Genomic DNA, 140,944 nt, shown 5'->3' on the forward strand with positions numbered 1-140,944 from the left:
CGCCACAGATTTTTCATTGTGATCCCTGAAACAGGTTCTGAAAGAAAGCAGCTGGCCAGTGAAGCTGGGGCCGATGTCCCAACTGGAGTGCTCGCTTGGTGTCACTCCTCATCCTTTGCTTGCAGAAGTATGTTGGGGTGAATTGCATCAAACATGTTCACAATTGCATTTAAGCTAGTGAATCTTTAGGACAGTTGCTGGATGATTATATCAAGACATGCATTGAAAACGTTCACCTGAAAGTTGCTCTCTGCGTCTGTATGGCGGCTGTCTTCAGAAAGTTCATCAAAGTGACGCTGAACTTTTCTTACCCTGATTGTTTCAAACTGTTTGACTTCCTCATTTAGTATAGAGCAAGAGTGGCGGACTTTGTCTCCTCAAACTGTCCCCTATACTCGACCAAGCCACTGATGGTATTTTGCACTAGAGTAGATGCGTTGAGAATATCCACGGCTTTTGCTTGTGTCACAGTGGCGGTCCTGTCACCATGCCTCCAATTGATCATGCGGCATGGCTACTTGGCCAAGGGGATCCCTCTGGCTGAATGCTTTAAACGTGAATGGCCATTACCTGGGAGTGTGGGGTTCAAAGCCCGCCTGGGTCCTCTGTGCCTTGCCACACTTGCAGTAACTGTGAAACAGCATTCACGCTTTGAAATGGTCTGCATGTTGAAAAGATAGAAAGGAAAACTGGCTGAAGGCATTCTTGAGTGCACTTGCTTCATTGCACTCTTTGTTTTTCATCACTGGTCAAAGATATTTTGACAAGGGCTTTTATAATGTCTCCATATCTGTGCCTTAATGCACCAAGTGCATCATGGCGAGATGACCAGCGAGTGGGACATAAGCGTTTTAGTCTGATATTTCTGATCTCTGGCGTCATAAAATCCCTGAGCAATGACCATGGTTTTTACACTATGACCAACAAAATTGGAGAGCGTCTCTATAGCGTCAGAACTGCTTCACTCTAGGGACATTTTTAATAGAGTCATTGAGTACTAGGTTGAGATTATGAGCTGCGCAATTAACATAATGTGCGAGGGGCTCCTTCTCTGCTATTCTTGCTTGCACGCCTGAATACACAGCAGTCATATGTGCCACTCCATCATAGCCTTGTCCACGACAATTTCACAGATCTATTCAGTTTTTCTCTTTAAAACCAACTATTTTGTTTTCAAGCTCTGCAGCTGATGCCACTTCAGTCACGTCAAAACCCCAAAAGACTTCATTAATCTGTTTATCTGTTGCAATGTTCATGTCATTGTACTAAAAATATGTTGCTTTCTGCTACTCTTAAAAAATCTTTTGTCTTTTTTTTTAAATGGACACACCAGGCTGCTCCACTGGAGTTCAGGATTAAAGGAGGAAAGTAGTCACATACGAGTATGGCTGCACTCAAATGCACACAAATGCAGCCAGGTTCCGTTTAAACGTATATTACAAGCCAACGAAAAGACTTTAGTTCATCATTCTAGACAGTTAATCCAACTTGTTCATTCTAAAACGAGTTTGACAAGTCTTAACCACAGTTTCTCCAAAACAACGCTGCTTTTACTGCAATACGCCCGGCGCACATGGACGACGCTGCTTCAAATGAAAATGGCAACAAAAGAGAGACAATCTGGTGTCGTATTTGGTTTATTTTATCCATCTCACGCCTCGCCTTAAATCCATGTCCAGCGACAAAGTCTGGTGTCACAGGGATCAATCTGATTGTTTGCACTCGTCCTCTGTTTCTGCCGTGTTAAAAGCCTTTCCTTTATGTGCAGATAGAAAAATCCCCTCAAAGGCAATCTTTGGAGGAGAGGGGGTTGGAGCCAATTCAGTGCTCATGATTATTGTATTATTTCTATTATTAGTGATTCATCCTTTGAGATGGTGCAGCTGATATCCAAAGAACCTGGCAACCCGAGTTCTGAGAGAACACTGCGGTCGCATGCAACGTTCCCTCTAAACTGCGCGCTTGCGCAATCGCGCACTGCTTGCACATTCTCAGCGCACAAGAAAATCTCTGCAGCGCATAAAATGAAATTCAACACAAACGTATTAGGTGGCGCACCGCAACGCCTTTGGAAGGATGATTTTTTTCCTTTTCCTTCCAACTGCACCGGCACCATATAAGTCTAAAAGGCGGAGAAACTTTCCAGGCTGCAGCCGCGCGCTGACATAGATTGCGTAACAAAGCGAAGAGGTGCCACTCCGCTCTATTTCCACCGGCTTGCTGTTAACACACTGGCTTAGCTACTCTATTCCGAGAAGACGTATCACTTCGGCTTATTTTTCAATCGATGTAATCACATGCATGCTACTGCTCATTCATTGGTAGTTGAATTGTTAGGTGTGTTTGAGAAGTAATTTACATTAAAAAAAAATAAATTAACATATTGTTAAATATGAGGGGACGGGGGGGACGACGCTGAAGCCCTCCCCCCACAGTTTCAAACAAGAGGAAACCCTGATGGGCAGTAGAAATGCAAATAAAAACTGAGTAATTAGATATTTTACAGACAAAGAGTTACAGGAATTTACACTGTATCACAAGCTACAGCACACGTCATTGTGCAAAAATGTGAATGTTTTAATGTGAACAAAATGTTATATGTATCATTTCTTCCAGAACATGACCCTCAGCCAGGCCACAACTGAGCCTCACCCAGGCCAAAGCAGGACTCTTCCTGTGGTTAAGCAGGACTCTTCCTGTGACCAAAGCAGGGCTCTCACATATAACATACGACACATCTCCTGAAAAACAAGATTTTTGTCTTTTTCATTTTAAGTGGTTCAAATCACTTATATTAAAAGTAAACTCATGAAAATTGCTGCTGTAATTTGATTCCTTTAATAAGCCATATAACTTGCTATGATCCAAGGTTTTGAACAGGTGTGGTACTGGTGTGTGGTCTGATGTTGCTCACAGTGGTCCTCAGTGTGCTCAAGGAGCTTGTGTGTATGCCCAGACACATGAAAAATTAGAGGGAACATTGGTCGCATCCATAGTCTGTCTACATAATCTACGGCACTGTTAAAACCCCCCCGTTTCTCTGTTTTCCTTCAGCACAAGAGATTAAAACTACAGTAAAGAGTTTCCTAAACTAGCCACACAGTTGAAATGATTGGAATAGTAACAAATAAAACACAATTCATGTGATAACCCTGAAGACATTCCGTCTAAAACAAATGACGTGCTGGTCTCCCACGCTGGAGGTGTGTCCACGACCTCAGCCGGCAACCAGCGAGAGAGATCTTTGATATGTATTCAACCAACAGTGCTGACAACACGTACAGTGAACGGAGAAGGTGCATTAAAAATCAAAAACCACTTCACGGACCACTTATTAGCTGATCCAGATAACAGACAGATCACAAGGGTCACAGGACAGACCACTGTGGAGACTGTCGCAACCATCTTTAGCGCCCCTAGTGGTTGAGACCACTGGTCCGTACCAGACAGCAACTGGTCGCGACCAGTATCGTTTTGGGACAAAAAACCCAGACAACCCCAAACCTCTGCCGACGCCAACGCCACTTTTGCAACTTTGGAAACAAACGCTATGCACTCAGTCATTTCTGCGTCTACATGAAGTGGACTGGATTGTAACAGAATGTCTAAATTGTGACATTGTGACACATGAATACCCAGTCTACAGGTAGAACATGATCAAAGCAGCATTTTGACGGTAGGAACCCCTGATGGGTAGTAGAAATGCAAATAAAAACTGAGTAATTGGATATTTTACAGACAAAGAGTTACAGGAATTTACACTGTATCACAAGCTACAGCACACGTCATTGTGCAAAATGTGAATGTTTTAATGTGAACAAAATGTTATATGTATCATTTCTTCCAGAACTTGACCCTCAGCCAGGCCACAACTGAGCCTCACCCAGGCCAAAGCAGGACTCTTCCTGTGGTTAAGCAGGACTCTTCCTGTGACCAAAGCAGGGCTCTCACATATAACATACTACACATCTCCTGAAAAACAAGATTTTTGTCTATTTCATTTTAAGTGGTTCAAATCACTTATATTAAAAGTAAACTCATGAAAATTGCTGCTGTAATTTGATTCCTTTAATAAGCCATGTAACTTGCTATGATCCAAGGTTTTGAACAGGTGTGATACTGGTGTGTGGTCTGATGTTGCTCACAGTGGTCCTCAGTGTGCTCAAGGAGCTTGTGTGTATGCCCAGACACATGAAAAATTAGAGGGAACATTGGTCGCATCCATAGTCTGTCTACATAATCTACGGCACTGTTAAAACCCCCCCCGTTTCTCTGTTTTCCTTCAGCACAAGAGATTAAAACTACAGTAAAGAGTTTCCTAAACTAGCCACACAGTTGAAATGATTGGAATAGTAACAAATAAAACACAATTCATGTGATAACCCTGAAGACATTCCGTCTAAAACAAACGACGTGCTGGTCTCCCACGCTGGAGGTGTGTCCACGACCTCAGCCGGTAACCAACGAGAGAGATCTTTGATATGTATTCAACCAACAGTGCTGACAACGCGTACAGTGAACGGAGAAGGTGCATTAAAAATCAAAAACCACTTCACGGACCACTTATTAGCTGATCCAGATAACAGACAGACCACAAGGGTCACAGGACAGACCACTGTGGAGACTGTCGCAACCATCTTTAGCGCCCCTAGTGGTTGAGACCACTGGTCCGTGCCAGAGAGCAACTGGTCGCGACCAGTATCGTTTTGGGACAAAAAACCCAGACAACCCCAAACCTCTGCCGACGCCAGCGCCAGTTTTGCAACTTTGGAAACAAACGCTATGCACTCAGTCATTTCTGCGTCTACATGAAGTGGACTGGATTGTAACAGAATGTCTAAATTGTGACATTGTGACACATGAATACCCTGTCTACAGGTAGAACATGATCAAAGCAGCATTTTGACGGTAGGAAAGCCCGATTCAACATGTACACAAAGATTCACATGTCTATACAAATTAACTAATTTCCTTAGTTGCAGTAAGGAGAACTGTGAATGCCTTACCTCACGCCAGTGGTAAAAGGGAGTGAGCAGAGGACTGAGCTGCAGTTATACGTCTGTTGTTGTGGGGCATTGTCCAATCACAAGCCGGCATTTATGACTGTCATGTTTGAATAGCCAATCGCATGTCCTACATTGCTGCTTTGATCATGTTCTGCCTGTAGGTACCCGTTGAAAAAAAACAATAAACAAAAACAAAGAACGTTATGCAGTCAGTGTTCTGCATTGTGTATCTTTCATGCTCAAAGCCGATCCAACGTTCAACTCTATCCATAAACATGAAGAATTAACACAATGATTTAGAGGCTGGTAAGTATTGTTTGTCTTATACTTTTTTCAGTGCATAAAATTGTAAAATTGGAGACAGAAGAAAACAAAGTGCAATTGCCTGTGATATATTCATATTCAGTTCAAAAACCAAAATATGATACCAATTTGAAATAACAAATAAAAATTAAACCTGCAGGCAGGGGTTTGCGGGACTGAGCCGAAGTGGCCGCCGACGACGCCCGATGACCCCCGACCTCTGCCGACGACCGACAACGCCACCCCGACATCTGCCGACTCTGGAAGAGGTCTAAATAATCATAAGTCTGTGTATGCAAATGATGCAGATTTTTCACCTCCAGTTTTGTTTTGTTTTTTGTTGTTTTTTTGGATGTGGCTGACAAATGTAAATTTTAGGCCTTGATGAGACAAACACGTGGGTGTTTGAATGAGCACGGGGCTCAGTCCCGAATAAAAAATAAAATCTTTATGGGCCCCTCTCCCTACTCGGGCCCTGGGTAGTCAGGTCCACTTTCCCCCCCCACTACCACGCCCATGACTAAAGGTGCCATAGGTGCTGGACCAGCATTGAGCTGCCGTGCCAAAAGTCCTGTGTTAAGCTTGTTTATTTCATTCATAATCCAAACTCAGATTTTTTTAATGCATGAATTAAATACCATGTTCCAATACATTGTGATTGGATGCAAAATACATCTTGGTTCCAGTTTGATTCATATTTTATTGAAGATGTTAGAGCACACAATCACATAGAGTTGGAAAAATCACACAATTATTTGAAACACTTAGTACCTCATAAGTTTCAATGGCAACATCAAATCAAAGAACAATTCTCTACCCAAACTTCTCCTAAAATGTAATGCGCTGAGCTGATATAATGTACTATGCAATATATCCAAACGTTCAAGCCAGGACTACGAAGTGGAAAATACATATAGCAAATAAAGACATAGTGCATTTGGGAATCACTGATGAAGATCAAAAATAATGGTCTCGCGTGATGCTGTGAGATTCTCGGACCGTCGGTGCAATCCAAAATGGCGACACCCTGTCATTAGTAAACAAAACTTTGCTTGATTATTTTGCGAATTACATATATTTATAAAATAAAATAAAAAACGATAAAGAAGCCTGGAGGCCGAGGAGCGCTTAGTCGATCTCAAAAAAATATATCTGGACGACATCTTCGACCGAAGAGTTATGGGGAAGACGAGCAAGATGCCGACGCCGACGCCAACGCCGTCTTCCAAGCGAAGCCGTCCCGAAGACTCCCCCGGAGCAATTTCACCGCCCGGTAATTCGTCAATTGACATATTATTGTCGATCGAACAAAGGCTCTCCAGCGTTGATGCCAGATTAAATCTAATGGAAATACTCCAAAGAATTCCAGGCGCTGCGTGAGTCGCTGGAATTCAGCCAGCAACAGGTTGTCTCCCTAGCCGCAGAAAACAAGGAGCTGCGAGGGTCGGTTAAATCTCTCACTGAGGGAATGAGCCAACTTTAGGGTATAGGTATGTATATATCTATATATAGAGATTTTCTCTTTCTTTCTCTTTAGATTAATCAGGTTATCATTTGAATAAGCCCAGTATCTGACAATTAGCTATGCAATTTCTCGGCGGGCGACTATTCAGGGAAACAGTTCATCTGCAGCCTATTTTCCTTTCTCATTTAGTATTACCTCGGGGGCATCCAACATTTTAATTATCATTATCATCATCGTAAATACCATTCACACCATCGTGATTCTGCAGACAGTGAACAAGCTGCTGCTATTTCCTCATGAGATAAGTCAAATTGCTCATCCAGTACCTGGGCTTCCATGGGACAAAGAAACTTGTGCATTGAGGTGACCGAAGTTCATCCCTCCAATTATCATAGTGATGCACAGACTTTGTGTGCACGCAAACGCCTTTTGGTTTAAAACTCTTACAGATTTTGCATTTTCAATGAAGGATGAACTGACTGGTCCAGATATGCTCTGTGCATTATATTCCAGTATAGCACCCATCTTACCATCTTATCCCACAGAACTACCAATAATACACAACAATGACACAATATCAGCAATCAGTTTCAACCAGAGGGTTTTGTGTTGTTGTTGTTGTTTTTGTTTAGTTGTAAAGTAACTGAAAATCATTTAAGTTTTATTCTCATCATTTTCTACAACATCTTTCCAAGAATTAATTCAGAAATCATTCAGGTTAAAAAAAAAAAAAATGACAACAAGTAAACTGTTTTGTTTAATTCCCCCCCCCCCCCCCCCCCACTAATGCTGTGGTGGTAATTGCAGAAGGTGGCCGCCGTCATGAAGCAGTAGAAGTGCAAGATCTGCGTTCCAAAGCTGTGGGGAAGCAGAGAAGACGTGACTGAACTGATGGTGGCAGCTGGGATAGATGTTGATTTATCGTGGCCCTCTTGCCCTCTGCACCCCTATCTGTCCTTACTATCAGGCTGCATTTGCAAAGTTTGGACTCAACATGAAAGGCGAACCACCCATTCACTTTCTTCCAGGGTTCAGTCCAGCGGGTGCAGCTGCAGTGGCACGAAGAAGATACCAGGAAAATATCACTGTTTCCATTTGCACATCAAGTCCTCACAAACACAGAGATGACCTTTAATGACCTTAAATAGTCTTTATAATCACAGTATCTACAGTAATTCCATTCCATGCCATCATCGTTTTTATAAATATGAATAATTACACCTGAAAAAAAAAAAGTTAATTTACTTAATTTTCCCAAGGTAATCGGTTTCCTAAATTTATTGAAGTAAACTCAACTTATTAGAATTTACAGTGTAAACAGGCAGACAAAACAAGTCAAAAGCGTGATTACCTCTGCTGGGATCCGCTGGCTGGGCATTCACCATCTCCGTGTAGTCCACGCTGCTCTCCTCGTTGTCCACTGTGTCTGAAAAGAACACTGCAAGACATGTCCATGCAAACCCTGTATTCTTCTGTTCAATCAAAGTTTGACTGTGATGCTAAATTCACAGAACAGAAACATGCGTCTCTGTCCTATCAGTGAACTCCATCTATTCCTCAACTCTGCTGCTCGTGCCAGTGTTTTGAACGCGTGTCCCTCACTGAGACCTTCACTATGTTAGTTACAGAACCTAATCCTCACCCTATAACAAGTCAGTTGGTTCGAGTCAATGATTCAGAATGTTAAAATTGATCTATGCTTATATTTGAAGGATCTCCCAGTTCTTCCTTTTCAAAAAATATATATATATCTGGTGACCAAAACTAATTTTATTATTGCTGTTTACCCTTCATATATTTCTTTCAGTATAAGTTTACCTTATTTTATTATCAGTACATGAACCTGTTGTAAAAACGATTTCATGAAGTAATAGGAAAATAAATTTTGCAAACCAGTTTCAGGTGTTTTCTGAGTCCAACCAATGCTGCTGTCAGCGCCTGCACAGATCCACAGAATGGATAAACTGATGATGTCAGGCTTTGAACAGATTGTGGACTAATGCGGTGAAGAAAAAAATCTTGCCAGAGATTATCATCTGAGGCGACAGTGGCAAAGAAAAAGTTGGCATTTTAAATGGAAGAAACCACTGAAGAAGAAAAGACAAGTCAAAAGATCAGATCAGACCTGTGGGTGGCAGTTAGAGGGGAGAGGGAGCATTGGGTTCATTCCAACTGTTCACCGACTCATCAGTGAAGAGTCCAGTCTTTGAATGAACAGTATTGCGATCAAGTCTGTTTTTTCTTGTTTTTTTTCTGTTTTCTTTGGGAGGCCCTGAAAGCCCATCATGAAGCATCTCCACACTGCGGCTGGGATACTGTCACTGCTCCTGTGGCTGATGTCGGCAGGAGAAAGCCCATTGGTCGCTCTCCCCTCTTTGCCGTCTTGAATTCAGGCTGGAAGGCCTGGAAGAAGATAACGGGCCACGCTGAGCAGCTCGCAACAACTCTCAGCAAGAGCCACTGACTGACCGACTGGCATCACAGTGTGGTGCTAACACTACACAGTGTGAAGGTTTCGCTGCCTACAACGTTTGCATCCATGACGACCGATGAGGAAGGTTAGTGGTTCAGAGGTGGTGGAGGAGTAGAACTGAGCTACCTGTGGCCGCAATCTAAACCCCTGTGTCGCGGGTCAGAGTCACCATCAAAGAGTCATCTAGTAAAACTAAAGTCAATGTAGGCCGAGTGAGACATAACGCCACAATGGATTGAGCTTCATCAAAACAGAGTACGAGCTCCAAAAGTTCAAAAAGGAACAAATTACAAACTGGTGATTTTGCATGTGGATAAAGTCATCTTTCACAAAGCTGGAACACAAAGAAAAAGGTTTGAAAATAGTTAAACCCAAGAAGCATTGTCACTGTTTTTGTATTCAAAACATGACCAGCCAACTTAAAGTCAGGGAATACCAGCCATCTGTCCTCAATTTTCCTGGAAATCTTGGAATTATTGCATTTTATGTCCTGTAGCTCCCCATATTTGGAGCACACGTTAAGGAGCTGCTGCAAACCGGCTGAGCTTGGGCTAAGTAGAACACAATCATCTGCGTACATAAGATGGTTCACAACCGTATCACCAAACACATTACACATTTTTAACTGTTCTGATAGACTGGTCATATAAAAATGAAATAAAATAGGGGATAGGATGCTCCCTTGCCTGACTCCATTGCTGACTTGGAAAGGGCCAGATACACAATCATCCCATTTCACCTGCATTGTCTGGTGTGCATACCAATACGAAAGGATTCTTATAATGTATTTGGGAATGCCCGCTTTGCTCAATTTTTCAAATAACTTTCCATGGTTAACACGATCAAATGCCTTGGAAGCATCTAAGAAGCACATAAATACTGAGGAGTTTTTCCTTTTGTAGCCAGTCACTAGTTCCTTTAGAATATAAATACACACATCTCTACCATGCTTAAGTTTAAAACCAACCTCATTATCTGCAGAGCTAATTAATGAAGTGACTCTTTCCAGAAGGATGTGTTCAACAACTTTAGACAGAACACTAGCAAGGGCAATGTGTCGGTAATTATCTGAACTGCTCACATTCCCTGCTTTATCCTCGATGACAGGGACCAAAGAAACAAGTCAACTCCTACTGACAATTCAACGACTGTCTCTTTTACCTACAACAAGAGAGGAGATGTGAAAAGAAAAGCAGTAGGAAGCAGTGAAGAAATGTTCGGTTTTGTTTTTTGACACGAGAGGCCTGACTAGCCGGAGGATTGTAGGTCTCTTTACCTCTCCTGGATTTGAAGTACAGTTTAAGCACCACCACAAGCGCTGACACGCTGCCCAGCGCACACACTCCTCCAATCAGGGCTTTCTTCCACAACGCCATGCGCACTGCGGAGACACAGAGACACACACAAGGACAGACGGTCAGTGGCTATAAAATCTAAGATGTTCAGTTAAACACAGGAGCTTTCAGCAGCGTTCAAGGAGTTGATGTCACCTCCTTGCATGCACCGGAAGTCTTGGGCAGTTACTACCTGCCAATACTGTCCAATGGAAATCTGATTGTTTTTCTTTGGTTCGTCCTGTCACCTTCAAAGTTTTTCAGTGGGCCTCTCCTTCACTTTACACATATTTTTATGGATGTTTTCCCCCAGATTGATGCACGAATCCTTAATTATTAAGTTACGACAAAAGGAGACAACCTAGTGGTTAATTTATCATTTTCTCACCAGCTCTAATAATGCATGTGTGAAACTTAGTGTGATTTGGAATATTTTTGATCAAAGCTGATAAACAAAAAAAGATCTATAATAAAATGGTAATAAACAGAGGAAATACAATATCTGCCTCTAAAAATGCTTAAAAAGTTGTTTGCTCACCATGGATGTCAACAAAATCACTGTAGACGATGTTATTGGCGGGGTTGGCAGCCTCGCAGCGGTACCTGCCGCTGTGTTTCCTGGACAGGACCGGGATCTGGTAGTGTGTGTTGTGGCTGTAAGAGGTGACGGCGTACACTGGATTTTCATCATCCGAGCGGTACCACTTAAAGGTGACCGGCGGAGTGCCTTCAACGCTACAGATAAGGTAGAGACGGCCTCCTTCGGTGATTTCTGCCAAGTCTGGGATGACGGTCATGGTTAGGTTGGAGAGAGGCACTGTGGGGAGGAAAGAGATCAATGATTAGTGGAGATTTTCTCTGATCAGTAGCACTGCATTTGTGTTTTTGAGGTAAATGTAACGTAACGTAACATAACGTGACGTGACGTGACGTGACGTGAAGTTACAATGTGAAAGTGCTAAACAGAAACATTTACCGGTGACCGCGTCGATGAGCCTCTCGCTGAGCTGTGGATTCTTCAGACTGTTTTTGGCCTCACACTTGTAGCTTCCTAAGTCGCTGGTGCTTTCGACAGTGAAGACGGCCTCCTCTGAGGCCAGCCGCACCGTGGTAGCCCTCACGGGGGTGTATCCCTTCACCAGGGTGTAGTTGATTGGCAGGCTGCCAGTGTGCGACCGACAAAGGATCTTTACAGGCTGACCGAGGATCGCCGGGCCGACCACCGAGATCTCTGGGATGGAGACGGGAACTGGAGAGGAGAGGCAGAGACACCCAACTGATTGGAGCAAAACAAGCAGCGAAACGTAGCCGTACATGATTTGTGAAGGCATTCAGTCCTAGGCCATCACTTCAGGTAGAAACGGCAACAGGAGATCTGCATTTGTGTTTGTGAGGTAAATTTAACATAACAATGTGAAAGTGCTGAACAGAAACATTTACCGATGACCGCGGCGATGAGCCCCTCGCTGAGCTGTGGATTCTTCAGACTGTTTTTGGCCTCACACTTGTAGCTTCCTAAGTCGCTGGTGCTTTCGACAGTGAAGACGGCCTCCTCTGAGGCCAGCCGCACCGTGGTAGCCCTCACGGGGGTGTATCCCTTCACCAGGGTGTAGTTGATTGGCAGGCTGCCAGTGTGCGACCGACAAAAGATCTTTACAGGCTGACCGAGGATCGCCGGGCCGACCACCGAGATATCTGGGATGGAGACGGGAACTGGAGAGAGGAGAGGCAGAGACAGCCAACTGATTGGAGCAAAACAAGCAGCGAAACGTAGCCGTACATGATTTGTGAAGGCATTCAGTCCTAGGCCATCACTTCAGGTAGAAACGGCAACAGGAGATCTGCTGTCAAAGTTATGAGGAGTTATGAGACAAACCAACAAACTCACTGACACTCTTTTCAGGGAAAAATAACACATTAATTCATCTGCACCCAAAAACACAACATGCAAAGTCGACTCCTTCAAACACAAAACGTCAACACATTTTGAAATTCTTCACTGCAGGTGCAGTAGCAGAAAACATCTCGAGGACACAACCTCATATATTTATGGTTTGGGATTGTTGATGCAGGAAGTGATTGTGTTTTAGAATCCTGGAGCCCTAAACCTTTGAAACTGTGGTCTTAATTTAGAAACCACTACGGATCAGTCTCTTCGTGTTTTAGCGCCATAATCAGCAGAACAATATTCGGTCACGACCTTGTCATCCCTCATGACATCTTGCACTCATCCCAAAATATTTCATCTGTAACATTTTCTGCACACTGGACTGACCATTGAACCATCCCTTTCCTGGTCCAATTAGTTCAGGTGGCACAAGCAAAAGTGTGTCAGCTCAAACACACACACTGGCACCGGGACATTTTTACTTTCATTGTTCAGAAGCAAAAACTTGCATCAGACAATTCCAGACAATTTCTGTTCTCTGTTTGTTCACAAGAGGAGCAGTAGGTTGATGCTTTCAATTCAATGTCACTGATAACGTAATAAGGAGAAGTCCTTAAAAAAAAATCTTGTGTCACAAACATAAAATGTAACCAGAAATAAATAGAACATAAATAAAAGTCACACCAATAGACATATAAATCCCCTCACTATATGACAGAATATTTGCAGACACAATATATACATTGCAATAAACAGCACCAGCAGACACAAGAGAGAGATTTGTTGCAGCAGAAGCTGACTAATGGGATGGTTGTAAAAATGGTTGTGTGCATCCAGTGCAGTAGTTTAAAGTACAGCGTATGCATGAACAAACAGTTAACACGCAAACTTCAGTCTTGGAGGGTTTAGTCAAGGTTTCAGTTTTGTTTTTTGTTTTTTTAATGATCGATTGAAAATCAAGGAGTCACAGATGTGGCAGAATTATTTGCTTCAACTTTGCTCACAAAGTTAAGGTAAAGGTAAATCATTTATTTTGATTGCTTGAGACCACAAGTTTGAAACGTGTGCACTTGGAACAGATTCATCCATCCATCTTCTAGACCCGCTTCCTCCTGCACTCACGTTTGCTGGAGTCTGCTGGGGCCTATCCCAGCTGTCAGGGGGCAAATGCAGGGTTGCACCCTGGACAAGTTGCCAGTTTATCGCAGGGCCACACAGAGACAACAACTATTCACACTCACCAGACAATTTAGAGTTTTAAATGCATGTTTTCACATGCATGTGTTTGGACTGTGGGAGGAAACCAGAGAACCCAGAGACAACGCATGCAGGCACAGGGAGAACATGCACACTCCACACAGAAAGGCCCGGGATCGAACCCTTGACCTACAGTACTTGCTGGGAGGCGACGGCACTAACCACTGCACAAAATAGTATCCGGTGGTGGTGGATGGATGGATGGATGTGAAAGCAATGTTAAGTACAACGTAGTGACGTTGTTAAATAAACACAACAAATTGGAACCCGGTGCATTGATTTGAATTAGAAACAGCAACTTTGAGCCAGTTTAAAATATCAGTGTATCATTAGAATAATGCACTTATGGTCGGTCTTACCTTTGGGACGCAGAGTGGAGATCTCACTGGATTTGGTGACGTTCTTGTCCTTGGCCACACAGCTGACATTGATCTCAGATTTAGGAGCCTTTCCATAGAACACCCCGTTACTTTTAGAGTAGAGGAAGTCCTGAGGTGGATCCAGACTGTACATCAGCTGGCTATCGTTGAGTCTCTCAGAGGCATAGCTGTCACTCCTACAGGTGAGCGTCACGTCGTCCTCCTGGAAGACTTCAGCTGGAGACAAGGTGAGGGTGGGCGCTGAGAACAGCTCTGTGGACAGATTTGGAATCACAGGAAATCATCAACGGGAGTGGTGTCATTGGTGAAGGACACTTTTCTATGTGGTTGTTGATCAGCAAGCTAATTTCAGTGAACACAATACACACCTGATAATATACCAAATCTGACGTGATTAGTAAAAGTTTCCTTTTACAATGATAAAGACACAGCACAGCAACTCACCGGCCACTGAAATATTCTTTGAGGTTCTTTTCTCCACACGTTTCACTACCAGTTTACACATAAAATCTGCTGGGCCCTTGTCCAGCACCATGAGGCTGTGGTTGACTTTGGTGAATGCTTCACTGAGATGCTCAGTTCCCTGCATCAGGTACAGGTATGCATCACTCGTGCTGGGCAGAGAGGTGTTGATGCTGCATGTGAGGGAAAGTTGGTCTCCTTCATAGATCTTTTGTGGGCCGGTAATCTCCAAAACTGGCGTGATGGCCAGCTCTAAGTAGATCAAAGTAATAAAAGCCACAACAATATTATTTTAAATGTCCTCCATCCTTTAAAAACGTACAGGTCTGAAAACACTTTTACCTTTGACTGAAACACTGACAGTGTTGCTGTTCAGTGAGATATAAATATTCTGGCCTGTATGGATTCTATAGGAACAGTGAAATGTGTGGGTGCCACTGGTGGTAACGCGACGCTTCCACACTGCCTGGGTGGAGTTGGTTTTCATCGACTTAATATTTTCAGAATCCCTGTACAAGTAGAATTGTGATGCCTGCTCAGGTGCCACACAAGTGAGTGTTATCTCATCTCCTTCGGTGGCCTCCATAGGGTTGATGTGGAGAACTGGAGCTGGAGCTTTTGGCGACAAAGTCAGTTAGATGGGAGTGAGACAGATAAAAGTAACATTCACTTGCGATATTGTTTTTTTTTAAGTGCATGGGTTTGTTCTTTTTTACGTCTGTGTTTTGTCAAATCACATGATTTATTAAAAGCTATCTGAAAGAGAAAACATCTATTTAAAAAAAAAAAAACGTTCACTTTTCCTATATGATTTCCCCAGACCAGATTCTCGATGTGTCAATTTGTGCAAGTTTTTTTTTTTTTTTTTACAGACTAAGCACTGAGTCAAAGTGCAATCAGTTTTTCAGTTTCAGTTCAGCACAAAATGCAGGTGTACTTTGTCACAAAGAAAAATTTGGAACATTGTGTAATGACATTCATAGCTGAGACTTTGCTAAAAAAAAGTACCAAGTACCAAGAACAACCGCAAGAGTCACTGTGGCAGGTCATAGTCAAGACCTGCAGTAGTAGTAGTAGCCTCATTATTTTCCAGCCTGAACTGTGTCCTTGCTGGCGATCACACTCACGTGAACTTTCAGTCCTCATGCAAACACACCTGTCACTGTGAGCTCATGGTTGGAAGAGGTCTCCTCTTCGTCCTCAAATTTAACCTCACAGCTGTAGAGCCCTGAGTTGTCCACTTTGAGATTGGTCAGTGGGCACAGCAGGTCATTGGAGCTGCTCATGGTCTGGGTGCAAACCACGTCTTCACTCTTGTAGATGGTGAAGTCAACCACCTCTGGCTTACTGAGCACAGCCTGACAGTGCAGGGTCACATTGGTGCCCCAGGCAACCTCATGACTGGGTTTAATGGACAGAGTGACCTTTTTTATATAGGTTTCTTGGGAGGAAACAAAGTGCAAAATATTTAGATTTTCCGGGAATCAACAACACAATTTTAGCTAAAAGCTAAGGAGTAAATAAAAACACACCAACAATTCTAAAATAAAGGTACAATGTGTTTTGGCATTTAGTGACACCTATTGGAAAGGCTGTAGACTACAAGCATTTGAATTTCCATCCTGTAAGGATCTGAAATAACTTTTAGAAGCTGCCAAAAATAATAATAATAAAATTAGAAATCTTTTTTTCTAAGATAGTGCTGTTTTTTCCGGTCTGGGATTTTGAAGATAACTGTGGTGCAGCAGTTGTTTTGGATGCCATGTGGGGAAATGAGATTAGTTTTCCATGAAATATTGGAAAGCTCACCTCACCCAATTTCAATGAAACATTTATTTTTTCACAATGATGTGATTTTCATTAACATTAATAGGATAAGTGATTTTAATATAATCTGTTAACAGAGGGCTTAATATTGTTTACTCAAGATCAACAGTTTTTTTTGATTGAAAAAAACACTTGTGTCTGCTCCACTTGAGACAAGAATGAGAAAAATGTGTGGCTACCTGTGATGATGGGACTTTAAAATCTAAGTGAACATGTTTTTATTTTCATTAGAAATATCTTCATTTTGGTGGCAGTTAACTGTTGTAGTTTTATTTGTAACGAGAAAGTGGCTTAAATTGGTTTAACTATCCAGGCCATTAAAATACTCCACCAATCATGTTTGAGCTTCTAATATGTCACGGCCCTGGAGGCCTGTTAGAATCACCTGCCCAACAATCACTAATTTCCCATCAATCTTCAGACTTTTCATGAACTCATTTTTTTTCAATCAATTTTTTCCTGTTCATTTTGTTCTATTAGAACATGTATTTGTTGTTATTCTCCAAAATTGTTTGTCTCCTTTTACCTCATAACTAATCATATTTAATTCAATCTCATTTATTTGTTTTTAATTTCTGCTTGTTCTTCAAAGCTTTTTCAATTTTTATTTTTTTTAAATTGCCTTTTATACATGTATATGTATATATATATGTATATATATATATAAATATATATATGTATATATATATATATATATATATATATATATATATATTTATATATATATACATATAAATATATATATATATATATATATATATATATATATATATATATATATATATATATGTATATATATATACGTATATATACACATATATAAATATCCTCCACAAACACCAGACCAACAATGGATAAGACTCCACTTACTCATCTGTGCAGCTGCCATGCTCTCTACATGAATATCTTGTAGAAGAAGTAGAAATAACAGCAGCAAGTTAATCACACATTTTTCAAGTGCATTCCAAAGAACAAATCCAAGTTGTGAGTGGTCGGCATTCTTACAGCTGAACAGGAGCGAGGTGGTGGTGAGAAGCAGTGCGATGGCCATCGTCACTGAGGAACAAGCAGCACTGCTGGAGGTGAGCAGGGCTGTGACTGTGGTGGCGGGTGGGAGCAAGACAGAAACACAAAGGTTTGTGCAGCAAATTTTATGTGAGTGAAGATTGAGGTGAAGAATGAAGTGAAGAATAAAGTGAAGACTAAAATGAAGAATAAAGTGAAGATTAAAGTTCAGCTGAGCTAGTAAATCTGTTTTCACCAACATGAACGTCTGTCATGCACCTGGATTAATTTTAGCTGGCTCAAACACCTCCAGCCACTGCAGTCGTTTCAGGCCTCAGGGGAAGTGGCGGAACAAGTAAACACCGGGTCCGGGGGCGGGGCTACACGATCATCCCCTACCCCACCACCACCACGCCCCCGCCGCCCCCAGATACATTTTGAGACAATAGATGGGATTCATTTGCAAACGTTAATTTTTTAAATGTTTCATGTGAAAATAAGAAAAGAACATATTATAGGCTTAATGCTAAGTTTCTAGAGTAATTATGGCCCACTACAAGAAGGGTACTGGGCGAGCCTTGCGCTCTGCAAACTCGCCCACAATCTGCCTTATGTCAAATTTCCTGGCTGGCTCATTCTGGATGGACAGCACGGCCAGTCCACTCAGTCTGTCCTGTCCCATCGTGCTCCTCAAATAGTTTTGGATGAGTTTGAATTTGGAGAAAGAGCGCTCTGCGGTTGCCACGGTGACAGGGAGAGTCAGAATAAGATAAAGGCTGTGCAAACCTCACTGAATGTAGATGTTACTGCTGGATTGTAAACAATGAACACTTTTACCACATCCGCCACAGATTTTTGATTGTGATCCCTGAAACAGGTTCTGAAAGAAAGCAGCTGGCCAGTGAAGCTGGGGCCGATGTCCCAACTGGAGTGCTCGCTTGGTGTCACTCCTCATCCTTTGCTTGCAGAAGTATGTTGGGGTGAATTGCATCAAACATGTTCACAATTGCATTTAAGCTAGTGAATCTTTAGGACAGTTGCTGGATGATTATATCAAGACATGCATTGAAAACGTTCACCTGAAAGTTGCTCTCTGCGTCTGTATGGCGGCTGTCTTCAGAAAGTTCCTCAAAGTGACGCTGAACTTTTCTTACCCTGATTGTTTCAAACTGTGTTTGACTTCCTCATTTAGTATAGAGCAAGAGTGGCAGACTTTGTCTCCTCAAACTGTCCCCTATACTCGACCAAGCCACTGATGGTATTTTGCACTAGAGTAGATGCCTTGAGAATATCCACGCCTTTTGCTTGTGTCACAGTGGCGGTCCTGTCACCATGCCTCCAATTGATCATGCGGCATGGCTACTTGGCCAAGGGGATCCCTCTGGCTGAATGCTTTAAACGTGAATGGCCATTACCTGGGAGTGTGGGGTTCAAAGCCCGCCTGGGCCCTCTGTGCCTTGCCACACTTGCAGTAACTGTGAAACAGCATTCACGCTTTGAAATGGTCTGCATGTTGAAAAGATAGAAAGGAAAACTGGCTGAAGGCATTCTTGAGTGCACTTGCTTCATTGCACTCTTTGTTTTTCATCACTGGTCAAAGATATTTTGACAAGGGCTTTTATAATGTCTCCATATCTGTGCCTTAATGCACCAAGTGCATCATGGCGAGATGACCAGCGAGTGGGACATAAGCGTTTTAGTTTGATATTTCTGATCTCTGGCGTCATAAAATCCCTGAGCAGTGACCATGGTTTTTACACTATGACCAACAAAATTGGAGAGCGTCTCTATAGCATCAGAACTGCTTCACTCTAGGGACATTTTTAATAGAGTCATTGAGTACTAGGTTGAGATTATGAGCTGCGCAATTAACATAATGTGCGAGGGGCTCCTTCTCTGCTATTCTTGCTTGCACGCCTGAATACACAGCAGTCATATGTGCCACTCCATCATAGCCTTGTCCACGACAATTTCACAGATCTATTCAGTTTTTCTCTTTAAAACCAACTATTTTGTTTTCAAGCTCTGCAGCTGATGCCACTTCAGTCACGTCAAAACCCCAAAAGACTTCATTAATCTGTTTATCTGTTGCAATGTTCATGTCATTGTACTAAAAATATGTTGCTTTCTGCTACTCTTAAAAAATCTTTTGTCTTTTTTTTTAAATGGACACGCCAGGCTGCTCCACTGGAGTTCAGGATTAAAGGAGGAAAGTAGTCACATACTAGTATGGCTGCACTCAAATGCACACAAATGCAGCCAGGTTCCGTTTAAACGTATATTACAAGCCAACGAAAAGACTTTAGTTCATCATTCTAGACAGTTAATCCAACTTGTTAATTCTAAAACGAGTTTGACAAGTCTTAACCACAGTTTCTCCAAAACAACGCTGCTTTTACTGCAATACGCCCGGCGCACATGGACGACACTGCTTCAAATGAAAATGGCAACAAAAGAGAGACAATCTGGTGTCGTATTTGGTTTATTTTATCCATCTCACGCCTCGCCTTAAATCCATGTCCAGCGACAAAGTCTGGTGTCACAGGGATCAATCTGATTGTTTGCACTCGTCCTCTGTTTCTGCCGTGTTAAAAGCCTTTCCTTTATGTGCAGATAGAAAAATCCCCTCAAAGGCAATCTTTGGAGGAGAGGGGGTTGGAGCCAATTCAGTGCTCATGATTATTGTATTATTTCTATTATTAGTGATTCATCCTTTGAGATGGTGCAGCTGATATCCAAAGAACCTGGCAACCCGAGTTCTGAGAGAACACTGCGGTCGCATGCAACGTTCCCTCTAAACTGCGCGCTTGCGCAATCGCGCACTGCTTGCACATTCTCAGCGCACAAGAAAATCTCTGCAGCGCATAAAATGAAATTCAACACAAACGTATTAGGTGGCGCACCGCAACGCCTTTGGAAGGATGATTTTTTTCCTTTTCCTTCCAGCTGCACCGGCACCATATAAGTCCAAAAGACGGAGAAACTTTCCAGGCTGCAGCCGCGCGCTGACATAGATTGCGTAACAAAGCGAAGAGGTGCCACTCCGCTGTATTTCCACCGGCTTGCTGTTAACACACTGGCTTAGCTTCTCTATTCCGAGAAGACGTAACACTTCGGCTTATTTTTCAATCGATGTAATCACATGCATGCTACTGCTCATTCATTGGTAGTTGAATTGTTAGGTGTGTTTGAGAAGAAAAGAAAAAAAAAAAATTAACATATTGTTAAATATGAGGGGACAGGGGTGACGACGCTGAAGCCCTCCCCCCACAGTTTCAAACAAGAGGAAACCCTGATGGGTAGTAGAAATGCAAATAAAAACTGAGTAATGAGATATTTTACAGACAAAGAGTTACAGGAATTTACACTGTATCACAAGCTACAGCACACGTCATTGTGCAAAAATGTGAATGTTTTAATGTGAACAAAATGTTATATGTATCATTTCTTCCAGAACATGACCCTCAGCCAGGCCACAACTGAGCCTCACCCAGGCCAAAACAGGACTCTTCCTGTGGTTAAGCAGGACTCTTCCTGTGACCAAAGCAGGGCTCTCACATATAACATACTACACATCTCCTGAAAAACAAGATTTTTGTCTTTTTCATTTTAAGTGGTTCAAATCACTTATATTAAAAGTAAACTCATGAAAATTGCTGCTGTAATTTGATTCCTTTAATAAGCCATGTAACTTGCTATGATCCAAGGTTTTGAACAGGTGTGGTACTGGTGTGTGGTCTGATGTTGCTCACAGTGGTCCTCAGTGTGCTCAAGGAGCTTGTGTGTATGCCCAGACACATGAAAAATTAGAGGGAACATTGGTCGCATCCATAGTCTGTCTACATAATCTACGGCACTGTTAACACCCCCCACTCCCCCCCCCCCCCCACACACACACACACCGTTTCTCTGTTTTCCTTCAGCACAAGAGATTAAAACTACAGTAAAGAGTTTCCTAAACTAGCCACACAGTTGAAATGATTGGAATAGTAACAAATAAAACACAATTCATGTGATAACCCTGAAGACATTCCGTCTAAAACAAACGACGTGCTGGTCTCCCACGCTGGAGGTGTGTCCACGACCTCAGCCGGCGACCAGCGAGAGAGATCTTTGATATGTATTCAACCAACAGTGCTGACAACGCGTACAGTGAACGGAGAAGGTGCATTAAAAATCAAAAACCACTTCACGGACCACTTATTAGCTGATCCAGATAACAGACAGATCACAAGGAGCACAGGACAGACCACTGTGGAGACTGTCGCAACCATCTTTAGCGCCCCTAGTGGTTGAGACCACTGGTCCGTGCCAGACAGCAACTGGTCGCGACCAGTATCGTTTTGGGACAAAAAACCCAGACGACCCCAAACCTCTGCCGACGCCAGCGCCACTTTTGCAACTTTGGAAACAAACGCTACGCACTCAGTCATTTCTGCGTCTACATGAAGTGGACTGGATTGTAACAGAATGTCTAAATTGTGACATTGTGACACATGAATACCCTGTCTACAGGTAGAACATGATCAAAGCAGCATTTTGACGGTAGGAAAGCCCGATTCAACATGTACACAAAGATTCACATGTCTATACAAATTAACTAATTTCCTTAGTTGCAGTAAGGAGAACTGTGAATGCCTTACCTCACGGCAGTGGTAAAAGGGAGTGAGCAGAGGACTGAGCTGCAGTTATACGTCTGTTGTTGTGGGGCATTGTCCAATCACAAGCCGGCATTTATGACTGTCATGTTTGAATAGCCAATCGCATGTCCTACATTGCTGCTTTGATCATGTTCTGCCTGTAGGTACCCGTTGAAAAAAAACAATAAACAAAAACAGTTATGCAGTCATTGTTCTGCATTGTGTATCTTTCATGCTCAAAGCCGATCCAACGTTCTAACTCTATCCATAAACATGAAGAATGAACACAATGATTTAGAGGCTGGTAAGTATTGTTTGTCTTATACTTTTTTCAGTGCATAAAATTGTAAAATTGGAGACAGAAGAAAACAAAGTGCAATTGCCTGTGATATATTCATATTCAGTTCAAAAACCAAAATATGATACCAATTTGAAATAACAAATAAAAATTAAACCTGCAGGCAGGGTTTGCGGGACTGAGCCGAAGTGGCCGCCGCCGACGCCCGATGACCCCCGACCTCTGCCGACGACCGACAACGCCACCCCGACATCTGCCGACTCTGGAAGAGGTCTAAATAATCATAAGTCTGTGTATGCAAATGATGCAGATTTTTCACCTCCAGTTTTGTTTTGTTTTTTGTTGTTTTTTTGGATGTGGCTGACAAATGTAAATTTTAGGCCTTGATGAGACAAACACGTGGGTGTTTGAATGAGCACGGGGCTCAGTCCCGAATAAAAAATAAAATCTTTATGGGCCCCTCTCCCTACTCGGGCCCTGGGTAGTCAGGTCTACTTTCCCCCCCCACTACCACGCCCATGACTAAAGGTGCCATAGGTGCTGGACCAGCATTGAGCTGCCGTGCCAAAAGTCCTGTGTTAAGCTTGTTTATTTCATTCATAATCCAAACTCAGATTTTTTTAATGCATGAATTAAATACCATGTTCCAATACATTGTGATTGAATGCAAAATACATCTTGGTTCCAGTTTGATTCATATTTTATTGAAGATGTTAGAGCACACAATCACATAGAGTTGGAAAAATCACACAATTATTTGAAACACTTCGTACCTCATAAGTTTCAATGGCAACATCAAATCAAAGAACAATTCTCTACCCAAACTTCTCCTAAAATGTAATGCGCTGAGCTGATATAATGTACTATGCAATATATCCAAACGTTCAAGCCAGGACTACGAAGTGGAAAATACATATAGCAAATAAAGACATAGTGCATTTGGGAATCACTGATGAAGATCAAAAATAATGGTCTCGAGTGATGCTGTGAGATTCTCGGACCGTCGGTGCAATCCAAAATGGCGACACCCTGTCATTAGTAAACAAAACTTTGCTTGATTATTTTGCGAATTACATATATTTATAAAATAAAATAAAAAACGATAAAGAAGCCTGGAGGCCGAGGAGCGCTTATTTGATCTCGAAAAAATATATCTGGACGACATCTTCGACCGAAGAGTTATGGGGAAGACGAGCAAGATGCCGACGCCGACGCCAACGCCGTCTTCCAAGCGAAGCCGTCCCGAAGACTCTAATTCGTCAATTGACATATTATTGTCGATCGAACAAAGGCTCTCCAGCGTTGATGCCAGATTAAATCTAATGGAAATACTCCAAAGAATTCCAGGCGCTGCGTGAGTCGCTGGAATTCAGCCAGCAACAGGTTGTCTCCCTAGCCGCAGAAAACAAGGAGCTGCGAGGGTCGGTTAAATCTCTCACTGAGGGAATGAGCCAACTTTAGGGTATAGGTATGTATATATCTATATATAGAGATTTTCTCTTTCTTTCTCTTTAGATTAATCAGGTTATCATTTGAATAAGCCCAGTACCTGACAATTAGCTATGCAATTTCTCGGCGGGCGACTATTCAGGGAAACAGTTCATCTGCAGCCTATTTTCCTTTCTCATTTAGTATTACCTCGGGGGCATCCAACATTTTAATTATCATTATCATCATCGTAAATACCATTCACACCATCGTGATCCTACAGACAGTGAACAAGCTGCTGCTATTTCCTCATGAGATAAGTCAAATTGCTCATCCAGTACCTGGGCTTCCATGGGACAAAGAAACTTGTGCATTGAGGTGACCGAAGTTCATCCCTCCAATTTATCATAGTGATGCACAGACTTTGTGTGCACGCAAACGCCTTTTGGTTTAAAACTCTACAGATTTTGCATTTTCAATGAAGGATGAACTGACTGGTCCAGATATGCTCTGTGCATTATATTCCAGTATAGCACCCATCTTACCATCTTATCCCACAGAACTACCAATAATACACAACAATGACACAATATCAGCAATCAGTTTCAACCAGAGGGTTTTGTGTTGTTGTTGTTTTTTTTGTTTAGTTGTAAAGTAACTGAAAATCATTTAAGTTTTATTCTCATCATTTTCTACAATATCTTTCCAAGAATTAATTCAGAAATCATTCAGGTTAAAAATAAAAAAAAATGACAACAAGTAAACTGTTTTGTTTAGTCCCCCCCCCCCCCCCAACTAATGCTGTGGTGGTAATTGCAGAAGGTGGCCGCCGTCATGAAGCAGTAGAAGTGCAAGATCTGCGTTCCAAAGCTGTGGGGAAGCAGAGAAGACGTGACTGAACTGATGGTGGCAGCTGGGATGGATGTTGATTTATCGTGGCCCTCTTGCCCTCTGCACCCCTATCTGTCCTTACTATCAGGCTGCATTTGCAAAGTTTGGACTCAACATGAAAGGCGAACCACCCATTCACTTTCTTCCAGGGTTCAGTCCAGCGGGTGCAGCTGCAGTGGCACGAAGAAGATACCAGGAAAATATCACTGTTTCCATTTGCACATCAAGTCCTCACAAACACAGAGATGACCTTTAATGACCTTAAGTTAATTTACTTAATTTTCCCAAGGTAATCGGTTTCCTAAATTTATTGAAGTAAACTCAACTTATTAGAATTTACAGTGTAAACAGGCAGACAAAACAAGTCAAAAGCGTGATTACCTCTGCTGGGATCCGCTGGCTGAGCATTCACCATCTCCGTGTAGTCCACGCTGCTCTCCTCGTTGTCCACTGTGTCTGAAAAGAACACTGCAAGACATGTCCATGCAAACCCTGTATTCTTCTGTTCAATCAAAGTTTGACTGTGATGCTAAATTCACAGAACAGAAACATGCGTCTCTGTCCTATCAGTGAACTCCATCTATTCCTCAACTCTGCTGCTCGTGCCAGTGTTTTGAACGCGTGTCCCTCACTGAGACCTTCACTATGTTAGTTACAGAACCTAATCCTCACCCTATAACAAGTCAGTTGGTTCGAGTCAATGATTCAGAATGTTAAAATTGATCTATGCTTATATTTGAAGGATCTCCCAGTTCTTCCTTTTCAAAAAATATATATATATCTGGTGACCAAAACTAATTTTATTATTGCTGTTTACCCTTCATATATTTCTTTCAGTATAAGTTTACCTTATTTTATTATCAGTACATGAACCTGTTGTAAAAACGATTTCATGAAGTAATAGGAAAATAATTTTTGCAAACCAGTTTCAGGCGTTTTCTGAGTCCAACCAATGCTGCTGTCAGCGCCTGCACAGATCCACAGAATGGATAAACTGATGATGTCAGGCTTTGAACAGACTGTGGACTAATGCGGTGAAGAAAAAAATCTTGCCAGAGATTATCATCTGAGGCGACAGTGGCAAAGAAAAAGTTGGCATTTTAAATGGAAGAAACCACTGAAGAAGAAAAGACAAGTCAAAAGATCAGATCAGACCTGTGGGTGGCAGTTAGAGGGGAGAGGGAGCATTGGGTTCATTCCAACTGTTCACCGACTCATCAGTGAAGAGTCCAGTCTTTGAATGAACAGTATTGCGATCAAGTCTGTTTTTTCTTGTTTTTTTTCTGTTTTCTTTGGGAGGCCCTGAAAGCCCATCATGAAGCATCTCCACACTGCGGCTGGGATACTGTCACTGCTCCTGTGGCTGATGTCGGCAGGAGAAAGCCCATTGGTCGCTCTCCCCTCTTTGCCGTCTTGAATTCAGGCTGGAAGGCCTGGAAGAAGATAACGGGCCACGCTGAGCAGCTCGCAACAACTCTCAGCAAGAGCCACTGACTGACCGACTGGCATCACAGTGTGGTGCTAACACTACACAGTGTGAAGGTTTCGCTGCCTACAACGTTTGCATCCATGACGACCGATGAGGAAGGTTAGTGGTTCAGAGGTGGTGGAGGAGTAGAACTGAGCTACCTGTGGCCGCAATCTAAACCCCTGTGTCGCGGGTCAGAGTCACCATCAAAGAGTCATCTAGTAAAACTAAAGTCAATGTAGGCCGAGTGAGACATAACGCCACAATGGATTGAGCTTCATCAAAACAGAGTACGAGCTCCAAAAGTTCAAAAAGGAACAAATTACAAACTGGTGATTTTGCATGTGGATAAAGTCATCTTTCACAAAGCTGGAACACAAAGAAAAAGGTTTGAAAATAGTTAAACCCAAGAAGCATTGTCACTGTTTTTGTATTCAAAACATGACCAGCCAACTTAAAGTCAGGGAATACCAGCCATCTGTCCTCAATTTTCCTGGAAATCTTGGAATTATTGCATTTTATGTCCTGTAGCTCCCCATATTTGGAGCACACGTTAAGGAGCTGCTGCAAACCGGCTGAGCTTGGGCTAAGTAGAACACAATCATCTGCGTACATAAGATGGTTCACAACCGTATCACCAAACACATTACACATTTTTAACTGTTCTGATAGACTGGTCATATAAAAATGAAATAAAATAGGAGATAGGATGCTCCCTTGCCTGACTCCATTGCTGACTTGGAAAGGGCCAGATACACAATCATCCCATTTCACCTGCATTGTCTGGTGTGCATACCAATACGAAAGGATTCTTATAATGTATTTGGGAATGCCCGCTTTGCTCAATTTTTCAAATAACTTTCCATGGTTAACACGATCAAATGCCTTGGAAGCATCTAAGAAGCACATAAATACTGAGGAGTTTTTCCTTTTGTAGCCAGTCACTAGTTCCTTTAGAATATAAATACACACATCTCTACCATGCTTAAGTTTAAAACCAACCTCATTATCTGCAGAGCTAATTAATGAAGTGACTCTTTCCAGAAGGATGTGTTCAACAACTTTAGACAGAACACTAGCAAGGGCAATGTGTCGGTAATTATCTGAACTGCTCACATTCCCTGCTTTATCCTCGATGACAGGGATCAAAGAAACAAGTCAACTCCTACTGACAATTCAACGACTGTCTCTTTTACCTACAACAAGAGAGGAGATGTGAAAAGAAAAGCAGTAGGAAGCAGTGAAGAAATGTTCGGTTTTGTTTTTTGACACGAGAGGCCTGACTAGCCGGAAGAGTTTAGGTCTCTTTACCTCTCCTGGATTTGAAGTACAGTTTAAGCACCACCACAAGCGCTGACACGCTGCCCAGCGCACACACTCCTCCAATCAGGGCTTTCTTCCACAACGCCATGCGCACTGCGGAGACACAGAGACACACACAAGGACAGACGGTCAGTGGCTATAAAGTCTAAGATGTTCAGTTAAACACAGTAGCTTTCAGCAGCGTTCAAGGAGTTGATGTCACCTCCTTGCATGCACCGGAAGTCTTGGGCAGTTACTACCTGCCAATACTGTCCAATGGAAATCTGATTGTTTTTCTTTGGTTCGTCCTGTCACCTTCCAAGTTTTTCAGTGGGCCTCTCCTTCACTTTACACATATTTTTATGGATGTTTTCCCCCAGATTGATGCACAAATCCTTAATTATTAAGTTACGACGAAAGGAGACAACCTAGTGGTTAATTTATCATTTTCTCACCAGCTCTAATAATGCATGTGTGAAACTTAGTGTGATTTGGAATATTTTTGATCAAAGCTGATAAACAAAAAAAGATCTATAATAAAATGGTAATAAACAGAGGAAATACAATATCTGCCTCTAAAAATGCTTAAAAAGTTGTTTGCTCACCATGGATGTCAACAAAATCACTGTAGACGATGTTATTGGCGGGGTTGGCAGCCTCGCAGCGGTACCTGCCGCTGTGTTTCCTGGACAGGACCGGGATCTGGTAGTGTTGTGTGTTGTGGCTGTAAGAGGTGACGGCGTACACTGGATTTTCATCATCCGAGCGGTACCACTTAAAGGTGACCGGCGGAGTGCCTTCAACGCTACAGATAAGGTAGAGACGGCCTCCTTCGGTGATTTCTGCCAAGTCTGGGATGACGGTCATGGTTAGGTTGGAGAGAGGCACTGTGGGGAGGAAAGAGATCAATGATTAGTGGAGATTTTCTCTGATCAGTAGCACTGCATTTGTGTTTTTGAGGTAAATGTAACGTAACGTAACATAACGTGATGTGACGTGACGTGACGTGAAGTTACAATGTGAAAGTGCTAAACAGAAACATTTACCGGTGACCGCGTCGATGAGCCTCTCGCTGAGCTGTGGATTCTTCAGACTGTTTTTGGCCTCACACTTGTAGCTTCCTAAGTCGCTGGTGCTTTCGACAGTGAAGACGGCCTCCTCTGAGGCCAGCCGCACCGTGGTAGCCCTCACGGGGGTGGAGCCCTTCACCAGGGTGTAGTTGATTGGCAGGCTGCCAGTGTGCGACCGACAAAGGATCTTTACAGGCTGACCGAGGATCGCCGGGCCGACCACCGAGATCTCTGGGATGGAGACGGGAACTGGAGAGAGGAGAGGCAGAGACACCCAACTGATTGGAGCAAAACAAGCAGCGAAACGTAGCCGTACATGATTTGTGAAGGCATTCAGTCCTAGGCCATCACTTCAGGTAGAAACGGCAACAGGAGATCTGCATTTGTGTTTGTGAGGTAAATTTAACATAACAATGTGAAAGTGCTGAACAGAAACATTTACCGATGACCGCGGCGATGAGCCTCTCGCTGAGCTGTGGATTCTTCAGACTGTTTTTGGCCTCACACTTGTAGCTTCCTAAGTCGCTGGTGCTTTCGACAGTGAAGACGGCCTCCTCTGACGCCAGCCGCACCGTGGTAGCCCTCACGGGGGTGTATCCCTTCACCAGGGTGTAGTTGATTGGCAGGCTGCCAGTGTGCGACCGACAAAAGATCTTTACAGGCTGACCGAGGATCGCCGGGCCGACCACCGAGATATCTGGGATGGAGACGGGAACTGGAGAGAGGAGAGGCAGAGACAGCCAACTGATTGGAGCAAAACAAGCAGCGAAACGTAGGCGTACATGATTTGTGAAGGCATTCAGTCCTAGGCCATCACTTCAGGTAGAAAGGGCAACAGGAGATCTGCTGTCAAAGTTATGAGGAGTTATGAGACAAACCAACAAACTCACTGACACTCTTTTCAGGGAAAAATAACACATTAATTCATCTGCACCCAAAAACACAACATACAAAGTCGACTCCTTCAAACACAAAACGTCAACACATTTTGAAATTCTTCACTGCAGGTGCAGTAGCACAAAACATCTCGAGGAGATTTGTTGCAGCAGAAGCTGACTAATGGTATGGTTGTAAAAATGGTTGTGTGCATCCAGTGCAGTAGTTTAAAGTACAGCGTATGCATGAACAAACAGTTAACACGCAAACTTCAGTCTTGGAGGGTTTAGTCAAGGTTTCAGTTTTGTTTTTTGTTTTTTTTAATGATCGATTGAAAATCAAGGAGTCACAGATGTGGCAGAATTATTTGCTTCAACTTTGCTCACAAAGTTAAGGCAAAGGTAAATCATTTATTTTGATTGCTTGAGACCACAAGTTTGAAACGTGTGCACTTGGAACAGATTCATCCATCCATCTTCTAGACCCGCTTCCTCCTGCACTCACGTTTGCTGGAGTCTGCTGGGGCCTATCCCAGCTGTCAGGGGGCAAAGGCAGGGTTGCACCCTGGACAAGTTGCCAGTTTATCGCAGGGCCACACAGAGACAACAACTATTCACACTCACCAGACAATTTAGAGTTTTAAATGCATGTTTTCACATGCGTGTTTTTGGACTGTGGGAGGAAACCAGAGAACCCAGAGACAACGCATGCAGGCACAGGGAGAACATGCACACTCCACACAGAAAGGCCCGGGATCGAACCCTTGACCTACAATACTTGCTGGGAGGCGACGGCACTAACCACTGCACAAAATAGTATCCGGTGGTGGTGGATGGATGGATGGATGTGAAAGCAATGTTAAGTACAACGTAGTGACGTTGTTAAATAAACACAACAAATTTGAACCCGGTGCATTGATTTGAATTAGAAACAGCAACTTTGAGCCAGTTTAAAATATCAGTGTATCATTAGAATAATGCACTTATGGTCGGTCTTACCTTTGGGACGCAGAGTGGAGATCTCACTGGATTTGGTGACGCCCTTGCCCTTGGCCACACAGCTGACATTGATCTCAGATTTAGGAGCCTTGCCATAGAACACCCCGTTACTTTTAGAGTAGAGGAAGTCCTGAGGTGGATCCAGACTGTACATCAGCTGGCTATCGTTGAGTCTCTCAGAGGCATAGCTGTCACTCCTACAGGTGAGCGTCACGTCGTCCTCCTGGAAGACTTCAGCTGGAGACAAGGTGAGGGTGGGCGCTGAGAACAGCTCTGTGGACAGATTTGGAATCACAGGAAATCATCAACGGGAGTGGTGTCATTGGTGAAGGACACTTTTCTATGTGGTTGTTGATCAGCAAGCTAATTTCAGTGAACACAATACACACCTGATAATATACCAAATCTGACGTGATTAGTAAAAGTTTCCTTTTACAATGATAAAGACACAGCACAGCAACTCACCGGCCACTGAAATATTCTTTGAGGTTCTTTTCTCCACACGTTTCACTACCAGTTCACATGTAAAATCTGCTGGGCCCTTGTCCAGCACCAGGAGGCTGTGGTTGACTTTGGGGAATCCTTCACTGAGATGCTCAGTTCCCTCCATCAGGTACAGGTATGCATCACTCGTGCTGGGCAGAGAGGTGTTGATGCTGCATGTGAGGGAAAGTTGGTCTCCTTCATAGATCTTTTGTGGGCCGGTAATCTCCAAAACTGGCGTGATGGCCAGCTCTAAGTAGATCAAAGTAATAAAAGGCACAACAATATTATTTTAAATGTCCTCCATCCTTTAAAAACGTACAGGTCTGAAAACACTTTTACCTTTGACTGAAACACTGACAGTGTTGCTGTTCGGTGAGATATAATATGTCTGGACTGTATGGATTCCATAGGAACAGTGAAATGTGTGGGTGCCACTGATGGTAACGTGACGCTTCCACACTGCCTGGGTGGAGTTGGTTTTCATCGTCTTAATATTTTCGGAATCCCTGTAAAAGTATAATTGTGATGCCTGCTCAGGTGCCACACAAGTGAGTGTTATCTCATCTCCTTCGGTGGCCTCAATAGGGTTGATGTGGAGAACTGGAGCTGGAGCTTCTGGAGACAAAATCAGTTAGATGGGAGTGAGACAGCACCACCTTTGGTGTCTGACAAATATGAAGGCTATAGCCACTTTCAAAATCAAAGTACTATTTATGAATACTTATTTTCTAGCTTGGCAATGAAGTCACATAAAAGTAACATTCACTTGCGATAGTTTTTTTTAAGTGCATGGGTTTGTTCTCTTTTACGTCTGTGTTTTGTCAAATCACATGATTTATTAAAAGCTATTTGAAAGAGAAAACATCTATTTAAAAAAAAAAAAAAAAAACGTTCACTTTCCTATATGATTTCCCCAGACCAGATTCTCGATGTGTCAATTTGTGCAATTTTTTTTTTTTTTTTTACAGACTAAGCACTGAGTCAAAGTGCAATCAGTTTTTCAGTTTCAATTCAGCACAAAATGCAGGTGTACTTTGTCACAAAGAAGAATTTGTAATGACATTCATAGCTGAGACTTTGCTAAATAAAGTCCCAAGTACCAAGAACAACCGCAAGAGTCACTGTGGCAGGTCATAGTCAAGACCTGCAGTAGTAGTAGTAGCCTCATTATTTTCCAGCCTGAACTGTGTCCTTGCTGGCGATCACACTCACGTGAACTTTCAGTCCTCATGCAAACACACCTGTCACCGTGAGCTCATGGTTGGAAGAGGTCTCCTCTTTGTCCTCAAATTTAACCTCACAGCTGTAGCGCCCTGAGTTGTCCACTTTGAGATTGGTCAGTGGGCACAGCAGGTCATTGGAGCTGCTCATGGTCTGGGTGCAAACCACGTCTTCACTCTTGTAGATGGTGAACTGAACCACCTCTTGCTTACTGAGCACAGCCTGACAGCGCAGGGTCACATTGGTGTCCCAGGCAACCTCATTGCTGGGTTCAATGGACAGAGTGACCTTTTTTATATAGGTTTCTGGGGAGGAAACAAAGACCAAAATATTTAGATTTTCCGGGAATCAACAACACAATTTTAGCTAAAAGCTAAAGAGTAAATAAAAACACACCAACAATTCTAAAATAAAGGTACAATGTGTTTTGGCATTTAGTGACACCTATTGGAAAGGCTGTAGACTACAAGCATTTGAATTTCCATCCTGTAAGGATCTGAAATAACTTTTAGAGGCTGCCAAAATAATAATAATAAAATTAGAAATCTTTTTTTCTAAGATAGTGCTGTTTTTTCCTGTCTGAGATTTTGAAGATAACTGGTGCAGCAGTTGTTTTGGATGCCATGTGGGGAAATGAGATCAGTTTTCCATGAAATATTGGAAAGCTCACCTCACCCAATTTCAATGAAACATTTATTTTTTCACAATGATGTGACTTTCATTAACATTAATAGGATAAGTGATTTTAATAGAATCTGTTAACAGAGGGCTTAATATTGTTTACTCAAGATCAAAAGTTTTTTTTGATGGAAAAAAACACTCGTGTCTGCTCCACTTGAGACAAGAATGAGAAAAAGATCAAGGAATGTGTGGCTACCTGTGACGATGGGACTTTAAAATCTAAGTGAACATGTTTTTTTTTTTCATTAGAAATATCTTCATTTTGGTCATTAACTGTTGTAGTTTTATTTGTAACGAGAAAGTGTCTTAAATTGGTTGAACTATCCAGGCCATTAAAACACTCCACCAATCATGTTTGAGCTTCTAATATGTCACGGCCCTGGAGGCCTGTTAGAATCACCTGCCCAACAATCACTGATTTCCCATCAATCTTCAGACTTTTAATGAACTCATTTTTTTTCAAGGATATTTTTTCCTGTTCATTTTGTTCTGTTAGAACATGTATTTGTTGTTATTCTCCAAATTGTTTATGTCTTCTTTTACCTCATAACTAATCATATTTAATTCAATCTCATTTATTTGTTTGTTTTTAATTTCTGCTTGTTCTTCAAAGCTTTTTTAATTTATTTTTAAAAATTGCCTTTTTCCTGTGTTATGAAGTTAAACAGAGGTACATGCACTACACTGTAGTAAATTATTACAATTACTATTAATCACCAATCATATAAAGTTCTCTATCAAAAAATAATACATATATGAATACACACACACACACACACACACACACACACACACACATCTATCTATCTATCTATCTATCTACATATATATATATATATATATATATATATATATCTACATATATATATATATATATATATATATATATATATATTTATATATATATATATATAAATATATATATATATATATATATGTATATATATATATATATATATATATATATATATATATACATATATATATGTCCCCCAAAAATCCATCCTCCACAAACACCAGACCAACAATGGATAAGACTCCACTTACTCTTCTGTGCAGCGGCCATGCTCTCTACATGGACATCTTGTAGAAGAAGTAGAAAGAACAGCAGCAAGTTAATCACACATTTTTCAAGTGCATTCCAAAGAACAAATCCAAGTTGTGAGTGGTCGGCATTCTTACAGCTGAACAGGAGCGAGGTAGTGGTGAGAAGCAGTGAGATGGCCATCGTCACTGAGGAACAAGCAGGCGGGTGGGCGGTGTTTTTTGGGGGTCAGATCAGGTGGTGGGTGGTTGGTTGGGTGAGGACGGCAGCAAGGTTCTCCCGTTGATGCAGTCAGCGGTCAGCCAGTGACGGCACTGATCAACCTGTGCAGCCGTTTGCTTGGATTCATTTGACAGGAAGTGACTGTTGTTTCCTCAAGATGTTCATGCTGCACACTGTTGTGGAATGTTCTCCTCTGGCCACCTTCATGGGTGTGTGTGAGAGAGAAACACGGCGGTCACAAGGGGGGTGCAGAGCAAAAGTCCCACTGATTATCACATCCCGAAGGATGCCATAGTCGATCCCTGGCTGGTTGATATAGTACGGCAAGAACGGCAAGACAGGAATACAAAAGTTAGTGCAGCAAAAGGTTGTGTGAGTGAAGATTAAAGTGAAGATTAAAGTTCTGCTTAGCTAGTAAATCTGTTTTCACCAACATGAACGTCTGTCATGCACCTGGATTAATTTTCGCTGGCTCAAACACCTCCAGCCACTGCAGTCGTTTCAGGCCTCAGGGGAAGTGACGGAACAAGTCAACACTGGGCCCGGGGGCGGGGCTACACGATCATCCCCTACCCCACCACCACCTTGCCCCCCCCCCCCGATACATTTTGATTGAGACAATAGATGGGATTCAGTTGCAAATGTTCATGTTTTAAATGTTTCATGTGAAAATAAGAAAAGAACATATTATAGTGTAGCCGGCAAAAACTGCATGCACCGACGTACAACAAAAAATCAGGGTACAGGTGTGTCTTTAATATTTTAATGGCAACCAAAAAATGCCTCCTCTTAGAGTCGTATAAGTACACAGAAGGAAAGGGAAAAAAATACAACAACAAAAAAATACGGCAGTGGACTGGGTGGATTACAGTCACTTGCTTCATCCACTCGACACAGTCACCTTTAACTCGACTGATGACCATACTGGCTTTGCTTTAAGCTGTTAGATGTTACTGCTGGATTGTAAACAATGAACACTTTTACCAGATCCGCCACAGATTTTTCATTGTGATCCCTGAAACAGGTTCTGAAAGAAAGCAGCTGGCCAGTGAAGCTGGGGCCGATGTCCCAACTGGAGTGCTCGCTTGGTGTCACTCCTCATCCTTTGCTTGCAGAAGTATGTTGGGGTGAATTGCATCAAACATGTTCACAATTGCATTTAAGCTAGTGAATCTTTAGGACAGTTGCTGGATGATTATATCAAGACATGCATTGAAAACGTTCACCTGAAAGTTGCTCTCTGCGTCTGTATGGCGGCTGTCTTCAGAAAGTTCATCAAAGTGACGCTGAACTTTTCTTACCCTGATTGTTTCAAACTGTTTGACTTCCTCATTTAGTATAGAGCAAGAGTGGCGGACTTTGTCTCCTCAAACTGTCCCCTATACTCGACCAAGCCACTGATGGTATTTTGCACTAGAGTAGATGCGTTGAGAATATCCACGGCTTTTGCTTGTGTCACAGTGGCGGTCCTGTCACCATGCCTCCAATTGATCATGCGGCATGGCTACTTGGCCAAGGGGATCCCTCTGGCTGAATGCTTTAAACGTGAATGGCCATTACCTGGGAGTGTGGGGTTCAAAGCCCGCCTGGGTCCTCTGTGCCTTGCCACACTTGCAGTAACTGTGAAACAGCATTCACGCTTTGAAATGGTCTGCATGTTGAAAAGATAGAAAGGAAAACTGGCTGAAGGCATTCTTGAGTGCACTTGCTTCATTGCACTCTTTGTTTTTCATCACTGGTCAAAGATATTTTGACAAGGGCTTTTATAATGTCTCCATATCTGTGCCTTAATGCACCAAGTGCATCATGGCGAGATGACCAGCGAGTGGGACATAAGCGTTTTAGTCTGATATTTCTGATCTCTGGCGTCATAAAATCCCTGAGCAATGACCATGGTTTTTACACTATGACCAACAAAATTGGAGAGCGTCTCTATAGCGTCAGAACTGCTTCACTCTAGGGACATTTTTAATAGAGTCATTGAGTACTAGGTTGAGATTATGAGCTGCGCAATTAACATAATGTGCGAGGGGCTCCTTCTCTGCTATTCTTGCTTGCACGCCTGAATACACAGCAGTCATATGTGCCACTCCATCATAGCCTTGTCCACGACAATTTCACAGATCTATTCAGTTTTTCTCTTTAAAACCAACTATTTTGTTTTCAAGCTCTGCAGCTGATGCCACTTCAGTCACGTCAAAACCCCAAAAGACTTCATTAATCTGTTTATCTGTTGCAATGTTCATGTCATTGTACTAAAAATATGTTGCTTTCTGCTACTCTTAAAAAATCTTTTGTCTTTTTTTTTAAATGGACACACCAGGCTGCTCCACTGGAGTTCAGGATTAAAGGAGGAAAGTAGTCACATACGAGTATGGCTGCACTCAAATGCACACAAATGCAGCCAGGTTCCGTTTAAACGTATATTACAAGCCAACGAAAAGACTTTAGTTCATCATTCTAGACAGTTAATCCAACTTGTTCATTCTAAAACGAGTTTGACAAGTCTTAACCACAGTTTCTCCAAAACAACGCTGCTTTTACTGCAATACGCCCGGCGCACATGGACGACGCTGCTTCAAATGAAAATGGCAACAAAAGAGAGACAATCTGGTGTCGTATTTGGTTTATTTTATCCATCTCACGCCTCGCCTTAAATCCATGTCCAGCGACAAAGTCTGGTGTCACAGGGATCAATCTGATTGTTTGCACTCGTCCTCTGTTTCTGCCGTGTTAAAAGCCTTTCCTTTATGTGCAGATAGAAAAATCCCCTCAAAGGCAATCTTTGGAGGAGAGGGGGTTGGAGCCAATTCAGTGCTCATGATTATTGTATTATTTCTATTATTAGTGATTCATCCTTTGAGATGGTGCAGCTGATATCCAAAGAACCTGGCAACCCGAGTTCTGAGAGAACACTGCGGTCGCATGCAACGTTCCCTCTAAACTGCGCGCTTGCGCAATCGCGCACTGCTTGCACATTCTCAGCGCACAAGAAAATCTCTGCAGCGCATAAAATGAAATTCAACACAAACGTATTAGGTGGCGCACCGCAACGCCTTTGGAAGGATGATTTTTTTCCTTTTCCTTCCAACTGCACCGGCACCATATAAGTCTAAAAGGCGGAGAAACTTTCCAGGCTGCAGCCGCGCGCTGACATAGATTGCGTAACAAAGCGAAGAGGTGCCACTCCGCTCTATTTCCACCGGCTTGCTGTTAACACACTGGCTTAGCTACTCTATTCCGAGAAGACGTATCACTTCGGCTTATTTTTCAATCGATGTAATCACATGCATGCTACTGCTCATTCATTGGTAGTTGAATTGTTAGGTGTGTTTGAGAAGTAATTTACATTAAAAAAAAATAAATTAACATATTGTTAAATATGAGGGGACGGGGGGGACGACGCTGAAGCCCTCCCCCCACAGTTTCAAACAAGAGGAAACCCTGATGGGCAGTAGAAATGCAAATAAAAACTGAGTAATTAGATATTTTACAGACAAAGAGTTACAGGAATTTACACTGTATCACAAGCTACAGCACACGTCATTGTGCAAAAATGTGAATGTTTTAATGTGAACAAAATGTTATATGTATCATTTCTTCCAGAACATGACCCTCAGCCAGGCCACAACTGAGCCTCACCCAGGCCAAAGCAGGACTCTTCCTGTGGTTAAGCAGGACTCTTCCTGTGACCAAAGCAGGGCTCTCACATATAACATACGACACATCTCCTGAAAAACAAGATTTTTGTCTTTTTCATTTTAAGTGGTTCAAATCACTTATATTAAAAGTAAACTCATGAAAATTGCTGCTGTAATTTGATTCCTTTAATAAGCCATATAACTTGCTATGATCCAAGGTTTTGAACAGGTGTGGTACTGGTGTGTGGTCTGATGTTGCTCACAGTGGTCCTCAGTGTGCTCAAGGAGCTTGTGTGTATGCCCAGACACATGAAAAATTAGAGGGAACATTGGTCGCATCCATAGTCTGTCTACATAATCTACGGCACTGTTAAAACCCCCCCGTTTCTCTGTTTTCCTTCAGCACAAGAGATTAAAACTACAGTAAAGAGTTTCCTAAACTAGCCACACAGTTGAAATGATTGGAATAGTAACAAATAAAACACAATTCATGTGATAACCCTGAAGACATTCCGTCTAAAACAAATGACGTGCTGGTCTCCCACGCTGGAGGTGTGTCCACGACCTCAGCCGGCAACCAGCGAGAGAGATCTTTGATATGTATTCAACCAACAGTGCTGACAACACGTACAGTGAACGGAGAAGGTGCATTAAAAATCAAAAACCACTTCACGGACCACTTATTAGCTGATCCAGATAACAGACAGATCACAAGGGTCACAGGACAGACCACTGTGGAGACTGTCGCAACCATCTTTAGCGCCCCTAGTGGTTGAGACCACTGGTCCGTACCAGACAGCAACTGGTCGCGACCAGTATCGTTTTGGGACAAAAAACCCAGACAACCCCAAACCTCTGCCGACGCCAACGCCACTTTTGCAACTTTGGAAACAAACGCTATGCACTCAGTCATTTCTGCGTCTACATGAAGTGGACTGGATTGTAACAGAATGTCTAAATTGTGACATTGTGACACATGAATACCCAGTCTACAGGTAGAACATGATCAAAGCAGCATTTTGACGGTAGGAACCCCTGATGGGTAGTAGAAATGCAAATAAAAACTGAGTAATTGGATATTTTACAGACAAAGAGTTACAGGAATTTACACTGTATCACAAGCTACAGCACACGTCATTGTGCAAAATGTGAATGTTTTAATGTGAACAAAATGTTATATGTATCATTTCTTCCAGAACTTGACCCTCAGCCAGGCCACAACTGAGCCTCACCCAGGCCAAAGCAGGACTCTTCCTGTGGTTAAGCAGGACTCTTCCTGTGACCAAAGCAGGGCTCTCACATATAACATACTACACATCTCCTGAAAAACAAGATTTTTGTCTATTTCATTTTAAGTGGTTCAAATCACTTATATTAAAAGTAAACTCATGAAAATTGCTGCTGTAATTTGATTCCTTTAATAAGCCATGTAACTTGCTATGATCCAAGGTTTTGAACAGGTGTGATACTGGTGTGTGGTCTGATGTTGCTCACAGTGGTCCTCAGTGTGCTCAAGGAGCTTGTGTGTATGCCCAGACACATGAAAAATTAGAGGGAACATTGGTCGCATCCATAGTCTGTCTACATAATCTACGGCACTGTTAAAACCCCCCCCGTTTCTCTGTTTTCCTTCAGCACAAGAGATTAAAACTACAGTAAAGAGTTTCCTAAACTAGCCACACAGTTGAAATGATTGGAATAGTAACAAATAAAACACAATTCATGTGATAACCCTGAAGACATTCCGTCTAAAACAAACGACGTGCTGGTCTCCCACGCTGGAGGTGTGTCCACGACCTCAGCCGGTAACCAACGAGAGAGATCTTTGATATGTATTCAACCAACAGTGCTGACAACGCGTACAGTGAACGGAGAAGGTGCATTAAAAATCAAAAACCACTTCACGGACCACTTATTAGCTGATCCAGATAACAGACAGACCACAAGGGTCACAGGACAGACCACTGTGGAGACTGTCGCAACCATCTTTAGCGCCCCTAGTGGTTGAGACCACTGGTCCGTGCCAGAGAGCAACTGGTCGCGACCAGTATCGTTTTGGGACAAAAAACCCAGACAACCCCAAACCTCTGCCGACGCCAGCGCCAGTTTTGCAACTTTGGAAACAAACGCTATGCACTCAGTCATTTCTGCGTCTACATGAAGTGGACTGGATTGTAACAGAATGTCTAAATTGTGACATTGTGACACATGAATACCCTGTCTACAGGTAGAACATGATCAAAGCAGCATTTTGACGGTAGGAAAGCCCGATTCAACATGTACACAAAGATTCACATGTCTATACAAATTAACTAATTTCCTTAGTTGCAGTAAGGAGAACTGTGAATGCCTTACCTCACGCCAGTGGTAAAAGGGAGTGAGCAGAGGACTGAGCTGCAGTTATACGTCTGTTGTTGTGGGGCATTGTCCAATCACAAGCCGGCATTTATGACTGTCATGTTTGAATAGCCAATCGCATGTCCTACATTGCTGCTTTGATCATGTTCTGCCTGTAGGTACCCGTTGAAAAAAAACAATAAACAAAAACAAAGAACGTTATGCAGTCAGTGTTCTGCATTGTGTATCTTTCATGCTCAAAGCCGATCCAACGTTCAACTCTATCCATAAACATGAAGAATTAACACAATGATTTAGAGGCTGGTAAGTATTGTTTGTCTTATACTTTTTTCAGTGCATAAAATTGTAAAATTGGAGACAGAAGAAAACAAAGTGCAATTGCCTGTGATATATTCATATTCAGTTCAAAAACCAAAATATGATACCAATTTGAAATAACAAATAAAAATTAAACCTGCAGGCAGGGGTTTGCGGGACTGAGCCGAAGTGGCCGCCGACGACGCCCGATGACCCCCGACCTCTGCCGACGACCGACAACGCCACCCCGACATCTGCCGACTCTGGAAGAGGTCTAAATAATCATAAGTCTGTGTATGCAAATGATGCAGATTTTTCACCTCCAGTTTTGTTTTGTTTTTTGTTGTTTTTTTGGATGTGGCTGACAAATGTAAATTTTAGGCCTTGATGAGACAAACACGTGGGTGTTTGAATGAGCACGGGGCTCAGTCCCGAATAAAAAATAAAATCTTTATGGGCCCCTCTCCCTACTCGGGCCCTGGGTAGTCAGGTCCACTTTCCCCCCCCACTACCACGCCCATGACTAAAGGTGCCATAGGTGCTGGACCAGCATTGAGCTGCCGTGCCAAAAGTCCTGTGTTAAGCTTGTTTATTTCATTCATAATCCAAACTCAGATTTTTTTAATGCATGAATTAAATACCATGTTCCAATACATTGTGATTGGATGCAAAATACATCTTGGTTCCAGTTTGATTCATATTTTATTGAAGATGTTAGAGCACACAATCACATAGAGTTGGAAAAATCACACAATTATTTGAAACACTTAGTACCTCATAAGTTTCAATGGCAACATCAAATCAAAGAACAATTCTCTACCCAAACTTCTCCTAAAATGTAATGCGCTGAGCTGATATAATGTACTATGCAATATATCCAAACGTTCAAGCCAGGACTACGAAGTGGAAAATACATATAGCAAATAAAGACATAGTGCATTTGGGAATCACTGATGAAGATCAAAAATAATGGTCTCGCGTGATGCTGTGAGATTCTCGGACCGTCGGTGCAATCCAAAATGGCGACACCCTGTCATTAGTAAACAAAACTTTGCTTGATTATTTTGCGAATTACATATATTTATAAAATAAAATAAAAAACGATAAAGAAGCCTGGAGGCCGAGGAGCGCTTAGTCGATCTCAAAAAAATATATCTGGACGACATCTTCGACCGAAGAGTTATGGGGAAGACGAGCAAGATGCCGACGCCGACGCCAACGCCGTCTTCCAAGCGAAGCCGTCCCGAAGACTCCCCCGGAGCAATTTCACCGCCCGGTAATTCGTCAATTGACATATTATTGTCGATCGAACAAAGGCTCTCCAGCGTTGATGCCAGATTAAATCTAATGGAAATACTCCAAAGAATTCCAGGCGCTGCGTGAGTCGCTGGAATTCAGCCAGCAACAGGTTGTCTCCCTAGCCGCAGAAAACAAGGAGCTGCGAGGGTCGGTTAAATCTCTCACTGAGGGAATGAGCCAACTTTAGGGTATAGGTATGTATATATCTATATATAGAGATTTTCTCTTTCTTTCTCTTTAGATTAATCAGGTTATCATTTGAATAAGCCCAGTATCTGACAATTAGCTATGCAATTTCTCGGCGGGCGACTATTCAGGGAAACAGTTCATCTGCAGCCTATTTTCCTTTCTCATTTAGTATTACCTCGGGGGCATCCAACATTTTAATTATCATTATCATCATCGTAAATACCATTCACACCATCGTGATTCTGCAGACAGTGAACAAGCTGCTGCTATTTCCTCATGAGATAAGTCAAATTGCTCATCCAGTACCTGGGCTTCCATGGGACAAAGAAACTTGTGCATTGAGGTGACCGAAGTTCATCCCTCCAATTATCATAGTGATGCACAGACTTTGTGTGCACGCAAACGCCTTTTGGTTTAAAACTCTTACAGATTTTGCATTTTCAATGAAGGATGAACTGACTGGTCCAGATATGCTCTGTGCATTATATTCCAGTATAGCACCCATCTTACCATCTTATCCCACAGAACTACCAATAATACACAACAATGACACAATATCAGCAATCAGTTTCAACCAGAGGGTTTTGTGTTGTTGTTGTTGTTTTTGTTTAGTTGTAAAGTAACTGAAAATCATTTAAGTTTTATTCTCATCATTTTCTACAACATCTTTCCAAGAATTAATTCAGAAATCATTCAGGTTAAAAAAAAAAAAAATGACAACAAGTAAACTGTTTTGTTTAATTCCCCCCCCCCCCCCCCCCACTAATGCTGTGGTGGTAATTGCAGAAGGTGGCCGCCGTCATGAAGCAGTAGAAGTGCAAGATCTGCGTTCCAAAGCTGTGGGGAAGCAGAGAAGACGTGACTGAACTGATGGTGGCAGCTGGGATAGATGTTGATTTATCGTGGCCCTCTTGCCCTCTGCACCCCTATCTGTCCTTACTATCAGGCTGCATTTGCAAAGTTTGGACTCAACATGAAAGGCGAACCACCCATTCACTTTCTTCCAGGGTTCAGTCCAGCGGGTGCAGCTGCAGTGGCACGAAGAAGATACCAGGAAAATATCACTGTTTCCATTTGCACATCAAGTCCTCACAAACACAGAGATGACCTTTAATGACCTTAAATAGTCTTTATAATCACAGTATCTACAGTAATTCCATTCCATGCCATCATCGTTTTTATAAATATGAATAATTACACCTGAAAAAAAAAAAGTTAATTTACTTAATTTTCCCAAGGTAATCGGTTTCCTAAATTTATTGAAGTAAACTCAACTTATTAGAATTTACAGTGTAAACAGGCAGACAAAACAAGTCAAAAGCGTGATTACCTCTGCTGGGATCCGCTGGCTGGGCATTCACCATCTCCGTGTAGTCCACGCTGCTCTCCTCGTTGTCCACTGTGTCTGAAAAGAACACTGCAAGACATGTCCATGCAAACCCTGTATTCTTCTGTTCAATCAAAGTTTGACTGTGATGCTAAATTCACAGAACAGAAACATGCGTCTCTGTCCTATCAGTGAACTCCATCTATTCCTCAACTCTGCTGCTCGTGCCAGTGTTTTGAACGCGTGTCCCTCACTGAGACCTTCACTATGTTAGTTACAGAACCTAATCCTCACCCTATAACAAGTCAGTTGGTTCGAGTCAATGATTCAGAATGTTAAAATTGATCTATGCTTATATTTGAAGGATCTCCCAGTTCTTCCTTTTCAAAAAATATATATATATCTGGTGACCAAAACTAATTTTATTATTGCTGTTTACCCTTCATATATTTCTTTCAGTATAAGTTTACCTTATTTTATTATCAGTACATGAACCTGTTGTAAAAACGATTTCATGAAGTAATAGGAAAATAAATTTTGCAAACCAGTTTCAGGTGTTTTCTGAGTCCAACCAATGCTGCTGTCAGCGCCTGCACAGATCCACAGAATGGATAAACTGATGATGTCAGGCTTTGAACAGATTGTGGACTAATGCGGTGAAGAAAAAAATCTTGCCAGAGATTATCATCTGAGGCGACAGTGGCAAAGAAAAAGTTGGCATTTTAAATGGAAGAAACCACTGAAGAAGAAAAGACAAGTCAAAAGATCAGATCAGACCTGTGGGTGGCAGTTAGAGGGGAGAGGGAGCATTGGGTTCATTCCAACTGTTCACCGACTCATCAGTGAAGAGTCCAGTCTTTGAATGAACAGTATTGCGATCAAGTCTGTTTTTTCTTGTTTTTTTTCTGTTTTCTTTGGGAGGCCCTGAAAGCCCATCATGAAGCATCTCCACACTGCGGCTGGGATACTGTCACTGCTCCTGTGGCTGATGTCGGCAGGAGAAAGCCCATTGGTCGCTCTCCCCTCTTTGCCGTCTTGAATTCAGGCTGGAAGGCCTGGAAGAAGATAACGGGCCACGCTGAGCAGCTCGCAACAACTCTCAGCAAGAGCCACTGACTGACCGACTGGCATCACAGTGTGGTGCTAACACTACACAGTGTGAAGGTTTCGCTGCCTACAACGTTTGCATCCATGACGACCGATGAGGAAGGTTAGTGGTTCAGAGGTGGTGGAGGAGTAGAACTGAGCTACCTGTGGCCGCAATCTAAACCCCTGTGTCGCGGGTCAGAGTCACCATCAAAGAGTCATCTAGTAAAACTAAAGTCAATGTAGGCCGAGTGAGACATAACGCCACAATGGATTGAGCTTCATCAAAACAGAGTACGAGCTCCAAAAGTTCAAAAAGGAACAAATTACAAACTGGTGATTTTGCATGTGGATAAAGTCATCTTTCACAAAGCTGGAACACAAAGAAAAAGGTTTGAAAATAGTTAAACCCAAGAAGCATTGTCACTGTTTTTGTATTCAAAACATGACCAGCCAACTTAAAGTCAGGGAATACCAGCCATCTGTCCTCAATTTTCCTGGAAATCTTGGAATTATTGCATTTTATGTCCTGTAGCTCCCCATATTTGGAGCACACGTTAAGGAGCTGCTGCAAACCGGCTGAGCTTGGGCTAAGTAGAACACAATCATCTGCGTACATAAGATGGTTCACAACCGTATCACCAAACACATTACACATTTTTAACTGTTCTGATAGACTGGTCATATAAAAATGAAATAAAATAGGGGATAGGATGCTCCCTTGCCTGACTCCATTGCTGACTTGGAAAGGGCCAGATACACAATCATCCCATTTCACCTGCATTGTCTGGTGTGCATACCAATACGAAAGGATTCTTATAATGTATTTGGGAATGCCCGCTTTGCTCAATTTTTCAAATAACTTTCCATGGTTAACACGATCAAATGCCTTGGAAGCATCTAAGAAGCACATAAATACTGAGGAGTTTTTCCTTTTGTAGCCAGTCACTAGTTCCTTTAGAATATAAATACACACATCTCTACCATGCTTAAGTTTAAAACCAACCTCATTATCTGCAGAGCTAATTAATGAAGTGACTCTTTCCAGAAGGATGTGTTCAACAACTTTAGACAGAACACTAGCAAGGGCAATGTGTCGGTAATTATCTGAACTGCTCACATTCCCTGCTTTATCCTCGATGACAGGGACCAAAGAAACAAGTCAACTCCTACTGACAATTCAACGACTGTCTCTTTTACCTACAACAAGAGAGGAGATGTGAAAAGAAAAGCAGTAGGAAGCAGTGAAGAAATGTTCGGTTTTGTTTTTTGACACGAGAGGCCTGACTAGCCGGAGGATTGTAGGTCTCTTTACCTCTCCTGGATTTGAAGTACAGTTTAAGCACCACCACAAGCGCTGACACGCTGCCCAGCGCACACACTCCTCCAATCAGGGCTTTCTTCCACAACGCCATGCGCACTGCGGAGACACAGAGACACACACAAGGACAGACGGTCAGTGGCTATAAAATCTAAGATGTTCAGTTAAACACAGTAGCTTTCAGCAGCGTTCAAGGAGTTGATGTCACCTCCTTGCATGCACCGGAAGTCTTGGGCAGTTACTACCTGCCAATACTGTCCAATGGAAATCTGATTGTTTTTCTTTGGTTCGTCCTGTCACCTTCAAAGTTTTTCAGTGGGCCTCTCCTTCACTTTACACATATTTTTATGGATGTTTTCCCCCAGATTGATGCACGAATCCTTAATTATTAAGTTACGACAAAAGGAGACAACCTAGTGGTTAATTTATCATTTTCTCACCAGCTCTAATAATGCATGTGTGAAACTTAGTGTGATTTGGAATATTTTTGATCAAAGCTGATAAACAAAAAAAGATCTATAATAAAATGGTAATAAACAGAGGAAATACAATATCTGCCTCTAAAAATGCTTAAAAAGTTGTTTGCTCACCATGGATGTCAACAAAATCACTGTAGACGATGTTATTGGCGGGGTTGGCAGCCTCGCAGCGGTACCTGCCGCTGTGTTTCCTGGACAGGACCGGGATCTGGTAGTGTGTGTTGTGGCTGTAAGAGGTGACGGCGTACACTGGATTTTCATCATCCGAGCGGTACCACTTAAAGGTGACCGGCGGAGTGCCTTCAACGCTACAGATAAGGTAGAGACGGCCTCCTTCGGTGATTTCTGCCAAGTCTGGGATGACGGTCATGGTTGGGTTGGAGAGAGGCACTGTGGGGAGGAAAGAGATCAATGATTAGTGGAGATTTTCTCTGATCAGTAGCACTGCATTTGTGTTTTTGAGGTAAATGTAACGTAACGTAACATAACGTGACGTGACGTGACGTGACGTGAAGTTACAATGTGAAAGTGCTAAACAGAAACATTTACCGGTGACCGCGTCGATGAGCCTCTCGCTGAGCTGTGGATTCTTCAGACTGTTTTTGGCCTCACACTTGTAGCTTCCTAAGTCGCTGGTGCTTTCGACAGTGAAGACGGCCTCCTCTGAGGCCAGCCGCACCGTGGTAGCCCTCACGGGGGTGTATCCCTTCACCAGGGTGTAGTTGATTGGCAGGCTGCCAGTGTGCGACCGACAAAGGATCTTTACAGGCTGACCGAGGATCGCCGGGCCGACCACCGAGATCTCTGGGATGGAGACGGGAACTGGAGAGGAGAGGCAGAGACACCCAACTGATTGGAGCAAAACAAGCAGCGAAACGTAGCCGTACATGATTTGTGAAGGCATTCAGTCCTAGGCCATCACTTCAGGTAGAAACGGCAACAGGAGATCTGCATTTGTGTTTGTGAGGTAAATTTAACATAACAATGTGAAAGTGCTGAACAGAAACATTTACCGATGACCGCGGCGATGAGCCCCTCGCTGAGCTGTGGATTCTTCAGACTGTTTTTGGCCTCACACTTGTAGCTTCCTAAGTCGCTGGTGCTTTCGACAGTGAAGACGGCCTCCTCTGAGGCCAGCCGCACCGTGGTAGCCCTCACGGGGGTGTATCCCTTCACCAGGGTGTAGTTGATTGGCAGGCTGCCAGTGTGCGACCGACAAAAGATCTTTACAGGCTGACCGAGGATCGCCGGGCCGACCACCGAGATATCTGGGATGGAGACGGGAACTGGAGAGAGGAGAGGCAGAGACAGCCAACTGATTGGAGCAAAACAAGCAGCGAAACGTAGCCGTACATGATTTGTGAAGGCATTCAGTCCTAGGCCATCACTTCAGGTAGAAACGGCAACAGGAGATCTGCTGTCAAAGTTATGAGGAGTTATGAGACAAACCAACAAACTCACTGACACTCTTTTCAGGGAAAAATAACACATTAATTCATCTGCACCCAAAAACACAACATGCAAAGTCGACTCCTTCAAACACAAAACGTCAACACATTTTGAAATTCTTCACTGCAGGTGCAGTAGCAGAAAACATCTCGAGGACACAACCTCATATATTTATGGTTTGGGATTGTTGATGCAGGAAGTGATTGTGTTTTAGAATCCTGGAGCCCTAAACCTTTGAAACTGTGGTCTTAATTTAGAAACCACTACGGATCAGTCTCTTCGTGTTTTAGCGCCATAATCAGCAGAACAATATTCGGTCACGACCTTGTCATCCCTCATGACATCTTGCACTCATCCCAAAATATTTCATCTGTAACATTTTCTGCACACTGGACTGACCATTGAACCATCCCTTTCCTGGTCCAATTAGTTCAGGTGGCACAAGCAAAAGTGTGTCAGCTCAAACACACACACTGGCACCGGGACATTTTTACTTTCATTGTTCAGAAGCAAAAACTTGCATCAGACAATTCCAGACAATTTCTGTTCTCTGTTTGTTCACAAGAGGAGCAGTAGGTTGATGCTTTCAATTCAATGTCACTGATAACGTAATAAGGAGAAGTCCTTAAAAAAAAATCTTGTGTCACAAACATAAAATGTAACCAGAAATAAATAGAACATAAATAAAAGTCACACCAATAGACATATAAATCCCCTCACTATATGACAGAATATTTGCAGACACAATATATACATTGCAATAAACAGCATCAGCAGACACGAGAGAGAGATTTGTTGCAGCAGAAGCTGACTAATGGGATGGTTGTAAAATTGGTTGTGTGCATCCAGTGCAGTAGTTTAAAGTACAGCGTATGCATGAACAAACAGTTAACACGCAAACTTCAGTCTTGGAGGGTTTAGTCAAGGTTTCAGTTTTGTTTTTTGTTTTTTTAATGATCGATTGAAAATCAAGGAGTCACAGATGTGGCAGAATTATTTGCTTCAACTTTGCTCACAAAGTTAAGGCAAAGGTAAATCATTTATTTTGATTGCTTGAGACCACAAGTTTGAAACGTGTGCACTTGGAACAGATTCATCCATCCATCTTCTAGACCCGCTTCCTCCTGCACTCACGTTTGCTGGAGTCTGCTGGGGCCTATCCCAGCTGTCAGGGGGCAAAGGCAGGGTTGCACCCTGGACAAGTTGCCAGTTTATCGCAGGGCCACACAGAGACAACAACTATTCACACTCACCAGACAATTTAGAGTTTTAAATGCATGTTTTCACATGCATGTTTTTGGACTGTGGGAGGAAACCAGAGAACCCAGAGACAACGCATGCAGGCACAGGGAGAACATGCACACTCCACACAGAAAGGCCCGGGATCGAACCCTTGACCTACAGTACTTGCTGGGAGGCGACGGCACTAACCACTGCACAAAATAGTATCCGGTGGTGGTGGATGGATGGATGGATGTGAAAGCAATGTTAAGTACAACGTAGTGACGTTGTTAAATAAACACAACAAATCTGAACCCGGTGCATTGATTTGAATTAGAAACAGCAACTTTGAGCCAGTTTAAAATATCAGTGTATCATTAGAATAATGCACTTATGGTCGGTCTTACCTTTGGGACGCAGAGTGGAGATCTCACTGGATTTGGTGACGTTCTTGCCCTTGGCCACACAGCTGACATTGATCTCAGATTTAGGAGCCTTGCCATAGAACACCCCGTTACTTTTAGAGTAGAGGAAGTCCTGAGGTGGATCCAGACTGTACATCAGCTGGCTATCGTTGAGTCTCTCAGAGGCATAGCTGTCACTCCTACAGGTGAGCGTCACGTCGTCCTCCTGGAAGACTTCAGCTGGAGACAAGGTGAGGGTGGGCGCTGAGAACAGCTCTGTGGACAGATTTGGAATCACAGGAAATCATCAACGGGAGTGGTGTCATTGGTGAAGGACACTTTTGTATGTGGTTGTTGATCAGCAAGCTAATTTCAGTGAACACAATACACACCTGATAATATACCAAATCTGACGTGATTAGTAAAAGTTTCCTTTTACAATGATAAAGACACAGCACAGCAACTCACCGGCCACTGAAATATTCTTTGAGGTTCTTTTCACCACATCTTTCAATACCGGTTTACACGTAAAGTTTGATGGGCCCTTGTCCAGCACCAGGAGGCTGTGGTTGACTTTGGGGAATCCTTCACTGAGATGCTTGGTGCCCTGCATCAGGAGCAGCTTGGCACGGCTCGTGCTGGGCAGAGAGGTGTTGATGCTGCATGTGAGGGAAAGTTGGTCTCCTTCATCGATCTTTTGTGGGCCGGTGATCTCCAAAACTGGCGTGATGGCCAGCTCTAAGTAGATCAAAGTAATAAAAGTTACAACAATATTATTTTGGTTGGAAGAGGTCTCCTCTTCGTCCTCAAATTTAACCTCACAGCTGTAGGGCCCTGAGTTGGCCACTTTGAGATTGGTCAGTGGGCACAGCAGGTCATTGGAGCTGCTCATGGTCTGGGTGCAAACCACGTCTTCACTCTTGTAGATGGTGAACTGAACCACCTCTTGCTTACTGAGCACAGCCTGACAGCGCAGGGTCACATTGGTGTCCCAGGCAACCTCATGACTGGGTTCAATGGACAGAGTGACCTTTTTTATATAGGTTTCTGGGGAGGAAACAAAGATATTTAGATTTTCCGGGAATCAACAACACAATTTTAGCTAAAAGCTAAAGAGTAAATAAAAACACCCCAACAATTCTAAAATAAAGGTACAATGTGTTTTGGCATTTAGTGACACCTATTGGAAAGGCTGTAGACTACAAGCATTTGAATTTCCATCCTGGAAGGATCTGAAATAACTTTTAGAGGCTGCCAAAATAATAATAATAAAATTAGAAATCTTTTTTTCTTAGATAGTGCTGTTTTTTCCTGTCTGGGATTTTGAAGATAACTGGTGCAGCAGTTGTTTTGGATGCCATGTGGGGAAATGAGATTAGTTTTCCATGAAATATTGGAAAGCTCACCTCACCCAATTTCAATGAAACATTTATTTTTTCACAATGATGTGATTTTCATTGACATTAATAGGATAAGTGATTTTAATAGAATCTGTTAACAGTGGGCTTAATATTGTTTACTCAAGATCAACAGTTTTTTTTTTGATTGAAAAAAACACTCGTGTCTGCTCCACTTGAGACACTTGAGACAGAAAAGATCAAGGAATGTGTGGCTACCTGTGATGATGGGACTTTAAAATCTAAGTGAACATGTTTTTTTTTTTCATTAGAAATATCTTCATTTTGGTCGTTAACTGTTGTAGTTTTATTTGTAACGAGAAAGTGGCTTAAATTGGTTGAACTATCCAGGCCATTAAAATACTCCACCAATCATGTTTGAGCTTCTAATATGTCACGGCCCTGGAGGCCTGTTAGAATCACCTGCCCAACAATCACTGATTTCCCATCAATCTTCAGACTTTTAATGAACTCATTTTTTTCAATCAATTTTTTCCTGTTCATTTTGTTCTATTAGAACATGTATTTGTTGTTATTCTCCAAAATTGTTTATGTCTCCTTTTACCTCATAACTAATCATATTTAATTCAATCTCATTTATTTGTTTTTAATTTCTGCTTGTTCTTCAAAGCTTTTTCAATTTTTAATTTTTTTAAATTGCCTTTTATATATATATATATATGTATATGTATATATATATATATATACATATATATATATATTTATATATATATATATATGTATATATATATATATATATATATATATATATATATATATACATATATATACATATATATATATATATATATATATATATATATATATATATATATATATATATATATATATATATATATATACACATATATAAATATCCTCCACAAACATCAGACCAACAATGGATAAGACTTTCAGGTGCATTCCAAAGAACAAATCCAAGTTGTGAGTGGTCGGCATTCTTACAGCTGAACAGGAGCGAGGTGGTGGTGAGAAGCAGTGCGATGGCCATCGTCACTGAGGAACAAGCAGCACTGCTGGAGGTGAGCAGGGCTGTGACTGTGGTGGCGGGTGGGAGCAAGACAGAAACACAAAAGTTTGTGCAGCAAATTTTATGTGAGTGAAGATTGAGGTGAAGAATGAAGTGAAGAATAAAGTGAAGACTAAAATGAAGAATAAAGTGAAGATTAAAGTTCAGCTGAGCTAGTAAATCTGTTTTCACCAACATGAACGTCTGTCATGCACCTGGATTAATTTTCGCTGGCTCAAACACCTCCAGCCACTGCGGTCGTTTCAGGCCTCAGGGGAAGTGGCGGAACAAGTAAACACCGGGCCCGGGGGCGGGGCTACACGATCATCCCCTACCCCACCACCACCACGCCCCCGCCGCCCCCAGATACATTTTGAGACAATAGATGGGATTCATTTGCAAACGTTAATTTTTTAAATGTTTCATGTGAAAATAAGAAAAGAACATATTATAGGCTTAATGCTAAGTTTCTAGAGTAATTATGGCCCACTACAAGAAGGGTACTGGGCGAGCCTTGCGCTCTGCAAACTCGCCCACAATCTGCCTTATGTCCAATTTCCTGGCTGGCTCATTCTGGATGGACAGCACGGCCAGTCCACTCAGTCTGTCCTGTCCCATCGTGCTCCTCAAATAGTTTTGGATGAGTTTGAATTTGGAGAAAGAGCGCTCTGCGGTTGCCACGGTGACAGGGAGAGTCAGAATAAGATAAAGGCTGTGCAAACCTCACTGAATGTAGATGTTACTGCTGGATTGTAAACAATGAACACTTTTACCACATCCGCCACAGATTTTTGATTGTGATCCCTGAAACAGGTTCTGAAAGAAAGCAGCTGGCCAGTGAAGCTGGGGCCGATGTCCCAACTGGAGTGCTCGCTTGGTGTCACTCCTCATCCTTTGCTTGCAGAAGTATGTTGGGGTGAATTGCATCAAACATGTTCACAATTGCATTTAAGCTAGTGAATCTTTAGGACAGTTGCTGGATGATTATATCAAGACATGCATTGAAAACGTTCACCTGAAAGTTGCTCTCTGCGTCTGTATGGCGGCTGTCTTCAGAAAGTTCATCAAAGTGACGCTTAACTTTTCTTACCCTGATTGTTTCAAACTGTGTTTGACTTCCTCATTTAGTATAGAGCAAGAGTGGCGGACTTTGTCTCCTCAAACTGTCCCCTATACTCGACCAAACCACTGATGGTATTTTGCACTAGAGTAGATGCGTTGAGAATATCCACGCCTTTTGCTTGTGTCACAGTGGCGGTCCTGTCACCATGCCTCCTATTGATCATGCGCCATGGCTACTTGGCCAAGGGGATCCCTCTGGCTGAATGCTTTAAATGTGAATGGCCATTACCTGGGAGTGTGGGGTTCAAAGCCCGCCTGGGCCCTCTGTGCCTTGCCACAGAGTCATAAGTCTGTGTATAATCATAAGTCTGTGTATGCAAATGATGCAGATTTTTCACCTCCAGTTTTGTTTTGTTTTTTGTTGTTTTTTTGGATGTGGCTGACAAATGTAAATTTTAGGCCTTGATGAGACAAACACGTGGGTGTTTGAATGAGCACGGGGCTCAGTCCCGATTAAAAAATAAAATCTTTATGGGCCCCTCTCCCTACCCTGGGTAGTCAGGTTCCAATGTTCCAATACATTGTGATTGAAAGCAAAATACATTTTGGTTCCAGTTTGATTCATATTTTATTGAAGATGTTAGAGCACACAATCACATAGAGTTGGAAAAATCCCACAATTATTTGAAACACTTAGTACCTCATAAGTTTCAATGGCAACATCAAATCAAAGAACAATTCTCTACCCAAAGCACCCAGTGTAGGAAATCATAGCTTTGCAAACTTCTCCTAAAATGTAATGCGCTGAGCTGATATAATGTACTATGCAACATATCCAAACGTTCAAGCCAGGACTACGACGGGGAAAATACATAAGCAAATAAATACATAGTGCATTTGGGAATCACTGATGAAGATGAAAAATAATGCCATTCCACCATTGTCTTCAAATTAGAATAGAAGGAAAAACCAAACAAATGGACATTTAAGCAATTAAAGTCAGGCAAAAAAGCTTGGAGATCAAAATGAAAAATTGTCTTCACAAGTTAACCATCACTTGTTCCTGCCAGACACCATTACACCAAACTCTTGAATGGAGATTTCCTTATTTATGTACTGCTGAAGTTGGTGATTTGTTATGTGACCAAGACGCAATGCGTCATCAATGGAGAACTTCTTCCCAGATTTTCTGTCATGAAGAACGGAGGAGTCTCCTTTGGGGCCATTCACTGTGATCTCCTCCCAGTCGCACTCCTGACTCTGTAGGTTGACAAACATCTTCCAGTCAATCATGCCGAGTTTGTAGGCCTCTTCAGGTGACATTTCTTTGCCTGTCTCTGGATCAATGACCACGATAGAGCGTCTTAGATGGCTCTCCCTCGTTTCCTTCTTACTTCTCACTGCTGTCAGACTCTTCTGAAGTTTCTCAATGTCGTTATCCTTCTGGGAAGCTATGCCCTTGAGCTCTGAAAGCTCCACCTGCAGGGATTTAAGCCTTAACTCCAGAGTCTTTCCATCGTCTTTCGGTGCAGACTCAGTGATTATTCGGGTCTCTTTGCTCGTGATGTCAATCTCAGATCGAAGCTTGCGGATGTCATTCAGCAGCCTTTGGTTTTCCTGTTTCAGTCGGCTACTTTCATCCCTCATGTAGTCGAGTTCTTTGAAAGACTTGGCAGAAGAAAACTCAATTTCAGAGAGCTTGGACGTGAGCGTGGCCAGTTCCAGCTCAAGGTCTCTCCTTCTCTTCTTCTCATCTTCCAGAGTTCTTCCCAGGTTTTCAATCTCAAACTCAGCCTCTGGGTCCCTCTCAACTTGGACCTTTTCAGTGCGGACGACTCTCTCCTTTATTTCAATCTTCTCCAACGTGAGCTGCTGTTGTACAAGTGCATTATATTCTTTCTCAAGCATACTTCTTTTATGCTTTTCTTCGTCAAGATGTAGTTTAAGGATGGAGTATTCCTTCTCCTGTTGTGGATCCTGCTGAAGGACCACCTTTTGTTTGACAGTGACCTTTTCACGGTTATCTCTGTCACGGCGCTCCATCTCTTGAAGCCTCACCCGAAGTCTCTGGATCTCCAGTTCTGCATTGCGCCTTCCCATCCGCTCACGCTCCAGTTCTTCAAGTTGCATGTCCAGGTCAGCCTTCTTTCTCTGCAGGTCGTAGAGCTCAGTTTTGAGGCTGTCTTTTTGCTTTTGTTCACTGTTAATGTTATGCAAGACGGTATCACACTCTGACTTGAGGACCGGGTCCTCCTCCATCTTCACTACCTCTTGTTGAACAACTTTCTCTCGCACCTGACAGAGATCAGTTTTCTTTATCCTGATTTTCTCTTCCTGTTCTGATCGTTGTCTCTCAAGGTCCAGGTGTTTTGCTTGTTCCTCTTTGAGTTTCTTTTTAAGGATTTCAATTTCCTCTACTGTCTTGGGGTCTTCCCTGTATTTCAACACTTCGTTGACCACCTCGCGGGTCACCACCTGGCATTTGGTACCTTGCAATCTTTGGATTTCATCGTTAAGTTGTCGAATTTCCATCTCTGACTTCTCAGTCTGGTGAGTTTTGTCCACAATCTCATTGCGAAGTCTCTCAAGTTCTCTCTCTGTCTCTGGATCGGTCTTGTATTTGATGACTTCTTTGATGATCTCTTTGATTTCCACCTGTGGTCCTCTGTTCCTCAGCATGGTCAGCTCATCCTGAAGGGATTCAAGTTGGAGGTATGCCTCTTTATGTCGCCTCTGCTGCTCTACAAGTTCCAACCGGAGGTTTGCCACTTCATTTTCAGCCTTGGGATCTGGGCGGACAATCTCCCGCACCTTTTCCTGAATCACAACCTTTGACTTTTCTTCCTCAAGGCTACTAATCTTTCTCTGGATGTCAATCTTCTCCCGGTGTGATGATCTTCGTTTATTCTTCTCATCCTCATACTTCCTTCTGAGGTTCTCCACCTCCCTTTCTAATCCCATATCTTTCTCAATTTTAAGTACCTCCTTGACGGAAACCTTCTCCTCTGCTATTGCCTTCTCCTTTTCCAGCCGTTTAAGCTTCTCCTGCAGAAATGTAAGTTCACTTTCCAGCTGCGCTCTGCTATCCGTTTCCTTCTGTTTCCTTTCAAGGAGCACCCTGTACTCCATCTCAAGCTGTGGGTCATTCTCCACTTTAATCACCTCCTCTTCAGTGATAACCTCCTGTTCCTTGTTCTTTTCCTCAGCCAGAAGTGTTACCTGTCTTTTAATTTCAATCAGCTCGTTGTCTTTTGTCAACTTCTGCCTTCTTAGCTCATCCAGCTCATCCCTAAGCTTGCGCATCTCCTCTTCCTGACCGCGGTCTCTCTCTATTCGCAGGACCTCTTTGACAGTGTACTGCTGTGCCCCTTCCTTGAGTTCTGTCTCAAGGCAAGTCAGTTTCAACTTCAGTACCTCTAGATCACTATGAAGAGTATTGGTGGCACGACGCTCCTCAGAGAGTTTTTGCTGGACCTTGTGCATTTCCTCATCAAGCTGGGGGTCAGGAACCTTTTTGATCAGTTCCTTTTTGACAATTGTGTCTTGTGGGCTTTGTCCTTCAAGAACATAGATCTCAGTCTGGATTTTCACAATTTCCTTTTCCAGTTGCTCTCTTCTCTGAATCTCTTCATCCAGCATTTTTCTCTTTCTCCAAGGCTCCTCTCCTGGGGCAGCATTGACTGACTTGACTGTTGTAGCCTGGATCAATGGCATCTCAGATTGCTAGATCGGAAACAAAATTTCTGTTATTCCAACAATTCATTTTATAAGGAAGCTTTGTCACAACACTATTACATATGTTACATATGGCTTACCTGGCTGAGAACACTTTGAGCAAACTCCAGGTTTTGTAGCCTTTGCTTGCTTGTTGCATTTACCTCAGCGAACTTAGACTCAAGAGCAGCTTCCTGTGAACATTGAAACGAGTGAAGCGAATCACTTTTTGTAAATAGCAACCTTTTGAACCCTTGAGTCAAACAGACAATCTGCTCACACTTGAACAGTGTTTAAACGCAACAAAGGAAAAATACATACAAATAAAATTTCAGCACTGACAGTGAACTATGATTTTGTTGGTGAAATTAATTATAGAGCAGCCAGCTGCATATCAAAACTGTCAAACGGCAAGCGACGCTGCTCACATCTCAGTAAGCTTCACTGAGTTTCAATGAAGTGTGCGGGTCTCTTTTTGGCTTGCTTGCTTCTGCTGTGTGTGTTCCAAACACAATAAAGCCTTGTGTGAACAACTTGCTAAAAACTCTTTGAGAACTGAAGATAGAAAGAAAACCTGTCCTCAGAGGAGAATTGAGGTTATTGAGGTTATAAATAAATGATAATAAAACAACAGCTGAATACGCAATGAAACAAATACTTAATTCTCAACTCAAATTATAGTAAATGAAATATGTTGCTGCCAAGGAAGGGTGCTCACCTCTGCTCTGACAGCCAAAGAAGGCGATTCATACAGCCTCCTCTTGTAAGTCTGTGTTGGGCTTCCATCGTCAAGGTCGAGGATGGCTCTAAACCTCTCGGTTTCCTTCTCATAGTCCTACAGAAAGAACAAGAGAGTCATTCATTACGTCATTTTAAAATTAAACAACATCTTGGTGGTAAACAAATGTGGAATATGTACCTTAATAGCTTGTTGGTACATATTGGCTTTTTTGGAGACGCTTTTTAGGTCAGACTCTTTCTTTGTAATATCGGAGAGCAGGCCCTGTACAAAAGGAAGGTGCACAAGCCGTTAAGAGATCAACCCTGTTCTGTCCTGGTGTTATTTAGAGAAACATGGAAACAGGAATTGTCAGTGGTCTTACTCTTTGACTCTTCAGTTTACTCTCCACCTGGCTCGGATCATCAGTTTCACGAACTTCATAGTTGGGAACACGGGCCAACCAGGCGTTCAGATCGTCATATCCTGAACGGTAATTTTGTTGTGACATTTTGGCTCTCTGCAGGCTTTGAGACCTGCAACACACAGCAGTGTGGGAGATAGATCACGTTGTCCACTTTTGCAGCGATTACGTATGCGCAGATTTTTTTTTTACCATTCAGCTGTTCAAATCCCCCTCACCTGGTGTCAGTCTGCCTGATAAGGGTGGCATAGCGCTTGTTTAGCTTCTGGACATCAGCTTCCTGCCTCTCAATGTCGGGACAATGCTCTTGGAACTTAGTGGCCATGCTGTCACAGGTGGTTTTGGCTGTGCGCAAATTCTGCTCAGTCTCAGTGATGGCAGACTTCCTCGCCCTCAGGTCGGACGCAATATCCTGCCAGAGTAAAAAGGGGGACAACGTTAACATGGACCGTAGTGTGTTCTATGGTCAAGTTTCAGGCATTAAGTGCAGCGGACTTGCAGTATACAAGAGCATCAAGTAACTAATACAGAATGCTGAATCAGAATCAAGTCAGTTAATTTAAAAATAAATATATAAAGTGGTACCCACCACCTAAAAGTACTTAATAAATATAATTCTGATAGCAGATCTTTTGTTTCTATGCTATCATACAATGTTATGCTGTCAAAAGGAAAAAAAGAAAGCAAAAAAGAAAAAGAAAAGAAAGAAAGAAAGAAAGAAAGAAAAAAGATAAAAAGAAAAAGAAGGGGGAAAAAAGGAAAATAAAGAAAACATAAGAAAAAAAAATGTTATGCTGTCATGGACTGGTTATCATTGGACTGACTGGGAAAGAGTACAAGAGTTGCCTACCCCAAGCTCACGCTGTGTCTTCTCAAGTGAGGAGATATCCGCGGGTGCAACCTCCTCCCTGGCCAGCTTGTTCTCATAGCCTGACAGCAAAGTCTTTCCATTCTGAAGGGACGTCTCCAGCTGGTTGGAATTCTTCAGTCTAAAGCGCAGTGAGCAGAGGTTTTCAGAGTTGAGGTCAATTTCACTTCTGTCACTCGGATGTTGGCCCACATGAAGAAGGGTTTGACGCCTGGACGACATACTTGTCTTGAGAGAGCTGGAGCAGCTGCTCAACCTTGGCAAACTTCTTGTTGGCGTTGTCCACCTTGCTGTTGAGCTGGGGTGCGCTGGCACAGTTTGGGTTGGACACCAAAAAGCTCTTCGCTTCCTGCACTTTGGACGTCTTCTCGGGTTCCATCTTACTCACGGTGGCGGCAATGTCCTGACGGTGGCGAAACACATTGCGTTTAGTCAGACGTCAAACAAACTGGCGCCGTCTGCCGCTTGAGGCAGTTTGTGGCTGATGTGAAACAACCTATAGGAGTGATTACCCTCAGATCTTGCAGGCGGTCCGCGCTGTCCTGAACCGGCCTGTTCTGCTCCAGCGGGGGGCGCACTCTGGAGCAAATGGCCTTTTCCTGTTTGTTCAGGTCACTGACCACCTTATCCAGACTGGCCATCATCTGGCGACACTGCTGCTCCTGCTTGTCTGAGGTCACACACAATCGGAACGCCACGTGGTCCATTAGCCCGGGTTGCTTTTCAACACAGCTCCGCGAGTAATATGTGCCTCGACAAGCTGATTTTCCATAAGCAATCACGTTCCAAATGAACTGCATGAGCTACTTAAAACAGGAAGTGAGTTTGTGCTCGCTATAAACTTGCTGTTTTTTGTTGTTAGGTTCTATTTTGTTTCCCCTTAAGTCTCTCAGATGTGTTTGTTTTAGGTTTTAGGTTATTTAATATTACTTAAAAAAAAAAAAGAGAGAGAGAGAGAGATACAACATGATTGACAGCTGAGCCTTGTTTATGTCCCAAGTGGTCAGGTTTGTGTCTGGTAGGTCAATCGACGGGCATAGCAAACGTTCTGATAGTTACACTGTGTTCATAATGTAGTTTCTTGTACCTGTGCCAGCCCCGCCCTCCTTCTTCAGCTCCTCGAAGCGTTTCAGCAGAACCGTCTTGCTGTTTGCCATCTTCTGCTTGATGCCCTTTTGCTTGTTTGCCAGGCTGCACACATTAGAATCATACTAATAATTAAGAAATAGCAAAACACTTTTTACACTTCATCAAAACAATATAATGCGGTCCAGTTCCTGGTCACAGAAATGTAGACTCACTTGTCAGCAATGTTCACCGACTCAGCGTCAGTGGGGGGGATCACGAAGCAGACGGCCGGGGCGTTCAGCTTGTGTCCAGCTGCATCCTTCACGTCCCATCTGGGCCCGTTGATCCGGAGGAGAGTGTACCTCTCCCCGCGCAAGATCGGACCCTGTCAACGTCCAAAGGTTTCTTCTGTTATCAGCCAGGTGAGGTCAGCGTGTCACACAACAAAACAATGCAACCAAACGGATTTAATTATACGTAACGTTTTTCTCGGGATGCACCGGCGCCTACTGAACGAGTCGAGTACGAGCACTTGCATTTCAGCACCTACTGATACCGCTGTCGAGTACTTAATGAGGCCATTTAAACAATATAGAATTACTTAATTATTTTTTTTTTTTCGACAGATGTTCTGTTATTTGAAAACATTCCTCAGCATGTTTTCCTAGAAGATGGGACGACTTTCACTGTCACTGCAGTACAAATACAAATTTGAAAAATGTTCAGAGACATACATATGCGGTCTGTTGCGGCAAATGTTTTAGAAGTACGAGTAAAGTGCTCAACCCTGGGTTTTGGTGCCTCCCTAATATTTTCAATGTATCTGAAACACGTCAACGGACGCCCTTTGAATGACAAAGACAGCTGTGGATTTAGCCCTTTGCGACCTCACAAAGGGCACTGACACTGCTCCCTAAAACAGGTGTTTGTTTGGGCCCTGAGGCTGCCTCGAGGTTACATTGTTTTTTTGCGATGCAGGTTTTTACTCCGCTGTAGCGATGGATGAGCAGAACGTTCAACCTTTGAAGTATTTTGTCCAACAAAAGTACTTTAAATTATTTTTTGGTTTTGTTCAAAAATTATAGCTTTCTGGGGAAAATATCCACAGGATTATTGTCAGAATTCTGGGTTATGTTGTGCCAAAGACATGTATGTTGTTGTATTTTGGCAATAGGACCGGACGTGTGTTAAAAGAAGACAGATATCTGCTGAAAATCTTGTTAGTAGCTTGTAAAAAAAAAAAGCGATCACAAGGAAGTGGTACAAACCAGATCCACCTACACATGATGATTGGCAGAAAATTGCAGTTGAAATATATGTTATGGAGCAGCTAAGCTAAGCAGTAAGATAAGGACCAAAGAGACGCAGTGGCGACGAAAATGGGAGAAATGTTCTGTTTGTACATCAACGACAGCACAAGGACTTTCACACTGATGCTAATATAAAAACAACTGGAGACATCATGGCAATCCAACGTGCTATCATCTTGATAACAGTATTTGTTTTGTAGTATTGTTCTCTCTTACAGCAATAAAAAGAAAGGTACTTTCAATTGAACACATATGTTCAATAAAATAAAATAGATAAATCCGGAATTAGTTCAAAACCACATTATAAAATTTGTTTCCAATTTCAAAACACAATTTCATTTAATTGAGACCTCAAACCACAGTCGGGACACATGAAACGAGCCCGTGGCTTCTTTGACAAAGTCACGGCTCCTTCAAATCCCCTGGTGCTCTGATCCCCTGGGCTCTCATGTAACGGCCTCACAATATCAGCCTGGCTTCTCCTCTGAGGGGGATTTGAATATATTAAGTACTTGTCACGAAAATCCTGAAGCTGCAGACCCGGTGTGGAGAGAGCGACAGAGAGAGAGAGAGAGAGAGAGAGCGAGAGAGAGAGAGAGAGAGAGAGAGAGAGGGAAGGCAAAAAGAAGTGAGAGCGCTGAGTCAAACTCCGTGGATGCCAGAGAGCGTCCGCGGATCAGAGCGGCGAGAGAGCGAAGGAACGGAGAGACGTGAGCTGAGCTGGTAGATAGAAACACAGAGGAGGAGAGGAGACGGTTCAGAGAAAGCCGAAGGCAGAGACGTGCAAGGCAAGTCCCGAGTACTGTGGATTCTTCAGTGAGTTTTGTTTGGAGTGGGAAAAAAAATGTATATGAAAGAGAGGGGGGAAAGACTCGCTGCAGCTCCTAGCGTCTGTCGAAACTACTGGTCCGAGTGGCCGAGCAAAGACGTGAAACTTTTTCCCATTGGGACAAATACCTCATCCGTGTCGAACTCGCACAGGGCCTCGACGGGCAGCATCTTCTGCTGCTGCTCCCTGCGCAAACTCAGGGGCGAGACCTGCAGGCTGCGTTTTTGCAGGGCCTTGACTCTGTTGTCAAAGTGGGTCATGGCCTTGGCTTGGTCCTGCGCACACACGAAGAACAGGCAAAGGAGACGTGAAAGCGGGCTTTGACTCGGCGGCAGGTGGTTCTAAGGGTTAGACGGCCCGGACGCGCTAGATTCTCGATTCTAGATCGCAGGGGTGGGCGAACTTTTTGACTGGTGGGGCCGGAGCAGGAGCAGATGGATGGAGTGTTTTGGTGAGCCACCTCATAGGAGGGAAAAATATATCATGGGATGTGTAGAAAACATGTGCTTTAATGTCAATTGAAAACGAAGAAAATCTGTGTCGTTGAAGCCTAACGGTATTTTGCTCTTTATTGAAATTACTCTTAAAACGCTGAAAGGGCGAAATACATTTTATTACTTACTGACTATTAATATAATTTTCATTCAAGTTCTGCGTGCCGGACCGTAGTTTGCCCATGCCTGTGCTAGAATTGAAAAAACAAACAAAGAAAACAAACAAAAAAAACCACATACATCGATCTCATTGATCAGACCCTCCATCTGGTAGATGTCCTTGAACTCTGGGTTGTACTTCTGGTCGAGCTCTTTGTCCAGACGATTCAGCAGGTCCTGAGTGTCACGGGCCTCCTTGTGATACTGGATACACACACACACACACACACACACACACACACACACACACACACACACACACAAACGATGATGAGCTTTGGCTGTTTCCCTGCTGCGCGCCGCTTTGTGATCGTCCGCATTGGTGTCGAACCTTGTGGTACTCGTCCATGCGCTTGAGGTGGTTCTCCTCGCAGATGAGCAGGTTCAGGTACTCCTTCCAGTCAGCGTGGACGGCCTCCGTGTGAGCCTGACGTGCAACAAAAGGCCGGGAAACAAAGTAGAACTCGAATGAAAACGTTTCCCTCACTGGCCGCGAAGCCCGTTTTTCTTTCTTTCTTTACTATAACTGATATTTATCTTAATCGCAACCTGAGATCTTCCTGACAAAAAAACTCTTCACGTAATTTCCTCAGATTGTCTGAAGGCCACCCTTTTAAAGCACAATGTGCATAATGTGACCCTGGTATAAGTCCTGCCTATATTTGAAAGAATCCAAATCTGGTCCCTGGGCTTTGCAGGAATATCATTGTATTCATGCCGCTCAGATTCTGCCACCCGGACCAGACGGACGATCCCGGATGGGTCCTTCACCTCGATGACATTCTTCCCCGGATGCTCAGCCGCAATCAGCTTCTCCCCGTCCTCATTCAGTTTGGTGATGGTGGCCTCCTTGGACTCCAGACACTTGCTGATGAAGTTCTGTATGAGGAGGGACAGTTAGCTAGACTGCACTGATACATCCAAACTCTGCTTTTCTGCGTCTGCTCGGCCACCTCGTATTGCCTCTGGCGGGCCGGGTAGTCCAGGTTGGCGTCGCTCCAGTCGTAGTTGATCCTCTCCTCGGCCTGCTGGTCCAACCAGTAGAGCTCATTGGTGCAGTGCTGCATGTAGTCCCGCAGGCTCATCAGGTTGCGCTGGCGAGCGGTGGAATCGGCCTTCACAAAGGAAAAAGGAAAGACGTTTATTTTTCATGGTTTGACGGTTTGCACAGCCCCAAAACCCCGCAATGCAAAGTAAATCATATATCATATAATATGTAGTGAAAGTCAATGTTAAGTACAAAAAGAACAAGGTGGCCTGCCACAACCTGTGTGTATGCAGCATTAGAAAAGGTACAACTTGGAAAATGAGCGTTAACAATATTTCGATATTATATAATTGAATATAGTAAATTTCTTAAATTTTTCTGACTTGTTTTGCCGTTGAAGAGTATAAATACACAAAAAGACAAAAAAAATCAAATATTATTATTATTGTTATTATTATTATCTAATCAAGTGCAGAATTGGAAGATCTTGTGTCTTACCAGCAGTTTGTTGTACTTCATCTGGAGGCTATCGATATATTCCTAAGAAAACAGTGAGGAGAAAAGAAATTAGGATGACAATCATGTGACGACTACTACTACTACTACACACACACACATGCAACATACACACACAGATGCAACAAGACAATGTTATGTTCATGTTTGGGCTTTTTTTATATATTAAGCAGACAAATTTTCTTGTCACAACAGAAACTGGTTTCAGGTTCTTTTACTCAGGTATTACAGGTCACTCTCCCAAAAGTGAAAGAGCATTCCCCCCCCCCCAATATCATCTTCTCTTGGTCCACTCTGTGGAAGTTTTTTTTTTTTTTTTTTTCTAAAAAAAACTTTAATATTTCACTTTGGGAATTATTTTAAGAATGTGTTGATATTTTAGTGAAGCATTTCAACACCAAACAACCCAAAATGATTGAAATGGACAAGTCTCTAGAACGCAATGGCATCACATGTTCACTCGGCGCTGACGTCTTGCGGACGCACCTTGTCTCCGGTTTTCGGCAGGTGAGGAACCAGAGCCTCCACCTCGCTCTGGAAGATGTTGTGCTCCTCCACCTCGTTCTCCACCGACGGCAGATCCTGGCCAAAGCTCTTCCTGTTCAGGGTGTCCTGAGGAGGGACACGGAACACATGATGCAAAACACAACCTAACAACACACAATTTTAATTTATTTATTTATTTGACTCTGCTTGAGCTGACACTGAGGTGACGACACATTTGCAGATCACACCTACGGTATAAAAGAAATTGTTGAAACTGAGCACCATTTATGCATCCTTTTTTAACTGTGAACTCTCTGAACTGTTCAGGGCTTTATTGTTATTATTATTATTATTATTATTATTATTATTATTATTATTTCTTGACTGTTTCTTGGTCTCCCTCTTTCGCCACCCCTGATTTATTAACACAGCAGCGCAGTGGTTACCACTGTTGCCTTGTCCACAGCTTTTCTTTTTCTTAACCGCGCCCTCGCAGCCCCTGCCTTACTTTTTATTTTCCTTTTTGTCCCCCTTTTTACTTCCTCACATAAGAGCCAATGAGCTAGTTTTGGACACGGTAATTTGGTATTGTGAAGCGGCCCTTACAGCCCTTACACAACCCTGGGTTTTCCTGATTAGCCACTCTGAGCCTGTTGCTAGCCAAATGCTACCTACGTCAGGAAACAACCATGGTAATACTGGCTGTCTTGTGAGCTGATTACTTCAATTTGGGCAAACAAGCAGTTTAAAAAGGGTGTATTTACAGGAAGCCCCAGCAGACCCCCAAGACCCTGAGCTCCGGAAGAAGCGGGTACTGAATGAACAACACCAGCGGGGAGATGCACGCGGTTCTTACCAGTTTCTCGTCCATCATGTTGCCCCAGTTGATGGTGGGCGTGCCCTCAGTGCGGGCCAGGTGGTAGATGTTGTCGGCGTCCTCTCGCAGCTTAAACACTCTGTTGCGTAGCTGCCTCATGCTGAGGAAACACACGCAAAGACCAAAAACAAAACGCACTCAGCTTCCTCAAAGTGCACGCTTTCCCGACAAACGGCAGATCAGCCGGCACTCACTCCTGCTCTATCATCTCGGACAGCGGGTGCTTGAGACGCTTGGCCTCGACGGCGTCCTCGTCCAGGCCGTTGAGCAGATCCAGGCAGTTGGCGATTCTCTTGTTGGTGTCATCCTGATACAGCGGCTGCTTCCCCTCGTTGATTTTAGCCACGTCCTTCAGGAGAGCAGCAGCGAAAAAGACAAGACCAAACGGAACATTAGCATGTGATGTATAAAAATGTTTCTCATTGTTTTGAAAGGTGTCATAATGACATCATGACACCTGTCCAACACCTTGTGAGGTGGAGATTTCTGATTGGTGGACATTCCGCTTAAAACTTCTTCTTCTATGTAAGATCTGTTTGACTGTCAAACTTGATTGCCGTCAGAGTTTTTCATGGTTTTGAATGTAACCAAGCCGCTACGATAAAGGCTTCTTAACTTTCCTATGAGAGTGGCTTGGACTTTCTCCTGTTTTTGCTTCTTGTTTGGTTTCTTTTTTCCATCCAAAGAGCGCTTCAAAATTGGCTTTTCAGAATTTTAGTAACAAGCAGTTAGAATTATTGCCTTTTCCCTTGGAAAAAAATCTGTATCATTTCAATAGGGCGGCTCAGGATAATAGAATGGTGTGAGAAAAGTTCATGCCTCCATTTTTTTATTTGCAATTGTATCATTGTTGAGTAAAAAAAAAAAAACCCACGACTCAGCCTTCATTTAAAGAGTGTGCACCAAAGTGCAAATGATCGTATGGTTCAGTTTAATGCAAACGCCTTAACGAGGGAGTAGCTAGCGCCTAATGCTGCCTTTACATTTCCCTCAGATGCTGCGTCAAGGCATGACAAACAGTTCCTGGCTTGATGGATATCAGCTTGTCTATCTTTTTTTTTTTCCCCAACAGGAATACAATTTTCGCAGCCAATCTGTGTCAAACCTGATTTTGGCATGGAAATCACAATGGCGCAGGTGTTACGAGCATTTATATAACTCAGGGAGCCATTTAAAAAAAAAAGAAAAGAATTGTGTCATATGTTATAGTTTATGTTTTGTGTTATATGTTGATGTTTTGTGGAGTTGTGACACTGCGAGAGCCGACTGCCAATCAGACCGCACCTTGTTGAGGTTCTGCTCGATGTCGAAGATGTTCTTCTGCACTTTGTCTGCGTTCAGCTGCAGCTTCTCGATCAGGGTGCCCAGCGCTGAGGACTGACTGCTGAAAAGCAAACACACACCAACAGGTCAGGCAGCAGTCTGCTTTGTCCACAAGCTGTCACTGTTTCCCTCCGTCAAGTCCCTCTGCAGTCCAACAAAACCTTTTTCTTGAGTCCTATGAGTGTTTAAAGCTCATATGCAGACTGAGGCATATTTAGAGAGTGACGTCCCAGAGACCAAAGCCCAGGGGATATTGAATTTCTGGATCTGATACAAAATCAATATTTGTAAGGAAAAATATCATCTGACATATAACTATAGGATCTTCCAATGTAATTTAATCTTTAATGTCTTCATTATAAACGAGACAGACAGACAGACAAAAAAAAAAAATCCTTATTTCGCACTTTCTATCCCCACATGCTTGTTCCTATCTGATCAGCATGGGTGTTTCTTGTACCGTGCCTTTGGCAAGAGCCTGCAAGTTTTTGTCCACACATGAGTTCAAGTGTTTTCACAACGATCTCAGTACCCCGCCTTGCAACGGTGATCGGAGCCAAAAGCAACACATTGCATAAAACCGCAAGCACCCGAGTTGTGGTCTCTGCTGCTGGTGTCTCTGCTGAGGCCAGTGGCCTAAAGGCCGGCGAAGAGAGAGCGATCGGACTGGTTGTTGGTTCAAATCCCCCCCGGGGCCAACGGGGGATTTGGAGAAGTGGACGCTGCCTGTCTCCAAGTCTTACCACCACCACTGAGGGACCCTTGAGGACGGCCTTTCAAAGCGCAGGTTGCCCCCTGGGCACTGCGCTGCGGCGGCCTCCTGCTCCTAGTGCGTGTAGATGAGGTCAACTACCAATGGGACGGGTGAAATGCAGGAATAAAGTTATTTCCACAGCCTGGCGGGACCGTCAGGTTGCTACTGTATGTTGATGACAAGGCTTTTTGTATGAAATAATGAATACGAAATGTGGATGTATCGTCAAAATGTGTGGTCATGTAGGTTCTTTGTATTAAAAAAAAAAAACCTGTATAAAAAAGTGAATTATCCAAGAATAGCAGGCAACGTGGTAGTACTACGTGAATTTGTACCGTACCCAACCATGATATCTATAAAGAATATGAGTATGAAAATGAGAGCAACACGTCATAAAAGAGCTGATTAATAATCATTAATGACCGTGTCAAACAGTTTGACTCACGGTCTCAATGGCAACCCGCAGGAATCCGACTGACTGACCTCGCTCTCGAGAAGAACAATAAAAGACGACCGAAAACGCCCTTGCAGGTGGAGTGAAGTCGGCCCTGCAGGTTTCCCCGCCCGTGCAGCCGACACACCCAGTCCGGCCGGAGAGATAACTGTGCATTTGCGTGGCGCGTGCCAAAGTGCACATTCTAGCGCTGCGGGTTGCACGCGGCTAGAGCCGGCCCACGGACCGAATGCGCTGCTGGATTACGGCAGACAGGGTCCGGCAGCGTGTTCTGTGAGCAATCCCATGACTGTACGTCTCTTGTTCCTCGGCTGATTTATAAGGCCGCGCACGTCAAGGCTTCGCCCTGAGGTCGACATAGAGGACATATTTCAAGTATTAACACTGAGACATTAAAGAGGTCCCAGATCGTCAGCTTTTTTCCCCCCTGATTAAGTTAATCAGCAAACATCCATTGTGCTCTTTTAAACAATCACTTTCATATTTAACAACTATTTAATAGCACAATTATATCAAACTCATGTCATAATGTTGCAGTTTAGTTTTGCTGCTTGTATTTGTGTCTAGATGCCGTGTGGTGCTCTGTGTTTGTATCACACACACACACACACACACACACTCACACACACACACACACACACACACACACACACACACACACACACACATCAATTTGCCAAGTGTTCACCAGTTACATAACATCAACTGAGGTCATGCTGGCCACTGGCTTTAATTCAAACCCGCTGCTCTTTTCTTTTTTTTCTTTTTTTTCAGAGTAAAACACCGGCACGTGTCTGAACGGGTGCGCACGATAAAGTTCTGCTCTATAGAGTTTGGCTGCCAGTGATCGTCCTCTCGTGAAAACGCCCCCAGGAGTTTCCTGTCAACTTAAAATTTGAACTCATGATTACCGCAAACACGCTCTGCTTTTTCCTCCCAGTTTTTTTTTTTTTTTTCTTTCCCACAGAAACTTTCAGACGGACTGGTTCTTGTGTAAGCATCACGTCCTCGATGTCGACGGGTTGTTTGTTCCTTGTTGCAAAAGTCTCCCGAGTCGTATGTTTTTGCACTGCGGGCTACAAGAGGTTCTTAAGGAGCTCAAATGCAGGAGTCGGAAAACAAGGCAACGACAATCCAGCGATGGAACACAAGATCCCGCGCTTGATCTGTTGAGTTGTCAGCACACAGGCAGTGTCCAAATTTGACTTGAGAAATAGAATTTTGGTTTCATGATGACTCATGTAAATGAAAACACTGCTCCAATAACGCCGCCCGCTCCCGTATGTTTTCTGTTAGCTGAAATGTCGGATGGAGCCATAATTGCGGCTCTAGGACGGCGATGTATTGGTGTTGTGAGGGGACTCGCCCTGCAGCTCTGTTCAAGAAAGACCCAACAAATTAGGGTCAAATGAGAAGCAGCAGGCTGGCTTGAAGTCACACAGGGTGTGGAGGGCGGCTGCTCCTCTGTATCTGCTCTCCAAACACATGCTGATTACGAAACACGAACAGGATTTACGGGGCAACGATCGAAGGCGATGCAGCTGCTTCCCGCGCGGGCGCTTTGTGTCGCTTTGTGTCGCGTTCTGCGTCTCTGACATAAGACATTTCCAGTTTTTAAATCCATATATTTGGACAGGCTGCATTGTGTGGTAGTGGTTTGGCTTGGTTCTAACGACACGGACGCATTGTTGTTGTTGTCACGTAAGCTGGGTTACATAGCCACACTGTTTCCCAACAGGGTTAAACATGAGTGACAATGACGCTCTGGAACGCTGTCCTACGATTCCCGAATTCAATTTCTACTTTTCTCATTCGCAACCTGAATTGAAAAAGCAAACCAAAAGAGAACCAAAAAAAAAAAAAAAAAACTCTTATTAGTAAAATTTGTAATAATAATAATAATAATAATAATAATAATAATAATAAACAACTTAATACTTGGATGTTGGTTTTGGGGGTGATTTCCACAGCCATGTTTTTAGCTTCATAAATCATTTCTGATTTCATGCTTCAACTTGAAAGCTGCTTGCCAGGTCCTTCCCATCATATTTGTTTGTTCTGTTTTTTTTTTTTAAAGGCACAAACTAAAATCTGTGTGGGAGGAGGAGCTGCACAAAGGGAATAAAGAGGGTGGAGCTGCATTATTAGGATTCCATCACCACGCTGGTAACAGGGTAGAGCTCGTTCCAATAACGACTTGTCTTTATCATTCCACTGTGGCATCACCTCATGAAAACAAACCCACAAAAATCTAACAAATCAAAGACTGCGAATTCTTCCTCCTAAATTCCTCACTTAATGTCAAAAGAAAATCTGAACAGGTGAGCAGAAAACAGGCAGCCAAAAAAAAGAAATTGCTAGGAGACACTGGAGGATTACAACTGGGGAAACAGTTTAGCCTGTCTCTTGGTACTCAACACCACAGGCTGTTACTTTGTGGGAAGGCTCCTGACCTTCTGAATGCCTGTTGAGTGACAGTGAGCATAATCTCCTCAACCGTCTTGACAGGCATTCTTTGCACAGCACTGCTTTGGGTGGAGTTCTTCAGTACAGATTAAAAAATAAATAAATAAATAAAAAGCAAGCGCAGAATCATTAGAAAAATAAAAAATAATCCAAACAACTCGGGAGCCAAGGCAGGGTTGATGTCACCTTGGCTGCACGCATCCAACGAGGAGGAGGGGGGGGGGGGGGGGGGGACAGATGGGGAAAGTGGACGTGCGCAGGACTTTGAGGGAGAGGCTGCCGTGCACTTCCTGACACATTAACTATTCAGAAGGTAGAGCCAAATACCTATAAAACCAGTTAGTGCAACTTTTTTTTCTTCCCTTCTGCAGAGACTATCAGCCACTCCCTTGCTTAAAGCACACACCATGGAGCCTTCTCCCCGCTTCCCACCACCAAGCCCCCCCACCCACCCACTCCCCACCCCACCCCCGAGTCAAGTGTTTCTGTCACCTTTCCTCCCCGTCTAGTTTCAACTCACTTGCTATTGCAGAGACCATGTGAAAGCACACGCACACACACACACACACACACACACACTTTAAAACTACCGCTGTGTCTCCTGGGATCAGCTGTCAGCACGCTGTCAGGGGTTTGTTTGCTTGTTTATGGCGAAAGGCGTCATGCTCTCTCTGCATCTTCGGGACATGAATCAACCCCCCCATTTAAATAGAATCAGAGTCGTTGGTGATTGATTTTTTTGTTTTGTTTTGTTTTGTTATTTTCCCCATGGAGGCACTTACATAAACTACAACACGACACACAACCACTTTTCCACATTTTTGGTTGCGTGTTTGAAAGTATTTTCAATTGCAAATGTTATTCTGATGTGACTCAACTTTTTTTTTCTTTTAATCTTTTCTTTAATTTAAAGTGTCTTTGAAAAGCGCTCTGTAAATGAAATGTATTGTTACTATTGTTAATATTATTATTAGTAGTAGTGGTATTACTAAGTAATTGCTTACTTCGGTGTTTCATTTTAAAAAAAAATTATATATATATATAGGAAGACGTTGATGATACGTTTTAAGTTAAGCACAGTACACAAAGTACCTGCCCCTGTGCACCGACAGTTTAAAGGCATTGCTGTATTTGAATTGTGAACTCCGCTAAGGGCGCTACTACTGGCAGTACAGGTATGACATTGGTGAGACTACGGCGGCGAGGAAAAGTCACGACGTGTGACTTCACAGGTAATAACAAGGGCTGTAAAACAACAACAACAACAACAACAACAACAACAACAACAACAACAACAACAACAACAACAACAACAGAAAACCAAAGTGCATTTCAGCTCTGTACTTATTGAGTTTCCCCACTACCAAACGGATTCAAAAGAAGTATTTCGCTTACGTTGTGTTCGGGTCCGTTATAGGAGTCGACTTGGTCTTCTTTCGAAACATGGTGACAGCTCACCTGTCAGCTCTCCCGATGAGACAGAAACAAAAAAACAACTATCCGCGGCAGGTAACTTCGCGCGACCCGGAGTTTCCGACTCGGCAGCTTCCGGTGTGTGCGTGTGTGTGTGTGCGGCTGTTCGCCCTCCTTTCCACGGGACCTATTACCAGCGACACTGGGCTCTCCGCGCGGTGCGTTCGCTCTTTTCTCTCTATCTCTCACACACCCAGCCAATGTACCTGTCAGCGGTTGGGGATGGAGGGCGGGGCAACGGGGAGAAAGTTCCCGCCCTTAAGATTTTCGCCTCGCGGTCGTCACACCCCGCGTTCGACCGGCATTCCCGACCGAAAAAAAAAAAAAAAACAAGAAAAAAAACAAGAAACGTACGCATGATGTTACTTGCAAATGAAAGGTATTCAAACAAACACGCTAAACACGGTGGGTGGGCGGGCAAGCGAACATTGAAGACAGACGGAGTAGAAAAGAAGAAAAATATTTTTACTACACTGCAGAAATGTCATTCTGCAGTATTGTTTTAATATTTATACAAGAACATATTGTGCATGGATGTGGCAGCGCAGCTGACATGGTTGGGGGAGGGGTTCTTTTACTTAATCTTTAAGAGAAATGTGTTGTTGTTGTTGTTGTTGTTGTTGTTGCTCTAATTGTATATGCAATTCAATGTCCCATTTTATGCCCATCATGCACTTAAAGCATTTGATGTCGTGACAGTTCCTGAACTGAGCAAAGCCAGTCTACGCGGAACTGTATCGTTGCATTGCGACGTTTTATCTTTAAACAAACTTAAACTTAACTTACACTTTGACGTTAAAGTTACATTAAACATGCATTATTTTTATTTATTTTTTTTTTTGCCAAGCAATGCATATCAGCAAGAAGCCAACAGAAAGCCATGGGTGTGCGTGTTAACATGAGAGTAGGTGTGGGTGGATGGATGAGCTGTTGTGCAGCTGGGAGGGGGGTGTGGCAGCGAGCACACCTGCTCAACCAGTCAGACTCGACAGCGAGTGTCCTCTCACACTGTGAACGTTGTCTGTGTCAGGGTTTGTGTGTGTGTGTTTGTGTGTGTGGCTGTGTGTGTGTGTGTGTGTGTGTGTGTGTGTGTTTCCCAGTCAATGCAAGGTGTGTTACAATGATACTATGACATGCCACGGAGGTTTGCGGCTAAACCGGGGCAATATCTTGAGCAACTACGAGGAACAGAAATGACAGCCAGTTTGATTTCCCAATGGCTGCAACTTTATATGTAGCTAAAATAAACTTAAAAAAACAAAACAAAACAAAACAAAAACAAAATACAAACAGTGCCTCGGATTACTGGAATCTCAGTTATACCTCGCATTACTTGCGACTGTCCATAGCAGATGTCCAGAGTTCTCCATCAAGCACACTGAACCATCATCATCATCATCATCGTCATCATCATCATCATCATCATCATCGCTTTGTAACAGAATGTGCATAATGTTTATGAAGAAAACCGAACCATACCAGAACCATAGATAAAAATATGCGACAATTTTTTTTTTAATGGGTTGGTCAATGGCGCCGCCCAGTCGTATTTGTCGCAGTCGGAATGCCTGAAAGCATTAGTAATCATTGTGCGACAACAATGCATGCATTTGTCAAACAATGCGCATGATCCAGAACAGGCACAACCTCATTCTTCGAGTCATCAAGCCACCGCACTCTTGGAAGGGTGGATGATAAGAAAGACAGACTGTTTTGTCAGACATTCTTTTCCTGGTAGAGGAGTAAAGTATGAGAAAATGCAGGAGAGGTGCTGACTTGGGAGGCTCAAAGTGAGGAGCAACACTGATTAAGAGCCTCCAGTGGCCTGATGTGCATGAGAACATGAAAAGATGTCGGCCCACTGGAAAGGATAATCAAAGCAATTAACCCACCCTGGAAAAACTGAGTGTGTGTTGCATGAGCTCTATGTGCTATGAATGTGTTTCCTTTCAATCAGATACGTAGTACCGCGTTCTTTAGAATAAATTCTTGTTCCTCACCCCTCCAGCCTGTACCGTGAACTGGTTGATTGTGCCCTGCTTTCACTCAAAAGCTTAGGAGAAACTTGCGAGGCACTCCAGACATTAAACTTGCTGCATTTTGGAGTTTCCTTCCATCCAAATTCTGCCTCTTCTAAAGGTCAGTGCCTCGAGACTTGAGAGGAAATTCACTCGAAATAAAACATGAGCTCTGCAGAAGTTGTTTTTTTTTTTGGTTTTTTTGCTCAAATGGAAAATTTTACATTTTTAACATGCCTTTGTAAAACTCTTTCATCCAGCAAAAATAATTGCTCTCCAGTAATGAAGCTGACCAAAAGGTGGCTCAAAATTTTCATATTTTTTTTTCTCAACACAGGTGGTCGTTGTGTAGAACTTTTTAAACTTGACTTTCAACTTTCCTCTGCTATGTCTTCCTCAGCTTCATCACAATTGTGTCAACCACGTTATTCCTGCTCTGATTAGTAGCCCTCTCTCTCTCTTCAGGGATAGCTAAAGCTCTTGTCTTCATTCCATTAGGAATCCTTTTGGTAAATGTAGACAGACAAACTATTTGTCACTGGTGTTAAAAGTTCAAAGTTTGACCTGTTAATTTCAAAGTGGCACTTGAACCAGGTCATTGCATCTTCAGGCCTCTTTTCAAACAAAACAGTCACTGTCATTGTCATTGCATGAAAGACTTTTACTAATCTTGTTAAAGCCAAATGTGGATAAAGAGAAAATGAGAAAAGCCTTCAGTGCCTTTTTTTTTGTTCTTGTTTCTCAAGCAGAAAACCGCAAGCAGACCCCCGACTCTAGAGGGCGACAATCTGCTTTGAACTGTTGAGATAGCAGAGAAGAGATAGTAGAGTCAGAGTGGCAGACAGGACAGAGTGCATGGCAGTGGGAATACATCCCATTATTTACAAAGCTGTCATTCTATGCACATAGATAGATAGATAGATAGATAGATAGATAGATAGATAGATAGATAGATACTTTATTCATCCCAGGGGTAGACATCCAGTAGCTTACATATACACATATACATACATATATGTGCATACACACATACAGTATCTCACACTCATAAGAAAGAAACATAAACAATCACAGGTACATTGCTCTGTCTACCGCTTTCAAGTTAGGAGTAGACAGAGCAATGACCTATTTAATGTAAAAAATAAAATAAATAAAAAAGTGTGTTTAAAAAAATGTATATTTAAAATATATAATCATTTTTTTTGGCACAGATTAAGTCTTGTTTTTGTTGAAGACATGATAAAAACACAATAAATTAACACTTGTACATGTAAAACGGGAACTACCTGACAGCCAAAGTCTAATCAGTCGTAAACCCCAGAGTGAGAAAAAGCTTCCAAAGGGACTGCAAATTGAGCTCAAGGGATCCTTAACTTTTTTATGGTTATACTTTTCATCCGTATTTAGCTCTTTATTGAACTGACTCTTAAAAACACTGGGAAAAAAATGGATGAAAATGGATGAAATACAGCTAATTTATGACTTACTTCGTATTAATATCATTCCTTCAAGTTTGGCTGGTCGGATTAAAGAGCTTAACGGGCCGCACATGGCCCCCGGGCCATAGTTTGTCCATGTCTGGTCTGCTCTGTAGAGTTTTGGGAGCCTTTGTCACATGTGTAGTGTGTACACAGCAGGTATGTTGACATGCCGCAGCAGGAATCCCACAGGTGTATCAGTGATAGCCGGCCCGCGCCACTCCACTTAATAGACGTTGTTTGTTGTTTGTGTCACGGCTGGCTGCAAGTTCCACCCGATGCAACCACATCTAACCTTACTATCATTATGCCAATTGCGGGTTTGTGACAAGTCCCAACGTATTTTGTGCAAACTGAAGTACTGGAGAAAGAATGCATGGCATCACCCATTAAAAATAGTTTCAGTTTGGTAAAGCGATTCACAGTACAGCACAAAGGTTTTTTACGGACAGAACAGCAAGGTGCTGTAGAGATGGATCTGAATCAAACCAAATCCAGGACATTGAGTGGGACGGACATTATGAGAAATCGTCCGAATGAACGCCAGTTATGTTGTGCCAACGCTGATAAAGCTCATTGCGTGTTGTTGAAGACATCAAGGTTATCACCAAGGGGTAACAGCACCCTGTTCATCCCAACGCATTCCACTGCTACTATGTCAGGATTGAGGGTGTGTCCATTCTGCTTAAACATTAACGGACACTGTGGTTTCAAATACAACCAGGAGCTACTGTATAGTACGTCTGACGTTAGACAGATGGAGATTCAGCAGAGTGTGCGTGGGTGCATTGATCCATTTTCATATGTTTTTTAGTGCATGAAATTAGTGCTGTACCAATGAATCCCACCCGGTTAATGTTGACCATTCTGACAGTCGGATGTCTCATTATACTGAGATGTTTATAATGTGGCTCTTAATAACCGTTTGAGACAATGCCTGTTATTTGTGAGTTGTTATACATTCTGTTTTTGTTTTGTTTTTATTTGTAACTCCTAAGCTTGGGATTCTCAAGGATTTCATAATCAATAAAGAGCGAAAAATCCATCAATTTCAATTTCAGTTTTAATTTATAACCACTGTAATCTTCAGTATGTTGTTTGACACACGTGCTTTACTATTTACATAAGCCTGCTTTTATAAATGGCATTAAAAGCATTATTTAAAACAGGAGACTTCCATCCATCCATCCATCCATCCATCAATTATCTGTTGCTGCTTCACTGGCACTGCAGAGTTACAGGTGTTCTGGAGCCTATCCCAGCTGTAAGGCCAAGTTACACCACGGACAAGTTGCCCTTTTATCACAGGGCCACATCGAGACGGACAGCCATTCACACTCACGTTTGGTAAATTTACCTATAAGCAGGATGCGACAATCAGTAGGACTTCAACTTTAACTTGACAGGCTGTAATTGCTGGGGCACAATAAATAATGATTGCCTTGTGATTACCCATGACCATTATAAGTCACAGGCTTGGTGTGACACTTAGCAAGGACGATTGAACGTGCATCTCCTGTTTATTTGCAGACCTTGAACAAACGTGTGCTTTTTGTGATCCTTTTTTTAAGAGGGCAAACTGTATTAACAGTAATCATATATTTTACAATTATATTATAATTAACTATAGTAAAAATGTGCTTCTAGCGAGTGTAAATGATTTGCACTTTTCGTATAGAATAAGACTACAATCAAAGAAACATTTTTACTTGGACAAATCAGAGATGTTGCAGCAGTCTGTGGATCTGTGTGTAGCTGGTAGTTTGTGGACAAATGTGTCAGTCGTCGAGGATGGAATCTGGTCTGGGGTAGCCGAACAGTCTGAAGTCGGGCTCAAACAGTTTGTAGAGCTTTCTCAGTTCGTCCACAGGTATTCCCTTGAACCAATCAGACACCCAGCTGCTTTTGGAGACGTTCCTGTTACCTGCTTTGGGGAACTCCACCACATTGTCGACCCGCAGCAGGCGCAGTAGGTGTTTGGTGTCCTCATCCAACGTCTCCAGGTGGCCCACAAAGTCATACTGAATCTGGCATGGATGGCACAGTCGATGCATCTGCCGCCAGTGGCCATCAAAGGGCCTTTCTGTCTTTGTGTCAATGAGGAACTGGATGAACTGGTAGAAAGTTGGATGGATACCCATCTTGATAGACTCTCGAACATTTTTTGGAGGATTTGGCTGGTTGCCATAAAGGTGCAGCAATAATTTTCCATAGGCGTTGTAATAATAGTCGTTAGCCTCTACAAATTTATCCCGGAACACAGAAATGATACGAACAAAGGGGTCCCTTACAAAAAGAAACTTTGTGTACTTCCTTAGTTTCACCTTTGAAAAGCAAATAACAAGCATTAGATATGACATAAAATAGCAACACAATAGAGATTATGCTTTTTGTCAAAAGAAATTAACAAATGTATTTTAACAAACCTTCATTAGGTGCCTTGAAAACCTGCCGTAACGTTCTGGAAACTTCATCAAGCTTAGGTGGAATTCAGGGTTGTAGGTCAGGCGAGTAGGGATCGCCATGGGGTCCCTCTGAGGGACGCCATTCTGCACAAGGCTCTCAGTAAGGACTATCATGATGCGCTTCCAGTTTGTGCATGCTACCTGAAAAAGTAGAGAAGGAAACATTTCAATAAATACGACGGATGAAAGACCACAGGCCAATAACGGAAGACTGATTAAAGATACTATAATTATGTTAATTATGTTATTTGGAAAGTTGCAAGCATACCTTTGGAACGAAGCAGTAAATAATACCATGCCGGTCATCAACAAGCAGGTTCTCCAGCTCTTCATTAGGAATGTCCTCAAATGATCGATTTTTGTAAGGAAACCAGATGCTTTCATTGGCGCACACCTCATGAATCACCTGCAGCCTTTCTTCCTGATTATTGAAATTAAAAAAAACAGTTGAACCGCATAAAAAAATCTAAAATCCTCCTCAAATCAATTATAATCCTTATAACAGTTGGCAGTGGCAGTTGGCAGGACCAACGTGCCAATCACACACAAGATTGCTGTCACGGTCTGTTTTATCATTTCATCTTTTATTTTGATATTTTTGTCTCCCCTTGCATTTTCCGGTTTACTTCCTGTTCCTGTTTTCCCTTTTTTTTGTTGTTGTTGTCTCATATAAACGAACATGTATAAAGAGTGCTTGTCTCCCTTTGTCTTGTTGTTTCTTCTCGTCTGCCTTATGATGTGGCCCCTTGCAATTATTTTTTGCAAGGGGCCACATGACACACCTGAACTGTGTTGGAGGGCCATTGAAGTGGTTGACGAAACACGCTGTCAGGCGGGCGATCTTAAGTATCTGGCTTCTTTAAAAAGTGTTGTCATCTTACAAAACACTACAGAAAATCCAGGATGATAGATGAGAATGTGAAAATGAGTTTAATAAGGGACTAAAAATGGCAGCTATGACATTTATAGGATTTCAAATGTATTCTGATTTAACTTCAAATTTGACTTTGAGTTTACATTAAAAAAAAAAATTAATTTGTTTGAAAAATTTCAGAAACCAACCTGTCTCTCAAGAAGCTCTGGTGCCACTGGGGAGTGGTGAACCTTCCACTCCTGACGGGGGATATACCCGTCCTCCGCCTCCTCCAATAGGTTCCTTGGATAGACAGCGGAAGGGTCTTTGGGTTCACCGGTTCTCGGCTCAAGAAACTGGTTGATAAAGGCGTCATTGTCTGATCGGTGTGAAGACTGGGAAGTCTGAGCTTTCTGTTTAGCGGGGGATGGCTTTCGGTGTCGAGGCATTGGTGAATCAGGGGCCAGAAAGTTCAGGTTGGCGGCACCCACGTTATCCCAGTAGAGGATGATCAGGAAGCTCATGAAGCCCGGGACGTGCAAGGTGCGAAACATCCAAGGTGCATCCATGTTGACTGCTGCTTACTTTGAGGTCCCTGTGTCAACAGAGTCGAGGTTGTAGAGCTTTGGCTCAGTACGGCAACAAACAGGTGGTAGCTACAGCGGGGTATGGTGTGCACAACAAGAATGTAAAGGGGCATTTATGGAATATACAGCTCTGGAAAAAAATTAAGAGACCACTGCAAGTTTCTCTGAAATCAGCATCTCTTCATGTTTGACAGCCATTCCATTCTAGTGTCTGTTGAATTACAACAGAGGCACACCTCATTCTACTTAATGAAGTATTGATTAGGTGATCACCTGAACAAAATCTTGTTTAGCAAGGAAAATAATAAAAAAAAAAAAAACTACAGTATATATACTGTATGTATGTATATTTACACAGTATGTATATATACTGTATATGTATATGTATATATACTGTATATGTATATATGTGTGTGTATATATATTTGTGTGTATATGTACGGGTGTGTATATGTGTATGTGTATATATATAGTATATGTATGTATATGTATAAATATATGTATATATTTATATACACATATTTATACATATACATACATATCATTGCAGAACAATGATTACAACATTTTTGCATTATGTTTTTTGTACATATATGTGCATTTACATTATGTATGACCTACAGAATAGTAATGCAGATACAATAAGAAATCTGGAAGAAACATATCTTTGATAAAGATGATTGATTGCCAGGAACTGGAGGCAAGAAGTAACGTCTCTTCCTCATCCCTTGTTTTTACTGTTTTACAGTTTTTCTACGGCTTGGTCCAGTTGGAGTTGGAAATGTAATTATATAGTTCCCTACCCAGTCTAAGTTAGAGGACACTGTCATGCATTAACGTTTAAAATGTTTGTTAACAGATCAAAATACGAGATCACAAAATGTCCACAGGCGTTCATGAGGACGGAGGAACGGTTGACCCCTTCTTTTTGACATACGTCAATCCAAACAAGCTGGCAAATGTGTGAGCCATGAGACAAAAGGCAGAGAACAATGGCAAGAAATGTAATGAAAGTAATGTTCAGGCCTCAGCGCAAAAAATGGAAATTCCCATCTGTCTCATCATTATGGTCCCGAGATCAGACATCTTCTTACCTTCACCTCTGCGTCTTGTGAGTACGTTGTGACAATGACATGCTTTCGTCACTGTCCCCTCAAAAGCAGTGACAAACATCAGTGCTTGAAATAAAGTTGTCAAACAGGATTTTTTTTGGGGCGGGGGCAATTTTTTCTTTGTTTTTGTCAAGGGGAGCAGCATAGCTCTGATGTCATTTAAGATCCTGGGGGCTGTGGAGACAGTGTACAGATTTTTTTTTTTTTTTCTACAGCCAGATTAATACAGTATATTATAGTATATAGTATATAAGGCTTGCTCACAACACGATTAAAATCTCTTTTGACAGGCGCTTCTATCTGACAATTTGTGTGGAGCATTTGTTAAAATGAAGTTTAGCAATAATGACTTTTCAGGACATTTCAAATCGGAAAGAATCCCGCCAGCCTTGACACCTGAGCCGGCCGTGAGGCGCAGAACTGGGCCATCGGGCCAGAAAACCTAAAATTACCAAAATGTCAGCAAACACTAAATGGCTGGACTCCCAGTCAACCTCATCATGCAGCTTTGAGGCTTTGTGTTTTGAAGTATCTCGAGGCAGAAGTTCAACTTTGTCTTTTATCCACACCGTCTGTTCACGAGCGACCTTTGCCATCTCCGTGGTGCTATTGTTGGCGAGTCGCTACTTCTGTAAACGCGGCGTGCTCCCGGGGCCCGTTGATCGTAATTAATTCTTAACTGCGATTGTTTCAGCGAAGCAGCGTGTGTATTTGTGCACTACTTTTAAGGCGGACTGAAAAGATTTGCCACACTTTGTCTTTGTTTTAATGACTGCGGCAGTGTTGCCTCGGACAGGGAAAGTTTGCTGCTTTCGTTGCCATGGTGAATCGGTGAATCTGAGCTCGATAAAGGGGTCTACGGAAGGAAGCTGTGTACGCGCACGAATCCAGAGTAGGTTTCACATTGCTTGATGAATCCGTACCTGCTCATCCTGGCTTGTTGTTTCTCTGAAGGAGCAGTCTCCCCCCCAGAACAGACTTAGTGGGCCAAGTTTCTGATAAAAACATTTATATCTGCGTACATTGAGCAGGCCAAAAATTCTGATTACATCCATTCTGGGAGCAATTTTCGAACATTTAATATGAATGACCAGAACTGGCTTTGAACTCCTCTGGTGTGGGAATCTTATTTAGACCAGGCACAGGATTTGTATGTATGTATTTCCCAACATTCAAAGCAGTAACAGAAAAACATACCCTCAAACAAACAAACTTTCCCTTCTGTACGGTATTAGTGCATAATAGTCCAAAACCATATTTTTCTGTCCTGACTAATGTGAATAGATGGTAAATCTTTTTTTTTTTGTAAAATTCTTTTTCAGGAGGCACAGTCGTTATTATTGGCAGAAATTCTCAGAACAGTACAGAGTCAGCAAGGAAAGAATTTTGTTGCAGAGCAGGTTGCCCAGAGCAGACCTTCAGGCCAAAGGGCAGGAGCTTCCTCTTTTCAACCTATATATTAACATCTGTTAGCTCGACTTGTTTTACTTGATGTCTTGCATAAAGACTTTTCACATTTTAAGAATCCTGTAAAAGAAATGTCCATAATGTAGATTTACTGTTAATGCTCACATTGTTAACAGGCTGCTTATTATCCACTATTGACTAAATAAGCAAGATATTTCCATAAATACCTCAAGCCCTGTAGAGCCTAGTGACACCATCTCCTCATCCTCTGCAGAGGCCATCTCATCCTAGAGATGGCCAACAGCACACCTTCATTGGAGTCCAGCTGTGCTTATTTGTATTGAATGGACTTGCTTGGGGAAAACGCACACCTGTCACTGTAAGACCTTACAGCTCACAGTGTAAAGTCAGAGCAAATGAAAATCATGAGGTCGAAGGAACTGACTGAAGAGCTGACAGCCAGAATTGTGGCGAGGCGCAGATCTGGCCAAATCTACAAAAGAAATATGTTGCACTTAAGGTTCCTAAGAGCACAGTGGCCTCCATAATCCTTAAATGGAAAAGTTTGGGATGACCAGAACTCTTCCTCGAACTGGCCGTCCAGCCAAACTGAGCATCCGGGGGAGAAGAGCCTTGGTGAGAAAGGTAAAGAAGAACCCAAAGATCACTCTGGCTGAGCTCCAGAGATGCAACAGGGAGATGGGACAAAGTTCTAGAAAGACAACCAACACTGCAGCCCTCCACCAGTCCGGACTTCATGCCAGAGTGGGCTGCCGGAAGCCTCTCCTCAGTGCAAAACACACGGATTCAGGGTCTGCACCCTTCAGAGCGAGTGTCCTCCGTCTGAATTGTGTTCTTCGAGTACCCGGCCTAGAAGGACGGACCAAACCCCGCGTCCCCGGTAACCACCCGGGACGGTCTAGCCTTCGGCGTATTTCCTCGTTTCATCGCCGCCGTTGCCTCCTGCTGGCCAACCCCGGAATTGACGTTTTTATAGCATCAAGCTAACCATTGGTTCGCCATCTAACGATGCCGTTGGACGATCAAATAAATAAAATCCTACATTAAAAACTGGATACTTTATGTGAAACTTCAATATTTAAATTTATATGTTGTGTCTTTGCCAGTACATGCCGCTAATTTCAGCGGACTTTCCAGGATCCTACGATGCTTTGCAGCAGCACGCAAAGCACCATGGGATACACAAGTACGGGAAGGATAGTAGCGGTGCATCCTTGGCATCGGCTAAAACGAGTGCGTATTTCCGAGTGCGCATTCTGAGCGTCCTAAGCAGCTATGACGCAACTTCCTTTCAAAATGCGTACTTCAAGGATGCAGACCCTGAATTGAGACACAGCATCTGTCTCGCTCGCTGCTCTGCCCAATAACACATCCTGCACCAGCCGTGTGAGGAAGTAGCAGACAGTGCCAGCTGCAAACGATCACCTGCTCCTAAAGGGAAACAGAGAGATAACACAAGTGCCAGATTGTAGCACACTCTGCCGGCTTTTACCTGCACTTCGGGCCTTCTGTCTGGTCTAGCCTTCCTGTTCGTCGCCTGGCTGTTCAGCCGGGCATCTGCCTAGCCGGACATCTGCTCGTCCAGACCAACACTGGCTTCACATACAGTTCAGCCCAGACCTTCACTTCATCTCCTGATTCTGTGGCCTAAGTAGGCTTTCACAATTAAAAGCATTTTACTGAGCTGCTGATTCTGCCTGTTTCTCCCACTTGGGTCCAAACCGACTGGGTGCTTAACAGCCATTAGGTCTTTGTCGCCGGTGTATGGACAGAATTTCTAGGTGCCGCTGTATGCAAATGATGTGGTCCTTTTTTTTCCTTTTGTGCACGGACCTGCAACTCTCATTAGACCGGTATGCAGCCAAGTGTGAAGCAGCTGGGTTGAGGACATTTAACCACCAAGTTTGATCATATATACAAGTGCATAAAGTATTGAGAGATGTGCTCTACTTGGTATACTACTTGGTGAATGTTGGTCCTACCACAACAGGTCTACTGACCAAGAGCTGAAGTTACGTCTCTCTGAGAATCAGCCTAAAACTACCTCTTAGCCACTGGTTTGCGTTACCTTACTTTGTGAAACGGAATACTCCGGGTTTCCCTCATTTCAGGCTTAACAGACTTATAGTTTTCTCTAAACCTGCTTTGTGAGAACGATCCCAGGTCTGGTTAGGTGCTCATGCTCCACCAGCATTGCTAGGAGCGCATGGCATGGAATGAAAGGTGACAGAACCTGCTACTCTTTAGATGACCCACGATAGCAAAAACAAGTTTTCATTCGTAAAATCAACAATGTTGAATGTCATGAAACATGTTTTTTTTTTTTTTACATGTTCCATCTTTCATTTATATATATTCACTTTCAGATTTTGAAATGGCAACATGCAATTTTTTTCCATTTCTAGACACAGCTGGGCACAGCATGGAAACCAAGAGGCTTTGCGATCGTGCCTCTCGTGTTCACCGCTAGATTTCACATACCATTTCTATCACCTTATATATGTACCAGACACTGAAAGCTTTCCATTGGATTTGATTGACAGTGATTGCATTTATTCAAAGACAGTAGTGTAAGTATCACACAAGCGTGCTCACTGCCAGCGCCTTTACTTTGGTGGATTATGTTGCCGCTGTCATTTACACTACCAAGCAATTTCCCCATACTTCATCAGGACAGGAGTGGGCTGACCGATGAGGGCAAAGGGCAGACCACATCCTACAACAAACAAATGTGAGGCTGACGGTGACCGTGAACAAACTTGACTCGAGGGACTCTTTTTTTTTTTTTTCGTCCATCCTGTCCTGAGGTAAAACAGTGCCACCTGTTGCACACATCCCACGTGTTTGCTGTTGAGCTTGTGAGTGCCGTGTGGAATGTGAACAGTTTGTATATTATATGCACAGTATGCCGTGTTTAAATGAGTAAATACTTGTTGCCTTCTTGTACGCAAACATTCAGAAACACCTTTTTACAGCTCTTTACCATAACTTGCCCTCCTTAGGGACTTTCCACTTAGCATTAAGTGTCAGAAGTTTACTATCTGACTCAACATGGATTGGCAGATGAACTTGTGTGCAGATATGCTATGGAGCAGAGAGGAATGCTTTCATTTCTTTGTCAGGCCCATAGTCCACATTCCCCAGGGGGGTGGGGCTTTGGCAGGTTTAAGGTGTGCCTGACTGTCACCACGTTTTTATTACCTGCAGGAGGCGGCTGCACTGCAGGTATGGCAAGAATGACACATGAGCTTTGGACACATTGCTCCATGGGGTGGCACCCTGCAACAGTGGAGACAAATGGGTTGCTTTGCGCTGTCGTACCTTCGCTAAAATACGGTTCAGTAAAAACAATGGGATTTCCTTTTGCAAACGCTTGTACAGTTAAAAAGAAAACATATGCTGTTAGACACATAAGACCTCAATGTGTTGATGAAAGTGTAAATGCTATCCTGCAAAAAAAAAAAAAAAAAAAGGTTGGGGGGGGGCCTGTGATTCATTTAGGCTACCTGTTTGTCACGTTCACATTTTTATGGACATAATTTGTTTGACCTGTTTGACATATCATTTACTAACATGCACTTCTCATCCCTTCAAAGTGCCCTTTCTGAACGTGTCGATTGATTCAGCCTCCATTCACAACACTTGCAACAGTTTTTCTTTTTACAATTCGTGAACATTGTATCTGTTCTGTCGTGCCCTAGAGGGCAGCAACAATGTTACATGCGGGTCAACTGGTCTCACCTGTTGTGCCTGCAAACATAATTGTTCCGTGTGTCAGTGTGTCGTCACAACAGCTCGAATAAGGCCCTAGGTGATGTACATTGGTGCATTTGCGGTGTGAGTAGCCCCATGACACAAAAGAGTTGTTCTAAACGTGTCAAACCATCCTGAGGGCTCGGACATAGAGATTGTTCATTGTCTCTCAATAGGCAAATACCAATTTCCGCTCTTGGACGTTTCAGCTTCTTGATTTCAACAACGAGCCCAGTGACAATCCACTAGAATGCCGGGTGGCCAAAGTCAACAGTTATGCTGTGTATTAAAACTGTAGTACGTGTATATCATCGCACACGAGCTTCGCTGGGGCAGTACCACAAACATTTGGGTGGAACCCGGCAGCGAGTTGCGCTGGGTGTGGTTTTCATTCCAGACTCCTGCTGCGACTATGTACAAACGACTGCACCTGAATGGCTTTCACAGTAACTGCTTTATCGTTGACGTTTGGTTTGTTAAAGGGCTTTAAAGGAAAATAATCCAAAAGGATGTGGAGCTAAGGAGACGTTAGCCCCCACTAAAGACCTGCTCACATGTCTCTATAATAGAACAGGTACAGTTAGGTTTGTTGTTGAGTTCAACGGGCCTGAAGGATCCCTGCATCTCCACGGGAGCAGTTTTCTGCGTGGTCCTGACAAACAGCGGTGCATCTTTTGGCTTCTCTGCTGAGCTGCACATGGGATAGCTTAACTAGCGTTGGGCTAGTTGGTCCTAGCTTTGCCCTAAACCTGGTCCAAAACCAGCACAAGTCTCCTCCAGTCCAGCATGTGTGTCTAGGAGAGCTGTGATATTGTGTTTGTGCAGTCGTCAAAAGCCCTCCGAGCAACTTGTCATCAGGTTTTAATAGATGGGCCATGGCCCTAGTGCCTGAGAGTCACGTTCCGACTGGCTAAAAACAACGTGGACCGGAGTTTTCCTTGATGGATGTGGTCAAATTCTAGATTTCAGGGTTTTACATGAAACGGATGAATGTTGCTGTTTAGATTTAAATTTAAAGTGAACTGGACCCCTTTAAATACTGGATGGTTCTTGATCCAAGAACATTCTTTGTGTGTACATATACATATGTATATATATATGTATATATATATATTTTTTTTTTATTATTATAAAAAAAAAAAATTAAGATTGCATTATTTGCTAATCAGACATGTAGGTTTGAAAGCTGCACTCAAGATGTGCCAGAGCGTAGAAAACAGTTCAACATTTAACTTACATCCGTGGGCAACTAATGGAACAGTGAGAGACAAAAACATACTCAAATGAGAGGTGTTTGAAGTGAACCCTTGGACGGCGGTTTCACCACCACAGCCACTTCTAATGAAGGGCGTAGCACCGCAACGGCCTCTGAATGACAGGAGTGTCCCACTCTTCAGGTTTAGAACAAACACGGAATACACGCAGCCTCGCGGAGGCTTTCATAAACAAACAGGCATGCGCGCGCACACGCACACACACACCTATCATACATCAGAATCATGCCATGCCCACTAATGCCTGTCATTACCGGACATATTTGTTGGCAACCAGCCCTCACCCTCAGGCTCGCGAGGACAAGTATGTCCATTAGGAAGGCATAAACTCGGCTGCCAGCCGCCTCGGGGGCTGCTGTGTTGTTAGGTGGCTGATATTCATGAATGTGGAAATGATGTGTTAGAAACGAATTGCTTCGGATTCTGGCAGGATGTGGAAGAGCAATGGGAGGGGATTTCTAAAGATTTGCATGTAAGATACTTCAGATGCCCAACATGGGTGTTTCTATTTCCTGATACTTTCGACTGCAACGGAGAAGCAAATGGCGTAACAAGAATGCAGTGCCAAGCTGTAAATTATCACCAATGTTAATTGAGTGGCTGGGCCACTGACAGTGGAATTCAGAGGTGTCAATGGATGTCAAGGGGGGGGGGAAAGACCAGTGAATGTACTCTGTGACTCCTGAAAACACTTGTAATATAATTATTAATATAATAATAATAATAATAATAATATCTATTATAATAATCAAAATATCTGTGGTACTCTGTTCTTTGTACTCACATACGGTAAGTAATCTATAATATGTTTAAATACTTTTAGTTCAAGTGAAATTGATATTCTGTATAGGGTACACAGAGAGTGGATGTAAAAGTACCATATTATGACTTTTTTGTGTCTTTCTATTATTTTCTGTACTTATTGACTTTGCTGAATTTATTACAACAGTATTTATATAAAAACGATTAAAAAAAAATAAATCATTGTTTTGATTCAGTGTATAATATTCTTAAAATAACACGTTACATTTTGATGGAGCAAGAAATCTGCAACTTCTACAGAATCCTGCAGGAGTTGTAAATATAAGTACACTGCGTGTTAAGAGGCAGTGTTATTGTTTGTGTAGAGACTAATCGAAATCCTAATCTGCCCCCAAACCTCGCAAAGCCTCTGTGACAGGAAGCTGCTGCACTGTGTGTCCGGACAGTGAGCCCTGCAGAGCTGTCGACGGTTAAAATGTGTTTTGCAGACACTCAGTCATTCACACACACACACACACACACACACACACACACACACACACACACACACACACACACACACACACACACACAGAAACACAGCACATGCACATTTTTTTTTACCACTCACAGGATCTTCAATGACCTCCTGCTGAACTCATAGAATTGAAGGAAGCTGCGAATCCTTCTGCTTTGTTTGCTGAAGTCATATGCAAACAGACGATAAAATTCTGTCTGCGTGTCTTGTTCGAGCTATCAGCCACTTCCTGTATACAACTCTTCCCCAGTCTAAAACATTCAGGTGTCTGTGGCAAGCGTCCATTTACACACCTCCTCCCTGCTGAACTCTGGCCTACTGCACTCGATGCACATTCAGTTTCGTACTTTCAGTTTTCGCTCAGTCTTGTAAAGTGGAGAAGGAAAATGCTCTTGGCAACCTCTTGCCTCTTGGTGATGTAGCGGGCTGCCTGTTTTTTTGTTGGAGTTTTTTTTGCCAATTTTTATACGGCTTCTATGTCAACTTAATGCTGCACTTTGTACAATGCTATAAATGCATGCACTCAGACCTTGCCTGTTGTGTTGTGTTGTTGCAGGTGCAGAGTTTCCAGCTTGTGCTTTGTGATGCACTCTTTCTCACACTCCTCTTCCTCCCATCCCTCAGAGAGCGGACAGTGCCTGCTGACAGAACCACACCTCCAACTGGCATGACACAATCATGGTCTGCTTGTGAGTGTGATATCTATCTATCCATCTATCTATCCATCTATCTATAGATAGATAGACATGTAAGACAAATACAGATACAGAGATAAGTGAAACGAACACACTTCTCCAGCTCTGAACATTCATTTTTCAATGATAATTTCAGCTTTCGCCATAACCATTTTAAATCACTGAGCTCTATGGGAACTTAGAACTAAGCTATGTGCCCATTAGGGTAAGAAAATGAAAACACGTTTATGAAATCGTCCATTAGGGGGTGCTGTAGGCCCTACTCTCGGACAGCCTTTTGCTGACCACTGCAAGTCTTAACCTTGTAAGCCTATTTGGAGAGACTGTTACGTGAGTGCCAGTATTTAACCCCTGGCAAACTGGAGATTGACTTGATGAACTGATGATCTCAGGATACTCCGTAATCATTAAGCGCAAACGGCGTGCAAGGTAGCAATATAATCCGTGCCTTATTTCATTGGAGGGAAGCCCTGACTGAATATACAGCGATCGAGTGAGAGGCTTTTCCCCTGGAACACCAGGATTGGCTAATTGAGCGCCAACAAGGACACAGAACTGGATTTCTGTCGATGTGGGTTTCCCCCCCTTACTGACACAGTGGAGCGGATTTGATTGTGAACCAATGGAAATAACTAGTCTACTGGTAGCAGTACTGCTACTAGTACAGTGTTTTTAAATCTTTTTCGAGCCAAGGCACATTTTTTACATTGAAAAAAAAAAAAAAAAAATCCCATGGCACACCACAAACCAAAAATATTAGAAAATGACACAAATATTTTGATGGCCTATATGGGGTGGGAGGTGAAAGGGTCCAAACGTGGACTTGTGTCAGACATTCTGGTTAGTTATCGTAAAAGCAGGAGAAACACGGGGCCGAGTCTGGTCGTCAGTTATTCCTTTAATTATAAAACAGTAACAGAAAGATATGAGGCCACACCGAAAGAAATGAAATCTGGTTGAAGAACGACATGTCGGTTAACTTTGAAAGCATCTGCCCCTATGAATGAAGACACACAGAGAGATATAGACAGATAGAGAGAGCGAGAGAGAGAGAGAGAGAGAAAGAAAAAGAAAAAAACTGTTCCTCATGTAGCCTACGACTGATGAGACTAGCAAACACGAGTTTTACGACAGCAGGGAGCGACAGAAAAGTTGGAGCCGCCCCTCTGGAGACGCAGCAGAGACAGTGAACCATGCAGTGACCAGTCCAGCCTGAGGGGGGCGCCAGAGGACGGCGCTCTTCTTGCCCACGTCTGCCGTCCGCAAAGGGTCGGAATGACGGGAGGACAGTTATTGTGACGCAGAAGAAGATGATGAAGAAGAAGAAGTAGAAGAAGAAAGGAGCGTCTCGGGATTTGCCCTTTACATGCAATCAAATCCATAGGGAGGTTTGAGGGGGTGGAGCTATGTTGGCATGGAGGCGGGGTTAGAAAAGAGCCCAGGGGTGGGGGATTCTTTGGGGGGGTATTAACAAGGTTTACAGTGGCGTGTGTGTGTTTGTGTGTTTTGTGTGTGTGGAGGACTCAGGTCATGCAGCCCCTCCAGCGCCACCTGCTGAGCAGCGACAACGACAAAGTTCCAGCAGAATTTATTTGGCAGAGCAACTTTCCTCGCTTGGAGTAGATTTTTTTTTTTTCATTTAATTTTTTCTTTTTTTTTTTTTTTTTAAGTCGAGCTCATCCCGCCGTCGGACGCACGAGCGGTGGGCCCTGTTGCCGGCGAAGCTTTGGCCTTGGAAGGAAAAAAAAACACATCGGCTGCATCGTGTCCAATCCGGTCGGTCGCTGCGGAGGGAGAGATTTTCCGGAGTGGTCCGAGTCTTTGCCGTGGACCTCGGGGCCGGCGGTGGAGGGGGTGGAGGAGATGGAGGTGGAAGAGGAGGAGGAGGAGGAGGAGGTTGAGGTAGTGGTAGAGGATGAGAGGGAAGAGGAGATGGTGTTGGAGGAGGTGGATGTGGAGCAGATGGTGGAGGAGGAGGAGGAGGTGGAAGAGAATGAGGGTGAAGAGGAGATGGTGCAGAAGGAGGTGGTGGAGGAGGTTGAGAAGGATGCAGGGAAGGAGGAGATGGTGGAGGAGGGAGTGGAGGAGGTGGAGGAGGATCAGGAGGAGATGGTGAGGGTGGAGAAAGAGGAGGTGGAAGAGGAGGTGGTTAGAGGTTCACATGCGCTGAGGGTCGTCCGCGGGGACGGGGGCCGCCTCCGACGAGCCCTCCGGTCCTGCCAGGAGACAGAAGGACCTCGTTAGAGAGACTCCCCACAATTCCTGGGGGGCGTTCAGGGAACCTCGGAAATAAGGCCGAGGCGGATCTAAAGAGGAGTTCACGCTAATGTGACAGCGGGTGGTGTTGGTCTATTTCATGAGTCAGACGTGTTCAAGTGATTGAGCTGAGATGAGCTCTACTGCTTTGTCTGCCAGTGTCTGGATTCACTGTCAATGTAAAGATAAAAATAAAAAGGAAAGTCGCCCAGGACTTCCTGGCATCATTTTGAGTTACGTGTATTTTGCGCAATGATGAGGCCAATATTGGAAAGATGGAAAAATGTCAAAGATGACATGAAGAATAAACATCTTTTAGCAAAAACTCCATTGTATATTGATATGTATATACATTCATGAATGTATAGAAATATTTAGAATACAATTATATCAATTGTGAGATATCTCTGTGTCTATATATGTAAATGAACAGATATATTGATATATTTGTTTGGTCTGTATACTAATTAAAAAATCTCCTTCCTTCCTTCGTTTACTCATTTAATGAACGCTTCAGACAATCACACATTTCTACATCCAATGCGATATGACTAAAGAACTACAAAGTGCTCATCAAAATCTAGAAGCAAGAACAAAAGTAAAACGCACTTCAACATCTTTCTGTCATAAGAAAAAAAACCTCGAGTCGGTCCAAGATTTTGGGTGACAATGAAACCGATGACCAAAAAGACGGACGTCAGTGCTGCCGCCGTGCTGCGTACCCTTGTCCTCCGTGGTCAGCGTGCAGACCCGCGTCACCAGCTCCTGGGCTTCGACGGCCAGCTGGAAGGCAGGATCAGGGAGCGGAGACGGAGTGTTGGGGCTGTCGGTGGCTGGAGACGATCTGTTGCTCCTGGTGAATGAAAGCACACACACACACACACACACACACACACACACACACACACACACACACACACACACACACACACACACACACACACACACACACACACACACACACAGGTGTCAGGGTTGTCAACTGAAGAAGATGCGTGTGCACTCGAGTGGGATCTCTCGGAACGTGGTGGCTCACCCTCCATCTCCTCCGAACAAGCTGGGAGTTGTCAGCACTTTGTGGACGTTCTGGAGGAGGAGAGCGGAAACAGCGGGCGATGGTTATGACGCCGAGGCAGAGCAGATATCAGACCAGGTACCAGGAACGTTAAAGGCGAGTTTGTTTGCAGGTAAAGTTGGGAATGGAAGAGGGATGCAGATGGAGCAGACGAGCTTGCCAAGTTTATACTTAAATGTCAATCATCATGTATTCCTTTATGTGTACCTCTGTTTTATTTACGATCTTTAATTTCCAACTAACATCACCGTTTTATTGCTTGGATTCAGAAGTTTCCCACCATCTTAGAAACTGTACAGGAACAGCGCAATTGTAAAGAGTGTGGGGTTTTTTTTGTCACGGGGGGGGGAATTTCCTTCCTTTTTGAATTCACTGCCAAAAAAAAACTGCCAGCTGCCAGTTTGGCCAGCAGGGACCGCCAAAAGCGGTTGCAAAAATACTAAAACATTGGCTGTCGATACAAAATGGAGCACAAAATTCACACCTTTACAAACTACTTAGTTGTTTTTTTTTTTTGTTGGTCTAAAAGAGATGCTAGTAAAAAAGAAATGCATTCACTAAATAAATCCCAGAGTCCATTTAGTCCAATTTGATCCAATTTCAAGTAAAAAAAAAAATGGTCATAAAGTTGTGGGAGTGGCTACAGCTTAGCAACCAAGTGGGGTCTGCTGACCAGCGTTTTGCTCACCTCATCCATTGCTAACTAAACCAGCATAACGTCCCAACAAAAATAATTATTAGCAGAATTTGGATTTTGAGGCCGAGCCTCGTCACAACCGGCCTGTGACCCATTGAATGTGGAAACAAAAATGAAAGGCCTAAAAACTTTAACATATAAGGTTGTTAAAGGTTCCGTGTATGAAGGTTTCGGGACATTTTAGATAACTACAGGATTTCTAGACGACTGTGTTGATGATGAGTTTGGTTTGGTTTATTATCGTTGTGGTTTCTGTGCATATGCTTTCCAAGAAGCCAAAGAGTCGTGTCCTGTATCCTATAGCAGAGGTGGCAGGAGCATTCACATTCTGTACTTATGTAAAAGTACTTCTGTGAAAAAAATACTCGGGTAAAAGTACTGATTCAAATCCTTTACTCAATTTAAAGTAAAAAAAGTAAAGGTTCTGAAATGCGTTTGTTCTGAAAAGTAAATAAAGCTTTTCAAAAAAAACACAAGCACTGTTTTTTTTGTCAATCAGCCAGTATTGGATGTTTGATAACAGAGCCAAGGTACTCTATAATAATACACTCCCTCCAAAAGATGATTCACTTCTACTAGACAGCAAGTTCAAGTAGCTCCACCCAAAGCTACAATAACTAGAATAAATAATAAGTGAATTACTTTGAACAGAATTTGTATCTTTGAAGCGCTAAAGTAACGAGCATGTTCAGTAAATAGTACAAAGTACACAAATTTGTGAACAAAAGTTATCTGAAAAATCAACTTAAGTACTGTACGGTAATACATAACAAGCATTCGTTCTTTGTTTCTTCCCACCTCTGCTTACGAGAACGGAAAACCTGAATTACAACATATACAAGTGGCTCGTTTGAAAGTTGCATAGTTGCTGCAGTTTATCTATGTGCCACTGGGGGGCAGGCTTACTCCAAGAGTTGAAAAGTGTCTCTCTCTTTGAAGACCAACAGCGGCTCCCTGGTGGTGTTTTTTGGAACGGTTGTACGGCCGAGGTACCTGCGCAAAGCCCAGCAGCTTCTTGTTGGTGATCTCCAGGTGCCTCCTGCTCAGCTCCGACTTCCTCAGCTGGCAGTCGATGCTCGTCAACCTCCTGTTCAGGTCCTGCACCTCCTCCTGACACACACACACACACACACACACACACACACAGTAAGCTGTATTGTATTATTTTCATAAGTATGCAGGACTAAAGGTACAGTACAGTATATACAATTTTGCCATCTAGTGGTCACATTTTAGACTGCAGCACTCATTCCCTTGCTCAACTTCCCTCTCCCAACACCAACACACACAAACACTCACGCACGCACACACACACACACACACACACACACACACACACACACACACACACACACACACACACACACACACACAGCGTGTCTTGAGTAAACAACAGTGTGACAGCGGCTGACAGTGTGGCTGGCAGTGGACAGATGGAGGCCAGCAGTGGAGAACTTCACTGTGGACACAGCGTCCTGGTGACGTGAGGTTGTCGGCTGTCACCTTTGTGTGTTTCCTCGCCACCTGACACCTGCTGCTACTGCTGCCGCCGCAGAACCAACACGGCCGCACCAGCTGTGGGCTTTTCAAACTGCCGAGTCCTCAGCAGCCAGAGGTCGGAAGTAACAAAGTGCAAATACTTTGTCGCTGTACTTGAGTCGATTTTTTCAGGTATCTGTGCTGTCTGTGCGACTTTTTCCTTTTACGCCCCCCACATTTGTACACAAAACCTGCTTACACTGAAAAAAAAAAAAACATGTTTGTTACTTAAAAGTGGCTCCTATTTTAGAGCAGGTATGGGCAAACTATGGCCCGGGGGCCGTATGCGGCCTGTTAGGCTTCTCAATCCGCCCTGCCAAACTTGAAGAAATGATATTAACAGTAAGTAAGTCCTAAAATAGCTGTATTTTATCAATTTCAATTGATTTTCATTTCAATAAAGAGCTAAATACCCTGGTGCTTTTGTTCATTATCAATTGACATTAAAGAACATGTTTTCTACATATCCCATGATAGATATTTTTTCCTCCTATGAGGTGGGTCACCAAAACACTCCATACATCTGCTCCTGCTCCGACCCCTTTTTAGAACCCATAGTGGCCCACCAGTCGAAAAGTTTTCCCACCCCTAAACATCCAATAGTGGCTCACTGGTCATAACTGTCACTGATCACAGTTTGGTTGTGTTGCAGTTGAACAAGAAAAAAAAAAACATGGTATTGAGAGTAGCAAGGCTGTTAAAATGTTTTAATTTCTGAAAAATATCAATGTATCAATGCTTCATTAATGGCAAAAACACCGTGCATTACAGAACCTGTACTGTCTTACTTTGACTTGAGTAAAGGAGTTGAATCAGTACTTTTACCAGAGTATTTTTTCACACAAGTATCGGTACTTTAGTGCAGAATGTGGATACTTTTGCCACCTCTGGCAACAATACAGTTGATTTTCAACGCTTACGAGGGATGTTAATGTATTTTTAAGTGTTGATTTTTACTTTGAAGAGACTGATGAATTCATATGTATTCTCAAATATTTCCGCCATCATTTCTTAAGACAGATGCAGGTTTTTGGAAAGTCTTTGGACTTTCACTGAAAGCTCAAAGGTTATTTCTGCCCTATTTCTCTCCTTCTCTCGTCACTTCGTCCCGGTTCCTCCTTCAGGAGGCTTCAGCGCCAGAGATCAAACTGCCAGCGAGGCAGGTACAGAGACAGCGGGAGGCAGGTCGAGCCCGAGAGCCGTGGAAATAAACAGGAAGGCTTTCTGTTGTTGGAGCCGTGCACTGCTGGAGCGCACGCACACAAACGCACACAAACGCACACAAACGCACACACAGGCAGGGTTGTGTGACTCAGCGTGTTGGAGGAACCCTGCTTGATGTTGACTCCACAAAGACGTGACGGTGCGACGCTGCTGCAGGGCCTCCGTCCTGTGACGGAGGAAACGGAGGAGACGGAGAGCTCGGGATCAGACTCCACACGGTGTCGAGAGCGTCTGAGCGTGTGAGGGGGAAATAAACCAGCGTCTGTGTGTTGCTGTTGATGTGCCTATGCCCAGTGATGTTGCAGACCAGTTCTGGAGGACTTTTCAAATATACCACTATACATATACTGTATTTATGTGTGTGTGTGTATATATATATATACATATATATATATATATACACACATACACACACACACACACACACACACACACACACATCTAAGGAAGCCTGGTGTGCATAATCCACCTGCCTGACACTCGCATCCTTAAATAAACCAGCAAAGAGGAAGGTGGACGAGGTATCCAGGTTGGTAGCTCACTGGCAGACTCGGGAGAGGGAGGGTGAGCGAAAGATCGCCGCAATCTAAAATGTAACCACTTGATGTCACCGTTTCTTCTCAAAGTCAAACGCTTAACCTTTAAATAATTACTCGTTGGCCTACTACTCTTGGAAAAATGCAATATATTATTTTCTGTGTTTCATTAATTTTGCTTTAAATTTCCTTCTATATTATTTTATGTTAATGTTAATTGTTCCTTATAGCAGTTAGGAAGCATTAACAAATTTGGATTTTTGAATAAAATAATAATAAAAAAAAAACCTACTCAGTTATATATATATACACATATATATATATATACACATATACACATTCATAAATATATATATATATATATATCAATAAATATGCACATAAATACTGTATGTGCATATGTATGTATATGTATGTAAATATACATAGATATAGATATACATGTACACACACACACACATATATATGCATGTACAGTATATACACACACACACATACACACTAGCTGGGACTGACCTTGCTGACCTTGGTGGCATCCAGCCCTTTGGCCTGCCTCTTGCCGGCCAGCTGGTTCTTCAGGTCTTTGATCTCGGCCTCCAGCAGCTGGATCACCTCCTCATAGTCCTGCTCGGCGCTGCTGGCCGGCCGCGGCCCCACCTCAGCTTCGGCCTCGGCCACCTGCAGGCGGCTTTTTAGCCGGAGGTTCTCCTCCACCGTCAGACACGCCTTCTGCAGAGGGAGACGGCGCACGAGTGCAGAGTGAGTGACGGCCTGCAGGTGTCCACAATGAATCCCAACTAGCAGCAGCAGGTCCCCTCTCCCACCCCCATTGGTTTAAAACGTCTGATATCAAAGAAAGTATTGTTCTGGAGGCGGTATTGACACCAAGGTACCGAAAATGGCATCATAAAGGTAGTTCTGTTTGATTTTAAGCTTCTTTTTTTTCTTTTTTTTTGAATGTGTGGCCAGAAAAACTTAATGTCAGGGAATTTTAACAAAAAAATTTAACTGACTAAATATCAAAAAAAAAAAAACTTTCAAAAGAGAAGGAAAAAAATTTGCAAGGTTGCGAGAATTCATCATGTGTGTTTATCCTAGTTTGTTTAGTTGTGGGAAACATCTGTCCAAACCCCCAGCAACTGTTTGTTAGCCTGAAGCTAACTTCAGCACACACGGTGCTTTTGTATCTAATATGAGGTTTGTAAGTCATCACTGAGCCCTGCGATGAACTGGCGACTTGTCCATGGTGTTCCCTGCTTTCGCCCTACGACAGCTGGGATAGGCTCCAGCAGACCCCCGTGACCCTGAGCTCGGGACTAAGCGGGTATGGAAAATGAATGAATGAATGAATGAAAGTCATCACTGAACATTCCCAGCGCGACAGTCAGGAGCGACTGCCAGAGTCAAATCCTCGAGTGCAGTGTGAGTGAAGGCCTGCGGGTGTCGACAATGAGCCCCAACCAGCAGCAGTTCTTCCCAGCACCAACCCTCCCAGCTCACCACCTCGGTCTTCTGGAGTTCCTCCTCAAGGTTCTTCTTGCTGTGCTCCATGTCGTTCAGCATCACCTGCCAGGAGGAGAGATCAGGCTCAGAGTTGGTGTTGGCCACGCGGGAGCGGAGACGCTTCCACCTGGCCTCCGTCCTAATATACTGGCCAGACAGGCGTCACAACAGCCTCTGTGACTGCGGCCAAAATGTTCAATGGCGCTTTAGTCTGCATGCCTTTGTTTATTCACTGGAGAAAAGTAGGCTATTCTATAATGTAATGATTAAAAAAAAGAATTAACAATATGCTAAACACAGCAAGATATTAAATCCCCTAATTAGACCCTTAAGACGAAGCTTTAATATTTAAACTTTTCCTTTTGGAGCCAGGATTTATGGTATAAAGGTGAGCTGTGAGGCCCTGCATGTTCAAAATACATCATTAGATTAACATAGTCACAACTAAAAAAAAAACAAATTCTGAATGTGTTTCCATTGGTCTAACAATAAAAACGCCATTCGTGGTTTAAAATAGTGACAGAGTAGTAGTACAATGTACCACTATTATTGAGCTCATTGCTAAGGCCATTGAATTTGAGCATTCTTTTTCTCTCAAATTGCGTTTTAGTGCTTATTAATACTACACTTCACTTCACCCCTGCTCTAACTCCTGACGACTGTCCATACTGTTCATATGGTTCTATACTGTTTATATTGTTAATTGTAGTTTTAAGGTAGTTTTTAAAAAAATTAGTTTTATTTATTTTATTATTTATTCTTGCTGCACCGTGGGTCCGAGGGGACTGAAATCTCATTTGTGCTATATGTCGAGCATGTATGGGATATTTCACAATAAAGTTGACTTTGACTTTGTATTATTAGTACACTCAGCAATCTTTATTCACTTTCTTATTATTTGATCTGATTATTTTCACCACATTTGCAGTACGGTGAAAGCGTCAGCCAATCAGAGCTTATCGAACAATATCATGTGTATGTATATATATATATATATACATACATATATATATATATACATATATATATACATACATATATATATATACACAGAAACACAAAATTATATACATATATGTGTATACATATATATATATATATATATATGTATATGTACATATACACATATATATGTATATATACATATATATACATATATATATATATATATATATACATATATATACATATATAAATATATACATATATATATATATATATATATATACATATATATATATATACACACACACACACACACATGTACAGTAGTTTTTCAGCTTCCATCGAAACTTCTGTTGGAAATGACAAAAAAAATCTAAAAATCTCCGCGGGTGATGTGATTGGATTTGCGCAGGTTTCATCACAGACTCCGACAGTCCGTCTTTGAGTTGACGAGTCCCTACGCCCGCACTCACCTTGAGCTGCTTCATCTGGGTGTGCAGCTGCTTCACCTCCGTCTGGAACTGCTCCACCTCCTCGCTGCTGCAGCTGCATTCTGATTCATACGTCTGTGCGCAAACGTGAGCAAGTCATCATATATATATATATATGTGTATATGCATAATGTATGCTGACACGGTGCATGAAGTGAGACTTGGGCTGCTTACAGGGGAGTGGAAGGCTGACGTGTCCATCAAACTCGCAGCTTCGTGGTAGGAGAACATGAAGGGACCCTCCCCCAAACCCAGCTCCTCCAGGCTCTCCTGGAAGACGCTGCGGGTGGCCTCCACAAAGTCTGGCAGTCAAACGAGCAAAATAAATAAATGAATGAATGAATGAATGAATGAATGAATGAAAAAAAAAGAAGAAGAAAATGTTGGTTTCACACGTGTCAACAGAATTTCGTCTTTCAAAGAGACGCACATCCTGGATGGCTACTCAGGCTGGTTCATCTTTGTTGCTTGTAGCTCAGGAGGCCACAATTTCAATCTTTTACAGAAGTGTTTTTCAAACACACTAGTGTACTGGTAGATAACATCTGGTGTGCCATGAAAAACTATCCAATTTCACTTAATTGGGATTAAAAAAAAAAAAATAACTGAGTGACTGCACTTTGTATAGAATGTGAGCCTGTTTTTCCTCCAGGATATCAGCTTCACACTGATATCCAGGTTTCACACTGAGCAAGTATAAATAAATTAAGAGACTATACTGCCATTATTAGGCTAAAAATTGTCATTTTATAATATTTTCGGTTGGTGGTGTGCTATGGGATTTTTTTTTTCAACATATATATATTTCAATATAAAAATTTTGGCATGGCTCAAAACAGGGGTGATAAACACTGTTTTACACACCAATGAAGACGCAAAATATGGCGCTGAACGACGGGATGGTTGGAGTTAGTAGGGCTCTAAACTTCTTCAAACTTTCAAAGCAAAGCGTCAGCGAGGAGATTTGTGGTCTACGGCATTACAGAACAAAAACCGCCCCCGAAAACGAAACGTTCGTCCGTCCGTTTGATTTTCATCCCTTCTGCCTCCAAACGGCCAGAGAGCTTCGACACGCACACAAGCAAAGTGACACGGTCGGCGTGCGACGCGCAGCTGCCGCGTTCGGACGCCGTTTCAACACAGATATTTCACCTTGCTGCTGACGCAACTGGATGTGTAGTGTGCGTGTGCGCCTGTGCGCGCGCGTGTGTGTGTGTGTGTGTGTGTGTGTGTTACCTCCATAGGCCACGGTGCCTTGCGGGTCTGTGGTGAGGTTCTGTCTCAGCTTCTTCCTCTTCTCCTCCGTGACGTCCAGCCCGATGAAGGACAAGGCCTGCAGACGGAGGGAGACGCGACGGATTTGAATCGAGCAGGCGGGGCGGAGGGAGGGATTTATTTCAGGCGCGGTGCCTCTGTTTTCACCCGATAAATCCGGAACGATAAAAAAAACCGTGCCGCGACAGTGACGTCCCTGTCCCAGCATCACCCAGAGAGTCAGAGGTGGGAAGCACCAACACACAGTCACTGCACTGAAGTTGACTTTTTAGGTATAATTGAGTATTTGCTATTTGTCTGATGACTTTTCACCTTTACTCCCTACATCTGTAGAGAAACATCCCTTCTTTCTACTTCTCACATTGGAACAACAGGCTCGTTACTTTTGTGTGGAAAAGTGTTTAAAAGATACAAATTCTGATCAAAGGAATTCGCTTATAATTTATTCTAGTTGCTGTTGCTTGAAGTGGAGCTATTTGAACTCTGCTGTTGTGCAGTTCAATATAAAAGCATCATATCATCATATTTTAAAGGGAGATTCCGTCCGAGTTTCTCGGCTTTGAGGTCACCGTTCAGTGCGTTTTGATTACGGAGGAAAATAAAAATGTAGAACATTGGTTATTGTTCATTCATTCATTCATCTTCCATACACGCTTAGTCCCGAGCTCAGGGTCACGGGGGTCTGCTGGAGCCTGCTCGAACCCACGACCTTCTTGCTGTGAGGCGGCAGCGCTAACCACTGCGCCACCGTGTCGCCCTTGGTTATTGTTATTGTTATTAAATTAAACATTCAATAATGACTCATGTCACAGTTTGGCTGTGCTGCAGCTGAAAAAGAAAAAAATATATAGTACTCCAGTACATTTCAGAACTTTTACTTGAGGAATAGAGGTTGAGTTCTGACACAGGAAGTGCTCAGCGGAGCTGCTGAGTCCGAGGAGTGGCGACCAGAACGGAGCAGTCCCGCTTCTGTCTTCCACTCGTACGTTCATTAAAACACAGGAGCGAGTTCGCTGTGTTCTCTCTGCCTCTGTCTGACCTTTAACTAGAGTAACATAAGCATGTGGTAACCAGTAAAACAGGTTTCATTCAATGTGAACGTTGATGACAGTTCAACACACTAATAGTGTTTCTTTTATAATTAAAAATCTATCTATCTCTGAATATTTGTTGGGTGAAAAATGAAACCAAAAAAATTGTTTTTGTTCGAGTGGAACTTTTGTCGAGCTTCTTGGCCCCAAGTCGTATTTGACATACAACAATTTGCATAAAGCACAACTGCCCTCGCTTAGCCGATGAGAGAGAATCGCGCCTCCGTTCAGCACTTAAGCTCTCTGCGTCCTCCTAATCTCATTAATGAATAGCCGGGCCCGGGGTCAAGCTACGGCGCAGCGTGACGCAAAGAAAACGCACGGTGCAGACGAGGGTGCGGGAGGCAAAACAGACCACGAGCGGAGGAGATGGGCGGCCGGAGGGAAGGGGTGAAACGGAGGATAGCGAGCAGGAAGAATCTGCTGATGGGGGTGAAAATAATGCCGGAGTGGGGAGTCAGACTGCGATAAAGAGCAGAGAACCACTGCGGGAGAGAGATCAATAATTAGATGAGGACTGAGCTCCAGGGTTAGAAGGAGGCGGGGAACAAAAAAAAAAAAAGGCAAGCCGTTAAAAAGAAAAAGTTGCAACAAGCTGGCAAGAAGAAGAGGAATCAGCAAGAGTGCATGGTACATGTCGTCCTTGGTGATTAGAGAAATCTGCAGCGGACCAGTAGCTATCTTGCCCCTGGCGTTAGCATTAGCACAATATGTTGTTTCACGGACGTAGAGAAGGTTGGGTGCCAACCTCGGTGCAAAGCAGGCACAAACCAGCACCAGATTTTGTAACAACTACAAATAACAGTAAAATAAATAAATAAATAAAATAACAACTTAAAATAACAAGAATTGATCGGATGACGTTGGGGAGTGGGCGCTAACCAGACAAGCTACGAGCGTTAGCAACAGGTCAGGAGAGCAGCCTGGAAAGACTTTGGAGGAAAGCAGCAGATTCAAGGGTGTCACAAGTTCTTTTGTGCATTTTATTATCTGTCTGTCTTAAGCAGCCGGATGTCTTGGGCCTTGAGGTCACAATGCTGTCTGCAACAGGTGCAGGCAGCATTGTGATACATTTTAAAAGGCAGCGTGTGTTTGCAGCGACTAATGAAACCAGATTGGTTCAATATTTTCCAACAAACTGGTATTCATGATGCTGTCATGGAACAAACGTTCCAACAGGATGACGTCTTTCTGTTTGTTTGTTAAGTTTTCAAATCATGAGACACCTGTGATCAAAGGCGACGCAAAGACGATCACACCGTAATGACTACGAAAGAGGGGGTTAAAAATCAGAGTGGCGCAAATAAAAGGGTTCTGGGTCTGATTTCTGCTTTCAGAACAAAAGAAAACTCGGCATCTTGCACAACTGCAAGCGTATTCACAAACCCATTCCACTCGTTCATTTTCTCATCAGAGAACCTGGACTCACCAAATCTAACTTGTCTGACTTGAGGCGAATGTAGGGATCCAGCGTGATTTTGGGTTTGGCCCCAGTCGGCGACCTTTGACTGGTTGAGCCTGAAAAGAGTCCAAAGAGAAAAAGACACAGACGGAGGGAGGAGAGATGGAGGGATTTTGTTAGAGACAAGAAGGATTGAGCTCGATTTAACACACTTAGAGAAATGCACATATGGACACATACAGAATAAATAAACGTGAATAAAGTGACCAGTTGTGCTATATATACACAGTATATCGTTAGCCTAATACCATAGTTGCCTAACTCATACTTGAACGTTTTCGGAAAACAAGAAAAAAAAAGAACATTTTTTAGCACAGCTAATAGCTCATTGGTATTTGTTTTTCAAATATCACAATTTGGCCAAAAAATGACTCAGGCAATTATGCTATTAGGCTAACGATATGTGTTTTCTTTCAGTATACACTGCTCGTATATCATGCTAACCGCCAGTCAACAGTTTGCTTTCACGCTGCACTTTGTCAAACGAGCCGAACCCCTTCGAATGACGTGAGGTCTTTTTCTTCAGGTCGAGGAAACGTTTTGTCCCAACTGTCTCCGTCATTCCTGGTAGTCCTGGTCCGCAGTCTCCGGACCAGGACTACCACCAGGTTTCACAACAGTTTTTTTTTCCCATACACGAGAAGGCTGTTGAACACACAATAACCCTCCAACACATTCAAACAATTCAACACACACATACTCAATTGCACTTTATACGTCTGCATCGCACCTGCTGCACTTTATCCTTCCTCTTTTGTGCTGCCACTGTCGGTTTTTAGGTAGTTGGTGCATTGAAATTTTGTTTTTAAATGTACACTGTGAAGTGAATGTTTTTTAAATGAGAAATAAAAAAGTCTAAGTCTAGTCTAAGTCTAAGTGTGCCACTGCGCTCCTGTACAACTGAATCCCGGAGCCACAATGTTCCCCACTAATGAGTCTGAAAGCTTCATTGTTCTGGTTGTCCTGATCGGTCCTCATCGTCTACCCACAATGCCCCGCGTCGTAGTCGGACCCAGACCGACGTTTTTTCAGGCACAGCTTTCGCTTTCAAAGTCTGTTTTGAGATTTCATGAAGTTCTATATTTAAGAACACTCGTAGTGACCAAGAACATTCCGGAGGTTATTCAAGAAACGTTTAAAGTTGAGGGAAGGTAAATATAATTTCAGGGGATTGCTTATGTTTTCAGCAAGTCCAGCAAGAGTCCAGACGTCTGTCGGTGTTGGGGATGAAATATTGGAGTGGACTCAAACTGTGTAATTCTCTTTTGGAATTCAGAAAGACTCTCAAGTGCAAAATGTAAATCAGAATTGAAAAAAGTTTAAAGTGCAATTCTTTTTTTCCTCTTATTATAAATGTTCTGTGTTATCCGTGATTATTTAAACTTATGGATGGTACAGAATAGGCCGATCCCATTTTTTGGTTACATGTCGTGATCTTTTATGTTAAACCTTTGCTTTATATTTCTGCTTTGTTGTAACCACAATAAGGTCATTCATTCAGTCATTCAGTCATTCATTCATTCATTCAAAGTTCCATTGCTCATCCACTCCTCTACGTTCATCTGGACATTCCAACCCAACGGCAGACAGTTCGCTTCAGCAGGGCAGGAGGGCGAAGGCGACCAGAACATGTTACTGTGCAACTGCACCCGACAGTGTTTGAGAAACATCTGTCAGAATTAGCTTTGGGGAGCTTTTGAAATTGTAGGCAAACAAACAACAAAAACTTGTTCCGCTGCGTCTAAAATTCAATTTCACCCAACCTTGTTGAGTCATTGTTGATCATTATTGAGAACTCATTAACGTGATCAGCGTCTTTCCCTTGATCAGCATCATTCATAATAATGATGTTTGTCATTTCATGAGAGTGTCGCAAAGTGGTTGCTAACCCTTCATATGACTCAGGAGGAGCCATGACGTGGCGTACGAAACATTTTTTTGAGGGTGGAAATGTGCGGTGCTTCACGTCAAGTCTTTAACTTGCGCACGTACTTTTCTACCCTTGCTGGTCCGTTGGCGTCACTCACTGGTTACGTTGGGAAACATCTACTAGAGTTTATAGTCAATGACGTTTTTCTTTCTTTTTCATGCGAATGAATGAAATTCCAATCTGCAAAGTTAATTTGGATGGATATGCGGGAGGAGCGAGGCTAGCGTTCATGTGCGATCAATTCCACGATGATTGGGACGTTCAAAAGGAAACCTGTGCGAATCATCCAGATCTTTTTGGGTCTGACGTGGTATTCTTGGATTTTGAACGTACGTCAGGTTTTGGGATGAACGTACTTGAGGCCCCTGCTCTTGCGTGTGGAAAATCGGGGACCACCGGCCTTTAAAAATAGACGCAGGCGAGGGTCTGGAGGCAACAGTCAGCCGGCATAGTAAACAACAGTCATATGAGAGTGGATTGGCAGATATTCCTGCTGGATTTGGCAAAAGTGGTGAGGGAGGAGTGTGTGCGTGCGTGCGTGCGTGCGTGCGTGTGGTGAGGTGGGAGGATGAAAAGCGGATGATTAAAAAGAGAGGAGTGGAGTAAAAGGTGGATGATTATTGTGATGACAGTGAGTGTGTGTGGAGGGTGGAGGGTGGGGGTGGGTGTGTGTGTGTGTGTGTGTGAGGGGCGGGGGGGGGCAGACAGCCAATGGCCAATGTTAATTTGATGAGTTTGTCTGTCCCAGATTTGTCAGTCGGCAGCAGACGCTGTTCCTCTGTCTGTGTGTGTGTGTGTGTGTGTGTGTGTGTGTGTGTGTGTGAGTCTGCGGAGCCCCACCAGCGCCTCTGCCCGTTACCGGATGAGCTGATTTCACTGCCACCCCCGCCATCCCCACCACCACCTCCTCCTCCTCCTCCTCCTCCTGATACCACCCAAAGGATTTAGCCCGAGACTGGCAGACCCGACGGGCCTATTTTAAACCTGCTGACGACCACCAGGAGGAGAAGTGACCGCCACTGCCCTCTCGCCGTCCGACGACTCAGGCGGGCTTTTGCAGTTTGTCAGACCTCCACGCCTTCCATTCGCCCTTAAGTGTGTGAAATGCTGCTTATGAGCCTTTAGCTTTAAGTGAGGGATTGTGACGGAAGAAGGAAAGACAGAAATTAAGAAAGAAAGAAAAGAAATTAACAAAGAAAGAAAGAAAAAGGAAAGAAAGAAAGAAAGAAGTTTGGGTATAAACAAAGATTTTGGGCTTGTATGTAAAACAAAATCTTCCATGTTTTTAGGGGGAATCAAATGGGTTACAGGCATAGAAATAATAGAAAATCACTTTGTACAGTCAGATAGGATAAATCTTAGTGTTAAAGCATTGTGCTTTCCAATTAGTGGCTCCCTCTCAAAAACACATCAAAGTTAGAGTCTTAGATGGCAACAATTTAATTCATCCATCCACAAATTTTTTAAGAAAAAATTCAGATAGTTAGTGAGACACTCCGCGTCTCACTAACAACTCCTGCGCCGCCCGACATCAGACTTCCAGCCTGGAGGTCTCGGCTCGCAAAAAACTCCAGCGTTCAAAGAAAAATCGCTCGGCGGCGGAGTGAGAGAGAGAGAGAGAGAGAGAGAGAGAGAGACCGGGGAAGCTTCTAAATTTAGGATTTCCTGCTCACCTCGCCACAAAAACCACTGACATCTGTCATGGCTGGCAACCCATGCAACCAATGAGCACCTGGAGGGGAAGCGAGAGGTCGCGGCGCCCAGGAAATAACCTTGGCGGCGGGTGGGGAGGAGGTTAATCCAGGTCAATAGGATTGGACAGTCTGCTGGGCGGCTCTGGACGTGGACATGGCCGGTCACTGGGAGCGTTTAATGCGAGGCCCCCCCCACTGATCGGCCCGGGTATCTTTAGGTTTTTGTTTTTTTACCCTTTTAACCGGATGATTAGTCGGTTCACACTGCGAGGGACTGTGACAGGGTAGAATCCACCGTCTCTTTTTTTTGAAAAAATAAAATCTAAATCTAAAAAAAAAAAAATCGCTTTTTAGCCTAATAACGGCCATACAGTCATTTAAATTGATTTACACTCAGTCAGTGTGAAACCTGTTTAGATGCTCACAAGGCTGATATTTTGGGGGGAAACAGGCTCACAGTCCTTTTTAAGCACAGTCACTCCACAATGCAATGCAATTATTGTTATTTTTAGTCCAATCAAGTCAAATGATCAAGTCAATCAAATGATCAAGTCCAATCAAGTCACCAACCTTTTTCCACCTGAGAGCTACTTCATGGCTACTGAGTCGTACGCAGGGCAACCAGTTTGCTACACTCTCCTGAAATAACACATTGTCTCAGTTTACCTTTAGTGTTATCAATGACAATGTTTTTGTGAAGATTGTGTTCATTTTCTCAAAGTAAAGTGAAGTTGCAACAATGATTCAACAAGGTTGGACATAGATCACCTGAACTTCTCTCGACCTCTTGCATAATAAAATATTTCAAATCATTTTATTTTGTAAGACAAATCAAATCTATATAAGTGGATGTGTGATAGATGCAGATCACACATGGCGTGTGTTTTTAGGGCAGGCCTGCACCAACATGGTGGCCACAGCTTTTCTATCATGTCTAGTAAATAAATAAATTGGAATGATTAAACTGAATTGTGTGTGCTGCAAAATAACTGCACTTTTACTCTATGAAAAGATATTGTTTTTCTCTATTGATAATATATATTTTAAAATCCCTTTTTTTTTTTTTTTTTAAATAAAAAACCAAAAGGGAAACTGCCCACAAAGTCACCACCCAATCAAAACCACCCACTCTTGGACCGCGACCCACCAGTTGAGAAATGCTGCTCTACAGTAACAAACAGAAGGTCCACTGCTTCACAAAAGGCGGCCAACTAAACACTAAAGAGTATGATTGCATAACAGATAGGATTTACAGAAGTCACGATTCTAATTAGCATTTTACATGAGTAGAGAATCAATCCGTGAAAAATGTGCATCGTTAATGAGGCTTTTACTTGTATATTTAGTGTGGAGCAACAAAAACATTAACTTATATCCACCTACGAACTGCAATTTTCACAATCTTTCACGTTCCTGCGAACTCCTGTGAAGTCAGCCTATTTTGGATTACACATAATCCCCAATCTCTGTGAGGCAGCACCCGGTCTCACCTCCCCTTCATTTTTTTCTGCTGTGTTTTGCTTTTGTGGTATCAGCCGGATTCATTTAATGTTTCTAATTTCAGCAAATCTGCAAACAAATCACTGAAAATCAAAAAAAAACTCAGCCGGCCCCCAGAAGGTTTGGGAAGGAGTTTAAATAACGTTTCGGGAAAAACACGTCGACGTTACGTCAGCCAATGAGAAAGGTCAGTGAGAGGGCAGCGACGGGCAACACGGCTAATACTGTCAATTGTCAATATTTCATTTTTCTCAACACATGACAGTATCTAATAATAAAAAAGGTGTATGAAGTACCAGGCCACAGTAGAGTACTACTGTACTCCACTGTAATTCAATAGCAGAGGCAGAGTAGGGGTCGGACCCCCCCGATTAACTCATGAGACCTCCTCAGAGCCTCAAAGAAAAATTTCTCATTTTTTTCAAAAAGCTAAAAAAAAAAAAATAAAATAAAATAAAATAAAATAAAAACTCAATTAACTAAATTATTGTCAAAAAAAGGTTAAAAAAAAAATGTCTTCACGATCACCCTGTCCATTATTATTATTTTCAAAAAAATATTATTCACAATTATTTTTGCCAAGTGTACATTGATAATGCAGCTGGGCTGTCCCAGAAGAGAAGCGGTCTACCTGAAATCTGGATATCAGGGGGGCAGATGTCGGGAGAAGACGATGACACGGACGCTGGCTCCTCCGTACAAATCTACAGGAAAAAATACAATAAAAGCCAAAAATATGATAAACATAAATATAATATAAAAACACTGGCAGGATATCCTCCTGGAAAATGATGTGCAATGAGCAGAAATGATGAAGTCTATCTATGGGTGTAAACCCCCCCCCCCACACACACACACACACACACACACACACACACACACACACACACACACACACACACACACACCCCCGGCCCCTCCCTGCCCCGAGGAGCTGCTGACCTCGGGCGATCTGATGTGGACTTTTAGCCGCCCGGAGTTGTAGTTGTTTCCTGCGGCTCGCTGGATGCCGTTGTGAAGCGACGTGCTACTTGGAAAAAGTCCTTTCCCGGGGATGAAGGCGATTTCCACCGCAGTGTCTTGGCTGGACGGCAAAAACAACGCAACAGAAAACACCAAATGCACTTTACACACCCGGCTCAGATCCGCGCATCGCTTGCTCAAAGATGCAGGTCAATACATGTCCGTCTTTCAAAGTGTGTCACCCACCTGAATTTGACTTTGTTCAGCATACCTTTGGCTTCGTCATGGGTCACACCTATCAAAGACTCCTTGTTAATGGCTATGAGCTGATCCCCGGGTCTCAAGCGCCCATCCTGCGGGGTAAAAGAAGAAGGCAGCTGATGTCACCACCGAGATCGTGTGCACAGAGAGCAGCTACTGTTTGAGCAGACAAAAGACAAAAGTATGACAGCGAGGCCACAAAAAAACCCAGAGAGATCATTCGAATAGCAATGTAGCCTGAGTTGTACAGTGAGCTGCTGATGGCACTGGATGTTTTGGGTTTTGAGATGAATGTCAAAACAGCAGAACTCAACCCTTCCACGCTGTAAACTCTTGAAGGATTCCACACACACATGAAGAACGAAATGGGATGGAGATAAACTTACTCTGGGCTAGCAGCAGCCTTGGGCTGTATTTAGGCAGAGATACAGTGCGCATCATAATAACACTGAGTTACAGTGACAATTTTTTTTTGAAAATGTTTAAACGTGAAAGTCTGCAGGGGATCTTTGAAATATGAAACACTTGACCTGCTGGGAGAACTAGAGCATAATGCCAAGTGTTGAAAGAGCTTGCATTTACGTAAAGTGTTTCTCAGTTTTAGCTCTGCCCATCAAAGAGGTTTATACAAAAAATAAGAAGTCCCCATGCACTTGGTACAACACAAAACTGCGCTAGCATTAGCCAGAGCCACAGGTTGGTTGTTTTCACGACCAAAATCACGAGGTATGTGAACTTTTAGAAACCCATTTCAAATTATTATTTCTTCTACTGAAGAATATACATCTTACGCACTGCACAGTACACCCAAATACTGTCTCCGCAGCAACGGAGTTACACTTCCTGTATTTGGTAGCAGGCTATGGCAGCAACAGACTGAGCTAGCTGTTTGCCTTACGCAGTACAAGAAAGTAAAATTCCACTGCACAGTGCAATGCAATGGAAGGACCGTTATCCTATTACATTATATTATACATTATATTATACTTTAAATGTATATTATACATCGATAGTCTGGTGTTTACCTCAGGTGTACTGTGGAGGAGGTAATATTGTTTTTATTAGCAGGCTAGCATAAACCATTGATTTGCACTGGCCTAGCACCAGCGAACTCTGCTGAACTAGAAGGACTGGATGAAGGCCGAAGTAGTAGTAGTAGTAGTCGTAGTAGTAGTAGTAGTAGTAGTAGAAGAAGAAGGAGAAGAAGAAGAGGGCCTTTATTTATCCCACAATGGGGAAATTTGCATGGTACAACAGCATAAACAGTGCAAAGAGAAGAAAGAAAGTCAGTTGAAACGTTCTCCACTGATAAATAGCACACTGGCTGACTGGGAAATGAGGCCCTTTGTCCAAAATTCTGAGCCATCCCTTCAAATTAGTAGAACTGACTAAATCAAAAGAAAACACTATCTCAGAGGCGGCGTGGACGGTGATAAAAGGCCACGTTAGGGCGCTACTTCGCCATATTTACGTGATGCGACTCAGCAGTCCTTAAGAAAAAGGAGTTTGGACAAGTGGGGCTCTGAGTACTTGTACTGTAAACCGGCTCGGATTTGGAAGAACGCTTCAAAAAAGGCACAGGACCGAGCAGCTCTGAGCGCACGGAGAGACGTGAGCATCTGGTGCCGAGTGGGTTAAACAGATACATAGAGCTTTGTTGCATGTGTCCTCTCTACCCTGTACCATTGGCCATCTGTTATCAGGGATTTCACGTCTGTAGGTCAGTGGGAAAAAAAACAACAAATGGACCAAAAGAAATCATGTGACTGTTTGCCCGCTGCGGCGCTGCTGCGATCTCATACCGCTGGCTGGGATTAAAGCGGACGTTAATGAAGTTTCCAGTGTGCGTCTAATTTTATTTTATTTATTTTTTATTTATTTTTTTTAAAGAGCACCTGCAAGGCAGTTGAGTTGGCTAGGTTACTTACTTTGTACATTTCAAACGTCTTTGGTCCAGTTTGTTGTGGGTTGTTGTTTGTATGAAAAGTGCTTCAAAAATCATATCTGATTTTTACGATTTGAAAAGCAAAATTCTGATTTAGCAACACCAACTTGAGCGTCCACTCACGTCTTGGGGGACAAGAACTAAATCGTGCAGGTCTGAACATCTGAGCAGAAAGACGAGAATTGCTCAACGATGATAACTGTAACAAAACAATAGCTAATTCTTGTTTGGGACTCTTTGGTATAGATACCAGGAAGAATGTAATAAAAACATATTCTTCCTCTTCCACGCTTTAAATGTATGTGAGAAACACGATTCTCTTCTTCTTTGACCTTGACGGCAAAGGCAGATTGAGTGAAGGGCGTTCTGGTTTCACCCATCCCGTTGTACAAATCGCTATAGTGAGAACTGTAGAAAATGTTATTTAATATTAAAAAAAAAAAAGGAGGAGGAATCTTCTCATTAGCCTTCAGGGCCTCTCTGTTCTTTTAAGGCGCGTCTTGTGAAATGCAGAACACAGAGAAATCTGCTCGGAAACAGCCGTCCTCCGCCATAAAATCACAAGTTTACGTCGTTCCCCGCATCGTCTCTCTCTCTCCCACCCATCCCGCTCCCTTCCATTTTGTCATGTTGCCCACACTTGACGGCGAGTGGGTGGACAGAGAGGCAGGGAGAATGGGATTAGGAAAAGTGAGGCAAGAAAAGCAGGAAGGAGGGGAGGGAGAAAAGAAAAGGCTGCAGCTGGTGCCAGCACAGAGGGTGCGCAGCGCTGATTAGCGGCGTCCACAGGACCACACTGAGGTGGTGAACGAGCACGTGTGGGTTGCATGGATGTGAAACCACGATAATAAGATGTCAAAATAAAGGAAAATGATAATATAGACCCCATGAAGACACAATGAACCTCATCCAGTTGGGAAACATTTCAAGTCGGTCTTGATTGCCAAAGCGTTTCCATAACCAATCAGGTTCAATTAGCTTCAGGGTGGCGGGAGAGGGGTCAAAAAAAATCAATCAAAATCAATCAAACCAGCATCAGGAAATGTATCGTTTAGCCCGTCAGCTTTCCAAATCCACACTGTGGGATTCTCACTTTTCCGTAAATGCATTATGTGCGGAAAAGCGTGCAAGAACAGCGAACAAAACCCGGCAGTGAAGAAAAAAAAAATAGAAAGAATTGCACGTGACAAATGGGCATCACTAATTGCTTTCCTGGCAATTGACAAAGGCATTTGTTCCATGTTAGCAGTAATTAAATATGAATTAGCTGCTAATGGTGAGTCGCGAATTAGTAAACAGCCCCCAGCGCCGCGGCAGACCTGCAGCTTTTTCTGCCGGAACTAAAAAGGGAAGCGCGCAGGTTGCGATTAGCTCTCGGTTAATAGCGGGACGTCACAGAGTAGGATTCCATGAATGCACTCGGTGGTTGTTGTTAGCCAATTGAAGGAGCCCCTGTGTGAAAGCACACTGCATTTGTTTGCTGCTCTCAGTCCTCCTGCAGGCAGGGCGGCGCCGAACGACGGCGTTCCCCGAACGCACCGCAAACACTGTGCTCAGAACGCAGAGCTCATCCATCAACCGTCGGCAGGAAAATAAATTCCCATCAGGATGAAGGAAAAAAAAAAAATCCCGATTCTGTTCTGCCTCCCTGCCCCCTCAGTTCCCGCATGCTTCTTTCTACCAGTGCACTCCTTCGGTTTCAGGCTGGTGACCAGTTTTGAAATTAAAAACCAGGGGGAGAAAAAAAAATAAAAATCTGCTTGGATGCTAGCAAAAAAAAAGGATTTGTAATGATCCAAAGATTAAAGGATAAATCCGGAGGAAAAGATTTTCATTTTTTAAACAAATCCCATGAGTTAAAAAAAAAAAAAAAAACCCAGATAACAAAACATCTTGCTCGCGTGTATCTAAAGCCTCGCAAATCTTCCCCTCAGCGAGCGCACGGCTCCATTGTTGTTTGGAAACAATTTAATTCATATTTGCGAGCGCACGGAGTGAGATGTTCCACTGACAATTAAAAAGCAAACACACCGCACATATGTTTTGTTGTCCAGTCTGGTAATGAGCCCTCCAAATGCGTATTAAAAACACTTTGCGTAGTTTCTGCTAATCACAAAACAACATCAAATCCAACAACAACAGAAGCATGAGTGGCGTGGGATTAAGCGGGTGAGTGAGAGTTTTGTTCCCGCTGATGCTGACAAGAACCTAAAGTGAGTCCGTCAGAAGGCCCACGTGCAGGTTTGTTTCCCTGGGTAGAAAAGTTCTGCTTTTATAATGTATTTAAAAAAAAAAACTAGAAAATAGATAGAGTTAATGATGCAGAAACACTCTGCTTTGCCCATTTTGACAATAAGGAAACCGACTCGTAGCTCTTCAATCACTGGCCATGAGTCGGAGAGATTAGCTCTCATTGAGTGGCGGGCCGTCAGGGCTAGCTAGGCCCTCTCTGCGGGCCTAAACAAACTTAGTAAAGTTAATTTTCTCGTAAAGATGATAATAAAGCTATTCTCCATAGTCTGTTCTTTTCACGTCCTACAATATCCAGATGATTGTGTTGCTTCCATTGTTGTTGAGTTTTTATCCAATCATATTTCAGCTAGCTTGTGTTGTTGCAGGTTCTATGTAATCTGCCATCGGCCAGCAGAATCAGTTAGTTGCGATAGCCGAGACCAGCTAGCTGGCGTTACGCTGAACTTCACACGTACGAGTTTTGTGATTGGGTACGAAGCCTTGAGAACCTTGCAGACTGAACTCAACCTGGAGTTCTGGTTGCCACCACGACGAACCTGCAAAGTTTTAGTTACTGATTCATCTGCAATTTAAAATGTACATAACGCGGCGCGTTGGTGCAGCAGCTGTGCCAACATGTTCGATTGTTTAATAATTTAAATGTTAAATTATTTTGTTTTCGTCTTGTTGGTCTCTCATACGAAACGGCAACAAGTGCGTTGGAGCAGTTTGGAAGAGATTTAAAGCTGTGGTGTTGTTGTTGTTGTTGTTGGTGGACTTATTAAAACTTTGTTGAGGAATCTCTTAAACTTTGTCTTAACTGTCATTTAAATGCTACGGGAACTCAGTTTTTTTTGGGTGGAGTAAATATGTCGTCACTGATGTCCTAGACGTGAAATGCACAGCCCGCCACTGAGGTCGTTACAGTCATTTGGCAACAGGTGATTGGTCCTTCCTATGACCATGACGAATGCGTGGCTAATAGTGCTTGATGTAGCCAAAACTGACCAGAGTCTAAAATGAGCTGCGCAACTTAAAAATGTTGCCAGAGGCCAAAATGTTCCCAAGATCCTTTTCACTCCAGTTGCAGTGTCTAAAGGACAAGACAAACAGTGCACAAAAGGTGTGTGTGTGTGTGTGTGTGTGTGTGTGTGTGTGTGTGTGTGTGTGTGTGTGTGTGTGTGTGTGTGTGTGTGTGTATGGTGAAGGTAGGGCCACAGCAGCAGACAGCAGGGTGATGTCCTAAGCAGAATCCTGGCTCCCGTGTCTGACCTTCACACATGAGTTGTGAGGTGTGTGTGTGTGTGTGTGTGTGTGTGTGTGTGTGTGTGTGTGTGTGTGTGTGTGTGTGTGTGTGTGTGCGCGTGCGCGTGCGCGCTGCTTGTGCTCCTGCAACGCTGACACAAAAAAACAACACAAGAAATATTCCGCCTGTGCATTGCTAAATATTCAACAGGACTTAATGAGCTGACAGCATTGTTTTTGCCACAATATGGAAATTTTTCTTTGAGGGAGTCAAGGTGACAAAAATGTTAAAACACCAGGAAAGTTCTGGGTGTGTTTTGTGCTTTGAGGCCTGAAACACAATTTTCTGGGATGTTTCAGACTAACCGGTTCGATACTGTCAATGTGGCCACTTATATACATATAGGATTATAAAGGCCTGGGGGGCTGTTTGGGGGCCATGGTGACAGAAATTAAAAATGGAATTTGGCCATAGTGTGTATATCTATGAGTATGATTACATATTTTAAAGGCTAAGTGTGTAATATTTAGACATTTTGAAGAAGAAACAGCTACATCGAGCGGCTACATTTCAGATTGCAGCGTCTTTCAATCTCCCTCCCTCTCTTGAGCTTGCCAGTGAACTACGGTGGCCTGCACACCAAAACCTGGATACCTCGTCCACCTTCTTCTGCGTTGGTTTACTTGAAGACGTGAGCGTTCACCCTAAATACGAAACGCGCTGTCAGGCAGCTGGATTGTCCACACCAGGCTTCCTTAGAAATACGGTGGTGCGAGATGGCGACTAGCTCGGAGCAAGACAATTGCTATCTGTGTATTCATATTCTTACATATATACATGGGAAAACCACATTACATATATTGTACTGCGATTATATACTTTCATTAATGTATTTATGGGCAGTATATTAAGCTTTTACCAATATAAAAATCATAACTCAAGCCAAATATTACATGCTATACCTTCAGGAATTCTCAGAAATGTCTAAGGAGGCTATAGCTTCGGTCAGCAAAAGTGCTTTACATTAATCTGTGCCAAAGCTGCAGAGGTCGGCATATGTACTCTTTACTTTCCTTCTCCATTCATCTGCTCTGCCCCTCTTCCTCCATCATGCTTACTACATGCCTCTGTAGAATCCCCATCCTGCGAGCTCCATCCATCTCAGTCATGTTTTATCCAGGCCCGGTTTGTTGTGTTTCCAGGCAGGGGGGCCTACCAGGTGTGCAGTGCGTGGACTGACTTGCAACCGATAGCTTCGATAAGAAACACTATGTTTTTGAACGTTGCATGATACATCACAGCGTGCTGTGGACTACTTGAATCGTTTTCAATTTTAGAGGTTAAGTGTAAAGGTTGAAATTTGGAAATTTTGAAGAAACAGCCAACATCGAGTGGTCACATTTCAGATTGCAGCGGTCTTTACTCTCCCTCCCTCTCTCGAGCTAGCCAGTGAACTACGGTGGCCTGCACACCCAAACCTGGATACCTCATCCAATTTCTTCTTCGTTGGTTTATTTGAAGACGTGAGCATTCACCCTAAATACGAAACGCGCTGTCAGGCAGCTGGATTGTCCACACCAGGCTTCCTTAGAAAAATGGAGGAGCAAGATGACAGCTAACTGGAAGAAAGACCCCTACTCTATGTTCTTATATATATGAGAACCGTTCTAATAGGAAAACCAAATTAATTTTATTGTACTGCGATCATATACTTTCATTAATGTATTTGCGGGCAGTATATCAAGCGTTTACCATTAGAAAAATCATAAAGTAAGCCCAATATTACACAATGAACCTTTAAGACAAATCTTTAATATTACTATCGACATGCTTATCAAGTCAGAAAAACAGGATTTGTGAGCAGATTTTAGATGGGGATTCTATTTGACAAAAACATTAAGTATGAGAAATATGTGTTGGAAATTCAGTCAGTCCTGCAGTTTACAGCAGAAAATAGTCACGACAAACAGTCAACCGCCACTGAGAAAATCACCACATTCATATTTAGATCTCAGTATCATACACACTATAGAGAGGAATCACACAAAGCCACTTTCGTCTGGCGTACTGTGCAAAGAGCTAACAAGTACAGCTGTGTCACTGACGAGCTACAAGCTTGTCAGTAAAACAGCTGTTATACTGTAAGTCAGGCACTGAGAGTCTTAATGAACAGAAGGAACGAACGCAGTGGTTCAGTCTGCTACAGAGTCTGGGGAGGGGAGCCTCCTCATGGACCCCGCAACCAAGTGCATCATTAGCACAAACCCCCCCTGGTACTTGTAAGTACAGATTGTCTGAGGGCCAGATCCCAAAAAAATAAGGGTTGCCCGTCTTTTGTGGGGAAAATCTGTTCAATTAGGACCAAATAAAATGCATTCTACCCACAGAGTGCATGTAAAGGTAAAAAGCAGCAGAAAATGAGGTGCAGGCAGCGACAGGTAGCACCACTCACATTTGAATTAGGGCCGTCAAACGATTAATTTTTTTAATCGCGATTAATCGCAGAATCTCCATAGTGAACTGCGATTAATCGGAGTTTGAATTGCATGTGTAAAATTCTGTTATTTTGGATTTCGAGGCAGTTTTAAACACATAATGTAAAGTATTTCTAACCAGAAAGCGGCCAGAGGGGCCGGCTATTGGTTAGTAAAAGGTACAAAAAAGTTACGCTGGGCTCACACCGGATGCATTTCTCCACAACGGTCGAAAAACACTTCTGCTCAGCTGTTGTTTCCTCCCATTCAGAGCTATTTTTTTCATCAACTTCAATTTCACATCGTCCATCTTGACTTGACAAGCCGTAGCCAGCCCACTCTGTTGCTCTCTTTCCTGTTTGTTAGTGTGTGTGTGTGTGTGTGTGTGTGTATGTGTGTGTGTGTGTGTGTGTGTTTGTTTGCTTGTTTTCATCTCTCTCAGACTCTGTTTAGATACTGACAAATATAACGTACACAAATATGATTGCATTTATCAATTTGTCGTCCAGCGTGACGTGGATCACTCACAACAAGAGCACTGAAAGAAAGCGGGCTCCGTTCCACGGCGCTTCCGCTTACGGTGTGAACCTGGCCTTACGTTTGAAATGCGATTAAAAAGCGTGTTAAGGATTGTATTTAATTAATCGCGATTAATGCGTTAACACTGACATACCTAATTTGAATATATGTTAATTGTTCCGTTTGTGCGAAATGACACCCGGTTCTATGCAAATATGTCTCATTAGGAATCTGCATCTAATCCACAAAGACTTTGCGTTGACTTTTGCACGTAGCTTGACAGGCATCAACTAAACGCGACACATTGAAATGTTTTTACCAATTACACATTAAAACCTGCTTGTATTCGATCAGATTAGCTACAAAACGGCTACGGGTGGTGGTAGTGGTCGCGGTTCTTTGTGCGGCGAGTGATTGAGGAAGGGGTTGGAGGGGTAGTAAGGGTGGTGGTTGGTCTCTCACCCTGTGACAGTCTCCTCCAGACAGCACCTCCTGGATGAAGACGGCGGGGCCGTCGGGCCTGTTGGATCCCCCTCCGATGGTGATGCCCAAGCTGCTGGATCGCGGCACTGAGATGAGTTGGATGACTCCTTCACCCGGATGGCTGGGAAAACGCACGGACACTCAGTCAGCAAGTCCCAACGTGCATGGAATGAATTCAGCTGTACTTGAATCCATGGGCAAAAGCAAATCATTTTCATAGCCGTCAGTCAGTGGAATTCCTTACCAATTAATATAAGAAGCATCAGGGGGTGGTTATAGATTAAAAATAAAAAAAATTACTGAAACAGATGCTAGTTAATCCACACCACGTTTCTACTGAGAGGTTAATGAAGTAATCTAGATCTGTTTCTAGGTTGTCTGAACTTTATTGTTTTTTTTGTACTGTGTACTATGTATGTATGTATCTTTATGTTTATGTAATGTTTTCATAGTATGTGGATGCCCGGAAGATAAGCAACCATAACTGTGGAAGCTAACGGGGATCTGAATAAAGAATAAAGAATAAAGAAGACGCTATCTCTGCGCTGCCGACCCTCTCGGAAAAATATGCATACAACACGGTGCTTTTTTTTTGTACCCCCGTGTAGTTTAAACTGCGGGTCCTGCTGAATGTAATGCTACCTGAGAGATCGCAGCATGGCCCCGCTGCTGTTGCACACGTTCTGAGATCCCGCCGGGCTCAACAGCAAAGGACTCTGGGAGCGAGAGGACGACCCGGACGAGGTGCTGTCCAGGTAGCGGCCGCCTTGCAGAAGTCAATGAGCAAAGGCAAAACAAAACAAAACAAAACAAAAAAAAACACAGGACAGGATGTGAGTCCCCGTTATGTTAACCAGGGCTTGGTTTGACTTAGACTTTGCATGACTTATAATATATAGTCCTGCTATTTTCATATACAGGCCCTTTAGTAACCGACACAGATGGCTCCAGTGGCAATGTGGCTCTCTGCCGGAGCTGCGTCATCCTGTTAAACATTTCTTAAGCCTGGCTCTTAATACCCAGCGCACTGACCAAAACCAAGACCTAAATATCCACCAGACAGACTTGCGTTTTTTTTTTTTTCTCTCTCTCTCTCTCTCTCCCTCTCTCAACCCCCCCACCATCCAGCGCCCGGGGTGAACATCTGCTCTCTTTCCTGTGCTCGGTTTCAAAGATAAAGCCGACAGTGGGCAGTTCCACGGTACTAATAGGCGAATCAACCTCAGAGCAAATCTAAGTGTTGGATTTGGATTCTTTTTAGGTCATTGTAGTAAAAAGAAAAAAAACATTTAAAAAAAAAAAGAAATTTGTTACAAATTCCAACAACCACACACCAAAAAGGCTGAGGGTGATTGTGGATACCACATACTACACTGTTCTAGGGGACGTTCCGAGGGAAAGGATTCATTTCTTAAACAACACTATTAAAAAGACTTTACTGATCTCGACCCATTAACAGGTAAATCCATGTTCTCTCATCACCTGCATGGAACTAACGACGATGACGCTGATGATATGGCATCGTCAGCGTCATCATGCACACAATGCAAAACCCGGCCGCGCTCGTGCCGAAGCTGTCCTTTAACCCATCTGTACCAGCTGGCCGCCTTCTTCCCGACTCAAACAGATGCTGTGGATGTGCAGTGGTTGGCTGCGCTCGCCACGAGCCATTTCTAAAAGCAGGCTTCCTCCATCCACCCTGCAGGCTTTTTTTGCTCAAACGGAGACACGTCTCCATTCGTTTTTGTTGTTTTCAATTCAGTTTTAAATGACTTGATATTTGTTTCCGGGCACGACAGTTGTTTATGTGCAAATACAGAAATTTGCCTCATTTAATTAAAGAGTAGAACGTTTAAAAAAAAATACTGGAAGAATACATGACCACTTTAATGACTACATAGATTTGCCAACCTTGCTGGACGGGAGAGTTGCGTGTGGATCCTGTGCTGCCATTGGAGCCGTACTTCTCCAACAACTCTGCAAATTCTTTCCTGTTTGGGGACACAAAGGAGAGGTTGTTGAATAAATGACTTTGTCATATTAATCTACTTTTATAGGATGGATTTAAACATTTACTTCCAAGCGGATGTTGTGACCAAGAGACTCCAGTGAACAATGAGCTTGTCAGATATTCATTAAATCATTAAATCACATGATCTTGAACATATGTAGAAACACGATTTGATTCTAAATGGGGAATTTTGATACAGGCCACACTTACTTTGTTAAGATAAAACAAATGAAAGACGTCTGAAAAAATGTTGCTTAAGGTGAAGTCACGCAACGGTGTGCAAATGCTTACTTAAAAATAATCTGATGTGAGTTTTATGTCCTGACCCAGAGCCAAATCCCTGTTTTTCCTTGCACACTTCGATACCCTTTTAAGGTGATGAAATGAACGTGCTGTTCCGAAGCATAGATTATATTGAATGCTGGCACATATAGTAAAAATGAAAACATATTGTTCTTGGACCGCAAAAAGAAAAAAAGATTACGTTAGGCAGCACCTTTTTGATTACCTGAAACATGCTGAAGTTTATCAAGCAAAATGAAAAAGTCTGTTGTGAAGGAGGAGAGAACAAAAAAACAGATTGACTTGTTCTACACTTTTTGTGACTCTAATCAGTAGTGTTTGATTTAATTTACATTTTTTCCCTTTTAGATTTTATATCCTTTTTAATCACATTTTCATGCCTTATCTCATTGTATGGGATGGGTTAAGTAGAACGATAAAAAAAATATCAAAAACTTGAGAGAAAAAAAAGGACACATATGTCACCATATACAGTATTATCCATACCTTCATCATGATGAAATAAAGTTGAGATTAATGTGTTTGCATTACTTGGAAACAGACGATATGTATGTCGGCTAATTACGGTGCCTTGAAACATCTAAATCCACTGTCCCCATTTTCAACTGGCAGTGACCTCTGTAATTTGTTGGGAAAGTTAAGCCTGTTTTTCATCTTTTTTGGGGGGTGTGGGGGAGATTGGGTTCCTGCAGTTTCACAATAATAATAAAAAAAAAACCCTTGCCAGTAGACTCTGAGCAGCCCTTTGGCAATCTCATGCAAAAAAAGAAAAAGAAAAACAGTGGGGTTTTTTTTGCGCATCCTCAACATGCATTGTGCTTTTTTTCAGCTGTCTCCTTTTATCAGGCAAATGAATGTCGACAAGCATGTTTTATTTATTTATTTATTCATCTCACCGTATTTGTTATCCTGTGTAATGTTAACATGCCATGGAGGTGGGGGGGTTGAGGGGTTACCCTGGATACCCGGGTGCACACACGATGGCCCCATCATACAAAACCGCTTTTGATTAGCTGTTAGCTCCTGGGTAATTGAATCACGCGCAGCAATGTGCATAATTAAGTTGCATTTACTGACAGGCAGGAGAGTTGGAAGCTGAGGAAAGGCGCGTGAAACGGTGACGGGCGAAGCAATAGCGTGTAGTTTGAAGACAGTTGCACTGAGGAGAAGATGTTTGCACTGAGATGGTTTGGACATTGTACAGGGCAGAGGTGGTGAACATGTGGGATGCTGAGGTTGGAAGTGGCAGGCATGGGGTCTAGAGGAAGAGCAAGGAGGAGATTCATGGATGTAGTTGGGTTGGTTGGTGTGAGAGAAGAGGGTGCTGAGGAGGGGGATGGGGAGGTGGAGGCAGACGATTGGCTGTGGAGACCCTTGAAGGGAAACGCCAAAACAAGAAGATCACATATGCGGCCTGTTAAGCTTTTTAATCCAGCCCGCCAAAATTGAAGAAATTATATTAACAGTAAATCATAAAATAGCTGTCTTTCATCCATTTTTCAGTGTTTTAAGAGTCTTTTCAATAAAGAGCTTAATGCCGTGGTGCTTCAAAAACACATATTTTGTTGTAACTATTTCCAATTAACATTAAAGCACATGTTTTCTACATATTCCATGATATGTTATTTTCCTCCTATCAGGTGCTTCACCAAAGCACTCCATTTATCTGCTCCTGCTCTGGCCCCCTCTGTCAAATTCTAGAACCCATTGTGGCCCACCAGTCAAAAATGTTTGACCACACCTGGTCAGGAACATTTTAAAAGATCTATTTTAACACCAGGCCTCACATTTATCCAAGCTCTAGCTGGTGAGAGCCACACGATTCTGTTGTTTTTGCATCCTTGCTCGTAATTATTTACAGGTAAGTGTTTAAAATTGCATTGCATTTTTTAGTTCACAACGATTCTACTTACTTAATAAGGTTGTCGCACATTACTTTTGATTTTCACTGCAGTACAAACTCAAACTTCAAAAAATTGTCACATACATACATATACAACTGGTATCAGTGTGTTGGTATCGGCATCTATTTTATATTAGTACGAGTGGAGTACTCTATCCCGGTATCAGTATGGATACCCGTTACTGGTATCGGTGTTAATGCATCCCTGATTGGAACAAATCTTTTTCCTTTTTCATTTTATATTTTACAAATTTGTTTTTGTACTGGGAGTGCACGAATAATGTTAAGCAGCAGCAGGTCTGGTTTCATCATTGGAATCAGCCGATGTAGCTCTCAAATTTAAGAAATCCCTTGTTGTACAAACATTCTGTTTTGAAACCATACTTTGCCTAATTACTAACAAACTGATATGACAATCGTGACCTCAAAATTTTGATTTGAATCGTGAGAGGTTCACATCCCTATTAAATACTTTTCATAAACGGTGGCTGTAATTCAGTGCTCTGTTATTTGAGTCTCCCACTGCACCGCAGGAACGATGGAAGTGCTGAGCTGGTATTGATGTGATTTTGAAAGTGGCAGAAAGGGAATCTGCTGGATGGGGATGGTGTGGGGCGTGTGTGTGTGTTGGGGAGGGGGTGGGTGGGGTGGAGAGACAGACAGACAGACAGACAGACAGACAGACAGACAGACATAATCCTCCCGGCTCCTTCCTGCCGTCCACTCTCCTCCCCTCCGGCTCTCTGCAGGGGTAGTTAAAGCGCGGGGCGCAGATTAACACAGAGCGCTCATCTCGTCAGGAGCACCGCCCGGGGTTAAGCTCTGTCATTCCACCGCAGGCGGGGAGGACACGCGGACACGCGGCCCTGCGCTACCTCACCAGGGGCACCATTTTGTGAGGAGGGCCACCAGTGCGAGAATGTGTTTTTTTTTGTTGCCTCAAATTCTTTCACTTTGGTCACAGAGAGGTGAGATATTAACCGGGATCAACTTCTCATTTCCGACATGTATCCTTTGAAAACGGGGCGAGGGGCAAATCCCGCCTCAGCAGTCGGGGTGTCTTGGCTGAGGATTATGGGAGCAGGCGGGAAAACGGCTGCATGTTGGGAGCGAGTCGTCGTGGTCGACGTGCACGTTATGGCGCGCAGTTGCTCATTAAAAGCAGACTTAATGATGTCTTAAGTGGATTAGGAGGGAAAGTCGCCATCTGGTCGCCACACACCGAAGGTTAAGCATAAAGACAAGGGAGTAAAAGTGGGCGAATTAGCGCCTGCATAAGTGAACAGCAAACTACAAATAAATAAATACCCCGTGACTATACTTCCCTATTCACAGAGGTGGCTGAAGTATTCAGACTCTGTACTTAAGTAAAAGTATGCATGCTTGTGTAAATAAAAAAAAGTACTGATTCGACACCTTCAGTCAAGCAAAAAGTACAAAAGTACAGGGTCTGAAATGTAATGTAAGTAAAAAGCACTATTGTAATTAATAAAACAATGTTTTTTGAATGCATGATTACACTTTTAATAAGAATACTATTATTGTTATTTTCTACATGTTTATGTGAAAACGTACTGAACAGGGAGCCCAAAGTCGAGGTACTATAAAATAATCTCCCTCTAAAATGTGACTTTATATTGAACTACACAGCAGCATAGTTCTAATAGCTCCACTTAAAGCAACAGCAACTATAATAAGGATAATAAGTTAGTTAGTTTTAACAGAATTTGTTTATTTTAAAGACTTTAAAACAAAAAAGTAAACATGTTTTTCCAAAATGTAAAAAGTGAAAAGTACAGATATTTGCGTACAAATAGGGAGTAAAAGTAAAAAGTCGTCAGAAATACTATTGGTACAGATACTTTAAAAACTCCACTACTCAAGTACAAGTACAGGAACAAACGTATTTGTACCTCGTTGTTTCCCCACCTCTGCCTTTTCAACACATTTTCTCTTGAGCACCAATAATCCTGATCATCCGTCAGAATAAACTAAGCAATAAAAGAGGGCGGTGGTTGTTGCCAAAGGACGTATAAACAGCGTCTGGTGTGCAGCTGCATCAGTGGGCTGTGTCGTGTAACCCGCACTTACTTTGCTTCCTCATCTCTGGCTATAAGAAGGCGCATGTGATTGGTCGCAGAGGCTGCTCTTAAAACGTCCACAGCCCTGCAAGAAAAAAAAAGAAAAAGAGGGAATGTTCAAAATAATAGAAAAACATCCACGGACATGACTGCAAAGGTCACCCGAGGTCACAAACTGCAGCACCTTTCGCTTGTGACTCCGACGAGACTGTCCCCGTTCACCTCCAAGATCTGGTCCCCTGGCAGCAGGTTCCCTGTCAGGGGCACATCAGTTTGATTAGCTCGACAGCACTACACAGGTACCAGCACCACTGAGCATAGTTCAGTGTAGTGCAAAGGTGTCAAACTCTGGCCCACGAGCCAAATTTGGACCACAGTATTCTTTTACTATATTGGGCCGCGAGGCGATACAAAATGACACCTAGAGTTGGCAGCCAGCCGGTATTATACAGCACTTGTACCGCTAACACTACAAATCCCAGAACGCTCTGCTGGTATTCTGGCCTCATCAATCAGAACAGAATGTTCTAATTGAAGATTGGATTTTGCTTGTGTTACATGTGTTACATGTTACATGTTACATGTTAAAAAGGTTCACTGTTATATCTGAAGCAAGATTTTTCTCAATAAATATCAATGTTGACCCCGCGACTTTGGCCATGTTTTACATTTTGGCCCCATTGTCTGCGTGTTGAATTTGACACCCTGATGCGTGTGTGTACGCCTCCCTGCGTATCCCGGGAGGTAGAGCAGAGGACTCGTGGATCCCATTCATTCAATTTAAAGGCCACGGAGCCACAACAAGCCAACCCTGACACGCACTCTAATTGGCTACTGAGGATCATCCAAAAGCTAAACAGTAACCTCAGCCAGTGAGAGGAGAACAACTCCCCTGAGCAGAGGATCCACAGACTCTCGCAATTCTGCTAAAAAAGAATGCAATTTCCTGAGAGACTCATTCGTGGTTCAATCTGTGTCTTCGACAGAGGTGGCAAAAGTATTCACATTCTGCACTTGAGTACAAGTACGGATACTCGGGTAAAAGCAAAAGTACCGATTCGACTCCTGTACTCAAGAAAGATTAAGGAAGTTCAGGTTCTGAAATGTACTTAAGTAAAAAATAAAAACAAAATTTTTTTGCAATTGTTTGTTCCTGACATGTTGACACTTTTAATAAGAATAACCAATGTTACCGTCTACATGTTAATGTAAACCTACTGAACAGTGACCAGAAAGCCAGGGTAAATAATCTCCCTCTAAAATCTCAACCACTTGAATATGGAACTACACAACAGCATAGTTCAAAAAAGCTCCACTTCAAGAACTTCAACATCTAAAACGATAAGTGAACAGAATTTGTATCTTTCCAAAACTTTAAAATACAAAAGTAACGCAACGTAAAATGTAATGTTAAATCTCAGCCTGGCCTCTCTGGCTTCATCTAACGTTTTGTCCCTCTGATGTTTTCATTCCTTTGATTGAGTGAGTGCTGTTGGAGGTACAGGGTAGGTTTGCTCAGACTCCTATCACCATTATGCATCGGATTCCGACAAACAACTCTACATAAAAGAAAGTGTTTATGAGAACGAGATGGTTGGGCAAAGGCATGCTGGCAAAGCCCATAATGATTGCGCAAAAACACTTTGGTCAGATTGGTCCGTGAAGATGGAGACATTATATGCTTCGCAGGAAACATGGTTGGAGGGGGAATTACTATTCTAATGCTATTTTAATACACTTTGCTAACATGCTGCTTGGTGTTGTGTGTCAAGGCTGTCGCAGCAAAGCCTGAGATTGGTTGGTTATTGCTGCAGATGGTGCTACACTCCCTGCTGGGACTGCTGGGTAGCCAGCCTTGAGAGAAAAAGAAGAAAAAGCAACGCTGCTAAACACCAATTGATGCCTTCAAGTTCCTACTGAACGTACCAAACAAAAATGTCCGCCCTAATTGCAAAATGTGCAAATTCTTTGCAATAACAAGTTCATTTCCAAGACCTGCTCCGAGGCCGAGACCTCCGGGCCAGCCTGACGTCGTACTACACCCTGGTGCGCTGCCATCAGAGACTCAATTCCAAGTTCCTTCCAGCAGTCAGCTAATAGCTGTGTCTCCGCACATTGGCTCTTTCAGATGACTGAACGTTGTTGTTTTTTTTTCTCATCTCCAACATGGAATGCAGGTGCTTAATATCAGAAATCGAGGGCAATTGTGAAAGAACTCCGGTCAATTCCATCTTGCTAACATCAGACTTTTAGCTGATGGTCTTGTCTGCGGAGTCTCGAGAGATAACAAGTGGGTAGAAAATACAGCATACATTCAAAACTGGAGAGTATCATGTGGATCATATTCATGTCATTGATTTACTGGGCAAATGGGTGAATTCTCATAATTCTCATTGTGTGTGAAGTCTATATACACAAGAAACACAACATGTTTCCAGGTATTGTACAGTGCTGACCTATTTATTGCATGATCAATGCCAGCTTTTTTATTGCCTGTAAGCAGATGAAATTCATTACTTAATGCTACAGGAATCTAAATGCAAAACGACCACAACAAAGCCAGAGGTCTCCCAGAAGGTTGCGATAAAAGAACGTGATTCCTTGACTGCCTGCACTTACCATCGCTTGAAGCAAGGCCACCCGGTAAGATTCTTTTGACATAGACCCCAAACTCCTCTCCGGTGAGCTCCTTCACACCGCCAATAACTTTGATACCTGTTGGCAGAAAAACAAATAAAAACTTTTATGAGTTTTTTGGGGGGTTTTTTTCAATTCAACATTCATTAAAAATCCAGTCGAGGAAAAAATGTGGTTCTATATTCTCTTCTGGCCCCCTCACAGAGGCAGCAGACAATGCAAAAGTGAAATAAATATATATGTGCATATATATACATATATATATATATACTGTATGTATGCACATACTTAATCTATACAACATTAGAAATCTTCATCTTTCCATCAGAGGCCTTTAATACTTTGCGCTTAATTTCCGCTGGATGGAAATGGACAGTACATCACTGAATTAAAATAACTTGGTCCAGATGGGATTGGGGGTGATGACCTTAAAAGGGCCATGTGTGTGTGTGCAAGGTCACCTGTCAGCAGCTGCCATATTGCAGGCAAAAAGAGGAGCAGAGGGGTCCAAAACCTTGACAACACCCCTGCAATGAACACTGTGACCCCGTTCACATCTGACAGGGAGCGAAGACTGGATCCCTTTTCTTAAGCTGTCACTGACGTTTGAATGGCATGGCTCGAGCTAGCAAGCCTTGGCGAGTGTTTCGTAGCGATTAGCTCGACTTTCTAAACACTAAACGAGTGCTAATACGGAACTGCTGTTAGCCTTCAATGACGCAGCTTGAATCAGCAACGCTGCGAGCTAATGAATCCATGAGAACGAATGGTAAAGTTTGCAGAAAAAAATGCTTGTTTGCGTGTGCACGTTGTAATGAAAATGACAAGTTTAAAGGGAAAAGTCTGTGTTGTAGAATTACAGTATTTGAAATATTTGGCTGTTTTTCATCGGTGGCTCAGTGTATATTTTCCCCCCAACCACTGTGTCTCCCGGCAAGGTTTTATAAACACTGAGTTGGGAGTATCCGGGCAAATTAGTTTGGGCTGCGCGATACAAAATGTGGCCTAATGCGAACACTAACTAACTCACTGACGAGCTCAAGAGCGAAGCAGAGGCATGTTAATTATCCTCGGCTGGAGGAGGAACGGGGTTACGCGGTTCCCTGACTCAGTCCTCCCCAACCCTTCCCTTCCCTTCTCGTGCTTCTCGGAGGAAAACAATCTCGTGTTCTTTTGTTCGCCCTCAAAGGAAACACTCCTCCCCCAGCCTCATCATCAGATAAAGGGGGAAGAAGGGGGAAAAAAAAAACCACATCATTCTAATGCAGGCGGAGCAAATACAAGACACGTCTCTTCTCTTGCTCGGCTTTTTGTCTCCACAAGATCATTACTGCTGCACGTGAAGGCCTGCGGGGCGTGTTTGCTCTGTGCAGATTATGTGTTCCAACACTTAAGACCTTCAAAGGTAAATGAAAAAAAAAAAATGAAAAAAATATATATATTTATATATATAGAACTGAAAAAAAAAACGCACAGTTGCTGTCTCCCCCCCCCCACCCCAAAAAAAAGCGCTCTATAATCCCACTGACATGTAGGAACCTAAGAAAGAGCATCTTTACCAAGAAAATCAGCGCCAGTTGTGGACTTCAGAGGATGTTTGAAGAAAAAAAAAATGTCTTTACAGCCCACTCGGACAAATTCAAGTGTGACGGAGAGCATGTTGGCCGTCGCACACTGGAGGTGTTGCATTAGCACGGAGATTAGCCAGGGCCGTCCGGTGCAGGGGGCCGCCGCACGGCCAGTGTGTGTGTGTGTGTGTGTGTGTGTGTGTGTGTGTGTGTGTGTGTGTGTGTGTGTGTGTGGGGAGAGGTCTTCAGGCTTTATGTATGGGAACAGTACGTACGCCCGCACGTGCTCTATAGTCGGCTGCTGTAAGCTGCTTTGCTGCTCACCTGTTTGCCGCTTTAAGCAGCACACCTATGGGTGTAAACACACACGCCTTGCGTCAGCATTTTCTTTTTTTTTTTCTTTTCTTTTTTTCGCTGAACCGGCTGTGAAACACGTCGTCGCTTTGATAAAACTGGGGGAGCCGCCGCTGTAGATTGGTGCATCTGCTTGCGCGGCAACATGAAATGCACGCAGTGGTTAGCGCTGCCGCCTCACGGCGAGAAGGTTGTGGGTTCGATTCCGGGCCTGGAACCTCTCTGTGTGGAGTTTGCATGTTCTCCCTGGCTTCCTCCCACAGTCCAAAAACATGCATGTATATGGCTGCGTTCACACTGCAGGCAAATCAGATTCAAATCCGATTTCTAGGGCTGACCGTCCACACTGTTTTTTAGCAAGTGTCCAAACGGGATGTGGCTCTGTTCAGACTGGGCCACATTACTGACCCATCTGACAGGTTGGCGTAGCGGAGGCGTCGTCCAGCGTAGCGTGCGGTGTGTGACGTCACGTAATTGCGACAGCGGCACTTGTTGCGACACCTGCCCTGGAGCTTGGCTTGAATGGAGCTACAGTATCTCCCCACACACTGATGAGCCAATGAGTTTCCTCCTGTTTTCTAATTCTTCTGTCTGCTCCATTACGTTACAGCTCTGCACCTGGAATGGCGCCCTCTAGTGGCGCATTGGGTCTTGCGTTGCGTAGTGACGTCGCGGACAGTCAAAACCCACCGGTGTGTTTGGAGCTCTTCACACTGAGACGCATCTCTCCAAATGCCATTTGAAACTACCTCCCGAAAGTGGTTTCAATCCGTTTTGCAAAAATCGGATTTCATGTGGTTTGTTTGTGACTGTTCAGACGACAACAAGGCCTAAAAGAAAAAATCATATTTTGGCTGGCAGTCTGAACGCGGCTTTCATGGCCCTGTGATGAACTGGCGACTTGTCCAAGGTGTCACCCTGCCTTCAATCTATGACACCTGGCAGAGGCTACAGCAAACCCAGGGGTATTAAAAATGAATGGATGGATGGATGGATGGATGGATGGATGGAAGGATGGATGAATGGATGGATGGATGGATGGATGGATGGATGGATGGATGGACAATCGTGTACTTCTGGTAATGTTCATTATGTTTGCACGACTCCTCAGTTCTAGTCCTCAATGTGTCCTCCATGCCTGTTTTACTGCTTTGACTCCACATACCTGATTCTGCTTGACCAGGTCCTTTTAATGGGTAACAACAAACAACAGGAAAATGTTCGGAATAGGACTCGACCAAAATCTGCGCTCTCATCTGAGATTGGTGCCTTTGAGACTCTCAAATAAATGCTGGCAAACCAGACTTCGATTGTTCAGTGACAGACTGCATTTCCGCCACAACGAAACACTATGCAGTAATTACAAGCAATGTTTTATGAACCAGTGCAATATTTGCCAGTGAGTCCACAATATTATCTGTCACACAGCGGGGGAAGAGTTATACAATCCGCACCGATAAGCTACAGTGGTGGGAAAAAGAATGTTTTTTTTGAACACCATTGCGCATTGGTGATGCACTCCATGTATATCGTGCTAAGAATCAGTCTGGAGTCTCAAGTTCAGTTTATTTTAGTGCAGCCACCAACATTTAGCCACATGCTGCACCGTGCACACTGTTGCGTCTAACTCAGACCTGGACATCTCAGCACAATTAGGTCCCTTGTAACACATCCAGAATTACGAGGGTACAAGAACTTCAAGGATTGAGTTTTGTAAATGCGTCTTATTCCCTAAAATAACAGCTGAAATCGCTGTTATTAGCTCCTATAGCGCTTAGCTAAGATACATTCTATTCATTTGTGTGCAGCCAAACCTTTTGAAACACACACAAACACAAAAAAAAAAGTCTCGTGCAAATATTTAATGACTGTAATTTTAAGGGTGTCCAAAAACTTTTTTCCACTACTGCATATCATTAGAGGACTATTCTGCCTGCCTCTGAACGTTCAGTCAGTCAACGCCCTGTTTGTATTGATTTAGTGTATCTGTACGACGCCTTCGGAAATGAATCACCACCACCACCACCACCACCACTGACATCTGCTTCGCTCCTAAATCTGCAGCTGCTGTATTTCGCATGACGCATGTTTCACCTTTGCTGCTGCCCAACATGACAGACTGATGCAGCGCTGCGGGAGAAACGCTGAAAATGAAACGTTTAAATCCGGTCCAAAAAGCTGGCGGCTACGGCAGACCCCACGTCGACGCGCTCCTCTTCACATGCTAATCAGAACCGCCTCTTCTTCCTCTCTACACCGCAGCACTTTAAACATGCACGCATTAGCAGTTGGCTTTTCAAAGAGAGACCGTGCGCGGCACGCTTTTATATCTTATTTAAAAATACAAAAAAAAATGGGGAAAAAGGTGCAGAGGGTATTAAAAAATACTATATATATATATATTTTTTTAAACATACTTTGCTGCTTTGATGTGGGGAAGTATTTTTTTAAAGCGGAGTTGCTCATCTGTTATGTCAAAGGCTTGTCTAAGTAAATTAATATATAGTGGGCGGTTGAACGCAACATGTATGTCATGTACATGCACACACACACACACACACACATTTCGTCGGGTACGTGCACATATTCAAAGTCAACATGTACGGATTGGGAAACGAGCAACAGTTTTAAAAAAAATACTTTACGTTTGTGTTCCTAAAAAAAACAAAAAAAACAACAAAAAAAAAAGCACTTTGGCTTGTTTTTAAAACGTGGCGCAGTTCGTGCACGTGGTCCACCCCTTCCCCCGCCCCCCGCCGTGTACTCTCCACCCGTGTGCTGGTGTTGAAGTAAATATAAAAAAACAACAGCAGCTCCCTGCATTCTTAACCAAGCCGAGTTAAGTGGGTTAGGGCTTTGCTCCATGACCTACTTCCCCTCCCCAGGCAGGCACACCAGAGCACCTACTGCGCAGCCCTTTAAAAGTGGCGTTTAAGACACTTCACTTCAAAAAATAAATGAATAATAATTAATGAATAAACTAAACTAAAAGTAGGGTTCAATTATGTTGGAGGAGGCCGAGCTGGAGCCGTGCCGCAAACACCGTCGGTTAGCTCGACACGAGGGATATTTGGCAAGGGAAAATAGACTTGAATTTTGCATGTATGGAGGCTACGCGAGAGACGTCGGACAGCATATAAATGAGCTTGCCAGTATTCCCAAAGTGCCGAGGCAAATTTTGATCTATACGGAAGAACAAGGAGGGATGGGAAAGGGAAAATTATATCCTGGGGGAAAAAAGTCCTGACAATCAACGTTGACGCATCATCGGACCTCACAAAACAGAACCAACAGAACCTTGAGGTCGGTTCCACTCACCTTTAGAATGAGGTTACTCATTTCTCAATTAAACCGGGGAGCTGGGAAGTTTGATTTTGAAGAGTGTCAGGGGGGAAAATCAGCGTCTGCAAACTCGATGTGTATTTTATCGTAGATGTTTTTTTGCTGGAAAGATCTCATTTCAGTGCTGCTGCATCACAAAGGAAAACTTCAACCAAAACTTTACTATTTAATGACCTCTGAGGGAGACTAAACAGTCACTTGACACTCTACAAACTATAAACACCCACTGTTGATGTCTTGAAACGCTGCACTTTCCACTCAACTTGAAACCGAATAAAGACCAATCTAAACTATTGAACTCATTGTCACTGTTTAAATTAGTTTAAAGGGATGCAAATGTTTGTTTGTTTTTTTATTTATTCATGACCATGCTAATAATTTATCAAAAGCACATTTAGCTTTTTACCAAAGATTGCACGCATTAACTATGTATGCAGTTGTACGCAACACAACTGCGCCATGGCAAAATTACTACATGTTTATTCTTGGCTAAAAAACAAAGTCAGTGTCTTGGTTTTTTTCTTTCCTGTACTTAGCAGAGAAAGTAAAAACTTACCCAAACCGTTCTCACAGTCTGTAAACTCCAAGGAATGCACAGCTCGGTCGACTCCATATGGACCCATGAGCGTCCTGTTGCAGGTAAAGGGGTGAGGAGGGATGAAAGAGACGAGGCAGAAAATGACAAAAGAAAGGGGAAGACATGAAGTTCAGCATCAGTGCCGTACATCCTGAAATTACAATTAGAATTTATTGGTTGCAGGTTTCTTCAGGGTGAGACGAGACACTAAAAACCCTCTGCCGGACTAAATATAATTTACACTGGCAACTCCTGTGGTGAACAGATGAGATTACGTTCAACTTTATTGTCATTGCGCACGTTACACAAGTACAAAGCGACGAAATGCAGCTAGCATCCAACCAGAGTGTTTAGCGGTAAATCAAATACAACAAATACAAATACAATTGCGTACATGAGTGCAGGGGGGGTTATTGACAGTGATGCAAGGAAGCAGCAGGTAATCAGTATGGCGAAATGACAGCACGTGCAGTAGTGCAAAGTACAGTGGTGAGCTGAAGGGGTTTGGTTTTTGTCCCAATCGAAACTGTAACCAAGAAATTAACGCTGCAGTATTATACAATGCGTCTAGTCCGCCTGTTATGTCCCAAGAAGCCAGAACGTCCATCCTGACTTGCTGCCTACACTTTTCAAAGTGTGTTATTAAAAAAAACCTAATAATCTATTTTATTGTTGATGGTGTTGCTGCTGCTATTGGCCGTCAAAGCAGTGACACCGTTTCTGTCTTGTGTTTATATTGCTGCTGTAACAAACATGAATTTCCCCCCTTGGTGGATCAACGCAGTCTATCCTATCCTATTCTATTCTATTCTATTCTACCCATAACAGCTGGAAAATGCGAATGCTAAGGAAAGCATGTTGTTTTACCCAGTGGAGAAACCGCTGACAGACATCTTTCACACCCATTGTAATCTTGGCAATCTCTTTGAGACGAGGCTGGCACAAACCGTCGCACAATTACGTAACATCACAAAAAAAAAAAAAAAAAAAAAAAAAACACACACCAAAACCCCTCTTGCTTTGGTTTCGCCACGGTGCCTTCAGTTCCGCACCAATCCTGGATGGGCTGGAGCAGTTTTAAAGCTCGACAAAAGACGACGCTACAAATGAATTGGAAAATATAGGCCGGTGTTTGTGTTGTTCATCTGCAGACATCGCAGTGCTTGTAGACATGACCGTGTTCTTATACACTTGAAAAATATGCCACGACGTCTGCTCAGCAACAGCTCCCTGTCTCGTTTCGCCTTCTGAACGACACAGAGGATTATCAATATTTCAGCAGCCGAGGGTTTATCACTGCCGATCTGACACTCCCAATGCTGTCAGCCAGACAATGAGACTAATTATGGACAGCCGACTTCAAATGAAACCACATCCAGCAGGAAAATGTACTATTCATAAAGTCTGCAGGCGGGAGAGGAGCGAGGGCAATAGCTCGCAACGGCTGATGGACCTGCTAGCACACGATTGCATGGGTTCGCTCCAGTCAGTGCTCTACTTAATATATGTTTACGTGCAACCGATCCAAATTGTGCACTTCGTTGTGGGGTATCATTATAACAGAGCCCTGTGAAATTCTAACTTATCGTTTGTTACCATTGCTATTATTGTTACTGCGTTTCATTTTTATTTTTTTTTCAACTGGCGTTAACACCAGATGAGGTCTTGGCATTATCATAAGAATGTTTCGTTCTTCTATTCAGCTGATGTACTGCAGTGAAATGGAAGCGGGCCTGTACACTGTCACGTTTTTGTCACTGGACAAGTAGCACAAAAAAAGGTGTAAAAACTGGACATAAAAAAATGGTAAGATGTCACAAACATCCTATTTATCACTAAATCTCCACCCCTGCCCATAAGAGCCAAGTCTCTGGCTCACTTGATTTTTGAAGACCAAACTGTGGAAACGCAACGTGATGCAATGGCGTTCAAGGAAACTCCAAACTTTTCTTTTTAAATCACCAAGACACACTTTCTTATCTGTAAAACATTTTTAGTTTCTTAGCCTTAATCCCGTTAAAATTGCTAAAGCTTAAAGAGACATATGGGTCACATAGGGCGACACTGGAAGTTAGCAGCTTAAGCGGAGGGGAGTCACTGGTCCGGCTTTAGACATAACAGGAAATCAAAGCCACTCCAAGCAACTGTGGCATGTATTTAAAAAAAAATGCAATTTTTCGCAAACTGCCACATGTTTAACGGTCAACACTTCCGGGATCAGTGGCAAAGACAAAAATGTGAAGTGTCAACATCCTCAGAAGCAACTGAGAAGCGAAGACTGATGAAAAAGGATGAGTCCGTTCACCAGTCACCACATTCATCTGGAGCCTATTGCGCCACAGCTCGCCCGCTGTTTACGGTTGTAGTTGTCCAAAGGGGTGAATGACTACAAGTGTCATCATATCATAATAATACATACATGAATAAATAAATTAAGGACTTGAGAGCAACAACTTTGCCCGCATACTGTTTTAATTGCGGGCGAGCCCCGCAAAAACAGTCCTAATCTGCGGCGCTTCAAAGACGAACCAAAAAACAAAACAAAAAAAACAACCCACTCGTTGCGCGCGAAGCGCGAGCGCCAAAGGCTCCGAGTCTATTCTCGCGTGTTTTTTTTGTTGTTGCTTTTTTTTTTTTTTTCTACGCGGTTCCGCCGCCGGTGTGGGTCTTGGGGCATGAAAAAAAAACAAACACACATTTTCATCCGAGGAGAGCACCTTTACACCACCAGGTTCGGTCACCCTCACCGCGGACTCGTAAAAATGCGCACTTACGCCGCCTTCCTCGCGCGCGGCTAGCTTGTTGCTTCTCCGCGCCTTTTAACTAACCTCGTGGCTTTTTTTTTTCTTTCTTTCTTTCTTCCAACAAACAGTACAAAACGAGGAGCAAACAGACTAAGAATTATTATAGAAAACGGGAGTCGCGCGCTTCTTCCCTCGCGCCTCTCGGTGACAACCTCTCCACCCCGACGCAAGCAAGCAGGGACGCGGACGGTTGTCGAACGCAGCCACGCCACCACACGAAACGTGATTCTTATTATTATTTTATTTTTCTAAAACGTACCTGCTAATGATGACGGCTCCTTTGTACATGACTGAGAAGGTTGGCATGATGACATGGAGCCGGTCCCAGCCCGCCACACTACTCCACGGAGCTACACGGACGCTCGCCCGTCAGCCAGCAGCCACATGCCGGTGCGTCTGTGAAGCAGGCAGCCGCTAAATCCAGTGAAGCGCACTGGCCGCCCCGGCTCCGAGCCTTCCCACCTTCAGCCGCACATTTTTTAATCTCTTACGTAACCAAAGGAGCCAAAATAAATAAATAAAAATATAAAATAAATTGGGGTTGAAGAGGGGGGCAAACGGGAGGGGGGAAAACACAGAGACAAGCCGGATATGATTTCGGTTGACCTCAGAAAGGATGATGGAATGGTATTTATTTCACTCCGCGTGGAAAACTAGGGCGACTGTTTGTTTATAACTTGAGACGGGAGCCGAAGTCGCACGGCAAAACTTAGCAACGTCAGGATTTGTGGATTATCAGTCAATGAACTTTTTGCACAGCTTTGAACTTTGCATAGTGCTGAATCACAACCAAAAGGCGTCACAGAGCCTTTTTTTTTTTTTTTTTTTTTTTACAATCAAAAGGAAAACCAGCTGAAACCCTCCAGAGGAAGCAAGGTGGGACAGTGGCCAGGGAAAACGCCCCTATGGGAAGAAACCTAGAGCAGATCCAGACTACAGAATGTCAGAGGTCATCAGCTTTGACCAGTTGGGGTGAAAAGGAAATACATAAAAAATGTAGAGCGCGAGAGATAGAGACAGAAATAGAAGAAGTCAGAGTGTCAGACAGGCCAGAGTGAGTTGCAGGGTGAACAACAAAGCTCTCATAACACAGATGTAGGTATATATATATAAATAAATAAATAAAATATAGAAATACAGATGAACATGCATACGTGTGTGACAGATATAAATGTAAACATGTAGATGTATATAAATAATATTGTGTGGTTATACATTTAGATATTATGCATTTAACTCGACCTACATGTACACTAAAGGGCTGCTTGAGCTGCTGTCCACACAGAACGTGTTTATTATTGATCAGCCACTATCAATTTGAACAGTTTTGTCAGCAACTTGACAGAGTCCCTGGAATAATCGCTGCCGCGGGGCCAGTTCGAATAGATAGATGTGCTTCCTCTGCGCTGACATGTGCAGCCAGAGAGATTTCAGACAGCCGGAGGGGCTTTGTGCCTTTTAACACATTAATACATAAGTGCCCCGCTCTCCATTTGGATACAGCAATTTAATCCCCAGTTGACATCCATTACTTTCCATTGACATTAGTCACCGAGGTCTGAGCATCTGTGTTTCCTTATTGCCAGCGCAACCCGAAACAGCATGTTCATACTCGACTAAGTTCATTAAATTATCATTAAAAAACATGTAGCTGCTTTTTTTTTTTTTTTTTCCTTTACTCTTGCAGAACCAACAGCGGATCTCGTTAAAGGACGCGATACGATTGATATGATACATTTGACAGCAACCTGTTAGAAGGTAATGAGACGATAAACAGGTTTGGGGAGCAACTATCCAACTAACATTTCTCATGCCAACGCATGAAGCATGAAACTGCGCAGCCCATATGACTGCATGGTTAAATAAACTACTGCAAAGCTCGTAGAAACATACCTGGCAAAACCTAGAGGCACTTTCAGCCTTTGGAACATGTCTTTGTTGCTTTTTAAAGCCTGCATTTTTTTTTTTTTTTTTTTTCAGTTCTCCTGTGGTTAACAGCGGACCTGAATATTCCCTGTCATGTTGCACGGCATCTGCATGCGCACTCCACTGTGTGAAGACTGCCAGTCAACAAGGAGATGATAAGCTTATGGCAAAGGATAATGCACACAAATCCTTGTGGCACAAGAGGGCATCTTCATTAGTCCCCCAGAGTCACAGAGTTACAATTTCAATGTTTAGGCTTTATTCTCTCACAATATCCTTTCCAAATCGTATGTAAAGATGCTACTACCAGTAACGTGCAAAATTCACTGACGGCAAAGACAAAGATGCAGAATTGAGCTCTGCTAAATGAAGCCAGCACCTTTTTTTTTTTTTTTTTAACCGCAGTCTTTTTCTGGTAATTTGGTGCATTTTTAGTTCTGCAACAAATTGCACGTGAAACAAACAGAACTGTTCAGGTTTACTCCAGGAAGCATTTCTTCTTCAAATGAGCACGTTGTACAGTACATCCCGTGCTTTTCACATACAATGTGTCGTCTGAAACGCACTGAGGCATTTTGGTTTTTTTTGTTTTTTTCTGCCCATTTTTTGGTTGAACAACCAGGGACGTCATTAAATAGAGATCCTCTTTGCATAATTACTGCAGAAACAGACTTGAAGGGGGCTTTGAACAAAAAAACAAGTATGACAGTTGCTGCTTCAGAGGCAGAACTGAGGATGAGAAGATGCAGATAATGAGTGCTTGCCTGGACAAGGTATTTATTTACAAGGATACAGAGGGTAAGATGAGGACAAAGAAAAATACATATATATATATATATATACTGTGCAGCAGAGCAGATTGCTACACGCGTAAGTCAATTCCTTTGAAGTTACAAAATGATTTGTCTTCATTAAAGACTGAAGCATTACTGACACCTGTGTGCAATTTGTACTGCGATTGATATCTGTGCCATTTTCTCATTAGCGGATCCAATGAGACAACCAGACACGTGGCGGAGGAAATGCAAGGGAACCACCAAGGAATAAGTTAAATGCGCACATGCGTGCAACATGACATGACGTGACAGCAGAGTATTGGTGTTGAATAGATAAATGGATTAAATGAGAATTATCTCCAACCCTGCTGCTCTAAGCTCCCGGGAACCTTTTAGTGTACGTCCATCATTGTGGTAGCATCGCAGCTGACAGCTAATATAACTGGAAATTGAGCTTTCGGCTTCAGAAGCTGAACATTTAATTGCAAGTTGTAGAAGTTAAAGGTACTAGATAATCAATTAATAAATAACACATTTCTATTTGTTATATTGTTCAGAGAAAAACCTAGTGTTTTTAATCATATCATCGGCTGAAGTGATTTCCTAAATTATACCATCCTTTAACTCCCTTTAACAACGATTAGAGCTTGTTATAAAGACAGTGGCGCTAAGTAAAGTGATACTCCAGGCACGCCAAGAGTTTTGATGTTTACCCAGTGGTTGCGATTAGAAGACGCTGGAGGTCATCCAAGCTCTTACCTAACCCACAAGTCTTGTCCTGACTCCAGAGACAGGCTTTGGATGTACAGATGTACGCCTGCTAATGCTCGACTGCGACGGTGGCCAACTTGTTGCCTTCGGCGTTGCCCTACTGAGCGAAGCTCGCTTGTGCACTTCTTCGCCTGCGTCTCGTACGGCGAAATAAAATATCTGTGTTGAGCAGCAGGTTTTTGGGACATTCTTGGCTAACAAGATGTCTCTATTTTATTTAAAACTGTTTTAAAAAAAAAAAAAACTACATGGCCAGTGACAGTGCCAAATCCTCAAAAAATTTATTTTTGGTAACTCGACAGCAATATCCCTTACCAAAAAAAAAAAAAAAATGATAATAACCTAGTTCTTAAGGATAATCCTGGGTTTAGTGGGGGAGTTTATTTCCCCGCACGTCTGCACACAAGGAAGTGCGCATGGAAGGACAGATGGCTTGGCTAGCTGCGCCAGTTCAGCTGAGGAGGGCGACATTAGCAACTACGTCCCGTGACCACTCCCCCTTGGGGGCTGTCAACTTGACTCTGTACCACAAAAGAAGAGAATAAGAAGGAAAAAAAAATAACAAGGACGAGAAGCCCCCCTGTTGTCCAGAGGCAGCCGCTGCTTCCCTCTGAGCTGCTCAGCGAGGTAGAAAAGAGTGCACAGCACAGCGCTCTGCACGCCACAACTGTTTAGCGGATCTCGTACACCGACATGGGCGCTCGACCTCATCACCTTCGTCATCACAATTACTGGTGGCCGGATGTGAAGTTGTCACAGTTTGGTAAACGTCACCGCATGCCATGGCGGAGAGAATTCTGTGACAAGATGGACTTGTAACAGATGTCTCTCTTTAAAGTGTGTGATGACAGATTCTCCCAACCCAATTTCATCATATTTGCTGATGTAATACTTTAACATGCAGCATCTTTTAATGAAATCAGACAAGAGCCTGGAAGGAGGAACGGCTGATGAAACGGGACGGGATCTCCGACAGATCAGCCGGTTAAAGCGCAGTGACAGATTCTATTTATAATTATGAGAAAAGTCATTACGAGCTACTCTGTGTTGTTATTGTTTTATGTGCATGTTCGGTTTTCTTTGGGCTAATAAATCATAAAGAGGACGAAGAAATAAGATACATACATTTAGGACATGATAAAAACATAAAAAAAAAAAAAAGCAATCAGCAATAGCATCAATTAACACTGTTTGTACAGCAGTGTTGTTGGGATTACTCCATAAAAGTAATCCAACCAAAGAAGTAATGTAATTCCTTCTATAACTACTTTGTTTCATAAGTAATACATTACTAATTACTAATTACTTTCTTTAAAAAAAAAAGATTTGAGAACGTCTTGTTTCCTGCACATAACGTACAACCAACCACAATATTCTTTCATGTAGACGAAATGAACTCAAAATAATGTTTGTATTTCCAGCTGTCAAACGCAATTGTTTTTTTCTTTTGGTGCGTCATCGCATATCAATGACGTTGCAACATCATTGTTTTTGGTTGTTTTTCTAAATTTTGTGGATAATAAGACATTTTTTAGCTTGCAAAAAAATTTCAGAAAAGTAATGGAATCAGTACTTGATAAAGTAATTAAGATATAATTACCAGTTTAGCCAGAGTAATCCCATTACATTACTCTGTAACTAAAAAAGAGTAATTTAATTACAATAGTGGATTACTTAGTAATAGATTACCCTCCAACACTGATGTACAGAGTAATCCAGAGTAGTGTGTTCAACAGTGAGCTATGCGGGCCGCTCACTGATATCAACCGACCGTACTGTGAATCACTCTCACTTTCATTCACTCTCAATCTTTGAACACTTCTCTGTTCTTCCAGCCTTTGGTGTCGAAGAAAAAAAAGCCCAAACATTTGGATTTTCCTCCCTCTGAATAAGCGGCAGGGGGAAAAAAGGAACAAAATCAGTCAATGGTGCTGTCCATGGTGCTGAATCAGAGAACACCAAGGGTGCTGTTCCCTGATGTTCGGCAGTTACTTTGACTGATGACAACAGCAAAATCTGTCGAAAAGCAGGTGAAGAGTTTAAGACAAATTTCTTTCTCAGAATTAAAATCCTAAAAAAACAAACAAAAAAAAAGTCCTCA

The 140,944-nt window shown here is 42.9% G+C and overlaps 6 protein-coding genes and 1 long non-coding RNA gene across 11 annotated transcripts in view; all 7 read right to left on the reverse strand.

Moving 5' to 3' along the window:
- Positions 1–7,788: 7,788 nt before the first annotated feature.
- Positions 7,789–17,284, reverse strand: LOC142892532 (platelet endothelial cell adhesion molecule-like). Its single transcript, XM_076032744.1, has 10 exons — positions 17,266–17,284; positions 15,725–16,009; positions 14,911–15,183; positions 14,551–14,820; positions 14,086–14,358; positions 11,558–11,830; positions 11,120–11,398; positions 10,413–10,628; positions 8,126–8,200; positions 7,789–7,823 (listed from the first exon to the last, which is right to left on the reverse strand). Exons 1-10 carry the CDS (start codon positions 17,282–17,284, stop codon positions 7,789–7,791), a joined length of 1,998 nt encoding a protein of 665 aa, XP_075888859.1.
- Positions 17,285–17,953: 669 nt separating this feature from the next.
- On the reverse strand, positions 17,954–33,825 carry LOC142892533 (platelet endothelial cell adhesion molecule-like). Its single transcript, XM_076032745.1, has 10 exons — positions 33,807–33,825; positions 32,099–32,383; positions 31,197–31,472; positions 30,837–31,106; positions 30,372–30,644; positions 28,940–29,212; positions 28,033–28,314; positions 27,437–27,541; positions 25,039–25,113; positions 17,954–18,132 (listed from the first exon to the last, which is right to left on the reverse strand). Exons 1-10 carry the CDS (start codon positions 33,823–33,825, stop codon positions 17,954–17,956), a joined length of 2,037 nt encoding a protein of 678 aa, XP_075888860.1.
- An 8,978-nt stretch (positions 33,826–42,803) lies between these two features.
- Positions 42,804–52,142, reverse strand: LOC142892535 (platelet endothelial cell adhesion molecule-like). Its single transcript, XM_076032746.1, has 9 exons — positions 52,029–52,142; positions 49,566–50,061; positions 49,101–49,373; positions 47,037–47,309; positions 46,573–46,845; positions 46,135–46,413; positions 45,428–45,643; positions 43,141–43,215; positions 42,804–42,838 (listed from the first exon to the last, which is right to left on the reverse strand). The coding sequence occupies exons 1-9, from the start codon at positions 52,140–52,142 to the stop codon at positions 42,804–42,806; spliced, it is 2,034 nt and encodes a 677-aa protein (XP_075888861.1).
- Positions 52,143–53,204: 1,062 nt separating this feature from the next.
- On the reverse strand, positions 53,205–71,682 carry ppl (periplakin). 2 transcript variants are annotated; one of them, XM_076032433.1, is made up of 22 exons: positions 71,430–71,682; positions 66,322–66,418; positions 65,232–65,386; positions 65,017–65,137; positions 64,161–64,286; positions 63,657–63,698; positions 63,124–63,285; positions 62,942–63,049; positions 62,502–62,597; positions 62,252–62,374; positions 61,646–61,792; positions 59,612–59,763; positions 59,398–59,501; positions 58,823–58,980; positions 58,535–58,713; positions 58,293–58,431; positions 57,661–57,854; positions 57,404–57,554; positions 57,220–57,303; positions 57,019–57,135; positions 56,402–56,494; positions 53,205–56,309 (listed from the first exon to the last, which is right to left on the reverse strand). In XM_076032433.1, the coding sequence occupies exons 1-22, from the start codon at positions 71,477–71,479 to the stop codon at positions 53,640–53,642; spliced, it is 5,268 nt and encodes a 1,755-aa protein (XP_075888548.1). In that variant the 5' UTR covers positions 71,480–71,682; the 3' UTR covers positions 53,205–53,639. The 2 variants fall into 2 exon arrangements, with proteins under 2 accessions (XP_075888548.1, XP_075888547.1); XM_076032432.1 differs by having other exon boundaries at positions 66,322–66,421.
- On the reverse strand, positions 59,886–61,632 carry LOC142892341 (uncharacterized). The gene is made up of 2 exons (XR_012927410.1): positions 60,392–61,632; positions 59,886–60,315 (listed from the first exon to the last, which is right to left on the reverse strand). It is a non-coding gene; the product is annotated as an uncharacterized LOC142892341 (long non-coding RNA).
- Positions 71,683–76,462: 4,780 nt separating the features above from the next.
- Positions 76,463–80,204, reverse strand: LOC142892342 (carbohydrate sulfotransferase 12-like). The gene is made up of 5 exons (XM_076032434.1): positions 80,003–80,204; positions 78,531–78,916; positions 77,737–77,889; positions 77,430–77,609; positions 76,463–77,327 (listed from the first exon to the last, which is right to left on the reverse strand). The coding sequence occupies exons 2-5, from the start codon at positions 78,888–78,890 to the stop codon at positions 76,782–76,784; spliced, it is 1,239 nt and encodes a 412-aa protein (XP_075888549.1). The 5' UTR covers positions 78,891–78,916; positions 80,003–80,204; the 3' UTR covers positions 76,463–76,781.
- A 9,897-nt stretch (positions 80,205–90,101) lies between these two features.
- LOC142892344 (syntaxin-binding protein 4) overlaps positions 90,102–140,944 on the reverse strand; it is a 63,113-nt gene continuing 12,270 nt past the window's right edge. The window contains exons 1-21 of one of the 4 annotated variants that reach the window (XM_076032438.1): positions 135,630–135,900; positions 132,546–132,619; positions 126,708–126,803; positions 124,273–124,342; positions 124,099–124,173; positions 119,702–119,781; positions 118,433–118,556; positions 117,770–117,911; positions 108,877–108,983; positions 108,610–108,751; positions 108,299–108,371; positions 102,511–102,599; positions 99,952–100,048; positions 98,890–99,017; positions 98,698–98,790; positions 97,277–97,342; positions 96,302–96,505; positions 93,471–93,587; positions 91,742–91,791; positions 91,428–91,558; positions 90,102–90,665 (exon numbers count right to left, since the gene is read on the reverse strand). In XM_076032438.1, coding sequence (XP_075888553.1) covers positions 90,607–90,665; positions 91,428–91,558; positions 91,742–91,791; positions 93,471–93,587; positions 96,302–96,505; positions 97,277–97,342; positions 98,698–98,790; positions 98,890–99,017; positions 99,952–100,048; positions 102,511–102,599; positions 108,299–108,371; positions 108,610–108,751; positions 108,877–108,983; positions 117,770–117,911; positions 118,433–118,556; positions 119,702–119,781; positions 124,099–124,173; positions 124,273–124,342; positions 126,708–126,803; positions 132,546–132,619; positions 135,630–135,676 — 2,064 coding nt within the window. In that variant the 5' untranslated portion in view covers positions 135,677–135,900 and the 3' untranslated portion in view covers positions 90,102–90,606. Of the gene's footprint in view, positions 90,666–91,427; positions 91,559–91,741; positions 91,792–93,470; positions 93,588–96,292; positions 96,506–97,276; positions 97,343–98,697; positions 98,791–98,889; positions 99,018–99,951; positions 100,049–102,510; positions 102,600–108,298; positions 108,372–108,609; positions 108,752–108,876; positions 108,984–117,769; positions 117,912–118,432; positions 118,557–119,701; positions 119,782–124,098; positions 124,174–124,272; positions 124,343–126,707; positions 126,804–132,545; positions 132,620–135,629; positions 135,901–140,944 lie in introns of those variants that run through there. The other 3 variants (XM_076032437.1, XM_076032436.1, XM_076032435.1) reach the window with 3 other exon arrangements.

This window comes from Nelusetta ayraudi, unplaced genomic scaffold, assembly GCF_046127955.1.
Source record: "Nelusetta ayraudi isolate G7.1 ecotype Tasmania unplaced genomic scaffold, CSIRO-AGI_Nayr_v1 ptg000034l, whole genome shotgun sequence".
Classification (NCBI taxonomy): Eukaryota; Metazoa; Chordata; class Actinopteri; order Tetraodontiformes; family Monacanthidae; genus Nelusetta; species Nelusetta ayraudi.

Coding starts and splice junctions, on each gene's coding strand:
- LOC142892532 (XM_076032744.1), bottom strand. Junction 14,359..14,550: donor AAAGAATATTTCAGTGGCCG/GTGAGTTGCTGT, acceptor ATCTGTCCACAG/AGCTGTTCTCAGCGCCCACC. Junction 11,399..11,557: donor GCTCATCGACGCGGTCACCG/GTAAATGTTTCT, acceptor TCCTCCCCACAG/TGCCTCTCTCCAACCTAACC.
- LOC142892533 (XM_076032745.1), bottom strand. Junction 30,645..30,836: donor AAAGAATATTTCAGTGGCCG/GTGAGTTGCTGT, acceptor ATCTGTCCACAG/AGCTGTTCTCAGCGCCCACC. Junction 27,542..28,032: donor TGATTTTGTTGACATCCATG/GTGAGCAAACAA, acceptor GTGTCTCCGCAG/TGCGCATGGCGTTGTGGAAG.
- LOC142892535 (XM_076032746.1), bottom strand. CDS start 52,142: ATGGGACAGGACAGACTGAGTGGACTGGCCGTGCTGTCCATCCAGAAT. Junction 43,216..45,427: donor TTCACATCTCCTCTCTTGTT/GTAGGTAAAAGA, acceptor TGTTCTTTTCAG/ACACAGTGGACAACGAGGAG. Junction 42,839..43,140: donor GCCAGCGGATCCCAGCAGAG/GTAATCACGCTT, acceptor GTGCCACTGCAG/CTGCACCCGCTGGACTGAAC.
- ppl (XM_076032432.1), bottom strand. CDS start 71,479: ATGTTTCGAAAGAAGACCAAGTCGACTCCTATAACGGACCCGAACACA. Junction 57,855..58,292: donor AGACACAGCGTGAGCTTGGG/GTAGGCAACTCT, acceptor TTACTCTGGCAG/GATATTGCGTCCGACCTGAG. Junction 57,136..57,219: donor TGTACCAACAAGCTATTAAG/GTACATATTCCA, acceptor TTCTTTCTGTAG/GACTATGAGAAGGAAACCGA.
- LOC142892342 (XM_076032434.1), bottom strand. CDS start 78,890: ATGGATGCACCTTGGATGTTTCGCACCTTGCACGTCCCGGGCTTCATG. Junction 77,610..77,736: donor TTTACTGCTTCGTTCCAAAG/GTATGCTTGCAA, acceptor CTACTTTTTCAG/GTAGCATGCACAAACTGGAA. Junction 77,328..77,429: donor TTTCAAGGCACCTAATGAAG/GTTTGTTAAAAT, acceptor TGCTTTTCAAAG/GTGAAACTAAGGAAGTACAC.